This window comes from Nicotiana tomentosiformis, chromosome 10 (genome assembly GCF_000390325.3).
Source record: "Nicotiana tomentosiformis chromosome 10, ASM39032v3, whole genome shotgun sequence".
Lineage (NCBI taxonomy): Eukaryota > Viridiplantae > Streptophyta > Magnoliopsida > Solanales > Solanaceae > Nicotiana > Nicotiana tomentosiformis.
This window is the reverse complement of record NC_090821.1, coordinates 21,434,161-21,578,339: the sequence shown is the minus strand read 5'-3', so window position 1 is coordinate 21,578,339 and position 144,179 is coordinate 21,434,161. Positions and strand designations below refer to the sequence as shown.

The 144,179-nt window shown below is 37.9% G+C and overlaps 2 protein-coding genes across 3 annotated transcripts; both read right to left on the bottom strand.

The window, feature by feature from the left end:
* Positions 1-44,021: 44,021 nt before the first annotated feature.
* On the bottom strand, positions 44,022-44,564 carry LOC138899860 (uncharacterized). The gene has a single exon (XM_070186557.1). The coding sequence runs from the start codon at positions 44,562-44,564 to the stop codon at positions 44,022-44,024; it is 543 nt and encodes a 180-aa protein (XP_070042658.1).
* Positions 44,565-51,700: 7,136 nt separating this feature from the next.
* Positions 51,701-112,031, bottom strand: LOC104106326 (THO complex subunit 2). Of its 2 annotated transcripts, none has more exons than XM_009614849.4 (32): positions 111,704-112,031; positions 111,201-111,326; positions 108,585-108,626; positions 102,816-102,875; positions 102,649-102,711; positions 102,169-102,249; positions 100,568-100,639; positions 100,446-100,493; positions 100,251-100,319; positions 100,020-100,153; positions 98,999-99,074; positions 98,693-98,886; positions 92,671-92,751; positions 84,911-85,115; positions 84,572-84,814; positions 84,418-84,498; positions 84,214-84,333; positions 84,057-84,116; positions 66,897-67,024; positions 63,097-63,193; positions 62,879-63,007; positions 59,971-60,074; positions 59,433-59,613; positions 58,568-58,749; positions 57,779-58,385; positions 57,543-57,647; positions 56,873-57,028; positions 56,696-56,776; positions 55,872-56,270; positions 53,804-54,967; positions 52,072-52,370; positions 51,701-51,936 (listed from the first exon to the last, which is right to left on the bottom strand). In XM_009614849.4, exons 1-32 carry the CDS (start codon positions 111,836-111,838, stop codon positions 51,867-51,869), a joined length of 5,592 nt encoding a protein of 1,863 aa, XP_009613144.1. In that variant the 5' UTR covers positions 111,839-112,031; the 3' UTR covers positions 51,701-51,866. The 2 variants fall into 2 exon arrangements, with proteins under 2 accessions (XP_009613144.1, XP_009613145.1); XM_009614850.4 differs by having other exon boundaries at positions 58,655-58,749.
* Positions 112,032-144,179: the final 32,148 nt, after the last annotated feature.

The following is a 144,179-nucleotide window of genomic DNA, read 5'->3' as shown; positions in this document are numbered from 1 at the left end:
CCCGATCAAACTTATGAACATTGCAAACCTTCAAATTGCCAACTTTCGCCAAATAGTGCCAAAACCTTCCAGAAATACCCAGATGCAAATCCGGACATATGCTCAAGTCCAAAATCACCATCTGGACCTATGGGAACCATAAAACTCTGATCTGAGGTCAAATAAACAAAAGTCAAACTTGGTCAACTCTTCCAACTTAAAGCTTCTAAAATGAGAATCATTCTTCCAAATCAATCCCTAACCACTCGAAAACCAAAACAGACATGCAAGTCATAATACACCATATGAAGCTACTCATGACCTCAAACCACTGAATCGAATGCAAATTCTCAAAACGATCGATCGGGTCATTACATTCTTCCCCACTTAAACATACGTTCGTCCTTGAATATGCCAAGAGTCGTAACAAAGCCATTAAATCACTGTATAAACTCACCATGCACATACTCATGGGTGATACCACGTAACCACAATCCATCTAAGTCTGACAACACAACCTAACTAAAAATCCATAGTTTAACATTAGTCAACAATCCTTAGAATTAAATTTCCAACATTTGAAATCCGTTACAAAACCCGATTCTCACATCTGTACACGGTATAAGTTAGAACAAAATGTATCAAGCCATAACCACAAACTAAGATAAAATCATATGATACACCGCATAGCTCAAATGCTCATAGCAATAACCTTCGTCCATACTAGCTTCCCAATAATAAACCCTGTACCGGTAACAAACCTCATATCAGATAAAGTCTTGTTCTAAACTTTTGTACATTGCCAATGACGAAAAAAACACATAGATAATCATAACCACTCATCAGATCAACAAGTCATGCAACCCTCTCGCCCGAGAAGAGTCATAGACAAATTCTAAGCTAACAAATGACATTATTCCCCCCAACTTGCCTTAATCAAATTCGATACTACTAATTCTAGGTCCAATAACCTCACATCATCCAGTACAAGCTACTCGGATGACATGTCTCACTAGTACCACCTAGTGCCACACACCATGCTACCCGTGTACCAAAAAGCAACAACTCGAATGTACCCAAAAATGGAAAGAGAATCAAATGGAAGAACCGTTCCGTAAGCTCAAATGATACCACCACAAGCGCATTGTTAAGAACCCATCACACAAAGGAGAAGAAAAACATATGATATAAACACAAATATCATATCCCAACACAGCTCCACTGTGATGCGTGACCCAATCCAAACAAATACCTCAAGCCAAGATGATCATAATCAACAAACATATGCATATCAATAACAAATATGCGACGTGCATGAGCATAACCGTGGAGAAACGGTTAGCACAATATACCACAAACAAAAAAACCATAACCAAGGCGCAATCAACCATTTAACACCCCAAGAGCCATTTCGCTCGAATTCCTCCACTAGGCCCAAATCGAACTGCATCACGTGTACATAATCAACAATCTCACAACCCATCGTAGCATAGAAGAGTAACACATGGAACATATCAGAACACTAGTAAGATCAACTCTAACCGATGACACACCATTTAACAATAGCTGTGCTGAGTAAATAAATACGATCAGATGTAGAGTACACACTCTCATTAGGCCTACTAGTGGCGATCCTCCCAATATAGGTAGATAGCCTCAAAAAGTCCACAATAACCTATTTATAACACATATCATCGGTTGTCTAACTCTGGCCATATCTCTATAGCCCACAACCAAGGAATAGTCCACCTTTGAGGCTCCCAGTCTACAAATCACAAGAATACAAAAATCTCTATATCTGATCCCGACTAGACAACCCAAATAACTAACTCATCTCTCAAGCATAATCATCTCATGAGAAATACTTCCTTAATTCTTCCGTGGCATATAGCAAAATCTGAACATCAACTGTCGGTCACCCAGGCAACTGCCGTAATACTAGTCAAACATCTGCAAGTCAAAACACAATACGACTTTCTAAAATGCACACTCATCTCAGGTGATACCGAATAGTACTAGCACTCTTCTAAACATCTGAAACCATCTGTGTTGTCTAAAACTCATGAACTTCCATTTGAAACAAAATTGTATCCCTATACATGTACATCTCAATCCCACACGACACACCAACCCCGTTATATCATCATATGGAAGCACAAGAATCCCATTATCTACTCCGAGACGCAAGAAAATACATAATCAATTAGCCATAAACCTTCCACTTGATCCCATCCTGGAGGAAATCACAACGCGCAACAAACTCCCCATGCCTATAGAAATTATCCATCTCAAGTCGTGGTAGAAATCATCGAGAACTCTTTGAAACCCATTAGCACAAGACCAAGCCAACAGAACTGAATCCCTCTTACTCAACCAAGTCACGCAGGTCGCCAAACCCAAGAGTATTGCCATAAAATACTAGCATAGCCTTACCACATCATAAGAACCAAAAGAACTGATCATATCCATTACCGTGCCAATTCAACCCACTACCAAGCTATCCTATTTCTCCGAGTTCTTCAGAATTGACTTCAAGTTAACACTTCTCCTTGCCATAACACCAAGATCCTTAACCAAAGCTCACCACAAGAGATCCTAGAATGAAACCACATCATCTTAAAGTCCATAAGCCACTATATTCCCTTTTAAGCACTCAAAATACTACATCTGTGATACCCACTCTGAAGAGACCTTATGTGAATCTAAAGCTATTTCTTCAACCTCTCAAATGTTGAAATGTAGAATCAATAATGATAAAGAAATACCGAAAGTCTCGACACCATCCAATGTAAATCTCAGATCATAGCCATATACAAATCTGGAAAATCCTGACATACCACATATGAATCTTGAACTCATTAGAACATTATCGAAAATCATCCACTATGCAATAATCTCAAATGCACTGCCAATACGATCCGAACGACTTGTGCCCTATCAAAACACAATTACCTTAGGAAGCAACCCTATCTTAAGTAACTGAGTGAGTCCCTTCTCCGTGCATACGACACCCAATGCCAGCAACAAACCTGAATCACTCCAAGATTTCCATATACCCATATAGTGTAATATAACCTATATCTAGAAATTTCCTTACCCGAGTCATCCTTGATTTCAACCTCTGCAAGTTATAATCGATTCACAAGTATACCTCAGACCAAAACTTAACATAACATGACCGTGCAATCTGATCGTCGATAGCAGACTCCCCCACTTGGCTTAAAGCCAAAGAACATAACATTCGATAACCCAAAATACCTTTACCCATAAATGACATGATCTGGCATCGTGATTCAGCTAAATCCTTCTTAAACACGGATAGCACTAATCATACAATACCCTCGTAGACTACCCCATAGGTGATAACCCACCTCAAGCAATCCAAACTTAAATTACCACATATATAACCCACCAGTTGAGAGAAACTCTCCACAAAACATCATATGAATTACACATCCGTAGAGTACCCTGTAGGTGGTAACCCACCTACTCAGCCTCTAACCGGCATCTCTTTATGACTTCATCCTGGTCGCAACTACCATGCAATCGCTAAATATTCCTGAGTCGGAAGTCGTCATTCTAGACTGTACAATACATCAATCGAGTATCCATGGTCCTTTCACACCCCAAGAAAACTCTTCTCATTATCCAATCGCTAATAATCTCGTGAGTGTTCAACTTCTTTTTCAATCTCGTGGGTTTGTGGCATAGATTCCTTATGCTAGTTACTGTTAAGAGCATGATGCAACTTCATACATTTTGAAACCCATATCACATTCTGGGTGCCAGAATATTCTAATTTGAGTTAAACTAATTTTCCTTACACTCAGGAAGGAAATTGGTGTCACGTACTTGGTTATTTCTCCTTAAGGCTTACTATTGCCGAACAAGGCACATAGGGAATGAAACAATTGTTAATGTCCTTTTCATAACTCATAGTCTTCCAAGAATAGCTGATGCTAGTGTCTTTATCCTCCCAATCATGCCTCCCATATGTCACATGTCTAAAATGACTTATTTCTTTTAAACCTGGGGATCATGCACATGGTTCCCACATTATCAATGTGTACTAGTTGACTCTATGCATCATTTGTCGAATCAATGATGTCATCACAACGAATAACCTTGTCAGTGCTATCGATAGTAACCTTCATGTCTATTAGGATATAGCCTCCTAAAATGCCCTTCTCAGTACATTGATAGATTCTAGAATAATTCCAGCCCAATCTCGAACCTTATTATTCCTATTTATAGTAAACCTACGGGGGGTGATGGTTCAAACATGTCAAAGAAGAAGCATCATCCCGTGATCAAATATATTGGATAGGAAATTTTATGGTTATATTCATGCTAGCACATCTTAGAGTAATTGTTGGAGGTCGCCAAAGGTTTAGTTTGGGTGTTCGGCGTAGAGATTTAGAGTTGAAGAAAGTGAACGGGTTATTCTCAATATTTTCTCCATGATGATGTTATGTGAATTGCTAATAAAGGTAAAGTATGTGCAGTCACATTAGGACTTATGAAATCTTGAAGGAAATAGGCCAAACTATGAGTATTATATTTCCCCATCATTGTCCTCCATGTACCCGGTGTTTCATGTGTCTATGTCTAAGAAGGTAGTTGAAAATCCTTTGTCTATCGTTCCGGTGAAAGCTAGTGAAGGTGAAGTTATTGGATAATTGGCCTATGAGAGGTACTTAATTATCATCCTTGTTAGATAAGTCTGGAAGTTGAGATTTCCTCCGTCGTGTGTTATGGCAAAGTCTGTAAGTCGAAGAGGCCACCTCGAAGGCCGAAGGTGTTAAGGAAATAAAATGTCCTCACTTTATTGTATAGTCAAATGATTGTGGATCAAAAGGTACTTTCTATGTGTTATGATTTAAATATGTGCAGATCATGTCCAGATATCACTCTTGATAATATAATGCCAGTAACGTTGAGATTAGTGTTGTTGATATACATTGTGATGCTTTGTCAAGTTGTGGATATGTTGATAAGGTGGTTTTGGTGATTCTCTGGTAGGTGGTTAGGCCCAATTATATAGGAGACTCTATTGAAATTTCTGAAAAATTTGGGAGTTAGTCAAATTTGGGATTTTAAGATGTGTGGAAGAAGAAACGATTTATGTTAAGTGTTTGGGGACTGACTCTACTCCTCATTCGAGGACGAATAATCCTAAGCTGGGAAGAATGTAAGGCCCCGGGAAAAACATTTCTAAGGACTTTAAGGTTTTGTGGTGCCAAGGTAGGCTAATGTATTGTATTTTCGGACTTTTTGGGTTGAACAATGCGTTGGGGAGTTGAATCATTTCGCCCTCGCGTCGCCCATCCCCTAGCGCGCCAGACCGTGCTATATCCCTCGTGAATCCTGGTCTGTAGCACGGTAAACTGTGTTATATCCCTCGCTAAGCCTGGTCTATAGCGCGCTAGACCGTGTTATATCCCTCGCAAATCCTGGTCTGTTGCTCGCGAAGCCTGGTCTGTAGCTCGGTATAGAGCGTTCCTAGCCTGGTCTGTAGTCCGGACCGAATTTCAGAGGGTCCATTTTTCCAATTTTATAACCCGACCCCCATTTCATTTATCTAGCCTAAGGGTTTATTTTTGGGGGATTACCTGATATTTTAAGAGAGAAGTAAGAGTGTTCTAGAGAGAGGAAGAAGCTCAAGTCCTTTGTTCGTCAAGAACTTGTCCAAGCTTTGAAATCCAACAAGGAAATCTCACAAGATTTTTACTCAAGAGGTAAGGTTCTAATCCTAGTCTTCAATTTTGAGTTTGGAGTAAAGGATGGGTGATTGGGAGTACGATTCTTGGGTGTGAGAGTATTATATATACATGCATGTACCAATAAGGTTTGTGGGAATATTGTTGAGCCTAAATGGGTAAAGATTGGGTTGTGAAGTGAAAGAAATCTTGTGGAAGAATCTTGTAACCAATTTGCACATCTAGTGTTTGATAAAATGCTCAAATGAGCTGAGACCATGAATATCTTCTTAATTTGTGTTCAATTTTGTTATGTCTCAAAATAGATTGAAGTTGCTAGGATTTTCGAAACATTATAGTAATCTAAGGAAAGCTCAAAGTGAGGTATGTTGGCTAAACTACTCTCTTAGAATTGAGTTCCATGATGTTCCCATAAGTTTCAAGAATAGTTGGCTCAAGTTCCTTATTCCCATGTTCCGAGTTGTTCCCAATAAATTCGATTGTCCCGAGTAAGCTAAGTGTCGACAATGATGTATTCAAAATGTGTACCAATTACTCCTATCACATTATGTTATCCTTCGGGAATGTGTTCAAGAATGATATGTTTATTAAAATGTTATAGCATTGAGTCGTGTTTAAAATGAAAGTTATGATGCCAAATTGTGGGGAAAAAACTCGATGTGCTTAATACTATAAATTGCTCATATGTGTACCTAAAGTTTTGATTTGAAATGCCTTGTTGTGGATAATATATAAAGATGCTTGAAAGTGAAAAAAGTGGGTTGAAGATATAAAGTGTGGCCACCGTGCCAATAATGAAAGTTATACTTGTGGCTAGTGGTACCAATGAAATGAAAAGATGTGAGAAAGGTTATGAAATGAGCCTTGAATCAACTGTTCCAAATTGACTTCAAAAATAGAATTGCCTAAATGTTTATGTCCTCAAGTCATGCCCCAATGTGGCTGCTTTAACTATTGCTATGCTTAGTAAGTATTTCTAATGTGTTTTAAGCTTTACATATTTGTGAGTTAAAATTGTGCATTTCCATTTGGGAAAAGTATTTCAAAAGTAAATGGTGTATTACTCGTTTATGATTTTAACGTGTGTATCTATTGCTGGTCAGTTTTCCCCATTCTTTGGGAAGAAATCTATTGTGTTTAAAGTTTTCATTACTAATGAACTTGAAGTTATGATTTCTGGAATATTTGATTTGTTGATCTTTATGATGATGATACATGAAAGGAAAGAAATGAAAGTGTGGAATATGAAATATGGCCATTGTGCCATGAATTATGAATCATATGTATGGCCAAGAGTGCCAATAAAATAATTATGTTATAAGTAGTTAAAAGTACCAATGAGGCTATAAATGGTGTGATAGTTTATGAGGTAAATGCAATTATATTTTTGTTTCCCTTGCATGAAAATCAAAAATATTTTTGGGAGTATCGTTAATCACCAAGGAAGGGTAGGTAACAACCTAACCCCGAAACTACACGTGCCGGTGTAGGAGTGATTGAGGGGTAAATTCCCGTATTAATATGATAAAATTATTCCCCCTAATTGGGATAAGATTGATGTGATGATATTATTCCCCTTATTTGGGATGAGATGATTTCTAAAAATGGGTGATGTCGATCCACACGGCATTGTGGTGAGACGGCCTAGCCGATCGGGTCGTGATCGGACTCCGTGCTAAACGTACAGTGGTATTGGTATTGTAAATAGTGGTATATCGGTACTAAAGATCTCCCAACCAAAAATAATATTATCTTCATATTTTGGAAATTATTATGTTTTAACTTGGCATTTGGATATCATTGATTGTTGATTGTTGTTTCCATGGTTTTCCCTTTCTTACATTGGCATTCTTTTTTAAAAGTGGACAATTAGCTTTACATACTAGTACTATTCCATATGTACTAACGTCCCTTTTACCGGGGGCTCTACATCTTCAATGGATGTAGGTGGTTCATCAGCGGGCAACCTTGGTCCACGTTAGCAATTACTTCCTATTGAGCAGATTTTGGTGAGCCCTACTCTATTCCGGGCCTGATGTCATTTGATGCTGTACTTTGTATTTTGAGGTATAGCCGGGGCCTTGTTGCCGGCACTTCCATTCTTCACTTTTGTTGTACTTAGAGGCTCTATAGACAGGTTGTGGGTGGTGTTTGATATGGGGGATTGAACTAGAAATACTGGTATTTAGAAAACATGTTATTTTCATTACATGTATAAACTTGTAATAATTTGAAAATTATGAATGAAACTGCTAATGAAAATAAAATGGGAGTTATTTATGAAATCTTTTTAGTGTTTGATTAATGGAGTGTATCTCCTCTTTATTCATGGTTGAGTTTGTTTAGAAGGAAATCTAACAGGCTTGCTCGGCCGGCTTTACTTGGTTGAGCGCCGGTCGCGCTCCCCGAGGTCGGGGCGTGACAGTCTTACTTTTTGTCTAATTTATTTATTATTTTAGGATCAAATCGATTCACTTGTCCATAAACCACATATAAATTCAAATGTACCATTTTACGAGTAAATACCACCCAGTCATGATTCTTCATATGCATATCATATCTCAGTCTTTGTATATTATTCGTTGTTACGCCATATGTTGTTGTTGTTTTCCGTACGTGATACTGTTTTGGCTGACTGATATGAGATTCAGAGCCCTTGAGACTTGAAAAGTTGATGATTGAGGTTGGCCATAGAGCTGTGTTGAGAGTGATATTTAGATCAGGTTGCACGCCGCAATAAGCCATATTGGCTTTATTGTTATTTGGATCGAGTTGCACACCGCAACAGGCCATATTGGCTTTTGATTAGTGGTCGGGCAGGATCCAGCCCTCCAGAGTCTGACATGCCAATAATGGGCGCAGACACAGTGATATATATATATATATATATATATATATATATATATATATATATACACACATGTGCTTTAGTGAGAGGCATTGATCTAAGGAAGCCGTACAGTGCTGAGTGATTGTGTGTCTGTGTTGAAGTGGGCATTTGCGTCCGTCACCTTGAGTGTGCTGAGAAAGAGAGAGAGAGAGAGAGAGAGAGAGAGAGAGAGAGAGAGAGAGAGAGAGAGAGAGAGAGAGAGAGAGAGAGAGAGAGAGAGGGGGGAGGGAGAGAGAGAGAGAGAGAGATTACTTGAGGATGTCACTGTGAAATCATTATCTTGACATACATATTTGACATGTAGGCATAGAGATGTGTTTTCCTCATGCTAACCAATAAATGAAATGTTTTTATCCGTGTTGGGCTTTAACTTTTATACTTGGAAGCATGTCTAAATTCCTGTAATATGAATGAGTTTAACATGATAATTCCTTTGAGTTATTTACTATTACTGTCATCATTATATACTATGTTGTTATTGATATTAGCCTCTGACTATTTCTTTTGAGCTCGTCACTGCTTCTATCCCAAGGTTAGGTTTGTTACTTATTGAGTATATGGGATCGGTTGTACTCATACTACACTCTGCACTTCGTGTGTAGATTCAGGTACTTCCGAATGTGGTGATTTCTAGAGCCGTGTTGGTACCAGAACTTGGGAGACTACGAGGTAGCTGCTATGTCGTCTGCAAACCTTGAAGTTCTCTTTCATTTATTTCCTTTATTACTGCTCTATTGTCCAGATAGTTGTATTGAGGATTTGGATTTGCAATTTGATATTCAATAGTGCTCATATACTCGTTGACACAAGATCATTAGAATGGTTGTAGTAGTATTGTTGTTGCTTTTTCAGTTATTTTATGATATTTTCGCTGTTGAGTTTATTAAACCTTATTTTTATTAATTCATTATTATTGTGTGACTGTTGGCTTTCCTAGCAAGTAGTTTTAGGCGATGTCGTAGCTCCGGTGGGAGTTGGGTCATGACACTGGCCTAGGTTGACTTTTTTGTTGACTTTGCGCAACTGATTATAGATTCAATCTTTTCATTTGGGTTTGATTCCTATGGCTTTATTTGACGTTTTTGAGTTGTATTTGGACAGATACGGCACAATTGAAGGTTGATTTGAGAGAAAATGCTATTTTGGGAGATTAGAGGCTACCGGGTGGAGGTAAGTCTCATGGCTAACCTTGTTAAGAGAGAAACCCCTAGGATTTGACTCATTTGCTATGTGTTTAAGGTATTCGGGGTAGTGTATATACATAGTGGCGAGCATATATGCATATACCAAATTTATATCATGACCGGGGTAGAATTTGAGTATTATATACTTTGTTTAATTATGTGCTCAATTGATTCATGATTTATTTAACTTCTGTAACTATTTTTGCTCTCTTATTCATGCTATAAATCATGCCTAGGCTTATGATCAATTGTGAAGGCATGTGAGCTCATTCTTAATATGTTAAATTTCTTAATTACCATAGTCACATAGAGAATTCGTGAGCACATATCCGTATGATATTTATTAAGTCCTTGTGCACCTTTAATTATAATTCTTTAGCATATACATATACTTAAATGATGGATACAAGATTCAGACTGAGAATTTTAGCATGAAGGGAGAGCGTGTGACCGAGATACAGTTATGGCACATTGGACTTGATGATGGGATATGATTTATGAGGGATGCTATTATACCCCTCTTGCACTTGGACTTGGATCTGTCACTCCGGAATTAGGTGATAACCCATGTTACTTTAGGCCCTATGAGCATGATCGGTACATGGATTTTGTACCGAGACGATACATGGATTTCGTATCGGGTTATGTGATACATGGATTGTGTAGTCGGGTACATGGACCTTGTACCAGTTGAGAATGCATTCTTATTGTTGACTCGTTTTAGAGTATATATTTCACTGTAAACTGTTACTTGACACTCTTATATGCTAATTAGGAGTCCCGGCTCCGTTATTTGAGAGTGTTGTCTTTTATTAAAATATCTTAGCAGTGTTAGGGTTATTACTGTACTATAAAAGCATGCTTATCCGTTGATAACTATGACTCATGTTATTCATGAAGTTCCTTATTGTTCGGTTGCTAAATTCTGTTATAATACTTTTGTGGTAAGTATTCTCAAGCATCTAGCCTTGTCACTACTTATTCGAGGTTAGACTTGATACTTACTTGGTATCGATTGTGGTGCACTCATACGATACTTCTGTACATCTTTTTGTGCAGATCCTCAGGTTGGTCCTAGCAGATTTTCTAGATTGGGCTAGGAGTATCGTGGAGACTTGGAGTGAATTGCACTATATAGATCTACTTTGCAGTTCCTGAGTTCTTATTCCTTTTATGCATTTCTGTCTATTCTATTTCAGACAGTTGGATATATATACAAATTGATTGAGTTTGCTCATGACTTGTGCCACCTAGTCTTGGGGGATATTGTATTGGTCGTGTTTAGGCCATGCTTGTGGCTTTATCAGATATTATCACTCTTTTGAGACTATTTGTATCTTTTATTGCTATATATCTCTGTTAACTAATAAAAATGCACTTTTCTTGTTACCCTCGAGTTGGATTGCTTAGCAAGTTCAGCTATGCGCCATCACGGCCCTAAGGTGGGATTTTTTGTCGTGACACCTGCACCCATAGGTTATTACCTGACTCCGGAGGGACGGGTCCTAGCCTAAGCGCTGATCCGATCTAAGTGAACGATCAATATAACTTAGCCAAATATGGGGTCTGCCGCATGCGTCACCTCACAACCAATACCACTTAGCTCAATGTGGGGCTTGGCGTATGCGTCATCTCATAATCAACACCAAATCGGCTCTATGACCCAAGATCAGTCATCAACCGCTCAAGTCTCTAATGTTCACATCTCACATTACTCAGCTCAAACCGTGTCACACATATAAAGACGTCAACAACATGTGAAATAACATATAAAGAATGCATAGAGACAGAGGTATAATACGCGAATGAAACATCATAACTTAGAATATGACTACAATTTAGGCAAAACAACTCATCTCAAATATATAAGCACATAGCCTAAACATGATTTCTAACATGCATAATAGCTCACGTAGTCATACAAATGAAGAAAACACGGAAATAAAGGAGCCCGATATCAAAACAACGCACATAATAACCTAAGGTCTACCAGGATCATGAATAACCCAGTGTATACATATACGCCCATCACCAATTTATTCTTGTTTCTACCTCCTGTTGAGTTTTTCATAATTGAATCAAGCTAAAGACTTCACTTTTAGTTTCAAATTTCTTCTTTTTCTGAGGGGCGGAGGATTTGGGTATGAAGTATTAGAGGAAGATTATGCAGTATTAGGGCTTGATTAGAAGTAGGGGGCAAGAATGGGTTCGAAGCTTTGCATGCATATAGACTCTGTGAGGCAGCTTCTTCAATTGAGTGGAACGATCTTATTATTTGCCTGAGTAGCTGAACATTTTCTAATTGTAAACCGATATTTATATGCATGTCAATATTTTTCTTTGCTACATTTTTCCTCCTAAAAATGGATTATACATTTTAAAGTAAAATATAAGTGTGATACAGGGAAGACGGAAAAACAAATGCACAAATATCAAGTAAGATAATGAAAAAGCCAAATAAGTGAAGTTAACTGCTACTATTATAGATGACTGCAGATGCGCAGTAACTTATAATAGAATCAAATAAATTGGTTACTTTTTATGTGTAGAATTCATATTAGAGGTTCAATGCTATAATTATTGATATGTGTAGAATTCATATTAGAGGTTCAATGCTATAATTATTGATATAGTATTATCTATCTATATTATTATAAAAGTGGGAATCTCAAAAGCTAAAAGTTAAATTACCTAAATATATATATATATATATATAAAATTATAAAAGCACGAATAATTTATGTTAAATGTTGTACGACTAAAATATCCCTGAAATATTGATCGACTTTTATGCCCTTAACTATTTGTATAATTTAAGGATCTAATTATAAACTATCAAATGATGGAATTCTTTTTCAATTTAAACTACACATACAACGACCCTACAAAGTTGATCCTGCTTGGATTAGAAAAGCACGTCCATAATTTTCTTTTTAAAAAGTTATTGTTCCTAATTACAACAAATACGTAATTTTGTGGGAGAATATGAGATTCCTACTTGGAGAGCTTTCTTTCTTTCTTATTTAGATTAAGAATTTTAAGAACTCTTTTTACCTTTTTATTGTGTAAGGAACTTCATATAAATTTCATTCATTCCTGGAAAGTGATTTGTTTTTATTTACGTATTATGAATTTTTTTACAAATACTAATATTTTTCCTTCGAATAAAATATCATGATTCCTTCTTGAATAGGTATTTTTTCCTTTCACGATAGGATACTGAAAAAGTTCTTCGATACCTTTTATTTATTTTGTTAGGAATTTACGGAATGTAAAATTCACGTGCTTTTTAACTAGAGATTTGATTGATCAAGATTGGAGCTAAATTATTTTCTAGCGGTAACAATATAATTTTCTTTTGAATATTTGTATAGTTAAGAATTTATATTTTATTAAATATGACTTTTGTAATAATTGAAATAGGACAACGTGCAATAAAAAAAATGCCAACATAAGGTATGAATGACTAAATACTCTTTCTATTTTTGGTTTCTTTGTTACTAATATATCTTGAGTAAATATGATTTTCATGTATCTGAATCGTTAAGGCTTAATTAAATGAAAGAAAATATTGAATCAGAAAAATAATCTTAAATATTGTTGTATTCTTTAAGTGATTTTACAACTTTAATTGCATAATTATATAATTCCATAATATTTCTATTTTGTCCTCTCATTATGCCAAAACATTATTAATTTGTTCATTTGGATTGTATATTATATCTTTTTTGTTCTAAGGAAACAAATTATTAAACTTTGTACATATTAAATTTCGTATATATTCCGTTGCAATTAATTTATGAATATTATGCAATTGAAAGTTTATTATTTTTTGTATGCGTTTCATAATATTTTACATAAGATATCCGTGCATCGTACGAACGTAGAATTACTTATACTAAATTATTATTATACTATATCTATATTATTATAAAAGTACGAATAATTTATACTAATTATTGAACGACTAAAATATTCTCAAAATATTAGTTGACTTTTATAACCTTAAATATTTGTATAATTTAAGGATGTAATTGTAAATCACCTAAGACTCGAATTCTTTTTCGATTTAAATTACATATACACTGAACCTATGTCACGACCCAAAACCTAATCCGTCGTGATGGCGCCTATCGTGATACTAGGCAAGCCGACATTTCCAAAACACTTTCAACATTTAACAGAAATGAACTAAGACATTTAAAATAACTGGAGATTTTCATAAAAACGGGGTAAAACTCAAAGCATAAAGGCGGAAAAATAGCCCGACATCGGGGTGTCACTGAGTACATAAGCATCTATGCCAGGAGCAGTCTAATATAACATCTAAATAATAAGAACTGAAATGCGAATAAGATAATGAAGGAGAGCCAAGGCCTGCGGACGCCATGCAGCTACCTCGATAGTCTCCGAAATCAGCTGCTCGAATATCAACACCCGCTACAACCGAGAACACCTGGGTCTGAACACAAAGTACAGGGTATAGCGTGAGTACAACCAACTCAGTAAGTAACAAAAGTAAATAAGGAACTGAGAAGGTAGTGACGAGCTATACAATTACAGTTCATTTTCAATAATTTCAGCAAAGATTAGACATGCTTTCAACTCCGGTAGTTTAAGTAAAATCAGTTTTATACAGTCCAAGTTCAGGTAATTCGGATATAGAATCTTTCAGAAATTTCACAAAAATGACAGATAGCAACTAAGTGCATCAAAAAATGAAAAGCAAGTACAGCCTCTCAGGCCAACAGTCACTCAACTCATCACAACAGCTCAAACACTCGACTCTCAGCCCTTAGTACTCACACTCAATAGGTACATGCGCTCGCTGGGAGTGTGCAGACTCCGGAGGGGCTCCTTTTAGCCCAAGCACTATAATCTGCACGGACAACTCACGTGCTATAGTATCATATCAAGATCTGCATGGACAACTCACGTGCTGCACGGACAACTAACGTGCTATAGTATCATATCAGAATCCGCACGGACAACTCACGTGTTGCACGGACAATTCACGTGTGCTACCATATCATATACCTCACAAACAGGCCCCCGGCCTCACTCAGTCATGAACCTCTCTAGTCTTTCGGGCTCTTAGAAATCATAAAGATCAGCCCAAACAATAATAATATGATACATCAATAATAAACAATAGAGACTGAGGTAAAATAAACAAGTAAACTGTGACTGAGTACAAAACAACAATTAAGAAGATAGTTCAACAGGTACGCGACCTTTACGGGTCCCAACAGTACCATCACGTAGCCTAAGCATGATTTCTAATATGATTTGCAGTCAAATTTTTATAACACAGGGAGAGCATATAGCAAGCAACAAGTTATTCTACTTTACAGTTCCACGGAATGGACCAAGTCCCAATTCCTACGGTATACGCCCACACGCCCGTCACCTAGTATGTGCATCACCTCAAAAATACTCACATAATCCAATAATCTTGAGTTTCATACCCTCAGGACCAGATTTAAAACGGTTACTTACCTCAAACCGCACAAAATCCTACTCCGAAATGCCTTTGCCCCTCGAATCAATATCCAAACGCCCCGAATCTAGCCACAAGCAGTACGATATAATTAATATAGGCTAAAACAATCAATTCCACAAGAAAAATATAAAATTATAAGCCAAAATCCGAAATAGGCTCAAACGAGCCCCCGGGCCCACGTCTCAAAATCCGACAAAATCACAAAAATGTGAACACCCATCCATTCACGAGTCTAACCATACTAAATTAATCAAAATTCGACATCATTTGGTCCTCCAAATCCCCAAAATCCACTCTCCAATTCCCAAACCCTAATCTCCCAAATCTCACCTCAAAAACTCACCAATTAGGTGTAAAATCAGTGCGTAAACACCATTATTGAAGATAAATAGGCACAAGGAACTTACCTCAGCAAACACTTCAAAATCCTCCTCAAAATCCTCCAAAATCTGAGTTCCAAAATGTGAAAATGGTGAAAAATCTCGAAGTCTTCTATTTATAGGTTCTGCCCAGCAAAAATGCACCTGCGGACCTCCTGCCGCATCTGCGACGCCGCACCTGCGGAAATTCCATCGTAGGTGCGGATCCCACTTAAGCTCCCAGATTCTGCATCTGCGGTCACATATTTGCACCTGCAGTCCGTTCCCGCTTCTGTGATCCTTCCCACTCAAGCCTTTTTTCGCATTTGCACCTCCCCTTCCGCATCTGCAGTTTCGTAGATGCGCTCCTAACCTTGCACCTGCACTTTCAGTCCAAGCCAGCCTTGCCCGCATTTGTGTCCTCCTCTTCGCTTCTGCGGGCTCCCACCACAGGTGCGAAACACCAGAACACCAGAAGAAACCAGCAATGCCTAAGTCCAAATTTCCGTCTGATTGGCATCCGAAACATCCCCGAGACCCCGGGACCTCAACCAAACATGCCAACAAGTCATATAACCTCATGCGAACTCAGTCGAACCTTCGAATCACTCAAAACAACATCAAAACACCAATTACACCCGAATTCAAGCCTAAAAAACTTCTAAACTTCCAAATTCCACAAACGACGCCGAAACCTATCAAACCACATCCGATTGATCTCAAATTTTTCACACAAGTCCTAAATGACCCCACGAACCTACTGCAACTTCCTGAATCGGAATCTGACTCCGATATCAAAAAGTCAACCCCCCCCCTCCGCGGTCAAACTTCTCAAAATTTGATTTTCGCCATTTCAAGCCTAATTCCACTACGGACCTTCAAATAACTTTTCGTACACGCTCCTAAGTCCAAAATTACCATGCGTATCTATTGAAATCATCATAATTCAAATCCGATGTCGTTTACACATAAATCGACATCCGGTCGACTTTTCCAACTTAAGCTTTCCATTGTGAGACTAAGTATCTCAATTCATTGAGAAATCTCTCCGGGACCGAACCAACCAACCAAATACTAGTAGTAAACCCATATCGAACCAAACCTCATCCCAAAACCTTTGTACACTGTTGATAATAAAGGGAACACGCGAAATTTCATGACCACTTACCAGATCAACAAGTCACGGAGCTTTTCCTCGTTCAACAAGTACCATAGCCAATTATTTAAGCCGCATTCTAAATTATTATTCCAACCTGCTGTAATCAAATCTAATAGTATCCATTATAGGTCCAATGACCACATCTCATCCAACACAACCACTCTAGTGACATGCCACATCAATACAATCTAAAGCCACAACCCGTGTAATCCGTGCACCAATAAGCAACATTCCAAATATACTCAGTCGTGGCCATCCCGCAAGTTCAACAAGTACCACCACAACCGAAATGCTACGAACCCATCATACCTAGTAAAACCAAGACACATAAATCTAACACAAAGGATCATCTCCCGACATAACCCAGCTGCAATGCGTGACCCCATCCAAGTACAGGTCTATATGAAATACCTCAAGCCACAATGCTCAAAATCAACAACCACATGCAATTTGACATCAAGTACATGAAGTGCATGACCATAACCATGGAGAAGTAAATAACACAATATACCACAATCCGGAAAGACCATAACTAAGGCGCAATCAACCATTCCGCACCCCAATCACCATCTCACTCGAATTCCGTTATAAGGCCCAAATAGAACCGCACCATGTATGCATATAACCAATGAATCTCAACCTTTCGTAGCATGGAAGAGTAACACATAGAACGTATCCGATACGAATAAAAAATCAATTCTAACCGAATGGCACATCCCTCAATAATAGCAGTTCGGAGTCAACAAATCTGACCCAGAGTAGAATACACATCCTCATTGGGCCTATCAATGGGCCCCCAAATCAACTCTGGCCATCCCCGAATGGAAAAATAGCCCTCCAAAAGTCCACAACGACCTAACCATAACACATACTATCATCTGACTAGGTTGGCCATATCTTCACAGTCCACAAACACGAAACAACCTGCTTCTGAGAACTTCCAGTCTCCAAATCCATAGAACACTCGAATCACCATATTTGATCCCAACTCCACCGCCTGAATATATAACACATCTCTCATACACGATCATCCTGCAAGGAATAATTCTCCCATTCTTTCGTGCCACATAGCAAAAATCTGAATATCAACAGTCTATCAACCAGGTGAGTACCGCAATTCTAATGAACATCCGTAAATCAAAACACTATGTACTTTTTGTAATGCACACCCTTCTCGGGGGATTACCGAGCAGTTATAACATTTATCTAAATATTTGAGACTGACCATTCTGTCCAAAATTCATGATCTTCTTTTCAAGAATAAACTGCCACCTTGCACATGTAATCTAAACCTCTCACAACACCCACATCTATCATGCCATCCTATGAAAAATACGAGAGCCTCATAATCATTCTGAGTCACAAGTAGAATACCAATCCAATAAACCAAAAGCCTTTCATTTGATCCCATCCGGTAGAAAATCACAATACTCAACATGCTCCTCCGGCCAGTAGGAAGATACCCATCTCAAACCGTGGTAGAAATCCTCGAGAATTCCTTGGAAATCCATTTGCACGTAATCAAGCCATCAGATTTAAATCTCTCTAACTCAACCAAGCCATGCAGGTCGCCAAACTCAAGAGTATTGCCACAAAGCACTTGTAGAAAACCCCCACATCATAAGCACCTAAAGAACTGATCATATCCATTACCATACTGATCCAACCTGTTACCAAGTTGTCCTATTTCTCCGAGTCCCTTCCGAATTTGTCTTCCGATTGATACTTCTCCTTCCTAAAATGCCACAATCTTTAACCACAACTCACCTCACAAACCTTAGCATAAAACCACAATGCCCTACGGCCCATAAGCAAATGTATTCTTCTTAAGCACCTTCATAAATACCACAACTGTAACACTCACTCTGAAAATACCTTATGTGAATTTGAAATTATTCTTCTTACCTTCCTTATACTAAAATGTAGGATCCATAGTCATACATAATTTCCGCAAGTCCAGGCACTATTAAATGCAAATCTCAAATTTTATCCATACACAAGTCCGGAGAAATTCTCAATTGCTATATATAAACCTCAAACTCATTAGAACTTTCTCGAGAGTCACCCCCTTTGTTCAAATCCAAATTACACCGCCCAAATGGGCCAAAAGAAACGTGCCCCATTAGCACAACAACACTCAAAGAAGTAACTCTACTTTAATACCACCGATCAAATTCATACTCCGTGTGCACTACATATTTCGCAAATAACAACTCACTCATCCCATGATTTTTACATACTCATAAAGTACAATATACCCCGTATCCAAAAATTCGTTTACTCGAGTCATCCTCGATCTCAACCTCTGCAAGTCATATCTGATTCACAAATATGCCTCAGACCAACACCTATACAATACATAATCGTGCAATCAAATCGTAGATAGCAAACTCCCCCACTTGGCTCAAAGCCATAAATCAAAACATTCAATAACTTACAATACCCATACTCTATTATTGTCATAACCCCGCAGTCGATTCAACAAAAATGCTTAACGAGTTCAGGTAACACAAACCATAAAGTACCTCAATCAACCGCTAAGCTCGCATTTATTCTCTTGACAGACAAGTTAACTCTCTCACCTAGATTCAAGTTCAAATCTCAACACATACACTCCACGGGTAGAATAGAAACTCTCCCGCTCAACATTATAAGGAACACACCTACATAGATTACTCCACAAGAGATAATCCCCTGCTTAGCCTCAAATTGGCATCTTGTTATCCTCTTTCGCAGCCACAATTACTACATAAGTACTTAATCTTCCTGAGTCCAAACTCATTAACAAGATATGGGAATTTAATTCGTTCTACAATTAAACAATGTTAAAGATCCGTCAATACACTCATAACTCAAGACTATACGTCAAATCAAGACAGAAATCAAATACCCCATAGTAAAGTCTTGAGTCACAAGTAAACTTTATCTGTCATATTCAACCCACCTGAACACATCCCGTAGTTACTTCATACTCATCATATAGCCATTCAACCGCTCATCGAGCCACAACATAGAGAAACTACTGGTCGCATGAGTCCAAACTCACAAGTTCTCATAACCGAAATTACCGAGCTTAAGCTGCGGTCTAACTCTGGCCTCAAGTCCTCCCGACTGGCCCATCACCAAAACACAGAATACTCCTCTCTAACCTCGTTCATGGAATCACAATTCGGCGATGCACAACTGATACCGAGCGCTCAATTGCGCACACGAATGCGTGGAAGGAATTCAAAGAGTTATGTTTCAAGCTGAATCAATTCCGCACGATAGAATACAAGAAAGTGAAATTTGTCCTAAGGGTTCGGTAGCCCCTCGAAGATAAGTACATACGTCTCTGTACCGATCCGCAAGACTCTACTAAATCTGCTCATGACTCGTGAGACCTATGTAACCTAGGCTCCGATACCAACTTGTCACGACCCAAAACCTAACCCGTCGTGATGGCGCCTATCATAATACTAGGCAAGCCAACATTTCCAAAACACTTTCAACATTTAACAGAAATAAACTAAGACATTTAAAATAACCGAAGACTTTCATAAAAACGGGGTAAAACCCAAAGCATAAAGGCAGAAAATTAGCCCGACATCGGGGTGTCACTGAGTACATGAGCATCTATACCAGGAGCAGTCTAATATAACATCTAAAAAATAAGAACTGAAATGTGAATAAGATAATGAAAGAGATCCAAGGCCTACGGACGCCATGCAGCTACCTCGATAGTCTCCGGAATCAGTTGCTCAAATATCAACACCCGCTACGACCGGGAACACTTGGGTCTGCACACAAAGTGCAGGGTATAGCGTGAGTACAACCAACTCAGTAAGTAACAAAAGTAAATAAGGAACTGAGAAGGTAGTGACGAGCTATACAATTGCAGTTCATTTTCAATGATTCCAGTAAAGATTAGACATGCTTTCAAATCCAGCAGTTTAAGTCAAATCAGTTTTATACAGTCTAAGTTTAGGTAATATGGATATAGAATCTTTCAGAAATTTTACAAAAATGACAGATAGCAACTAAGTGCATCAACAAATAAAAAGCAAGTACAACCTCTCAGGGCAACAGTCACTCAACTCATCACAACAGCTCAAACACTCGGCTCTCAGCCCTCAGTACTCACATTCGATAGGTACCTGCGCTCGCTGGGGGTGTGCAGACTCCGGAGGGGATCCTTTCAGCCCAAGCATTATAATCCGCACGGATAACTCACGTGCTGCACGGACAACTCACGTGCTATAGTATCATATCAAGATCTGCATGGACAACTCGCTATAGTATCATATCAGAATCTGCACGGACAACTCACATGATACCGTATCATATACCTCACAAACAGACCCCCAGCCTCACTCAATCGTAAACCACTCTAGTCCCTCGGGCTCTAAGAAATCATAAAGATCAGCCTAAACAACAATAATATGATGCATCAATAATAAACAATAGAGACTGAGGTAAAATAAAAAAGTAAACAGTGACTGAGTACAAAACAACAATTAAGAAGATAGTTCAACAGGTACACAACCTCTGCGGGTCCCAATAGTACCATCACCTAGCCTAAGCATGATTTCTAATATGATTTACAGTCAAATTTCTATAACACAGGGAGAGCATATAGCTAGCAACAAGTTATTCAACTTTATAGTTCCACGGAATGGACCAAGTCCCAATTCCTACGGTGCACGCCCACAGGCCTGTCACCTAGTATGTGCGTCACCGCCAAAATACTCACATAATCCAATAATCCGAGGTTTCATACCCTCAGGACCATATTTAAAACTGTTACTTACCTCAAACCGCGCAAAATCCTACTCTGAAATGTCTTTGCCCCTCGAATCAATATCTAAACTCCCCGAATCTAGCCACAAGTAGTACGATATAATTAATATAGACTAAAAGAATCAATTTCACAAGAAAAATATGAAATTATAAGCTAAAATCTGAAATAGGCTCAAACCGGCTCCCGGGCCCACATCTCGAAATCTAACAAAATCACAAAAATATGAACACCCATCCACTCACGAGTCTAACCATACTAAATTCATCAAAATCCGACATCATTTGGTCCTCCAAATCCCCAAAATCCATTCTCCAATTCCCAAGCCCTAATCTCCCAAATCTCACCTCAAAAACTCACCAACTTGGTGTAAAATCAGTGGATAAATACCATTATTGAAGATAAATAGGCACAAGGAACTTACCTCAGCAAACACTTCAAAATCTTCCTCAAAATTCTCATAAATCTGAGTTTCGAAATGTGAAAATGGTAAAAAAATCTCGAAGTCTTCTATTTATAGGTTCGGCCAAGCAAAACAGCACTTGCGGACCTCCTGTCGCATCTGCGACGCTGCACCTGCGGAAATTCCATCGCAGGTGCGGATCCCACTTAAGCTCCCAGATTCCGCATATGCGGTCACATATTCGCACATGTGGGTGTGCACCTGTGGGCCCTGCCCGCTTCTGCGATCCTTCCCACTCAGGCCTTTTTCCGCATCTGCGCCTCCCCTTCCGTATCGGCGGTTTCGCAGATGCGCTCCTAACCTCGCACCTGTGCTTCCAGTCCAACCCAGCCTTGCCTGCATCTGCGTCCTCCTCTTCGCTTCTACGGGCTCCCACCGCAGGTGAGAAACACCAGAATACTAGAAGAAACTAGCAATGCCTAAGTCCAAATTTCCTTCCGATGGGCACCGAAACACCCCCGAGGCCCCCGGGACCTCAACCAAACATACCAACAAGTCATATAACCCCATGCGAACTTAGTCTAACCTTCTAATCACTCAAAACAATATCAAAACACCAATTACACCCGGATTCAAGCCTAAAGATTTTCTAAACTTCCAAATTCCACAAACGATGCTGAAACCTATCAAACCACATCCTATTGACCTCAAATTTATCACACAAGTCTTAAATGACCCCCACGAACCTACTGCAACTTTCGAAATCGGAATGCGACCCCGATATCAAAAATTCAACTCCTCGGTCAAACTTCCCAAAATTTGACTTTCGTCATTTCAAGCCTAATTCCACTATGGACCTTCAAATAACTTTTCGGACACGCTCCTAAGTCCAAAATCATCATGCGGAGCTATTGAAATCATCAGAATTCAAATCTGAGGTCGTTTACATATAAATCGGCATCCAACCGACTTTTCCAACTTAAGCTTTCCATTATGAGACTAAGTATCTCAATTCATTCCGAAATCTCTCTGGGCCCCCACCAACTAACCCGATAAGTCATAAAATAACTATTAATTATAAATTAAGCAGTAAATGGGGAGAACGGAGCTGTAATACGCAAAATGATCGGTCGGGTCGTTACAACCTACAAAGTTAATTTTGGGCCAAATCGTGAACCACTTCTTCTTGGATAATTTGGGAGTTTATCGTTAGCCTACTTCTTGGATAACATATGCTTCATATAGTAGTCTTCTTCTTTTTGGACAACAATATACTTCATTCAATTATTCTTCTCCGGTTTGTATGAGATTTAAATTTATTCCATGAATCATGTAAAAAAATAAATTCAGTCACGAATATTTCATACTAAATATTGAACGACGAAAATATCTCCGAAATATTAATAAATTTTTATGTCCTAAAGATAATTATTTCTTAAAAAAATAGAATATGAGATAAATTAGTAACATAGAATGTTGAACAAAAATGTAACATTAAGTGAAGTTTGAAACCAACTAATAGTAGAAATTTTTAAAGCCATAACATAATTGTGAAATGCCAATGCCACACATATTCACTTGGACAATAATAACGGTCACTTGATTGACTTTGACTGAATTTTCAATTTCAATTGTTTTCGGTTGTTCAAATAATATAACAATACTTGAAAGAGTAATTTCTTCCCTTAAAAAAGAATTATAATATTTAGACTTTCCCTAATTTTAGGACTCTGAGTTCAATTATAAATTTGCAATATTTTGCTAAAAGACTCTTAATTTAAATAGGAATGGATTAATTTAAACTTTAGAGTTTATTATTTAAGGGAGAAATAGGAACCGCTCCCTATAATATTTTATAGAGGCAGATTCTCACCTTGAGACGTGCAGCTGGATGCAAGAGGTCAAGATTAGGAGGACTCTGAACTATGCTTATGGTGGAGTTAGACGGTATTGTACGTGAAAGGTGTATTATTTGGTGTATTAGAGTAATATAAACCTTTAAGATATAATTGATATTTTCTTGCAAAGAATTGTTGGACGGAGGCAAAAGCCTGGTACTTATTTTTGGTGTACGTTTTACTAAAACTTAATGCAGTAGCTAAGAATATTAACTCTATAACCTCTTGGCTTTTAAGACTATTCACGATCTACTCTTTTTTTTTTTCTTTTCATGACAAAACAACAATGCTGGCAGAAATGACTAAATGACTTTTCATCTTTGTTTTCACCGTCATTACTGAATCTTAATCTTAAAAAAATAACTTTCATATACCTTAATCAATATGGTTTAACTAAAGTAAATTTTTGCATCACAAAGGAAAATATTAAGTGTTGTTGCATTTTTAACATGATTTTACAACTTTAATCGCAAATTCCAAAATATTTAGTTCCATATTGTCCTTTATGATTGTGTCAAAACTTTATTAATTATTTTGTTTCGACTATAAGTTGAATTCTTCTATTTTTAGTTTTAAAGAACTGATTATTGAATTTCGCATCATATTCATTAACATTTGATTTTAGAATATTTGTGTAATTGTTTATTACTTTCGGCACGTGTGTTGAAAAATTTGACAAAAAAATATACGTGCAACGCATGTAAATAGAGAGTAGTAAATAAAGATGAGCCATGGGTTTTTTTTTTCTTTTTTGCTACAAGATATTGGACGTTATAAATAATACTGCAACTTGTGCAATGTAAATTTAGAAAATGTTGATTATGAAAGGAGGTGATATTCATTGAAAAAGATTTTCTTACTCCATGTAAAAAAAAAAAAAAAAGAATTAATAATTTGCTCCTTTACAATGTTTTAGACATTGCTTAAGGGTTAAAGCTTGTGATGGACAACGATGTATTCATATTATACGTTCGATGCAGCAAAATATTTGTTATATTGCAATGTCAAAGTGTACATTCAATCAACCTCTGAGTCATAACATTATTATAAGAAAATTTAAGGGAAAATGACATGATATGAAAACACATAAAGAGAATTGATAACTTTTAGCCTTATATGCAATGACAGCCCCAAAAAATTGTCATTATATAGCCAAATACTAAAAAAATTAGAGTTCCTTATTTATTATCTCTCCCTGTATTTTTTCTTATATTTCTTCTTCAATTTTCTTCTTCAATCCTCTCTTCTTTTCTCTCCCCGTCTTTCAATCTCTTATTTAATTTCACAAATTTTCTTCTTCTTTCCCCAAGTTTCCCTCTTTCTCATAAGTCGTATTACTATTATCATCGAAATCTACAATATTGCTTAAAAAATCTAATCATCGTTTTGATTAAATTCGATTCAATCAGTTGGATCGGCTTTCAGAAAACGATTAAGATCCCAACATACATCTATTCTTGTGTGAATGACTGTCCAAACAATTTTCTTAAGTAGTTTTGTGACAAGTCAAACAGTCTCTTGCTTTGGGGCGAAGTAAACAAATCTAGTTGCAGAGGTGGGATCATGATGGAAAAAGAAGTTGGTGACACTGTAAAATAAATCAGTACGAGGGCCCTCTTGACTTGAAAACCTATAGTCAAGTCAATGTCTCGTTTTAATAGAATATTCATTAATTCGCTGAATCTTTTTCCTTTCCTTTTCTAATCCTTTTTTAAAATTTTGATATACAAAAGAAGAAAAGTAAACTTGTGATATCCATTTTGGTATACACATATTTGATGTATTAGACATTGCGATATACAAACAATACCATTATTTTTGTTGAGATATACATTGGTATAGAGACAACAATAAATTTTAAACAACTATATTTATAGTTTCATATTTTAGATATACAAAGAAGGAATATAATATTTTAATATACAATTTGATATACTAAAGAAGAAAAATTAAGTTGTCATATACACATTATTGTTGTGATATACACTTAGTGGCTATCTGGTGCCAATATGTAACGACCCAACCGGTCCTTTTGAGCATTTGCACTTCGCTCGGTAGTTTACGGGCGTGAGTAGCTCCATATGATGTATTTTGATTTGTGTGAACCGTCTTTTCAGGTTATTCGGGACTGATTTGGAAGAATGATTCTCAACTAGGGAGCTTTAAATTTGAAAGAGTTGACCAAGTTTGACTTTTTAGCATTTGACCTCGGATTGGAATTTTGATGGTTCCGTTGGGTGACTTTGGACTTAGGAGCACGTCTGGATTGTGATTTGGAGGTCCGTGGTTGAATTTGGCGTGAAATGGCGAAAGTTGAAATTTAGGAAAGTTTGACCGGGGATGGACATTTTTGATATCGTGGTCGGATTCCGATTTCGGAAGTTGGAGCAGGTCCGTAATGTCGAATGTGACTTGTGTGCAAAATTTAACGTCAATCGGACGTGATTTGATAGGTTTCGGCATCGGTTGTGAAAGTTTGAAGTTTATAGATTTCGATTTGAGGTGTGATTCGTCGTCTTGATGTTGTTATGTGTGTTTTGAGGCATCGAGTAGGTCCGTATTGTGTTATGGAACTGGCTGGCATGTTCGGACGGGGTCTCGAGGGGCTCGGGTGAGTTTTGGACGAGGTTCGGATCATTTCATTGCATTTTTGGATTTTTGCTAAGCTTTTGGTTCTGGTGTGATCGCACCTGCGGCTGGTTTGCGCAGGTGCGATGGCCGCAGAAGCGACAAAGGCGTCGCAGATGCGAGATGAGAGCTGGATGAGGAGGCCCGCAGAAGCGGAGAAAAGGGCGTAGGTGCGGATGCGCAGGTGCGTCGAGTGGAAGCGCAGGTGCGAGTGTCTTCGCAGATACGGAGTTTGATACCGCAGGTGCGGGGGTTGCGGGGCAACGCCATTTTTCGCAGATGCGATGTTTTTCCGCAAAAGCGGTGGTCGCAGGTGCAACGAATTGTCGGCAAATACGGAATCGCTCGGCAGAAGCTATATTATCGAGGGTTTTGGTTCTTTCTTCATTTTGGGAGCTATGGAGCTTGGATTGGGGCGATTCTTGAGGTAATTTTTACCATATGAATTGGGGTAAGTGTTCTCTACTTGGTTTTGGTTATATTTCATGAATCTACCTTCGTTTTTGGTAATTGGATTGTGAATTTTAAAGAGCAAATTGGGGGTTTTGGCCTAAAGTTTCATAATGTGAATTTTTGAGTTTTGAACATCGATTCGAAGTCGGAATGGAGTGAAACTAGTATGGTTGGGCTCGTAATTGAATGGATTATTGGATTTTGTGGGTTTTGTCAGGTTTCGAAGTACGGGCCCGGGTTGGACGTTTTGGCCGATTTTGAACTTTTGATTAAAGATTCGACCTTTTTCATTTGGAATTGTTTCCTTGGGCGTGATTTGATGTACTTGAGTTGCCTTTGGATAGTTTTGAGCCGTTCGGAGGTCGCTACGCGTATGATGGCATCTTTGGAGCATCGCTTGGCTTGCTCGGCATTGGTATTGGCTTATTTGAGGTAAGTAACTCTTCTAAACTTAGTGTTGAGGGTATGAAACCCCGGAATACGTGTTATGTGATTGGTATTGAGGTAACGCACATGCTAGGTGACGGGCGTGTGGGCGTGCACCAAGTGAATTGGGACTCTGTTGTTTTCATGGCGCTTTATAGTAGTCCTATTTTGTTAATATCTGTGTCTTCACCATGCGATAAAGTAAATGAGTTGTTAATCATGCTAGATATCATGTTTAGGCTTTATGCCAATACTGTTGGGACCCATAGTGGTAGTTTCTTGCTGTTATTTCACTGATTTCATTAATATTTTGTACTCAGTCATATTCATGCATTCATATCATATTTCAGTTTCAGTTGTTATTTATGGATACATCATATCAGTATTATCGGGCTAGTTTCATGACATTGTGAGCCCGTGAATGAGATTAGAGAGATTGATGACTGAGTGAGGTCGGGGGCCTGTTTGTAAGGATATTGATACTATAGCACATGAGTTGTCTGTGCAGCACGTGAGTTGTCCGTGCGGATCCAGATATTGATATTATAGCACGTGAGTTGTCTGTGCAAATTATAGCGCTTGGACTGTAGGAGCCCCTCCGGAGTCTATACACCCCCAGTGAGCGTGGTTGATTATATTGAGGGATGGATTTTCCCTAGACATGGATCTTGTCTGAAGGATTTATATACTTGGAGATGGATCTTCTCCATGGCGCCGGATTGGCCTTCCTCGGTACTGAGTTACTGATGGTCAGTGATGTATATATTCTGGGATGGATCTTCCCTGGGCCGTATGGGCCATATACAGTACTAAGTGGTTGAGCATGATGAGTGAAAAGTATGAGACAATGAGATTGAGTACTCTCAGAGTATGAGTACATGGTTCATCTCTGAGATACATGGCATTGGCATGCACACATGACATATAGGCATAGAGATGCATTTTTCCTCATGTTGTACGGTATCACGTCATTCATGACTTTTTTCACACATTGATATATGGGCATAGAGAGGTATTTCACACTTACTATCTGGAAAGAAAATAAAACATCTTATTTATTGTGGAAAGGATATTTGAAAAAATTACAGTATTCAAACTTACTCGTATTTTTGGCATTTTCGGTAAAAGATTTGGGTTTTCACTAAGATACTTGAAAAGCATGACTATTTTCTGAAACTGTGAACGAGCTGAGCATTTTACTTCTGAGATACATCTTTTATTACTTGTATTATGCTGTTATGAACTGTTATGGGATATTGGTATTGGACCTGACCTTGTGTTAGCTCGTCACTACTTTCAACCTAAGGTCAGGTTTATTACCTACGGAGTACATGGGGCCGATTGCACTCATACTACATTTCTGCACCTTGCGTGCAGATGTTGGTTGTTGATGTTGTTGTGTTCGATGGGAGCAGGATTGAAGATGTACCTGTGTCCCGGTTGTAGCTGCCCCTTGTTCGTGGTAGCTTTAGATCTATAAAACTCTGTTTATGTACTTTTCAAACAGATGATGTATTTATTTCATTTCAGCTTTGTAAACTCTATTCTTAGAAGCTCATGATTTGTACTACCAATCCTTGGGAAATGTATAAAATTCAGTAAATTACTATCGTTTATTTGTCTTGTTAATATCATTAGAATTGGAAAGTTACTAGTTGACTTACCTAGCAGGTTGGGTTAGGTACCATCACGACTAGTGGATTTGGGGTCGTGACAAGTTGGTATTAGAACTCTAGGTTCATAGGTTCTACAAGTCATGAGCAAGTGTCTAGTAGAGTCTTGCGGATCGGTATGATGATGTCCATACCTATCTTCGAGAGGATACAGGACATTTAGGATATACTTCCCATCTTTCTTTTCTTATCGTGCGGCATTGATTCAGCTTGAAGCGTAACTCTTTGAATTCCTTCCATGCATTCGTATGCACATGTGAGCGCTCGATATCAGTTGTGCGCCGGCGGCTTGTGATTCCATGGTTGAGGTGCGAGATGTGATTTTGGCATGCTGATGATGGGCCAGTCTGGAGGACTTGAGGCTGGATTTTGACGGTAGCTTGAGCACGGAGATTTTAATTGTGTGAGCACGTATTTTTGGGACTTATAGGTCTGTTGGTGTCCCTATTAGTGGAATTTGTGATTAGATGACTAGGTGGTGAGTATGATGAGACTGCAAGATGTGTTCAGATTGTTCGAATGTGACAAGAAGAGTTTACTTGAGATGTAGCAAGGACTATGGGGTGTCTGATTTCTGTCTTGATTTGGTGTATGGTTTTGAGTCATAGGTGTGTTGAGGGATCTTCCATGTTGTTTAGTTGTGGAGTGAAGTAGATTCTCATATTTTGTTGATGAGTTCAGAATCGAGAAGATTAAGTGATTGCGTAGTAGTCCTAACTGTGGAAGGGGGTAGAGAGATGTCATTTTGAGGCAAGGCAGGTGGGTTATCCCCTGCGAGGTGTTCTGAGTTTGTGTGATCCCTAAGATGTTTTGTAGAGAGTTCTCTTTTACCAATGAATGATATATGTTGCAATCTGAGCTTGGATCGCTTCTGGAAGTTGGCTTAACCATCACGATGATGAACATGAGATTTGCAGATGATTTGAGGTACTAGATGGTTTGTGTTGCATAAGCGGATGAAGGATTTAGTTGAATCTCACTGTGGTATTATGGTAGTAATGGGGTATGGTTATTGTAAGTAATCAGATGTTTTATTTTATGGCTTTGAGCCAAGTGGGAAAGTCTGCTATCGACGAGTTGATTGCACGGTTATGTGTTGATTTGGTTTCGATTCGGGGTATACTGGTGAATCAGTTATGACATGCAGAGGTCGAGATCGAGGATGACTCGAGTAAGGGAATTCTGGATACGAGTTGTATTACACTCTATGGGTATATGGGCATTATGGAATAATTGAGTGGTTATTCATGAAGGATGTAGTGTACATGGAGTAGGAAATTGCTCGGTTGCTTATGAGTGTGGGTTACTCCCTCGGGTGTTGGTTTAACTGAGATTTGAGTAGAGTGGATGACTCTCGAGAATGGTTCTGATGGATTCAAGATTTATATTGTAGCGATTAGGAATTTTCAAGATTTGTACATGGCTAGAAACTGAGAGTTACATTGGATGGTGTAGAGACTTGTGGCATTTTATACCGTTGTGGATTATGCATTTCAGCATCAAGAAGGTGAAGAAAACAGTTTTAGGTTCACATAAGGTCTCCTTAGAGTGGGTGTCGCGGTTATGGTGCTTTAGGGTGCTTAACTGGGAAGTCAGCGACTTATGGGACGTAGGGCGTTGTGGTTTATACTAGGGTCTCTTGTGTGGTGAGTTTTGGTTTAGGATCGTGGTATTATGGCGAGGAGAACTAACAATTTAAAGGTAATTCGAAAAGAACTCAGAGAGTTAGGACAACTTGGTAGTAGGTTGGATCAGCACAGTAATGGATATAATTGATTCTTTGGGTACTTATTGTGTGGCTAGTCTCTACAGGTGTTTCGTGACAATGCTATTGGGCTTTGGCAACCTGCGTGGCTAGGTTGAGTTAGAGAGTTTCGGTTCTGATAGCTTGGTTATATGCAAATGGGTTCAAGGAGTTCTCAATGGTTTTTACCAAGGTTCGAGGGGTATTTTTCCTGCTGGAGTGAGGAGCATGTGGTGTATAGTGAATTTCTCCCGGATGAAATCAAATGGAAGGTCCTTGGCTAATTGAGTATGTAGTTGCTTGTGACTCGAAGTGGACTATGAAGTTCTCGTACTTTTCTTATGATGGCATGGTATATGCTGTGTGTTGTGTGGAATTGAGACTTACGTGAGCGGGATCACATTTTTGTTTTGGAAGGGACGGTCATAAAATTCGTAGGCAGCATGGACGGTTTCAGATGAGTAGGTAAATGATATTACTATTTGGTATGGCTTGATGAGAGTATACATTTTAGAAGGGGCAATGTGTTTTGATGTATGGATACTTCACTGGTACTGCGGCACTCTTCTGGTTGTTCGACTGCAGAAATTCAAATTTTTCTATGTGGTACGGAAGAATTTTAGAAGTATTCCTTATGGGATGATCGTGTATGAGAGATGTGTTAGACATTATGGCGGTGGAGGTAGGATCAGATATGGTGTGTGTTCTATGGATTTGGAGACTGGGAGTTCTCAAGAGCAAAAATTATTTCATGGTTGTAGACTGTGAAGTCATGGCCGAAGCTAGCCAGATGATAGTATGTGTTATGATTCAGTCATGGTGGGCTTTCAGAGGGTTATTTATCTATTTGTGGGTGACCAGAGTCAATTTGGGGGTCCATTGGTAGGCCCAATTAGGATGTGTATTCTACACCGAGCCGGATTGGTTGGTTCCATACTGCTATTTTTGAGAGATGTGCCATTCGGTTGTTGTTGAGCTTATTCGTGTTCTGAAATGATCTGTGAGTTACTCTTCTATTCTACGAGGAGTTGTAATTCGTTGGCTATAAGCACACCTGGTGCGGTTCTATTTGGGCTTTATAGCAGAATTTGAGCGAGATAAGTAATTGGGTATTGCATGGTCGATGACGTATGAGTTATGTTCTTTCGGGTTATGTATGGCATTGTGTCATCTGCTTCTTCATGGTTATGGTAATGAACTTTGAGTACTTGATGTCGGATTGCATGTGGTTATTGACTTTTAGCATGGGGGCTGAGGTATTTCATAGGGACCATGTTTGGATGGAGTCACGCATTGCAGCGGAGTTATGTTGAGATATGATCCCTTGTATTAGATTCGTGTGTTTTGGTTCTACGGTGTGTGATAGGTTCTTAGCATTGCGTTGTGGTGGTACTTGTTGAGCTTGCAGGACAGTTCTCTCGTTTGAGTCATTTTTTTCCATGATTGAGTATATTTGGAATGTTGCTTATTGGTGCAAGGATTGCACGGGTAATGGCTTTAGATTGTATTGATGTGTCATGTTACTAGAGTGGTCATATTGGATGAGATGAGGTCATTGGACCTAGAATGGATACTATCATAATAGATTACAGCATGGTTGGAAGGATAATATCGAAAGTCGGCTTAGAAATTTGCTATAGTTCTTATCGAAGGAAAGGGAGTTCCATGACTGGTTGATCTGATGAATGGTTACGAGTTTCTGCGTGTTCCTTTCATCATCGGTAGTAGTGTATGAAGGTTTCAGAATGGAGTCTTGTTTGATATGAGGTTTATTACCGGCGTTGGGTTATTTCGAGCAGCTACTGTGATTAGAAATCATTGCTTCGAGTATCTGTGTTATGTGATATATCATTCGATTGTATCTTGGGTTATGGTTGCGGCTTGGTACAGCTTGTTCAGACTTATACAGGGTGTAGGTTGCGAGATTCAGATCTTATAAGAAATTTCGGATGTTAGAAGTTAGATTCTAAGGCTTGTGGGCTAGGTTGAATTGAGAAATATCAGTTATGTTGTGTTATCGGACCTGTATGGGATAGGGTGACATAGTATCACCCCCGGGTATGTGCATGGCAAGGTTATACAGCGGTTTGATGGCTTTGAAAACAACTCTGGACACGTTCGAGGACGAATGTATGTTTAAGTGGGGGAGAATGTAACGACCCAACCGGTCGTTTTGAGCATTTGTACTTCGCTCGATAGTTTACGGGCGTGAGTAGCTTCGTATGATATATTTTGATTTGTGTGAACCGTCTTTTCAGGTTATTCGGGACTGATTTGGAAGAATGATTCTCAACTAGGGAGCTTTAAATTTGAAAGAGTTGACCAAGTTTGACTTTTTAGCATTTGACCTCGGATTGGAATTTTGATGGTTTTGCTAGCTCCGTTGGGTGATTTTGGACTTAGGAGCGCGTTCGAATTGTGATTTGGAGGTTCGTAGTTGAATTTGGCTCGAAATTGCAAAAGTTGAAATTATGGAAATTTTGACCGGGAGTGGACTTTTTGATATCGTGGTCGGATTCCGATTCCGAAAGTTGGAGCAGGTCCGTAATGTCGAATGTGACTTGTGTGCAAAATTTGACGTCAATCGGACGTGATTTGATAGGTTTCGGCATCGGTTGTGGAAGTTTGAAGTTTATAGATTTCAATTTGAGGTGCGATTCATCGTTTTGATGTTGTTATGTGTATTTTGAGGCATCGAGTAGGTCCGTATTGTGTTATGGAACTGGTTGGTATGTTCGAACGGGGTCCCGAGGGGCTCGGGTGAGTTTCGGACGAGGTTTGGATATTTCATTGCATTTTTAGATTTTTGCTAAGCTGCTAGTTCTGGTGTGATCGTATCTGCAGCTGGTTTGCGCAGGTGCGGTGGCCGCAGAAGCGACAAAGGCTTCGCAGATGCGAGATGAGAGCTGGATGAGGAGGCCCGCAGAAGCGAAGAAAAGGGCGCAGAGTCGAGTAGAAGTGCAAGTGCGAGTGTCTTCGCAGGTGCGATGAATTGTCCGCAAATGCGGAATCGCTGGGCAGAAGCTATATTATCGAGGGTTTTGGTTCTATCTTCATTTTGGGAGCTATGGATCTCGGATTGAGGCAATTCTTGAGGCAACTTTCACCATATGAATTGGGGTAAGTGTTTTCTACTCGGTTTTGGTTATATTTCATGAATCTACCTTCGTTTTTGGTAATTGGATTGTGAATTTTAAAGAAGAAATATGGGGTTTTGGCTTAAAGCTTCATAATGTAAATTTTTGGGTTTTGAACATCGATTCGAAGTCGGAATGGCGTGAAACTAGAATGGTTGGGCTCATAATTGAATGAGTTATCGGATTTTGTGAGTTTTGTCGGGTTCCAAGGTGCGGGCCCGGGTTGGCCGTTTTTGGCCGATTTTTGGCTTTTGATTAAAGATTCGATCTTTTTCATTTGGAAATGTTTCCTTGGGAGTGATTTGATGTATTTCAGTTGCCTTTGGATAGTTTTGAGCCGTTCGGAGGTCGCTACGCGCGTGATGGCATTTTTGGAGCGTCGCTTGGCTTGCTCGGCATCGGTATTGGCTTATTCGAGGTAAGTAACTCTTCTTAACTTAGTGTTGAGGGTATGAAACCCCGGAATACGTGTTATGTGATTGGTATTGAGGTAACGCACATGCTAGGTGACGGGTGTGTGGGCGTGCACCAAGTGAATTGGGACTCTGTTGTTTTCATGGCGCTGTATAGTAGTCCTATTTTGTTAATATCTGTGTTTTCACCATGCAATAAAGTAAATGAGCTGTCAATCATGCTAGATATCATGTTTAGGCTTTATGCCGATGCTATTGGGACCCATTGTGGTCGTTTCTTGCTGTCTTTTCACTGATTTCAATGATATTTCGTACTCAGTCATATTCATGCATTCATATCATATTTCAATCTCAGTTGTTATTTATGGATACATCATATCAGTATTGTCGGGCTAGTTTCATGACATTGTGAGCCCGTGAGTGAGACTGGAGAGATTGATGACTGAGTGAGGTCGGGGACGTGTTTGTGAGGATATTGATACTATAGCACGTGAGTTGTCCGTGCGGATTCAGATATTGATATTATAGCACGTGAGTTGTCCGTGCGGATTATAGTGCTTGGGCTGTAGGAGCCCCTCTGGAGTCTATACACCCCCAATGAGCATGGTTGATTATATTGAGGGATGGATCTTCCCTGGATATGGATCTTGTCCGAAGCATTTATATACCTGGAGACGGATCTTCTCCATGGGGCCGGATTGGCCTTCCTCGGTACTGAGTGACTGATGGTCAGTGATGTATATATTCCGGGATGGATATTCCCTGGGCCGTATGGGCCATATACAGTACCGAGTGGTTGAGCATGATGAGTGAAAAGTGTGTGACAATGAGATTGAGTACTCTGAGAGTGTGAGTACATGATTCATCTCTGAGATACATGGCATTCGCATACACACATGACATATAGGCATAGAGATGTATTTTTTCTCATGTTGTACGGTATCACGTCATTCATGACTTTTTACTCACATTGATATGTGGGCATAGAGAGGTATTTCACACTTGCTATCTGGAAAGAAAATAAAACATCTTATTTATTGTGGAAAGGATATTTGAAAAAATTACAGTATTCAAACTTACCTGTATTTTTGGCATTTTCGGTAAAAGATTTAGATTTTCACTAAGATACTTGAAAAGCGTGACTATTTTCTGGAACTGTGAACGAGCTGAGCATTTTGCTTCTGAGATACATCTTTATTACTTGTATTATGCTGTTATGAATTATTGTGGGATATTGATATTGGACCCGACCTTGTGTTAGCTCGTCACTACTTTCAACCTAAGGTTAGGTTTGTTACTTACTGACTACATGGGGTCGGTTGTACTCATACTACACTTCTGCACCGTGCGTGCAGATGTTGGTTGCTGATGTTGCAGTATTCGATGGGAGCGAAATTGAAGATGTACCTGCGTCCCGGTTGTAGCTGCCCCTTGTTCGTGGTAGCTTTAGATCTATAAACTCTGTTTATGTACTTTTCAAACAGACGATGTATTTATTTCATTTTAGCTTTGTAAACTCTATTCTTATAAGCTCATGATTTGTACTACCAGTTCTTAAAAAATGTATAAAATTCAGTAAATTACTGTCGTTTATTTGTTTTGTTAAAATCATTGAAATTGGATAGTTACTAGTTGGCTTACCTAACGGGTTGAGTTAGGTGCCATCACGACTAGTGGATTTGGGATCGTGACACAATATTTATAACAACGGTTTTTTTCTGCTAATTATATGGGTGCGTTGTCACACCATGTCAAAATATAAAGCACGTTTGGATTAGCTGAATAAAAGTATCTTTTAAGCACTTGGGCTTAAAAGCACTTTTGAAGTGCTGGAGCTGAATTTATTAAAAGGAAAAACTATGCAAATTGCCTATTCAACCCAAATTAATTATCCGTGTTTACCCATTCTCAAAAGAATTTAAAAAATTTCTATTCCACCAAAATTAATTACTGGCTCACTCCCCATGCCTAAAAGACATCTCCACCAGAATGCTTCTTGTTTATTCGCTAGCCAATAGCTTCTAAGCTTCTCCTCCTTTCAATTCTCCATTTAAAATCCATATGGGCATTTTAATCAAGACTGTAATCATATCAATTGACCTGAAATTAACTAAGAAGGCAACAAACCTTTTAGCCGTGGGGTACATTGTTGGATTCCAAAACTAAGGAGTCATTTGTTTTAAGTTCTGGCAAGAAAGTTCCTTTCCTATGAGTTGTTGCAAAGGAACCTCATCTTGGTTTGTTTCTTCTATGGTTCTCTCTGGCAGTATTATATGATCATTGTTTGCTCGACATCTTTTTGTAAAGTATATAAAAGATTGGCGGAGCTACTGCGGTCCTCAATTAAGGGATAATGATAAATTTTTAGGTGTTGTTGTAGTATATGAAATGGGTGTTGTTAAAGCCTTTTCTCAAAATTCCAGATCTGAATTTTTATATATGTTTGAAGACCCACCATTATTGAGTTTGAAGCTCTTTAATATGAATTATCAACCTAGAAATTTTGTTATTTGATTCAAAGTGGGTGTTACAATATGTTGTTTATAGTACCTTTGGAAAGTTTATACTGAAATTTGGTTGTATTGGAGCTCATTTGAGGTGATTATTGGAATTAAATTTTTAAAGACCTTTCATTGTTGAGGTTGAAGCTTTTTAATCTGAAGAAGAAACATAATTACCCAATAATATACCATTATAGTATACATTATACTATAAAAGTATATTATTATATTATATAATTTAACAGTACATACAATAGTATTTCTACAATAATATACTATTATAGTATACAATACTATAATAGTATACAATATACTGTAATAGTATATTGTAATAGTATACAATATACCCTAATAGTATACTATAATAGTATATAATATGCTGCAACAGTATAACTGCATCATTTTCAAATTTTCAAAATTTTCAGGTCCTTGTTCAAATTTTAGACGAAGTTCTCATGGTTTTTCAAATGTTTTCTTAAATGAAGTGTTTGATTGAGTTTCATGGAGATATTATTTATTGTATAAAAAGTAGGTGTAGGAATAGACATAACATTGTGATATACCGATTTAGTATATTTATATATCGCTTTAGTATACTACTGTGTAAAAGTTTAATATTAAACACTAATATGTTATTTTATTATAGTGATATATCTTTTTTGTTACACTAATACTATAATTTTTTGATATACTATATATTGAAAATATTTACAGTGACAGAAATATTATAAAAAAAAAAAACCTAATGTATAAGTATTTTATGATAATTGATATAGAGAAAATAAAAAAAGTGTATAATATCACTTATCTTTTTTGTTGATATAGAGAAAAAAATTAAAATAAAAATAAAGATGCCAAAAGGTGAATGGAATTAATTATGGGAAAAAAAGAAAACAAATTGGGGAAACTATAATAAAATTTTGAAAAAGAGAAAAAAGGAAAAAAGAAATAAAAAGAAAAAGAAAAAGAAAAAATAGAACGAAAAAGGACAAGAAGAAAAGAAAGAAAGATAGAAGGGGGAGTAACTAAAAGAGAGAGAGAAAAAAAGAGGACGAAAAAGAGGAATAAGGGTTAATGGTTTACCTCGAAAAGGTTGGATCAGCGAGAAAAATGTACATATAAAGCTCGATGACATCAAATAAAATATGAAATTAACTTTAGAAACAATGATTGGTAAATGAAGAACTTGATAACAAGAAAAGTCCTACATGTTGCTGAAGAATTGCTTTCAAGAATGGTGGGGAGGCAGGAAAGCAACAGAGATCGTAAAAGGAGAAAAGGAAGTGTGTTAGCTCTTTTGATGAAAGATTGGTAATTTGGGAATTATCTATCTATATCTATTTATTTATACTATATTAAAAGTACAAAAACCCTTAGCGAAATGTCGCTCCCTTTTTTTGCCCTTTTAAAATAGAGTTCACAATGTATAAAATAATCATTTGATTAATTTTCTATTATTTAGAAGTAGTGATTTAATAAATTTCCTACTATTTAGGAATAGTCATTTAATTAATTTCCTACTTGTTTACCCGTAAAACGGTATAATTGAATCTATAGCGTGGTTTATAGACAAGAGAATCGATTTGATCCAAAAATAAGAAATGAATAAGAACAAAAGTAATATTCTGAAATGAAATTAAAGGTAATACGAGCCTAGCTATGAACTTAGCTTCTCCGGTGGCAAAAGTAAGAATGATATTTAAGAATAAAGACTAAGAATAGTGTTATAAGATGAGAGCAGAATGCAGCTTTTTTGTGTGCAGAATATTTCGTGTCTACAATGGATATTAATTCCCCTATTTATAGCTCTATTTATGAAGACAAAATCCCCAAATCAAGATCCTCTTGAATGAGAATAAATCTGTCATTAATGGCTGCATAACGGTTAGTTATAAATGCAGATATTCTCTATAACGGTCGCTTATTGAATGCTATTTGATATCAATACTTTGAATCTTTGTCATCGACTACTCTGTCTTCAGAACTCATCTAGCATTGGTCACATGCTTGCAACCGGTATTGACCATTTGCTGACTCACATCCTATCTGTCCTCAGTTCCACGCGTCATCCCTTCATTAGTCCAACTGTCGCTAACCAATCTTACCGTATACAGATAGTCCTCCTAATTTTTGCTAACAATACTTTTGTATCACCAGGAAGTAGAGAAAACCTCTTTCCTTAGCGGACAAGTTTTCGAACAGTTTCTGACATTTGAAAGGGCACACGTCTCCCCGCATTTAATGCCCGAACACGTGTTACCCCACGATTTGATAAATATTTTCACCAGTTCTCGAGGTAATCATGACTATGATTTTTGCCATCTATATCTTCTTCACTACTCCTCATTTTTACTCTTAACCTTTTACAACTTCTTCTTCTCTCTGATCTATCTTAGAACCCAACTTAAACTTTTTCAGTAAAATATTTCCTTACAAATATTTCACCATCATGTCTTCTAACACTGCTGGCTTCGGGAACTTTGCCCTTCTCTTCGGTGGAGGTCCAAAGAAGAACGAAACCAAAGAGGTTGATGTAGAATCTGACCCTCCAACCGTAAACACCATCATACCTCTTAAACTTAGCACGAAGTAGAACCTTCAAGAACAGAAAGAACCTGCAAATCCCAAAAATGACAGATTCTGGTGTGTTTATAGGTATCCTTCTTCTATCAATCCTCCTAACATTCGTGTCGTGAAGGAGGATTATAACTGGAACATCATTGAAATCCTTACCCCTAGCGAGGTAGAAAGGGTCGCCTTCTCCAAACCAGGGTTCATATATGTTTACACATACCCTTTCACTTTGGGCCCTTTCATTTTGAGAGTGGGCGAATGAATCGATCCTAAAATCTTAGAATTTTGCCACCGGTACCAAATATTTTTTGACACAAGTAGTCTCTTCCGTGTGGCGTACGATGGCTTGTCTTTGCCAATTGTGCTTTGAGACTGGGAAAATCCTAACTCTCTCTACTCCCCCAAGAGTTTTCGTGGGGGAGTGCTAAAGCTTAGTAAACGCGGTAACCATGCCCTCCTTACCAGCATTGACAACAACAATAACAATGACCGTGGATGGATGGAACGGTACTAGAGACATCATCTCGACCACAGCACCAGCTTTGCCCGAATTATAGAATCTTTTTTGTAAGTCTTCAAATGCTATTTTTTTATGTTCAGAAAGACCTTTCTTCGCTACTAACTTTACATTTTTATTACTCCAGCTACTCATTGGAAGGTACTTCGGGTTCAAGATCTGGCCCAGTGGGTAAAACTATTTAGGATATTACTACACCAGAGTCCCGAAAGTGGAAAACAATGGCTCTCAAATATGGGTGGAAAGCCAAAAACTATGGTAAATAAAGATTCTCCTTCCCCTCTTTCAGTCTTACAACATAACTTAGAAACAATTTGTTAACTACTGTTTTGTATCATACAGAACTTCCGAAGGGATCCATTTTGTGTCCCGATATCGAGGCTCTTGATGACCCGGAGGAAGCTCAACGGGTATTGCAAAGTGCCCTTTCCCGGAGGCAAGCTCGTGAAACTGCTCTCGCTTCCGGTGAAGGCACCTCCTCCAAGAGTCCCCAACCTAAAGATAGAAACTGAAGAGAAAACGCACCTCTTCGACTGGGACTCGGGAGAAAAAATCGAAAAGAAAACCAACTAGACCGGCCACAGTGGTCCTCGATGACGAAGAAACCGATGATGAAGTGGTTTCCCTTCAGAGAAGAAAAAGATCTTCATCAGCTCAATCAGGTGCTCAGCCGGGAGAGCTTCAAACTCCACCACCAGAAGAAGTTCAGGGACTTCTAGGGGAAATGGATTTGGTTGAAAATGCTGATTCCTATCGACGCCTCCGGGCGAAGGAGTTCAGTCCCTGACCTTCCTTTACCACCAACTTCTGAGCCGATAACAATTTCCACTCCTTCACCAACTGCTTCCTCTCCACTAGCGCCCTCCGAACAAATAGAAGATACTCCTACTCCACGGTCTCCCGACCATGGAAATTTGAAAAATACTTATTCGGCACCCACTCAAGACCCTCATGGAAAATGAAGTGCCATTCTTTCGGTTTTGAATGAGTGCCATATACTCTCCAAGCCGGTGGAGCATTCCAATTATCTGAAGTCGCTGGCCTCAGAAAAAGACTGGAGAAAATGGACTCTCTTTCTGCGGAGTATCTAATAAATAATAGCATCCATTACTCGGAGCAGGTAGCAATCTTACTTTCTTATATCCTTTTTCAATTTATACTTTGCATTAATAACTTTTGTTCTAACCTTTTTCAGGCCAACCTTCTTGCTTCTGAGGGTATGCAAAGGGTGATTCTCGACAAGCAAAAGCTTACTTCGGAACGAGACTAACTTTTAGCCGAACGAAATTAGGTTGCCGAGTGCCTCCCGATGTTGGAAGCAAGAGTTGCTCAAATAGACAATCTCGAGGCTCGGTTACAGCAATCTGAGCAAGATAGAACGGCTCATAGCCAAGAAGCTGAACAGCTACATGAAAACCTTAAGGAAGCAAAGGCTAAGTAGGCTGAATTGCACGACACTATGACTGTTGTTGCTGAGCATGAGTCTGCCTTATGGAGAAAGTTAATAACTTGGAAGTTAACTTACGCTCCAAAACTGAGGAAGCCAATGCTGCCGAGAATTAAAGAGCAAGGATGGAGGATAGGCTTAAAAGAGTAATGGAGAAGAATCAAATTTATGCTGCAACAAATATTGATCTTGATTCGAGAATCAGCATTGTTAAAGCTGAAAATGTAAAGCTTCAAGAGAAGATTGAAAAACTCCGAGCCAAACTCCAAGACCAAAAAGATTCCATTGTCTTCGAAAAAACATATACCATACACCATACGAAGAGAAAGACTTTGGAGTAGGCCAAAGAGGTTATTGCAAACATAGACGAATGAATTTCCAAGGCCCGGGACCTGGAGACAACCGGCCATAAGAACCTTCCTGCTCGGTCCATTGCTTTTGATTCTTTGAATACTAACTCCGAGTATTTGGGAACTGGAGGAGAAACCGAAGAAGATGAAGGCCTTGAACCGGAAGCGGAACAACCTTCTCCCACTAATAAAAATGAAGACTCTTCTCTCCCTTTGGGTTCTGGCAGTAAGAGTCGATGCATATGTTTTTCTTTACTTCTTGTATTTATGCCAAAATATTTTACTATGTTTGGAATTTTAACTAATAAAAGAAACTTTTTGCTTAAGTATTGTGCAAAAAATATTATTTTTCATTTAACTGACAAAGCTTCGGGAATCTTTTCATATCCGATAGCTTTTGATTCCAGGGATAAACACTTCCAGAATATACCCTTTACTATGACGGTTTCATAAGAGAGGGACCTTATGTTTATGGTACTCTTGATGAGGGCGTCTCCTGTTCATTTTGGCTCAAGCATTTGAAGTTTTTGTTAACTTTCAAACGATAAAATAAATTAACTTATCATTCGGACAAGAAATAAGATTAAAATAGAAGGACTTTGATTTATTCCCTCTATCTTTAAAAGTACATTTACATAAACATTCATTTTCTTAAGTAAATAAATCTGCCAATACATGTGACTAACTTGTACGACTTATTCATATGGGACTGATCATGCAGTCTCTGGTCCTGATAAGACATCAATCCCGGTTCTATCAGTCCCTAGTCTCTGTGACACTTTTAGTGTCATGTCATGTCTTAACCCCCCCCCCCCAGTGTTCGGATGCTAAGTATGAGAATTCGAACACTGGAAATCTTGCATTCACTGATGACCTTTCCTTCATAGTATACTTTATATCGCTGCCTCATTAATGGAAAACGCTTGTGGATGGTCAAATAATCTATTTCTAGAGGTTAAAGGAAATTACTATCGGGCCAAAGATTATTTAACCTTCCACAAGCTATTTTCCACATGAGTTGATCTTCACAAAACTATTTATAAGCATGCTAAAGTGAAGGCAATAGAGCACATGGTTGTTGATTCACCAGTGAAGGAACCTAGTGCCTTGACACTAGAAGACTTGTATTTGTCGATGATCCTCCCTTCATAGCATGTTTTACATTGTTGCCTCATTAAAAATATTGCTAGAAAAATCAAATTGGGACAAAAATATGTCGAAGGGAAAAAGAGTGCAGCACATACTTTCAGTATCAGCAAGGATCTTCAGCAATAATACCTTTTGAGGTGAGTCACGTTTCAATTGCTTAGCAATTTAACTCCATCTTGATTTTTTAATTCATATGAACCTTTACCGGTTATAGATGAAACCCGGTAAGGTCCATCCAAGATTCTCGACGTTAACTTCCCGAGTGCTTTGAGTAACCTTCCTCAGAACCAAATCTCCAACTTTGAAATATCGTAGATTTTCCCTACGATTGTAATACCTTTCCATCATTTGCTTTTGTGCCACCATCCTTACATATGCCAAGTCTCGGTTCTCTTCAAACAAATATAGCTTGACCAGCAACGCTTCATTTTTTGTTTCTTCGTTTGCTCGGGAAATCCTAAGGCGGGTTCTCCCACTTCCACCGGTATCAAAGCCTCCTTACCGTATACGAGTGAAAAGGGTGTTTCACCCGTACTCGACTTTTCCTCATGCAATATGCCCATAAAACATCTGGTAGCTCATCTGGTCACTTGCCCTTAGCATCTTCTAACTTCTTTTTAAGGTTTTGAATAATTACCTTGTTGGTTGACTCCGCTTGTCCATTAGCACTCGGGTGGTATGGTGAAGACGTAATTCGTTTGATCTTCAATCCTTCCAAAAACATTGTGATTTTAGAACCTATAAACTGTGGCTCGTTGTCACAAGCAATATCTTTTGGTATTCCAAATCGGCAGATGGTGTGGTCCCATATAAATCAATTACTTCTCATTCTCTGATCTATAAACAGTTAAAACCAAAAGAAATCTTACCTTATCGGGCCCTTGTGGTAAGGGACCGACTATGTCCATTCCCCATTTCATGAAAAGGTCACGGTGACACCACTGAATGCAAAAGTTCTGCCAGTTGATGCACTAACTCTGCATAGCGTTGATATTTATTGCACTTTTGTACAAACATCTTTGCGTCTTGTTCCATCCAGGGCCAATAGTATCCGGCTCTAGCTAACATGAGAACCGAGTACGCACCGGAATGGTTCCCACAGACTCCTTCATGAACTTCCCTCATCACGTAGTCAGCCTACGATGTCCCTAAACACCGAGCCAATGGTCCTTGGAACGACCTCCTGTATAACTGTCCGTCAACAAGGCAGTAATGAGCCGCCTTGGTTCGTAGTGTCTGGGATGCTTTTGGGTCTTTATGCAATTTTGCATGCCTTAGATATTCAACAAACTCGTTCTTCCAATCCCAGATTAAGTTGATTGAATTAAATTCACAGTAGCCGTCCACATCCAACACCGAGTGCAGTTGTTGAACTACCGCACCAAAATCAGATCCTTTCATTTCTGTGGACAAACCCAACTTGGATAATGCATCTGCCTCCATATTTTGCTCTCTCGGAATGTGGATGATTGACCACTCCCTGAACTGGGACAGTAACGCTTGAACCTTGCTCAAGTATTGTTGCAAGCGCTCCTCCTTGGTATCGAAATTTCCGTATACTTGGTTTACCACTAGCTGGGAGTCGCACTTTACTTCAATGACATCGGAGCCTAGTCCCCGATCTAGTTCAAGTCTTGCAACCAAAGCCTCATACTCGGCTTCATTGTTAGTTAATGGCATAATTCTATTGGCCTATCTCAGGGTTTCCCCCGAAGGAGTGATTAATACTACCCCGAGACCGGACCCTTTTATATTGGAAGCTCCATCCATAAACAAGGTCCAAACTCCCGATATCAACACTGCTTCTTTAGTAGCTAAAGGCATTAACTCCAGACTAAAATCGGCCACGAAGTTGGCCAAAACTTGTGACTTGATTGCTGTCCTAGGTCTTATATTCAATGTCAAATTCACTAACTTCAACTGCCCATTTAGCCAAGCGACCCGACAACTCAGTCTTATAAAGGACATTCCTTGAGGAAAAGGTTGTCACGACGGCTATTGGATGACATTAAAAATAATGCCTAAGCTTTCGAGAGGCAACTACGAGAGCTATGGCCAGCTTTTCAAGTTGTGGATAGCATGTCTCTGCTCCCGATAATACTTTACTAACATAATAAACGGGAAACTGTGTACCTTCTTCTTCCCGGACCAAAACAACACTTACCACAACTTCCGAGAATCGCCAGATAAATCAGCAATTGCTCACCTTCTCTCAATTTTGACAATAACGGAGGGCTAGATAGGTACCCTTTTAGGTCCTTTATTGCTCGTTGGCATTCTGGAGTCATAACGAAGTCGTTTTTCCTTTTCAAAAGTGAAAGAAATGATGACACTTTTCGGAAGACCTCGATATGAACCTTCTTAGAGCCGCTAAATCTACCGGCCAATCTTTGTACTTCTTTTACACTTGTTAACTGGTCCGGTATATCCTCGATGGCTTTGATTTTATTGGGGGTTTTACTTCGATTCCACTTTGAGAGACTAGAAACCCCAAGAACTTACCGGAACCAACTCCGAAGGCGCATTTCTCCGGGTTGAGCTTCATATTATATTTTCTCAAATCAAATGTCTCTTGGAGATGTTTCAGATAATCTCCTGCATTAAGAGACTTAACTAACATATCGTCAATATAAAATTCCATTTCTTTACCTATCTGGTTTTCAAACATTTTACTAACAAGCCTCTGGTAAGTGGCTCCGGCATTTTTAAGCCCAAAAGGTATCACATTATAGCAATATGTGCCAAAATTTGTGATGAAATAAATCTTCTCTTGATTTTCTAGGTCTATATTAATTTGATTATACCTGGAATAAGCATCAAGAAAACTCATCAACTCATGCCCGGCCGTAGCATCAATCATTTGATCAATGTTTGGCAACAGGAAAGAGTCTTTAAGGCATGCCTTATTTAAGTCTCTGTAATCAACGCACATCCTAAATTTGTTATTCTTTTTAGGCATTAATACGTTAGCTAGCCAATCCGGGTAACCTACCTCCCGAATTGAACTTATATTAAGTAATCGGGTTACTTCTTCCTTAACAAACCAGTTTCTGACCTCTGCTATCGGTCGTTTCTTCTGCCTTACTAGAGAGAAGTTTGGATCCACTCTCAGTTTGTGGACCGCCAACTCCAATGGAATACCTATCATATCTGAATGTGGCCATGAAAAATAATCAACATTAGATTTAAGAAAAACCATAATTTTAAACCAGAGTTCGAGCCTCAACCCCATTCCTAAATAGAATTTTCTTTCGAAAAATTCTTCGAACAAGGCCACTTGTTCGAGCTCTTCTGCAGTTGACTTGGTCGTATCTGTCTCCTCCAGTACTTGAAATGACCTTGGTACCTGATATAATTTTGATGACTCCTCGTCTTTATCATCTTCAATCGAGATGAAAGAAGACACTCGTTTCTGTAATTGCTATTTGGTCGTTCTTTTGCCCTTGCTACTGGAAATGGTACTGCATTCATCTCCCTTGCAGCCTGTTGATCTCCTATGATCTGCTTGATCCCTTCTGGTGTTGGGAACTTTAACAGTTGATGATAAGTTGAGGGCACAACCTTCATTTCATGTATCCATAGCCTTCCAAAGATTACATTATAGCCCATGTCGTCGTCTACCACTTCAAACAAGGTTGTCTTCATCACTCCTTCAGCATGTGTGGGCAGCAAATTTTCTCCTCAGGTTGTTACACTTATTAAGTTGAAGCCAACTAGAAGCTTTGTCGTCGGAATGATGATTCCGGTTAACTTCGCTTGTTCCAAAACTCTCAATTGTATGATGTTGGTTGAACTTCCTAGATAACCCAAAACACACTTAATTTTGAAGTTTAAAACATTAAGAGAAATTACCAAAGCATCATTGTGCGGTAGAAAAAGTCCATCAGCGTCTTCCTCTGTGAAAGTGATGTCATCTTCTGAAACTCCTCAGATCCTCTTGCCATGAGTCACCGATATCTTTGTCTTCTTTGCAGCAGAAAATGTCACCTCATTGACTTTTTCTCCTTTGAAGATCATGTTGATTGTCATCCGAGGTGACCATGCTGTCGGCTTTGACGGTTCTGCATTATCTCAGTTTCTCCCATAGTTGTTCTTGGCATTGTCGCTTAAAAACTCTCTGAGGTGGCCACTCTTCAACAACACAGCCACCTCTTCACAAAGATGCCGGAAGCCCCCAGTCCTATGGCCGTGAGTCCCATGGAATTCACATAATAAATTAGGATCCCATTGGCTAGGATCCGATCGTATTTGTTTTAGAAATCTAGCTTCTTTAATATTTCTCAATGCCAATACCAATTCTACTAGACTAATAATAATATTGCAGTCGGATAATCTGGAATATGTCAAATCTCTAGACCCCGAAGTCTCTTTCTCCTGCAATGATCTGTTACTTCGACCTCGGTCCGATCTTCTGTCAGGAGCGAACCTTTCTAATGATTAAAACCCCTTATTTCCACGCGCATCGTCCCTCTCATAAGGTTGAAAACGACTTCTGGAAGGCCTCCGATCTGCATCAAAATCATTTTAAACTTATCTTGATTCCGATCACGATTCCGTCCTTTGAAAACACCGAAGAACCAAGTTGATCATCTTTAATCATTATTTTTGACTCGTAGCGATTGTGAGCATCTGCCCATGTGGTCGCATGAAATTCGAGCAAACTCTCCTTCAATTTCCGGGAGGCATCGGAGCTTAATGATTTGAGACCCTTTGTAAATGCCTCCGCTGCCCACTCATCCGAAACCGCTGGTAACAACATCCTTTCTTTCTGGAACCGAATCACGAACTCTCGCAACAGTTCAAATTCTCCTTGGGATATTCTGAATATATCCACCTTTCTTGCCTGAACCTTTATTGCTCCAACATGAGCTTTGATAAACGAATCTGCAAGCATTTCAATAGAATCAGTAGAATGCTCAGGTAAGAGAGAATACCAAGTTAAGGCACCCTTCGTCAGGGTTTTGTCAAACTTCTTCAACAAAATCGATTCGATCTAATGCTAGACCAAGTCATTTCCCTTTACCGTCGTAGTGTAGGTCGTGATGTGCGCCTATGGATCCAAAGTCTCATCATATTTTGGAATATCAGGCATCTTAAATCTCTTTAAGATCAACTCTGGTGTCGCACTAGGTTTAAACGGCAAATGCGTGTACTTCTTTGAATCCGGTCCCTTTAACACCAATGGCGCTCCCCAGATCTGATCCATCCGAGCATGAAATTCCTTTGCATTCTGATCCATTCATTCATTCATTTCTCTCATGAATCTCATGAGCTCGTCTATCAGTACCTCCTACTTCATCGAAGCCAATCTCTTCCCTTGGAGTGTTGTTATCGATTCTTTAAACTGTTTGATTTGCGGGAACACTGGAAGGAATCGGGGCTCTTCCACTGGCATTATTGGAAGCACCTGACAACACTTGTTTTAACTCTGTCATCACCCGATCTTGCCTTGAGAGATGATCCATGATTTCCCTTTGCTGCTCTCTCAGGAGTTTGACCGTTTCAACAATGTGTTCATCATCTGCATCATCAGGAGTTGGGCTACTCACATGTCAAGGATACTGGCCCTCGCGAACTGGGGTTGCTTTATCCCCTTCGTTGCGGGTTTCGCTCTTGAATCATCACGCTGGGACACTTCTTCCCGTTCATTGTGTGATCCAACATTGTAGACATTATGGCCATCATTAGCTGCCATATCTGATTTTTCTTTTACTGAGGAAAGAATCAAAATTTGTTAGTAATAGATGAATGGATCAAAGCAATTACATAATTGTTTATGCCTCACGGTGGGCGCCAAACTGTATACCCGCAAAACAGTACGGTTAAATTTATAGCGTAATTTATAGACAAAAAATCGATTTGACCCAAAAATACGAAATAAATAAGAACAAAAGTAAGATTCTGAAATGAAATTAAAGGAAGTACAAGTCTCGCTATGAACTTAGCCTCTCTGGTGGCAAATATAAGGAGATATTTAAGAATAAAGACTAAGAATAGTGTTATAAAATGATAGCAGAATGTATTTTTTTTGTGTACAGAATATTTCGTGTTTACAATGGATATTAATTCCCCTATTTATAGATCTATTTAGGAAGACAAGATCCCCAAATCAAGCTCTTCTTGAATGAGAATAAAACCGTCATTGATGGCTGCATAACGGTTGGCTATCAATGTATATATTCTCTATAACAGTCGCTTATTAAATGCTATCCGATATCAATACTTTGAACCTTTCTTGTCGACTACTCTGTCTTCGGAACTCATCCAGCATTGGTCACGTGCTTGCAACCGGTATTGACTATTTGCTGACTCACATCCTACCTGTCTTCAGCTCCACGTGTCATCCCTTCATTCATCCAACTGTCGCTAACCAATCTTACCGTATACACTACTATTTAAGAATAGCTATTTAATTATTTCTCTACTATTTATAACATTAATTTTTCAATTCCTTTTGGTTTTAGAATTTTAAGCACATACATTAGTAGAGCTTTTCGTTTATTACACAGTAGGAAAGTTTTATGTTCGACTCCATTATTAATTCGGAGCATCATTAAATTTCTCCCTTTAAATTTAGGAGGGGGTTTTTCAGTTAATAAAATTTTGACTAATTATACACACTAGGGAAGTATCGGTACTTTCAAACACATTCAAATTTAGGAGTATTAAAATTCTACTCTTGAAAAGTTTTTTTAGTTAATGAAATTTTGAAACACACTAGGAAAGTTTTGGTATAACTTTTTGACAAGTAATTTTCTTATAAATATATTCGGTAAAAACGAGCTCTTTGAACTTCTTTTTGATTTAAGAGTCTTTATTTTCTAATAAATTTTTACACAGCTTTATATACACAAATGCTTCTATAAAAGAAGCTACAGTTCCGGCTTTTCATTATCAAATTTTTGTCTTGTTTGAGCAGCAGTTACAAATTAAAGGTTTCTGGTTCTCTTTCTTTGATGAGCAAAAATATTTTTGTATTAGTAGTTGAATTTTACATTCGTATTTGTATTAGTAGTTGAATTTTCTTGACATATTTGTATTAGTAGTTAAATTCTGCATTCACGTATTCAAACGATACATCTTTACTTTTGTCTTCTTGATTGTGAACCTTGGTTAAATAGTCACCTTTTTGCCTTAGGGTGCGTACTTTCAACCTTTTGTCAATCCATTTCTTCTACTATTTTGTTGTGCTCGCATTGGTGATTGGACCTCTTCTACTATTTTGTTGTGCTCGCATTGGTGATTGGACCTTATCTATGTGTTCGTTGTCCAGTTTTATATTAGATTTTAATAAATTTCACATTGAACAAAATTGATTATAAATTATTTACTTAATAATTTATAATCAACTAAAATTTGGTTATAAACTTTTTCTTATTTGAATTAAGTAGGGATTCCTAATATTTAGTACTTGAAATCAATCAAGATTTTGCTTTATGTAATTTTATTTTATTTGAACTATATAAAACACCTATAATTCATTTTTAAAAACTTCATCAGTCGAATTTAACATAATGGAATCTATACGTACTCTGGTTGTTAGTGGAATGTAAAACGAATCCTTTCCTTATTCGAATAACTGTGGCCAATAATTTGCTAATTTGGGTTCATGCACAATTCAAAACTATTGCCAAGAAATATCAAAGAAAGGATATAACGTAGTTCTTGGTTAGGATATTAAATCTGTTGGAGAATCAAAGTTCTTTAAAAAGAGTTTTACGTTAAAACTTTCAATATTCAAAAGTTATTATTTCCTGCTGAAACATAAAAAGAAATATGATAACTTGTGAAACTTAAGTAATTAAATTATAAAATTAATTTTAAGTTACATATTGATTGAGATGACAGTACGTTTATGAGATAGATTTTCTTCCTTTATTGAATAACTAAATAAGATTAACAATTAATCATTTTAAAAAATTAATTATACTTTTTAAATTTAGCTTATAACTAAAATAATATAGTATAAAAATTAGTATTGATTGAGATAAAGTACACGCGCAACGCCCGTATCCTGAAACTAGTATAATAAAGTATAGGGGATAACATAATAAAATACTTGGTCAAAGTGGAATAACTTCTAAGCTAAAAACTTAAGTTGGGGTTGCCCAAGTTATTGCTTTTAGCTTATTTAGGCTTAAAAGCACTTGCCTTAAAAACTATTTTTAGAGCTATTAAATACTCAAACAAGCTAGAAAGTGCTTTTAAACTGATTTTACCAGCTTAAAAGCCTATCCAACCTTCTTAGTATATCAATAATTTGAAAGTGTTTTAATCAAAAGAATAAGTTTCTTTTAACATGAATTAATTTCTAAGATATAGCTAGTTTCTAAATGCTATAGAAAGACGAATCTAAGTACTATTGCAAGGTGGTGTTGAGTATTTACTTTTCTTGTCAAGATTAATAAGAAAAATAAAAAATCACGAAGGAGATCAAGTGTTCAAGAGACACATGAACTTAAACATGTCGATACAATCGCAGATGAGGAAGACAAATCAGCAAAGATTCAAAGGGAGAGAGAAAAGATAATTACAAATAAATATATTGAAGTTAAAAAAGATTAATGGTCTTTCTTTGTAGTGAAATAAACTATGAACTAATTTAATTTTTGAAGTTGTATTAGTTGAAAAAATGTTATAGTTCTAGATCATTCATAGAAACATGTATTTATTCTTTCATATATAATTATTTACTAAAATCTTGATTTCCTTAATATCAATATTATTCTACACAAACATGTGCTACATCACTCAGCATACACGTGACGAGTATGATAAAAAGGGAGGGGTGAATGTCAGCGTGATATCTAAGTTAATTTAGAAAATGAAGAATCTCTCTTAAACTGTAAGCAAATGATTCCGACCAAGGGTCAAACAAAAACAAAAACAAAATTGATCTAGGACACAAGGCAAAGCCCCACCAGTTTCAATTAGCTATCTATCTATGCAAAAGTGAAAATCTCCCTTCGTTTTAAAAATTACTTACTTGCGATGCCGCCTCTTGGGCTCAGCTCTTTGCCTCTTGTCCTCATCCCACTCTCTGTCATACATACTGCGTACCACAGTTAAGGAATCAAATACTTCAAAGGGCACACTCCCATCTTGAGTTCTCAAAACAGAAAATAAATTTATGCACTTCTAAAAGAAAACTCGAGGATATTGTATGCACAAGTATCAATAAGGATACGGGTCAAGATCACGACGAGGTGCTTTGCTGGCACTTTCTTTTCCGTGAAGCCTAAGACCTGGCTCGTCCAAGTAACCTGGACGCTGCTGAACAATGACACCCTTCCGCTCTCCCCTATCTCTTCCATCATAGGGCTGTGACATATTAATAGAAAGGGCAGGAGGATGAGTAGCGGGTGAATACTCGCCAGGTTCTGAAGCCATATGCTCTCTCTTAAGTTTGCGCCTCTTTGAGGCATTTGGATCCAAATCCTCTTTCACGAGGCTTGCTTTCTCCCTCTCTCTTTCCCTCTCCTCTACCTACAATACACACAACTGAAATGTAAGTAGTACTACTAACAAACAACAAGAAGGCTCTGTTCCAAAATCAAGGTTTTACTAGAAAGAATTCTGATCCTTGAAGCAAGATGGTGAACTGCAAAACTTAGTTAAAACAACTAATAAGCCTTAATCCCAATCAAGTTCGAGTTGCCTATATGCACCTCACTGACAATGTCGCTCCATTTAAGCTCATCTCGGATGGTCAGGCCAATATTGTACTAAATAAAAGTACAATAAATAATAAAAATAAAAGTACAAAGTAAAATAATATCCAAGAGATCATGTAACCTATCCATAACCACGTTCATCTGGCCAATATGAAGACAGAAAGTGACTTTAAGCCAGGAATAGCATAAGAAAAGGTTGAGTATTAATGTTAAGCCAACACACAAAGTAACCAAGAAATTTTAGTTTCTACCATTCTAATCGCCTCAATCAGAAAGAGGATGCAAGGGTGTGTGGAATGAATATTCAAGCTGCTACATCTCAATAATGTAACATGTCATTGGTGGATACGGAATCTAGCAAAGCTCTTAAGGGGAAAGAGTGGAGAATTCAGAAGTGTTGCAAGGTTAAATGACTAGAAAAAAGATACCAGTGAATGTTTTCAACACGTAAAATGGATGGCCATTACTCAAACCCGAGTTACAGGGGACAAAAAATACAACCCAAAACAGGGGAACTACTCCCTCCATACTTTAATTAACCTAGTTGCCTGTTCTTAAGGTCAAAATATGAATGTCTGGGCATGCTATCACAATAGAAATAAAAATAAAAAAGGTTCAAAGTTTATTAAGTGCCTTCAAACGATTTCAAACCTAGGGAAAATATTAGTTACATTGGCAACTAAGGTCAAATAAAATTTGAAAGAGATTATGCAATTAATCTGGAAAAGTTTGGGCTCATGGAGATCGAAAGCTTCTCCAATTTAAGAACACATGTCAAATAGATAGCGGTGGATACCAAATATAAATGACCCCTACATTGGGAGAAAGTAGCCTAACAATGAAGCATGAAACATAAATATTATATAGACAGATAGCCAAGATAAATCTTTGAATTGAGTTGAAAAGTAAAAGGTATGAGCAAATAGGAATATCTTCCAAACGGCATTTGCCAAATTTAGAACGTCAAAATTCAGAATAACATGCAATGAATCAGAAGAATGTTTATTTACACACACAGAAAATGCACAGGAAAAGCAATTAGTATCAAGGAGTATCAAATTCTAAAACTTTCCTTAAAGTATATTCAGTTTCAACGACCTGTCCAAAGCTGATCAATACTAATCGTAAGCATACTAATAGCAGCTAAATCTGATTTTTGTAATTAAGAAGATAACGAATGCCAGTAACATCAATACTGTCCGCTGTATCTTGAATGATTGTGCATGAAATGTAAATCAAACTTACCTTCATTGGAAGTTCTCTTTCTTCCCGCTTTCTATCTCGAAAATCTTCTTCTCTCCTTCGCTTCAAATCTTCCTGCAATAATGCATTATTCTCTTCTGATCGCCGTCTCTCTCTCTCATCATGCCTTGGAGAAAGTCTTTGACTATGCCTGGCTGTTCCAAAACGTCTATCAGAATCGTCATCTCTTCTGCCTACATTAATGGATTGGGGGACCAGGTGAGGCGGAAGTGGTGGAGGTGGAGGCAAATTTTGATTGTGAAACCGATCATCTGTAGGAGATTTCTCTACAGATGCTTCACTATGTCGCGGCTTGCTCCTATCATCTTTGATTCTTTCATCCTTACTTAACCTATCGAAGTTCCTATCAGCACCTCTCTCCAGTACTCTTTCAACAGAACGTTCTCTTCCATGCCGCTCTGTCGACCTATCTCTTGATTTTTCAGACAACGTATCATCCCCACGAGACTTGTCAGGACGGTCCACTCTTTCTTTGTGGTCTTTCTCATGTCTTTCACCACCCTTATCTTTGGATCTATCAAGAGGCTTTTCAGAGGCCCGGTTCAATATTTGATCATCCGATCCATGTTTATCATAATCTGCTGCATGAAGTTTATCAGCAGCTCTTGCATCTATTACCCGCTCTCTCTCAGATGAACGAACATCACCACCATCAATATCTCTACTGTCAAGTTCACCTTTCCGGCGTTTATTCAGTCTATCAAGATCTTCCGTGGGGCTAGATCTCTTCTGTACTTTTTCATTAGCTCTAGAAGCATCCTGCCGAGGCGAATGGACCAAACGCGATGAGGACTGCTTATGCACATCAGAGCTTTCATTGCCATCATCTTTTCCAGCAGAAAACCTCAGCTCAGCTGATTTGGTAGCTGCAAGTTCTGCTTTCGATTCACTTGAAAGATCTGGTGATCTCATTAATGAAGCTGCACTTTTAGCTACAGCAGACAACAAGCTACCATTCCCTGAAACTGTAGCAAAAACATTGACATTCCCACTTGCTCTTTTCTCAGAAGGATGACCAACATCAACATAAGTAGCTCCAGTTGCTCTTCCAACAGCTTTCCCAGACTTGTCGTCTTTTTCAATATCATGCTTTTGTTGCTTTGAAAGAGATCCAGCAGGAGCAGCTCGCTTGCGTGTAGCTCTTCCCTACAAAAAAGGGTGTGCATTAAGTTCAGACAAGTTGACAAAAGAGAAGTGCTCAGTTGAATAATAAAGGATACATTTTTCTCCATCTGCAGACGAATTCATCGAAAAGGAAGGCAAAGTGGTTACTTCATCGTCCATATCTTACACTAACAATATTTAGTGAAGATAATGTTCTAACCTTGAGAAGATAAAATATCAAGTAGGCCTAAACCTTGACATGACATTGAAAACAGCTTATGCTATGGAACCAGTCGCCAAAATTTTATTCCATGATATTAGCCTTCCCAAGTCAAAAGTTTTGGGTAATATCTAGTAAAAGGAGTGCTAGCAAGTTGTTAATTACTGCAGGCTAAATGCTAAGTAGTTATACAAAAACAACGCATTAAAATTTTAGTTTAGCTACAAGATTGAAAAATCGTGCAGAAATAACTGCCAAGGTAAGAGACAGAATTAGTGAAGAAGTGAAAGAACACATCCAACAACAAAGAAACATACAAGCTCCAATAGAATACAAGCTTTTTAAAGAACAAAGAGTCAGAAAGGAACAAAGCTTAGGGTACTAAGCTAGGAAAGGTTTACAATGCTTTCAGTCTCAAGGTTCAATAGCTAATCAGCAGAAGTGGTTCTGTAAGGTGCTCTCTAATTAAGATATTGTGACATAATAAGTGTTGGCTTCTGTTCGATAATACAGAAATATGCAGCAAAGTGAAACACAACTGCATTCAGATGTAATCTACTGCAGGCTCTTTCTATTATCTAGGACGGTGATCGATTACACATAATTTGACAACAATTCAAATTATATTCAAATAACATCGCCAAACACGTCCACACCAGATGTGATGTTTACTAAATCAACATTAATGAGATTGTGTTAGACAGGTCAATACAGTAGGGAACATACCTCCTGCTCGCCATACATCTTAGAAGCAGCTTTTATGGTATTCTCTTCCAATGGTCTACTCGTATACTCATCTACATGTCTTTGACTTGGAGTACCAGAGTGCAGGGCAGCAGATGGCATAGATAGCAAATCCAGTCCATTAACTGATTGACTACATTTCAGTTTTACCTGACCTAAGTCAGGTTTTGGCATAGAACTCTCTAGCCTATCCAACTTGCCATCAACTACTCTTCCTGCTGCCACACTTCTTCCAACAGAAGGCTCAACTTGAGAAACACTAGGGCCACTCCCATTCGGTATGGATACTGAATTAACAGTCGAAGATTTAGAAGCGGGGGTTGCCGCAGGTTTTAGTTCTAGGTAACCCATACCAAACTCTTCATCTGTCACCCATGATGGCTGGGAAAAAAGAAGGCAAACAAATTGCAGAAAATAATCAATTAAGTCCATGAATTAACATTTTAAAATGCAGGCTAACTTCAACCTCAAACATAAATAATCCCACCGTCCCAATTTGTATGGTGATGTTTTACTGAACGCAGACTTTAAGCAAGAAAAAAAAGAATATTACATACCCTTATCATTATGAAGTCACACCAACCCCTAACAAGAGCATGTCACTAAGAGCAAATAGGACTGCAAGAAACGGATAGTTTCTAAATATAAAAAGGTGCTAATCTTTTGGTACAAACTGGCACGAAGTGAGTAATATTATAGGTCAGGCTTAATAAACCATATCATATGGTTTTTGATTGTTGTAGTCAGACAAGGCACTATTTCAGAATCACTTCAAAACTACGATTAGGCTTCATTCCTAGTTTTACCTTTCTAGAAGCCAGAGCTGCAGCAACCCCTGTAGCCAATACTTTGAGATCCTCTCTTTCATCAGATTTAATTTTGGCAACCTAGAACAAGACCAAAGAAGTAAAAAAAAAAAAAAAAGGTATAAGCTTGATGGTTTAGAGTTCTAAAGATACAATCCTGCATTCAATCAGGTATACCCTCTTCTCAAGGTTTATTCCACTCTTCCGAGTAACTGGAAAGACATTCGAGATCTTTGTCAATAAAATAAGAGCATTTCTGATCTCCATGTACTCAGTTGATTCCAGACACTGTATGAGCAACCTCGTGATCCTTTGGCTCCACTTCCAGTGCACCTAGAATTGCAACTATAAGGTAAACACAGAGTATCTACCACTAAAAAACAAATGAATGACTTGTGGGATTAAAGAAACCAAATCATAACTTTTCGTATCACACAGTAAGGGCAAAGGTGAAAGTAACAAAAAATCTAATAGATAAAATAAACAAAATAAAAATTTTTAAACAAATGAATAAGCAAAGTAGAGACAAGAAAGAAAAGGACCACCTCATGCAAAAGAGAACACCTTGACTAGATTTGTTCAGAGAAAATTAGTGATGTGAGGTAAAATTCAACCACAATGTACACTAAGATGATAATCCAAATTGTTTGGTCAAGTCCTATAACAAGTGAACCCCTAGTTTCTGTTGCTGAGACATGCTCCTAAGGAGAAAATCTTTGCAAGTGAAGTAATTCTCCAAATTATTACAATAAGGGGAAGCAAGGAATTGAAGTTAGTTTATTTCCCAAAAGATCAAACTGCACTCCTGCCTCCCCCATTGTACGTTTATGAGATGTCACAGACTAACCTTAATAAATTGGCCATATGTAACACGCTGGCTGTTTGGATATCTGTAATAGACGGCAAATCCAGGCATATTTCCACATTCACGTTCATAAATTGATTCATCACCCTTCAATTTAAAAATGAAAAAAGAAGTTAAAAATGGTAGCTAGTAAAACCGCAAATTATTGGAAACTGCCAGTGAAACTACTACTTCAATCCACTGAAGGTATCTTGCACAAGAGATGTACTGAAGTGTACCTTCCAATAATAAGCAGTCTTCAATGTCTCATACAAAAATCTTCCTAGTCGACCTACTTCATACTCGGTGCAACAACAGATCATGGGTTGTATTGTCTTACATATCAAAACGTCTATGTGGTTCACAGTGTTAAAGAAGGGTGTTCCAAGGGAATGAAGAGTATTAACAAACATGGCGCAATACACAGCGTCTGGCATACTGAACGTACAGCGTGGAAATATACACCGCTGAAGGAACTCCATGTTGATCTTTAAAGTATCAGGACACGAACTCAGCCATGTATCCTTTTCACGAGTCAGTCGTCTGCGAACAGATGTAACATGTTCTTCATGCCTCTGAAGCTCCATACTTAACCGATCTAGTGACTCTTGAATTCTTTCTTTATCTTTTTTCCTTTTTGTGATTGCAGAACTTGAATTATCAGAAAGTTCTTCCAGAGCTTTAAGAGCAGCATGCTGCTTAGCAATTTCAGACTCGTAACGGGATCTAGGAACATGAAGATCATAGAGTGTAAGACCCCAGAAGGTGGCATACAAGTCTGGGGACAAGCTATTCCAGGCTTTTGAAGGCAACATTGTTTTGATGGTATCAAGAAGATCTGTCCATCTACATGCAAGATAAGAAAGGCTGATTAGAATAAGCAGCCAAACAGAATAAAATAATACTGCAAAGACAGTAGTAGTAGAAGAAGAAGAAGAAAGTTAAGTGCTACGAACACAAGTAGATTCGTCATATTTATATAATAACATTCTCTAACTACTCGAGCAGAAGATGTCAGAAAGTATTACAAAATAGGTTTCCGAGAAGAACCAAGATCAAGGAGTAAGTAGGCAGATAAATCTGAGCTTTCAGACTCCTTTTCAGCAGTTGCTGACCTCACTGCTTCATCACTATCTGAAGGCCAAAAGACATCTGAATTTCTCTGACACTTGAAGAGCCTCATAACAGGCCGATAAATCAAAAATGCTACCTGAGGTAAAACATCACAAATGTTACAGGAAGTACTGAAGCATATTACTTACGATGCTGTGAAAAGACTAGAATAGAGAAGACCTAAGGAAAACCTATAAGGGCCATTTGGATGAAAAAGATTTGGTGCCAAATTTTTTAAGGCTCCCCGTTACCACAAACTATGATGTAGACTCTGCCACGTAGGCAGACTTTGGGCAGGCGCCTCTTGAAAGTGCAATGGAGGTCATCAACCTCTTTGCGCCTGTTTGGATATACATAAAAGGAGACCTTGAATTGTAATACAAACTAGATAACAATATTTCAAGACTTATTTTGGCTTTTTGCTATAACCAAGAAATTCCCGAGAGCTAGCCAGAGCACAGTTCGAACTCGGTGGATAATGAGCCCTCCCCTCCACCATTCTCCACTTACATACCCAGCTTTAGTCCGCGGCAGGGTGAATACCTGACATGCTTAACCCCACACATCATGTGCTGCACTCTTACCACTGAACCAAAGCCCAAGGGCTTTTATTTGGCTTTTCAAGTGATAGTTATGTCCTTTGACATTTATATAAATTTGAAATTCCCTCTTAAATCTAAATGTTTCATGTGGCGGGCCCCATACTTCAACAGATTTATTCAATGAAGGATCACATGAAACACAAGAAAAGTTGAAGACATCCATAGAATTTGGGATAACCTCAGGATCAAGATGATACACATGTACAAGCTCATCAAGAGCTGGAACGAGAAGAGCATAGGCAGCTGTTGGAGTCACCGCACTAGACAAAAATTCAACATACTGAAGAAGGGCTCCATGACACCTATCAAACTGTTCACTGACCATTTTAATGTATGGAGCTTCCGCATTAATAACTACCCTGCAAAACAAAATGCAAAATGATTAAGAGAAATCAATTGATACACTTTCTTCGACAAGTAATAAAGGAATCTGAGTTCAAGTGCAAGAAGTAGCTCCAGGCTCTTGAATGGATTTTGATCAATAGAATATCTAATAAAATTGAATGGGCCCAAAAACAAATAACATCAACACCCTTGATTTGAAGGCGACAACACCATCCTTCCAGATGCAGAATATCCAGCATCCTTCCACTAGGAATCAGGGAGAGAAGTTGGACTTGATTTTCATTGGAAAATATCTATATTCTTCATGCATTCAAGTTTCACATTATTGGTGTGGAATTTTTCTAAGACATTCAACAATGTTAAAGGCTTACACAGAACGATGTTGAGCAATGAGTAGCAACAGTGGAATTGCCAACATTGGTTCATCTTTTGGGAGCAAAGAATCCCTCAGCCTGTTAGTCGATTTAATCAATGCCTGCAAGGAGAGCCACATGTTAGGTCCTAAAAGTCAATTAGGATGCTAAACGCCAGATTAGAGATCTACAGCTGGCACAATTCCAGTGTGAGAGAGGAATCCCAAATGGATTGCAATACTTTATGTCAAAGATTCTGCATAAAACAGAGCATAACATTCAAAAAAAAAATACAATGTCAGAAACACACTTTAAGCTAAAATAATTCTTCCCCGGGTAGTTCAGGCTTGAAATATTCTAACTTGAAAAAGTTAATTGCCAAATTACTCAGAGTTCAGTTTGATAGATATGCATGTATCCAAGGCTGTTTAATGACATTGTACCCATTAAGTGGTAAAAGTGATGCTTGTGTAAATGTTTGAAGTAGGGAAAAACAACAAAATGATGTAAATACAGTACTTACGTTTATCTTTTTCTCGTGATCACAACATTATTTATGTTGATCTAATAGCAACAAAAAAAAAACTAATTTTATACTCCCTCCATCCCATTTTATGTGAGGGTGTTTGATTGGGTACTAAGTTCAAGAAATAAAGGAATGCTAAATATATGCAATAACAACAACAACAACAAAATACCCAGTGAAATTCCACAAGTGGGGTCTGTGGAGAGTAGTGCGTACACAGACCTTATCCCTACTTTATGAGGGTGAAATTACACAAGTGGGGTCTGGGTAGAGTAGTGCGTACACAAACCTTACCCCTACCTTATGAAGGTAGAGAGCCTGTTTCCGGTAGACCCTCGACGCAAGAACAGAAAAGGGAGCAACAAACAAACAATAGCAACAACAATGTAATATGACAACGAAAGCAAATGGCCATGTAATAACAAAGATCTAGGAATAGGAAATTACAAGAATAGTGTCAATACTACCGGTAAGAATGACCCACCGTGTACCAACAAGGAACTAGGAATAGTAAACTAAGACTAGTACTAATACTATTGGTGAGACTAGGAAAAACCCTCGACTACCTGTCAACCCACAATCCTAATACTCGACCTCCACACCTTCCAATCAAGGGTCATGTCCTCGATAAGCTAAAGTAGTACCATGTCCTGCCTAATCGCCTCTCCCTAGTACTTCTTAGGCCTCCGTCTACCCCTTCTCTGACCCTCCATGGTCAACCTCTGACACCTCCTAACCGGGGCACAGGTGTCTCTCCTATTCACATGCCCGAACCATCTCAACCTCGATTCCCCCAACTTGTCTTCCACAGGAATCGCGTCTACCTTGTCTCTAATAACTTCATTCTTAATCTTATCTCTCCTGGTATACCCACACATCCATCTTAACATCCTCATTTCCGCTATCTTTTGGACATGAGACTTCTTGACTTAACTGCCAAAGTACCAAAATTGCCTTAACTACCAAATATTAAATCAATGTTGGTGAGAGTTTGCATGCCAGTAATACTAGTTCCATTGTTATATTTTCTTATTCGTGGTTCGTTATTAGTACATGTTGTGTTATTCACTTCTGTTACCATGTTACCTTGTTGTTGCAATTGTCTGTTGCTTTAATTTCATTGTTCCTTAAATCGAGGGTCTACCGGAAACAGCCTCTCTACCCTTACAAGGTAGGGGTAAGGTCTGCGTACACACTACTCTCACCAGACCCCACTTGTGAGATAACACTGAGTTTGTCGTTGTTGTTGTTGTGTTGGTGAGAGTTTCACAAGTCTTTTCATTTTCTCTCCTTAAAAGAATGAGTTTCTATAGTAAGTGGGTCCAAACAAGTCATGTCATTAAGGGTAAAATTGGGATTCTAATAATATGTTTCAGATGGATCTTTCTTGGTATTAAAGTCTTCAATTTGTGAGGAAGTAGCCCGTTTTTCATCTACGCAAAGATGAATTACCCGATTTATTAGGAGGTTCTTTCTTACTTCTAATGAAGGGCTCTTCTTCGATTTTTCAATAAAGATGAGTTATACACCGGAGCCTTTACTTTATATTTTAATTTAATATTTAATCAACTAATTGATGGAACTTTTATAGTTCACACTCTTTCGCTTTTAAATGGTTTTCAAATAGAGAAAGGTGTTTTATTTTCGGGGATAGACTAAAACGGGAAGTGTCACATAATAAAAGGACAGAGAGAGTATTAGATATAAACTTTATCTAGTCTTATGCTTTAGTAGCGATAATATTTTATATACTATTTTGAAGTAGTCTGTTCATTCAAGTTACGCATATAGTTTGTTTTGTTTTAGGAGTTCAGATTGCACGGAAGTTCCTCTTCGATAAATAGGACTTTACTGTATTTTGTTTGGAGCAGACTTAAATGATATAAAATGATTTGATATCGAAATCTCTCTTTCTATTGAATAATACGAATTGATTTCATATTGAAAGTCCCTCTTTCTTACTATCTCTTTGTTTCCTTTATTCTGCTATTCCGCTTTCTTTCTCTTTTTATTTTATCTCTCTTCTCTCCCTATTCTTCTCTCTCATTCTCCAATATCTCCCTTCTCCCTTCTAGTCCTGTATCACAAAGAGAGAAAGGGAGGGAAACAAATAGCAAGATGGAGCTTCCATGTTACAAAATATGTAGACTGCAGAATGAATGATCAAAATCAATAATATTATCGGATGTTCCCTCCAACATAGAAAGATTTCCATCGCTACTAGTACTTGCATATGCAAAAGGAAATCAACATGGAAATGAAAACCTTTCCGGAGCAATCATGTCGAAAACATTTATCTGAAAGTGTCATGCTCCAGCGCCATTGCAGGTCCAAATATACATTTTCCAAAGAATAAAATTCTGGAAACTTCTGCAACTAAAATGGCAGTTTCTTAAGCACCTTATTGTTCCGGGTTATTCCGAATGAGGTGGCCTGATAGCGTAGAGTATCACTTCCAGCCATGGCATCCAATTGTTCCTCTGTCATGTTCTCTGTATAGTGTACATTAGCCATTTGCTGAATGAGCTCCTGCAGATAATCAAAGGAACTCCAGAAAAGGTGAGTTTTCAGCCGAAAGAGTATTCATGTGCCACAAATGAAAATAATAAAATAAGTACCTGCATGAACACAAGCTCAATACCGTTTCCTCTCTTCAACTGATTAACAAGATACTGAAAAAGGCCCCTCAATTCCATTGACGGGTACTTTTTACACCTGGAGAATTTACCAACGATTATGACTAAGACTCAAACTATGCGAGAATGTAACATGGTAGGTTGACATCACTCAATCTTAAAAACATTAGATGGTCATACTATATAAGTGCTACACAGAGAAATGCCTAACCTCCGCAAAAATGGTATAACTTCATTTCAACTGCCAAGCATGGACATGTGATCAAAGAATCTATCTCAACTTGAAACACAAGCGAGGTTGAGCTAGATAGACACTAAAGAAGGCAAGTGCTGGCATATTATAAGCAAATTCGGTCCAATAGTCAAAATAAGATCTCACAAAGTTAATGAGATTCTGTTAACATTTGGACACAAAGGAGTTCAAGAACTCTGAAAGTGAGATAAAACAGAATGCTGATTATCTACTTTCTTAGATCAAGCAGAATCCCAGCGCTGTCACACAAAGACGCAGAACCAGATTACAAAGTATTGGCAGTAAGCTAGTGAGATGTAACAATCCAGGATCAGAAAACAAATAGCACAACAAATAGCAGTCGTCTAAAGCTGACGCTAGCTGCTCTCATTTTATTAAGAGCGAGAGTTCACAATGTATCACAATACTATAGCCAGTTTCTCACCTTCTGCGTGCTTTTTTCCCTCCCACTCGTCGCTAACAAAAATTAAATTCAGCATTAGCAGTACACTTATTTCTTCTGAACTTTTTAATTAGTATTTTTATATGGCATCACTCTCCTAAGGATCCAATGGTGACAAAAGATTCTTTTATGCTGGAATTTAAAAGATCCATTAGACGAGATTGAAACAGAAGCTCGAAACAGAATACCAAGACTCTGCACAGTAAGCACCTCACAATTCAGAAGGAAACCTCAAAACATTAACACAACCTCCCGTCCCCATCCCCATCCCCAAGGAAAAAAAAAGGGGAATACTCAAAAGTATCCTGATCCTAAAAATCTCAATTGTACAGCCTGTTATCTTCTTGTAATACAATTGCAATAGTTTAGTTATGTTATTGATGCAGTAGGATTCTCTTAGCCATGATAATTTTTACTACCAAGTATGTTGCCTGAAAGTTTTATGCGCGCACACACACACACATATATAAATGTATGTATAATGTGTGTGTGTATATATGTATGTGCATGTGTGTGTTCACATTATGTACATTCATCGCCTGATAGTCTGATAGTTTTATACAGATATAGATATAGATACGTATGTATTAAATTTCCCTTCTAATGAACTTGGGACCAATTGCCAATTTACCTTTGTTCTGATAAATACACTCCAAAATCCTCAGCATGCATTGCTAATGCGTCAATACATATTTATCAGATCAAATTGGATGACGCCATCAAGATGAAGCAAAATAGTCGAGCAATTAAATCTCCCTTTATATTCTTCTCAATTAGAAACAAAAAAAAAAAAAAAAGAAATCTTTCTTTTCAAATAAAAGGGGTTAGTTCGTGGTTGCATCCAGAACAGTCAAAGCGCCATAGCAGCAAATACACTATTAGCAAGAAATAAACAGGTTCTGCACCAGAAATAAATGCAAATTACCAAAACAAAAAAAATAGAGAAATTCTCTGAACTAATGAAGACAGCTTTTAATGAGTTTTGTAAATTGATATCAGTGGGAAGAGAAGAAAAGCAGTTCAGAGATATGAACCCACCCACCCACCCCCCAAAAAAAACAAAAAACCACCCAAATACACAATTAGCAAGAAATAAACAGGTTCTGCAACAGAAATAAATGCAAATTACCAAAACAAAAAAAATAGAGAAATTCTCTGAACTAATGAAGACAGCTTTTAATGAGTTTTGTAAATTGATATCAGTGGGAAGAGAAGAAAAGCAGTTCAGAGATATGAACCCACCCACCCACCCCACCCACCCCCCAAAAAAACAAAAAACCACCCAAAAGTGGACAAAGAGAGGATTTTTGGAAGTAAAAAAAATGAAAAAATGAAGTAAACCGGAAAAAAATTACTTGTGCTTCTTTCCTGAAACACCTCTTTCTTTCTGGAAAGTTATTGTGGGCAGAATGGAGTCTTTCTTAAATTATTTTGGTGCCTCAGATAGTCTTAAATAATTTAGGTGCTTCAGATACCCATACATTCAATAGAAGCAATTTTATAAATTTCCTCTTTACACAGAACTATTGCACATGACCAAAAATAAAATAAAAAACATAAAAGGCTTGATCATGTATCCAATGAGAAACTTCTTGCTCATGTTTTGTGCAGAATTGGTAAATCATGAGCTCTGGGAATCCAATAAAGAAAATATTCTACCCAGAGATAACTCCCCGAGAAAGAGTGAATAATTACTCTATACAGCTCCTGCTGAGGAGTAGATGAAGCAGCAGTTTCCAAGACATGCCATTCCCACAAAATGCAGCAGTGGAAGACCAAGCACAGGATTGCATCTAATGAGCGATACTAAGGAAAAACATTGCCAGACGAACCAAGTAAACAATCACCGCCAAATAAGCTGGCATTCTCCCTCTCACAAGCAAATTGAATTATTTCCATCCAACCACAAAACCCCTCACTTGCTGTATTCAAGAGATCAAGTCAACAGATAAATTTTGCATTCCTTTTAATGTCTCATTATCCTTCCATGAGGAGAAGAGCAGGTGTAACTCCTGAAGTATCTTCAGAAAAGGAGGAATGCTGAAAACAACATACTAGCCAACACAGCTCTTCCTTATAAAGTAAAGATTCATCATCAATAAATCTAAAGATTGTCCAAAGGATGCTGGCCATCATTATGATTATCATATAAATCGGACGGGATCCAACTCTTGCTCTTACACCTCCAACAGGCCATGTTCTCAGATCTACCACATGATTTTGTTGTACAACCAACCTTAGTCTGGAATGTATGACTAAGAACCACAGCACTTCGACATAGCAAATTAGGCAGGCAGGAAAACTAACCAATTGCTCATCTAACATTTCAGAATACTTCTGTACTGTTCAAACATTTCCATTAGCTAATCTTTAAGTATTAGACAAATTGTATCTCCACTTAAAGAAGATCTCAGGCTTCTCTTTTTAGATAGCTGCAAACTTCAAAAGAAGAAAGTGTTTTTGACTGCCCAATTGATTCTATTCAAATCCTCTCAAAACAAGAGACCCTGAGCTACACACGAAATGGGAAGAATGTGATACGAAAATTCTGTACCATCTCTCCTTTTTTATATTCTTATTTCCCATTCTTTTCACAGCTGAATGTTAGGCTGAAGGTGACGAACTTGTCAACTAAGCCATCAAAGAAGATCTCCCCACCTTTTTCAGAAGTTAATCTGCAACTAGAAGCTGGGCAACGTGCCACAGGAAGAACTATATTTTCTGTAAAACCAGAATGTGCAATAGAATTACAGTAAATGGAATATCTATAAAAACATATAGAACTATGCTTGCCTAGCATTGATCAGTAACAAAGATCATTCCCCTCAACCATTTCTGGAGGCAAAAACGACAAAATCTTAATTTACAAAAAGGTCTACATACAACAATATTTACTACATTATATATGTATATATTATGCAAAACCACAACCACATCATCAAGGGTGAAGCACTTGCCAAAAATCCCCAGAAGTCACATATTCTTGGTTCCTTAAGGAAGTACAACAGTAAGCAGTAACATCATATGCAACAGAATATGTTCAAACTAGGGAGATAATTCTAACCAGCAAGAAGAAACTATACATACAGGTGACCCCAAAATGATGCCAAAGACTGAAGCCAATCGCACAAATTAAGACCATCATCTTTCAGCTTCTCTCTCCCACTTTGTGCCAACCGTTCGATAACAACATATTCCAAAATATCATACTCCAGCTGCTTAAAAAACAAAATCAATAAGATAAAGTACAAATAAATCAGATAAATATCTAGTATATCAATTCATGATGCACTCTGACAAACTAAGTATATCTTTCACGGACAATTTTAACAGAAAACAAGAATAGAGAGAGCAAAACAAAAAACAAGTGATAGTAAGAGTGTAAAACTTGGCATGAAGTTTCACCAGCAAAGAGCTAGTCAAGGCAAAATATGGGATGCATGGTGAATGGTGTACACAAATTTTGTAACTTCTGCACAACTTTCGGCAATATGTAAACGTAAGGTATCTCTGGGATGAGCACCAAAACTTAGTGTAATTGGAGGAGGAAAATGTTAAAACAGATAAGATTCTTTCTTGAAGGTTGGCTAGATGAATCCCCATTGGAAGATACATTTCCACATTTATATAGCAATGTAATTAACCAGGAGGCAGCAATAACCAAAACAAGAAGTAAAATGCAAGGGTCACAAGGTTCAGAAGGAATTTCCATGAGTAGGAGTTAGGGAGTATAATCCAATTCTTTAGAAAAACAAAAAAACTCAAAGGAGTGAAGAACTAATAAAACCTGACACTATTATATGGAAAGTTCGCAAACTGGCAGGTCTTCACTCGAATCAAGCTACAATATCCTCCTCCACGCAAGCGCAAGGGGCTGCAATAGTTTTGGAAATAATTTGGAGAAGTAAAGCTCCTTGAAAAATGGCTTGCTTTTTTTGGATAGCAGCTTATGAGGCATGTCTTGATCCAAACAATTTGCAAAGAAGAAGATATAGTCAGTGCAACTGCTGTTATTTGTGTAATATTTGGTGTGGGCATAGCATTTGTTTTTGCTCCAAAGTTCAGATGCCATATCTCGAACTTGTTTTTGAACCTGTCAGAAATGCAGTTGGCTATGCCAATTCAGTGAGGTGGGTGCAAAAACTGGCTAAGGAGAAGACTGAAGAAGTCTTTGAAACGCTTTGGAAGACAATCTCCGCATGGAACACATTCACAGACTCTTTGAAGGAATACATGGATCTGTATGGTAAATTTAGAGCTCTCAAATTTTGGGCTCTTAGTGTAAAATGAACTACGTAAATAATGTTAATTCTATCATGGCCTTCATCGACTCCTTGATGTGTTAAAATGTAGTGGTTCACTGATAAATGATGCATTCGTATTTCTCTCTTAAAAGGTCTCTCTTTGGAAAAGTGAAAACCCCTTTTCTCTCTTTACCCCTTTTCGATGGCCATCTCCTGATGATTTTTATATTTAACTATGGCCAGAAAACTTCTCTAAGAGAAATCTTTTGAGCTCAAACATTAGCGAGAAGGTCAATCCATGGTATTTTCTTTTTTTTGATAAGGTAAATTGTATTAATAATCAAAAGGGAGAGAACTCCCGTATACACGAAGTATACCAAAAAGTAGAGAATTTACATCAGAACATGATTCTTTACAAAAGACGTCCAATCTTCTATACAAGTAGGGGCTAAATGAGTGCACCAAAAAGCGATCAAAGATAAAAGACTATTCTTAAGATGTGGAAAAGGAGATTCAATCTCCTCAAAAGCTCTCATATTTCTCTCCCCCCATACTATCCACATGAGAGCTAACGGGGCGAACTTCCACGCCTTTTGCTTTCTTCTTCTACGGAAACCGGCCCAGCTATATAACATTTCCTTTACAGTGCTTGGCATCACCCATTGAACACCAAAAAGATTCAGGATTGCCCTTCACAAAGCCTAGGACACAGGGCAATGCAACAAAAGGTGATCAACTTCTTCCCCTGAGCTTTTACACATGTAGCACCAACTAACAAGTGTAATTCCTCTCTTTCGAAGATTTTCAACAGTCAAGATCACTATCCTCACCACTAGCCATGCAAAAAAACACACCTTCGTGGACGCCCTAGGAATCCAGATCGAGGAGTATGGAAAAGTAGTCTCCTCTCTCACCAACAAACTCTAGTAAAAGGACTTTACGGTGAACAAACCATCGCCACGCAAGCCCCATCTCCAAGAGTCACAAGATGGATGGGGCCTGTCTTGCCCATATAGCAGTGCCAACAAATCTTGGAGCTCCGCAATCTCCCAATCTTGCATGTTCCTTCTGAATGAGAGGTCTCATACTACCCCCTTCATGCTACTTACGAATCTGTTGGACCATCAATTCCTTCTGGTTTGAAACTCTGAAGACGTGGGGGAAGGAGACCCTCAGAGTATCCTCTCCACACCACCTATGATTCCAAAAACTGATTCTCCTTCCATCTCCCACCATGCAAGTGAAGTTGCCACTAAATGCTTCCCAATTCTTCATGATGCTCCTACACATGCCACACCCGAAAGGTGTTGTGATTGCCTTGGTCCTCCAACCCCCTCCCGTGGAATCGTACTTTTCTACTATGACCTCCCTCCATAGAGCATACTCTTCTACCCTGAATCTCCACAGCCACTTCCCCATTAAAGCTCTGTTAAATACCCTAAGATCTTTCATTCCAAGTTCACCCCACTTCTTTGGGGAAGTGACTGTCTGCCAATTCACTAGATGAAACTTTCTAGTATCCGCCGCATCCCAAAGAAAATTCCTTTGAAGTCGCTCCAGTTTTTCTGTGATGCTCACCGGTGCTTACAACATGGATAAGTAATAGGTGGGCATACTCGATAAAGTGCTTTTAATAAGCACTTCCTTACCGCCTTTTGACAAATACCGTTTCTGCCAGCCTGCTAATCTTTTTTCAACCCGCTCGATCACTGGATTCCAAACCGTAGTATCCTTACATGAAGCGCCCAATGGGAGGCCCAGGTAAGTAGTGAGAAGGGAGCCCACCTTGCATCTGAGAACATAAGACAGGGCATCAATATTAGCAACCTCACCTACCGGAAAAATCCCACACTGGTTTAATCATGGAACGTCCAAAAAGCCTGGTCAAATGCCGATGTTGATTTTGAGTCCTGATACTAACTGAAACCACTGCAGGACCTTCTTCAGGTAGGTCAACTGATCCATATCGGCATTACAGAAAACCAGTGTGCCGTCCGCAAAAAACAAATGAGAGACTCTTCGGGCACTGAGCACCCCAATCGGAGCTGAGAATCCTCTCAAGAAGCCTCCGCACAATCCATTATTTTGCTCAGAGCATCCATCACTAGAATGAATAGCATAGGGGATAGGGGGTCACCTTGCCTGAGACCCCTGGAGCTGCCAAAAAAACCACACGGGCTACCATTAACAAGGACAGAGAATCTGACTGAGGAAATGCAGAACTTGATCCATCCCATCCATCTTGCCCCAAACCCCATCCGCATCATAATGAAGTCCAGGAACTCCCAATTGGCATGGTCGAAAGCCTTCTCAAGGTCCAACTTACATAGTAAGCCGGGTTCTCTGTTTTTCCTTCTGGAGTCTACAAGTTCATTTGCCACCAAAGCAGCATCCAGGATCTGCCTACCTTCCACAAACGCATTCTGGGAGGACGAAACAGTCATGTCAAGAACCTTCTTAAGTCTGTTGGAAAGCACTTTAGAAATAATCTTGTAAATGCTCCCCACGAGACTAATAGGCTATCAGATGCACCTTCTTTCTTAGGCACAATAGTAATAAAAGAAGCATTGATACTTCTCTCGAAAATACCATTCACATGGAAGTATTCAATGGCTTCCATCAACTCCCCCTTGATGGTGTCCCAAAAGAGCTGAAAGAAAGCCAAAGAGAAACCATCAGGCCCGGGGGCCTTATCACCAGCACAACTCGACACAACCTCGTGCACCTCCTCCTCGAAAACCCTTTCTAGCCGCTCGTTGTCTCCCTCACAATCACATCCGACAAAACTTCCATTTTTGTCTTCTTAAAACAAACTAGGTTAGCACCCCCCTCTCTAACTCCCACTTTGACCATGGTATCTTCTTATAGAAAAAATCTGATGCTTTACGAGCAGACTGAAGATTGATGAAGCGAATCTCATAAGGGTCTGTGAACAACTCCAACAAGCCTTACTGGGGATTGGTGGCTATGGGGTGTATCAGAATTATAATTGCTATGGGCGGTTCGTGAGGATTAAAGCATGAGGTACTGACAGAAAGTCTTTGATTATTACCCGAAAACAGGGTACAACTCCGGTTAGAGAGAAATTGCATGAAAAATTCTACAATTCCTGGATAAGCCCCATGTCAATCAACATTTCACCACTTCGATGAATCGTCTATTGATGCAGCCAATATCCTTAGATGGACGGAGTCAGGGGAGCCAGCAGTAGAAGTGATTGGGAATATGATCAAAGTTAATAAACAGGACAGGAGTAACAACTCAGATTTTCTTTCGAAATGTCTGATTGGAACCCTCAATGACCCTTTTAACCCTAGCCCGAAATCTGAGGTGATTCAAACTTAATTTACCAATAGATGGAAAGTCACGGCCGAAATCAGAGTTTCTTAGACTGCTCATAATCAGTTCTTGTTTATCCTTCCATCTCAACAAGAAGCAATGAGAGTCAAAGTCGAGAAGTGGTTTTGGAATGGAAGAAGACTATTGTTGGAATGGTGCTCGCCAATGACCGGCACAAAAATGACAAGTCACAAGCAGGAACATACATGGGTGAGAGCTTTTGGTGTCCCTCTACACACATGGTCATAAAATACTTTTTGATCCCTTGGAACCTCTGTGGTGACTTTGTGAAATTGACGTAGATACAAAGCAAATCATTCTATGGGAAAGAATCTGTGTTAAAACTTCTGACACAACAGTGTTTCTTAAGCCACTCACCTCCTACAGCTATCCTTTAGTTGATAGGCACGTACCCACATGGGGAGCAGAGCAAATTCAAAATAAAAAAGTGCCCAAGAGAATCCTAACCCAGCAAAATAAAAAGGAAGCAGAGAGGGAATTAGCCGGCCTATCAGGCACAAAGTCTATCGTCATATCTATTTTTTTAGAGATCCAAAACCAAAAGATACTAAAAAGAGGAAAAGGAAGGGGGGCAGAGTAGCAATTCTGGCAGGCTAAAGGCCCAATAACCATCACTCCTAATACTATTTCCTCCATCTGGCACCAAACCCCATCCTCAACACAAAGAAATCAAGGAACTCCCAATTGACATGATCATAAGCTTCCCCAAGATCTAATTTACACAAAATCCGGGTTCCTTTTGTTTCCTTCTTGACTCAAAAGACTTTGTTTGCTACCAAAGCTGAAGCAAGTATTTGTCTACCTTCCACAAAAGCATTTTATGAAGTAGACAGTCTCATCTAGATCTTTTTTTGGTCTATTAGACAGCACCTTAAATATAACCTTGTAAATGCTTCCCATTAGACTAATGGATCTAAAGTCCTTGATGCTAGAAACACCATCTCTTTTCGGAATAATGGCAATGAAGGAAGCATTGAGGCTTTTTTCAAATTCTCACGTAGCCTGAAAACCCTTGTTCCCCGTCATCTTTTGACCTGAATCCGACACCGAGAGATGTTTGTTGGGGGCTCTATTGACGTCAAATCCCCATAGACAGGTTCGAAACAGAAGGATGAGCCGGTCTGTTTCTTTGTTGACCATAAAGGTTATTAAATCGGGTCAAATTTCTTTTCCGGGACCGGTTCATTAACCCGGGGGCATATACGTCCTTTTAGACTAATGGATCTAAAGTCCTTGATGCTAGAAACACCATCTCTTTTCAGAATAATGGTAATGAAGGAAGCATCGAGGCTTTTTTCAAATTCTCACGTAGCCTGAAAACCCTTGTTCCCCGTCATCTTTTGACCTGAATCCGACACCGAGAGATGTTTGTTGGGGGCTCTATTGACGTCAAATCCCCATAGACAGGTTCGAAACAGAAGGATGAGTCGGTCTGTTTCTTTGTTGACCATAAAGGTTATTAAATCGGGTCAAATTTCTTTTCCGGCCTCCCCCCCCCCCAAATCTTCTACTCTTTTTGAGGAAAATAACATTTGGAGAAGTCTTGAGTAGGTGGATCAAATTCAGTATCACCATAGTTAAATACTTTATTCTGATCAATGGTGGGCCTATTGTTCTCTTTCCTTTCTTTTTTATTACGGTTATGGAGGAGCTCAGCAAAATGGTTGACAAAGCAAATCAATTGCACTGGATGGAGGGATTTAAGGTGGAAAATGATGCACAAACTCAGTCTCAGTCTCGCATCTTCTTTATGCAAATGACACCCTCATATTATGTGGGGCTAAGATATCACAACTGATGTACCTGAATCTTACACTTATGATCTATAAAGCCATATCAACATTATATATGAGCCTGTCAAAAAAGATCTACCTAGTCAATGATGTTCCTGATTTAACGAGCTATCTGATATAATGTGTTGTAGTGTTGGAACTTTCCCGCAACACACCTAGGCCTCCCACTAGGAGCTACGTATAAATCACAAGAAATTGGAATGGGGTTATTGAGAAGTTCAAAAAAAGAGATTGGTTTCTTGGAAAATACAATACCTCCATAAGGGGTAGATTAACACTCATTAACAATGTGCCAGATAATATTCCTACATACTTCATGTCCTTATTCCCAATACCAGTTAAAGTGCAGAAGAGACTAGAACAAATTAGACGATCCTTCTTATGGGAAGGCAGATCATCCCATGCTATAGGTCTCTAGAAGCATATATCTAGGTTGTGGGAAGAGTTCCAACTTAACTCAAGGCTCAAGTTAGGGAGTGGAATACACATCAAGTTTTGGAAAGATAAGTGGCTGAGAACAATGGCACTAAAAGATGAATATCCAAACTAGTATCAACTGGCAAGCAATCAAGAGTCTTCTGTAGAAGAGTGTTGGCAGAATGGCTCTTGAGATCCACAATTCACAAGAAACATTCAGGATTGGTAGAGGAATGACCGAATGGAGTTGTTAGCTAACCTAGCAGGGAAAACTGTCAACCCTCAGTTGAAGGATAAATCCAGATTAATTTTCATGGCCAGTGGTCTATCAATCATACTTGGAGCAGAGATGTGCATATGCTTTCGTCGCAATAAATGCCCCGTCGTTAAGACTACTAAAGTGATTTGCTTTAGCTGATGCCTAACTCAAGACAACCTCAACAGGAGTATACAAACAATGAATCGTTAAGACTTCTTTTTGCTTTGTATAGTAGCATATGATATTTGGAACATGTTCTTCTCTATTTTTGGACTAGCCTGGGTCAAGCCTAATAGCATCAAGGAAGCATATGAAAGCCGGTGTTCATGGAGAGTTGGTAATCCATCAAACGAATTTGGGCAATGCCACCTGCTGCTATTTTTGGTGCATCTGGAATGAACGGAATCATAGATGTTTTTATGGGATCTCAACTCCTACTCATGCACTCAAAGCAAAATTCTTGCACTGAACTTGTTTAGTTGGCTTAATCAGGCCCATGTAACTAGCTGTGTTCAATGTTTGGATTGTGTCAGCTCCTTACTGATGGACTAGTTTTTTGTATATGAGCAGGCACACTTTCTTGTAATCTTTTGCTTTCATCTTCTGCATGCTTTCTAATGAATTCCCTTACTTCGTCCAAAAAAGTAGTGGTCCACTGATGTTGTACATCTTACCACTTTCTTGGAACTCCAAATGAATAAATTTACTTTTTAAAAAAAGGAACAAATTTGGAGCTAAAGATGTCCCCGGTGCATAAATCAAGAAAAGCACTAGCTTATAACAGAATTATCTTTTTTCACCACTATAGCTACCGATGTTTCTTGATAATTCACATTAGAGTTGAGAGTCTAAAGCAACTACCGGCAAAAATGTTACAGCATATTAGTAGCCACTTGGTTATAAGGGATTAACAGAGAAGATAGAAGAGAGTCGCCAAGATGTTGTAGAAAATGGAGATCGGTCTCCAAGAAAGAAAGGTTCAATTTTTACTTATGACTTTGTAAACAGATATATGGTAAAAGGTGGCAGAATGGACAGTATTGGGAGCACAACTAAGTAGAGGAATCATTGTTATATGGGACAAATGAAGAAAAGAACTGCAAAAGAAATTAATGGAATTGTGCTTCGGTACTTATCAAATGAAAAGGGATGCCATTAGTTGAGAATCTTTTAGTGGAAATAAACCCTGATTTCAACTGGATGTTAACAGAAATTTATTGTCCCTCTAGTAGAGGAAGGAAATGAAAGAATTACGGGATAAATTAGCTGCCATGAGAGGCCTTTGGAATACACCATTTGGTGGAGATTTAACATGGTAAGATTTATTGGAGAAGTGGTAATAGCATCCACATCAATGGAGGGATTTTTCAAAAGTCGCTCAGGTGCTACTAATGATAGATTACACACTACATGGAAGAAGATGCAGTCTGAAAGCACCAGCATTTTCCCTGCAAACAAGAATAACAGATTTATGGTCTCAATCTAATGCAATGACTGTTGGTCTGTTAAAGCTAGTATTACCAAGAAATCTTCAAACCATTGCCAATCGTGTTAGAATGTGGTGACTTTTTCTTGACTGACGTCAAATCTTACTTCAAATTTGTAAATACATGGCTAGAACGTTGTGGAGTCATTGAAGATTTGGTGGACATCCTATTAGGTCCAATGCAAACCAGTTGTAGTGCTAGCAAAGTAATTGAAGATGCTGGAAAATGATATCAAAAATGGAAATGCAAACTTTACGCAAGAAGAATGGAAAGCAATGATAACGATACATATTGAAGAAATAGACCATCATGACTCTGAAGGAAGTACTCTGCAAGACTGCAAATGAGTTATTAATCAGAGATACATAGCACAAAGAGCTGAACGAAATCACAAAGGAACAAAAATTTTGCTGGAGGTAGAGCCGTCAAAATGGGCCTGGCCAGGCCAGCTCTGCCCATGTGACTATACATTTTATCAGCCCAACCCATCAACCCATCATTTGAAGTGGCTTTAAAATGCTAGCCCAACCCAGCCTTACGCAGGCCATGGGCTAACCAATAGGCTGCTCTCCTAAAGACACAATTGTTACCAATCAAAAGTTAATGTCTGCTCTCCTAAACAATGGAATTCTCCTGAAGGCTGATTAAAAGGACATATCTATAGTTAAATACAGTCGTGTATTTCGATATGTATGAAGAGAAACCCAAAGTATTTGCTCATTATTCTGAATTATTTCAAGCAAGGTTCCCTCATCCATATCATGGTGCCTCTATTTTTCTCCTATTTGGTAAAGTAATGTCTTAAAATTTATATGTTGTCAATCTTGTAGCTTAATATAAACACTAAGGAAACAGAACAAACAAGCAGATGAGTTTGCTAAATGGTTTCACTTTTCATTATCTTTGTGCTCCATAATCGGTGACAAAGAAAAGGGTTCACTTGGTTTTGTCCTACAGTTGCATTGACCTTGAGTTTTCCTTCCCTTTAAATGACTTGATTCTTGAGAAAAAATTATAAAAGACTGGAGAGAGAGAGGGGGGGGATTCCAGGAGAGTGTCGAAGTGGCTATAATTTTTGTGGATTACTAAACAGAATTTCACTTCTCTTATCCTCCAAAATTTCCGCCTGCAATCTCTTAAAAAGAGATCTATGACTACCAAAGCTACTTAAATTGAGAAGAACAGAAGATTTTTGTGGTTATATTGAACTATCTTTGAAAGTTACTCCCTCCGTCCACATTTTATGTGAAGGAATTTGACTAAACACAAAATGTAAGAAATTGAACTAGACTTTTGACATATAATCCAAATACATGCAAAGTACTAAAATTATCCTTTTCAATGAATGGTGATGAGAGTGTCTTTTCATTTTCTCTCTCCTTATAAAACAATAAACATTTATATAAAGTAGATCCCGTCAAGTCATATCATTAAGCGTAAAATGGGGATGCAAATATTAAATAATTTCATAAAAGGGGAGGTGTCATTCCTTTTGGTACAAACAAAAAAGGAAAAATTGTCATAAAATAGGGCAGAGGGGGGAGGTAATTGTAATTTGAAGCAAAGGACTGGAAAAGTTCTAGTTGAGAAATGCTTTTTTGGTTAGGGTTCTTTACTTTGTTAGTCTGTTGTCCTTTTTTTTTAAAATTATAAAAATTGAAGGCTTTTCTAGCTTTTCTATTTTTATTTTTAATGTTCAGGCACACGGGCCAACCCAAACAGCCCCATGAGGCTGACAAGCAAACAAGAGCTGGGATGAAATGCCACAGTTTCAAATGGGCTAGAAAAATGCCAGCCAACCCAACCCATATAGAGTGTTGGATTCAGCCAAGCCCATTTTGACATCTCTACATCAAGGCAAAAGACAAGATGTTTGTGAATACAACAAAATGTTTTTGCTTTTGCATAAAGAGAAAAATATCGTAGAGGCAAAAGTCAAGATGTTTTTGAATACAACAAGGTGAAACGAAAACCAAGGTGTTTCAGGTTATGTCCAATGCACATAGCAGCTCTAAGAATATTAAGCTGATAGCTGGAGGGAATCTGATTCAAGACACTGAAGATATCAAGAGACACATCTTTAAGCTTTACGAATATCTGTTCAAAGAGGGAGAAAAATGGAGACCAAGCTGCTCTGCCAGTAAATTTTTACAACTTTATCAGAGGAAGGGTTGCAAATGCCATTAAAAGCGGAGGGATTGGATCTAGTGACTAAAGTCGTTTACCAGGAGCTTAGTCGCCTGGACCAGATGAGTCAGTATAGCATTATTTCAATAGGGTTTGCATATTTTGTAAGAGATATAATTAAGAGCATTTTTACACTAAGGGTACCTTCAAAAACTTTTAATGCAACACTCATTTTCAACATCAAGTTTCAATGCAGTATTAAACCCCCTACCTCAGAAGAAGATAGATATTGGAAATTAAAGTTTTGACCAATCAGTCATTCGAAAAGTATACATAAGATCATAGATGAAGTCCTATCTGAAAGGGCGAAGATCTTGAGAAGATAATCTCCAGTTTGATCTTGAGGAAGGTTGATTAGGAGAAAGAGGAGAAAGCCTATGATCATGTGTATGTGCCTTCTTGCTGAAGATCATTGAAAGAACTAGGATTAAGGGAAAGGTTGATTCAATGGAACAAGACATGTACCCCAATACCAAATCACATTAGGGTCTTCTCTCCATAAAGAAGTGAGATAAGTGAGCTGCTATAAAATTATACGTAATAATCAATGGATCAACATAGGGATTCTTCTCCCAATAAAGGAGATTGAGGCAAGAGACCCAATTTCACTTTTCTTATCCCTGTTGGCGATGGTGACCTTTAGTTTGATGATAGCGGAAGTAACATAATTTATATGGTTAAAAGACTGCATAATTGAGGACAGAAGAGATATATTTAAGTGGTGCACGTAAATGATTGGGAGATAGGCCGATCTGCTGATTTTCTTCTAGCTTTAGAATCTTTGTTCCAAAGTCAGGACAGGTTGATTTGGAAATCTTACATTAGTGGACATTCACAGTGAAATCTTGCTATGCTTCTTTGAATTTTGCTGGTTTCAAGGTAGTTTTTGACCTTGGAGACAAATTTAGAAAACAAATTCTCCCCACAAGGTGATGTGTTTCACAAGGTTGGTCAATCCTTGTGAAGCTGACAAGATTAGACGTTACATTTAAAAGAGATAATACTTGCATTTCAGACAGTTTATGGCTTACACACAATTTTAAATAAAAGTAACTTGTTCTCGGTTAATGAGGACCATATTATACAGGATTTGGCTGAGATTTTATGGTGCAATCACGAGAAGTTCCCTAAAGTATATCTGGCTTTGCCCTTGGGTGCCAAACAGGACAGTGGAATATGACAATATCATTGAGAAGTGTGAAAGGTAACAGGGACCAACAAAGAAGCCATATTTGTCATATAGGGGTAGATTAAACTCTGGGAACAGTGTACTGGATGGTACTCCTACCTATTTCTATTTGATGTCCTTAATCTCCATTCCACCAAATATGGAGAAATAGCTCAATAAATTAATAAATGTTTTTCTCAGTGCACGCAACACCAAGAAGAAGAAAATACACTTGCTAATACGGAGCACAGTTATGAAAGATAAAAAGGAATGAGGAATGGGTGAAGAACTTAAAGCTTTACAATGAAAGCTTGCTTCTTATTGAAGGGGCATTGGAGATATTATGAAAGAGAAACTCAGTGTAGAAATGGCACAACTATATAGTATGGGAAGAAAAATCACGAGTGCACTAACCAATGACCACCCCACACGGAGTAGCAGTATGGACTTCAACTAGAAACCTTTGGGATGAGGTCTTAGGCAAACTAAGGTTGAAGTTGGCAATGGGAGAAAGATAAGACTCAGGTGGACAAACGATTGAATGGTACTTCTTGAGTCCCACATCGGCAGGTGGATCATCAAAAAAAGGGAGGCACTCAAGCTTGACTACACAATTGGTAGGAAAGATTTTAGACTTGAACATACGGCTTCTTCCTCTATGGATAGAGCAACGTGATACGCGGTGGATCAGTTAGAAAGGAGAAAAGGTTTGATCACATGTCCCCTTCTCAATAACCTTTCCCCTCCTGACCTTGCAAGCAACCGTCGAAAACTATTGTGTTGTGGAAACAAGAATCGCTGACATGTCGACACAAAAAACAAAAAATGCGCAAATAGAGCTAGGACAGTTACTGTATGAGGTCTACCTAATGCTAGATGCATTAGCGCATAATAGATCGATATGAACATCATGAGTTGCCCCGTAATAAATCCACTTGTTGTTGATACCTTCTTCTCGGTTCCTTCTTCCATAATCAGAGCTCCTATTTTCTGTCATTAAGGTGGAGAACTCGAACCAGGAAATCTCTTTCTTCATACTCAATCGAATCAATGTTCGTGACCCAGGATTCTATTTTATCATCAACCCATCTCTCAAGGAAAGGTGACATGCATAAATAGAGATTGAAGTAAGGGTTGATCGAAAACCAAGTGGACTATGCGCCTCTTTATATGATTGGGCAATCGTTACCTCATGGGTTAGCTTTTAGGATTGAGTTTGGCCCAAGGTCCATTTCTTAACAGTGCTAATTCGAAAGAATTGTTTCTAAGCAGTTTAGATTTATTGAGAAAGAATTCAAGATTTCAGATGGCAGATCTGACAACGGCACTTACAGTTCAACAGGAACTTTAATGATTGGAAAGTAGGAAATGTTAATTCTTTGCTTCAGGAAAAGGAGTCAATGAGTGCTTTGAAATCTTAGAGTTAAATAATTTGAACTGACAACAGAGATGGCAAATTCACAGTTAAACCTATTATCGGGGTTCTTCGGAAGCAGGAAAAAGGTGAAGACAGCCAATTGAAATTGATTTGGAAGACCAAAGCACCACCAGAGTAGGTTACTTTGTATGGATTATGCATGGAACATGCCTGACTCAAGACAACTTATAAAGATGTTACATACTTGGTAGTACAAGCTTTTTTTAGGTGATGATTCCATAGAACCAATTAATAATTTGATGTTGAACTCAACGTTCATGGCAGACATTGGTATTTTTTTAAAATATAGTTGGTCTCCAGGGGTTGATGCTAGGAAGACATTTAATAATTTGATGTTGAACTTCAAGTAGGCTCTCGAGACATTTATGCTTTCATGTAAGAGGAACATTATGAATGAAATAGAGAATGTAACGGGCTTGTTAGACAGTTAAGACTTCTTAAGCTTATAAAAGGAGTCAAGTCCATTATTTTCTGAAAGCTTTTACTACCTCTTTAATAGGATTCATTTAATAAAATTACTCATCCAAAAGACAGAGAAAAAAGCAAGAGAAGAAAAACAAAGGCCACTGGGATATACATTACTATCCTAAAATTATGATCTTGTTGAAGTATGTTGAGTTCAGCAAGTATCCAGAAGTCTCACTTCATGACTAGGACTGTCAATTCACAAGTGCCTTTACAGGTTTTCATTCTGGAGGTTTTCTGCTGTGTTGCTCGTCTGTTACTCCAAGAGTTTAGGAAAGGAGAGACTTTTGAAACTTGTGGTCGAAAACAAACCGTAGACATTTGTGTAGCTATAATTCATCTCGTTAAGGGCAAAATGGGAAGTTTGAAGTGAAATTATTTCTAAATATAGAAATGTGCCGTTCCTTTTAGGACAGATTAAAATAAAATCCATCATATAAATTGGAATGGCAGGAGTAATAGATTCCAGCCGAGTTTTTTTATCTTTATTTCAGCCTCCAGCAACACCAACACCAAATAGGACATTCTTAGTGGGCGTTTGGACATACGAATTGTAAAATTCCAAAATAGAGGGAAAAAAATTTTCAAGTGAAAATAGTATTTGAAATTTAGAGTTGTGTTTGGACATGAATATAATTTTGGGTTGTTTTTGAAGTTTGTGAGTGATTTGAGCGAAAATTTTGAAAACAGCTTTTTTGGAGTTTTTCAAATTTTCGAAAAATTTCCAAAATGCATCTTCAAGTGAAAATTGAAAATTTTATGAACAAAAGCTGATTTCGGAAAAAAGTGAATTTTTTTTGGAAAAAAGGAAAAAATTTCTTATGTCCAAAGGGGCTCTTAATCTGTGCTATTTTAAAGAATGTGAATGCTAAGATGGATGTGCGGTCACACTAGATTAGATAAGATTAAAAATGACCAATTCGCCGGATGGTGCAAGTAGCACATATTGAGGATAAAATGAGAGAAGGTCGCTTGAGATGGTTTGGTCATGTACTACGTAGACCTACAGGTGCACAAGTCGGTAGGTGTAAAAGACGAGGTAGACCTAAAATCGATGAAAGTTGTCTCGAAAGACTTACAAATCCTTGTAATCAATGAAGACTTGGCTAAAGATAGGACCCAATGAAAGAGAAAAACGCATATAGATGATACCTACTAGTTGGGAATAGGTCTTAGACTTGGTAGAGAACTTCTATTATTTTTATTATTGTTACTATTATTTTTATTTATTTATTTTTTACTTGCACTTTTATTTTAGTAAATATCATGATCTGAGTTGAGCTAAATGAAAGGAAAGAGGATTCATATCGTCAACCCCAACTTATTGGGACTGAGGCGTAGTTGTTGTTATTGTTGTTTGCTATTTTGAGGCTATGATATCCTTGTTGTGGTGGATATCTAAATCAGAAAATAGGGCTTAGAGGGTGTTTGGCTAAGCTTATAAGCTGGTCAAACTAGCTTATAAGCACTTTTCGGCTTATCTACGCGTTTGGTAAAGTTAAAAGTGCTTATAAGCCAAGTGCTTATAAGTCAAAAATAAGCCAAAAGCCATAAGCTGGTCAGCCCCAGCTTATGAATTTTTAGCTTATATGCACTTTAAGTTTGACCAATATTTTTACTATTTTATCCTTAAAATATTATTTTTAGAACAAAATTATTACATCGATACTCACTGCCTCAAGTATTTTTATAACCTAACCCCTCCTTCCCCGCTCTTCAAGTCTGTAATTTTCATTGACTATTTAAGATAAGCAAATTCTCTATTCCTTTTGCATATTTGTATCTATGTGATTGTGTATTAATCTTTGAATTGTATGTAATAAATGAGGACATATAAATTTTTTGGTATATTGCTTTCTAAGTGTTGTGGTGATGAAGACAGTGTTTGTTTTTCTTCAAATATTTTGTCCTATTTAGGTTTATTTTTACTGAGAAACTTTTGTCAATTTATTAATTATTATAACTTATGATTATATGCTTATCATAAAATAAATTATATTTATCATAAAAATTATCGTATCTAAGTACAGTTGTATTTAAAATAAAATGACAAATAGAGTATTTTGTATTTGAATCGATCTGAAATCTAAAATTTTGAAGAAATTACGCCCTTATAAGGGTAAACAGTTCTAAAGTTATTTAAGTCATTTTAACAGAAAAAGAGCTTATTAGCACTTTTTTTTATCAAATACTACAGCATCTTATTATCAATTTCAGCACTTGTACCCAAACATGTAACTGCTTATTTATTAAATCAGTTTCAGCACTTAAAAGTGCTTTTCAGCACATAATGCTTATTAGCTACTTCAAATCAGCTAATCCAAACGGGCTCTTAGTTTCAAGAAAGTGGCTGATATTTGGGGGAAAAGCTGGGCCAAGAACAAGAAAAAGAATTGAGGAATTATCTTGGCTGATCTTCAATTGTTCCAACAACAGCAACTTGTGATTTCACCACGTCCTTGCTTATCTTATGAGTCACAGCAATTCATCATTTAGGAGACAGAGAATGGATGACATTGAAAATGCAGACAAGACTCCAAAGAACCAATCCTCACCCAACATACCACGGATTGTTGCATCACAAAACCTACGACCAACGAAGGGAAAACAAGATCTTTGCAAATCTTCACACTAGTCACGATCAAAGAAGGGAAAAAGATCTTTACAAATCTACTCTGCATTATCTTAAAGGAAAATATCAACATTTCCATGCAATAAGAAGCTCTCCTTTCCAGTGAATTATACAACTTCTGGATATGAAGAAGAAATTATTGATAATGCCAATGTTTTAAACATTACACCGTATCAATAAGGGAAGGCTATTTTCAGGATCCCAATTCTTAGCAGGCTACAAATCAAGCAAACATCGGAGTCCTTTTCTCCCTAATATGACCAATGTCCCACTAATGACTTTGCAACTTATTTCCAGTATCCAGAATGTACGCTGACAAGTCCTAACCCAACTGATGGAGGACAAAATTTTCGTGGTTTTGATAAACTGGTTTACCCATTCTAAACACAACAGTCTATTCCAGATTATACAATAGATTCAGATACATACAAAAACACATACTAGTAAGAAAACATGGGTGTAACTAATATTTTAAAGTTCAGGGTCTTCAAGCAACTAACAAGGCCCACTAGATACCATCAGTTTAAAATCATTGTCAATACCAGTACTCCTCATCAAACTAGGAATTCACAAAAATCAATGCCTTTAAACCATATGAAAGATTAACAAGAATCTCAAAACTGCTGACACAAACCAACCCATTTACATACTGCTTAGCATTACATTAAGATTTTCTAACAGGTCGAAGACATGCCACCAAGCACACATGAGAGAAATTCATAAAGAAAAGTAGAAGCAGAAATGTGAGAAGAAACAATGCCTGGACCTGAGTCAGATACTTAAAAGTGTCTACTAACCTGAGTCAGATACTTAAAAGCGTCTACAACAGGTGTAATCATATCCCTGTAAGCCTCAATCTGTACAGATGAATTGCAAGTTACATCTTGCACGTCACAACCCAAAATCTTGCAGGACTTGAAAAACGTAGGCTGATAGGCGCCAATTAAATGATACCTGGTGAACGATTGTTCGCAATACTGTCATTGGATTAGCATGAGCAAGTTTGGCAACCATTCGACCGAGCTGCTTTAGATTTTCTTTTGCAAGGCGCTTCAGGATCCTCCTAGTGTCCAACTGTCACACAAAGTGATATTACAATTAACACATCGACATGACAACAAAAACAAAAAGCTTTATTTCTAGACAGCAGAATAACACCTTTGCTGTTTGCCTTGCCGCCAAAAGCATTGGAAATTGCTCATCATCTTTCTCCCATTCACCATATAAACGATAACGTGCCTGAGCAAGTACTTTTCTATCAGATCAAATAGCAGCGAAGGCTGTAACATGAAGGTTAAAACCTTAAACCAACCTCATACGGAAGGAGATTCATTAGTTCCCAGATCTCTAGTCCAACTGCAGGATTTGCTGGTATCAACTGTAAGGAAGGAAGCAAGCATCCTCCTAATGCTTCCTCAATTCTTGACCTAGCATCCTTCAGGTGTATACGAGGAATTTGATCTCCAATTGTAACAGTTTGGGAGATAAAACCTGCCACACCACTAGCGACAAGCTGATGTGCACAAATGTAATAACCTCTTAACACTCTGCATACCTGCTTATCACGAATAAGAAAAGCCAATGTTAGGAAATGTATCAAATACTTGTATTAGAGTCCTGGTAAATACACAAAACTTCAGGGGCGCCAAACCTTCTGTAGCAACAATGTATCTCGATAAAGATGAGGTCCAACAGAAGAAAGCATCTCAAAAAGCTCTTTTGGAAGATTGATAAAAGATCTACTGCTTGACGAATTTGCCACTTCCATAGAGTCAGTGACGACTCCAGGAAGTAAATCCAAAAGTTGCATCTTGCGAACAAGGTCATACGGTTCAGATATTGATCTTTCAATGAGCCTGATCACATGAATGAAAAATAGAAATATCAGCCAGCCAGATGAGTAGGATGGACAAGGCAAAGATAAAGAAACAATAGGAATATACAAATCCATAAATTAATGATTCTTACACAATTTTGATTTGTGCACTTTTTGCGAAAGAAAGATATGCTAGCAATTAGGTAAGTGAACTAGTGAAGAGTGTAAGAGAATGGAACAAGGAGGAGAAAGCTCGGGTTGACTATTCTCTCAGCCAACTGGATTTAGAGAGTGGAGTGTACAAGTCTCGAAAAGGAAGGATATCATAGGTTACGTAATCACATCCATTTGTTCCTAATTTATACACAATGTTACAATATTCCTAGCACTCACCTTTCAAGCTAGTGCATAGAAGTCGTAAGTACAAAACTTGCTACATATATAAATTTGTTATGGGACCAGCGAGGTACTCGGTGAATATATCTACAAGTTGATATTTCACTTCATGAACTTTGTGGAGTATCTTTTCTGACATCAATTTCTATATGTTTGGTCCTCTCATGAAACACTGGGTTTAGTTCAATAATGAAGCCAGCCTACTTATCACATACAAGTTCCATTTCACTAATCTCTCCAAATTAAAACTCTTTCACGACCTGCTTGATCCAAAATCCAAATGATCAGATTGACACTATCACGTCCTGATATTTTGTTTTTCCATTCGATCTTGCAACCACTTCTTTGGTACAGCAATGGTGTCCAAGCCAGCTTGCGCGTATCTTGACTATGCCACTGGGAACATGCTACCTCCCACCAACACAAGTATCATGTAACTCTTACCACTAAAGCTTAATCTTTCGGGATGACAGAGAGGCTCCCCTGCCTAATGTGCACTTGTCATGCCATCGGTCCTCATAATGTTTTCATTTCCTTGGAGATTTCTACATCGAATAGGAATCACCGCATCCAATAACTATCGCAAGGAGAATCCCGAAATTGACTAATGACACTTACTGAGAAAGCAATATCAGGTCGGATCACAGTAAAATAATTTAACTAGCCCAACTAATCTCTTATATCTTCCAGGATAACTGAGAGGCTTCCCATGAACTGAAAAAGGTTAACACTCGAACCCATCTGTGTATCAGTAGGCCTGCAATATGCCATTCATGTCTTCTTAGGAATATCGAGGACATACTTCCTTTTTGAAATGACAATAGAATCTAGATTGAGCAACCTCCATACCTAAAAAGTACCTCAATAGACCAAACTTCTTGCTTTGCAAGTGCTGAAAAAGATTATGCTTCAAGCTTATGATTCTCTCCTTATCATTACTATATCTTTAACATAAACCATTATATACATGAACATAGGATGATGATAGCACATAGAATAATTAGTTTCCCTCAAAGTCAATAAATGTGTTGAATTTACAAAATCATGCTCGTGGGGACTATCTCAGGCCATAAATTGATCATAGTAACCAGCAACACCATATATTTTAACCCCTCCTAGCAACAAATCGAGCATTTACTGTGTACATACTTCAACTTCTAAATCCCTTCAAAAAATATATTTTATTATCCAACTAGTGAAGAGGTAAATGACGAACATTAGTCATAGAGAGAAAAAACCGACTAAAGTAATCTTAGTCGCTAGAGAAAATACATCAGTATCAAGTCCAAAAATCTATATATAATCCTTGGCAATAAAGCATGCCTTTAGTCGATCAATTTTGCCATCAGAGCCAAAATGTATACCCGCCAAACAATCATTAGTATATTGTTTCCAAGGTAGAGGAACACGCCTCAAAGTATAAATAGTGTGTAATGCAAACATCTCCTCGATCATAGTATGTTGAAAGATCTTCATCTATAACCTTTGGAAAAACAAGATGATACAGATAATACAAAGGCATAATGAGATGGTGACACGCAATAATAACTCAGACAAGTATGATTAGGAATAGGGTTACAAGTAGAGCAAATACATTCCTGAATAGCAATACGAGAACTCTTTTAGGGAAACAATTCCACAACAGGCAAAGAACCTTGGCTCCAAGTGATGATCCTCTGGATCAAAAGATAAGCGCGGACAATAATGTTACGTTAAGAGTGGTGGAACTATAGAAGGTGAAACTATGGAAGAAGTCAAGGGAAAGATAACAGTAGAATCCCCAAAAGATGAAAATGTTAAAATGGCATAAACGTTTAGACATTCGGAAAAAGGGGTGCGAGGTTGAGTCTCAAAGAAAGCTATATCGAGAGACATAAGGTACTGTTAAAGGTTAGGTGAGTAGCACAAATATCCCTTCTACACCTTCCAATACACTTCACAGCTCGAGGAGCTAATTTGTCAGTTGTCGTAGCTTTATCCCTGCACATCACTCTACCGCCTCCTTCACTTCCTCTCCCCCCATGCTTCTATCCATGTTGTAGCTACTCCACCAACTAGCCACTTTTCACCAAAGTCTGTCGCTCACAACCACATGTTATCTAATTTGAAAGGAGATCTAATGCTTCTTCCTCTTCTTCCATCCAACACAATAGGTGAATTATCCGATGTCAGCCTCGGGAGGGGAATCTGTAACACATTCAAAGCCAACTACTCCCATGAGGCACACTAAAAATCAATAAAGTCTCGATCTTGAAGTTTAGTCCTCGGATCTGGTCCAAGTGAAATTAGCACATGTCAATGGGAGATTAATAAGAAAATAATTACTAATAAACTCAGAGAACTCATCCATTGTCTGAGACATAACCTTACCGCCTACCATCTCCTCTGAAAATCTAATGGTATTAAAATCCCCACCACCCAAACACCCATGGGATATTCCATTCCCCCAAAACCGCCATCATCTCTTCCAAAAAGGCACCCTCGACCCCTTCCCTATAGAACCACAAACACCCCCAAAACTCCACTTTATCCCATTCTCGAGTTTACTAAATCATGTAGCTAACATAAGCTTGACATAAACTCCACCTTCTTTACCTCCATACTCTCCAACTTCCTTTCATCCCAAAGTAGTAGGATACCTCTCTCCCTAAGCCAGTATATACTCATATTACACCCATCTTCCCACACATTTCTCACAATACTACTTGCCACTGACTAAATATTAGTTTCCTATAAATAAATTAGGTCAACCCTCCACTCTCTACAAATTAGGTCGACCCTCCATTCTCTTATCTCCGTCTGGATGATGGCCCTTTTTGTTTGGGTCATTCATCCCCTCCCCAGAATCTACAACAACAACGGCCCAGTAAAATCCCACAAGTGGGGCCTGAGGAGGGTAGTGTGTACGCAGACCTTACCCCTACCCCGAGAGAGTAGAGAGGCTGTTTACGATAGACCCTTGGCTCAAGAAGACGAAAAGAGAAAAGAGACAATATATCAGTACCATCAACAAAAAAAACATAGGAATAATAACATCACAAGAACCAGTGAATAGATGGAAAGCAGAAATAATAACCAGTAAATAAGGCCCGACACAATGAAAACGGAAGAGTAGTGTAGACACAACATTGACCACTAGCAGTCTAAGACTAAATCTTATCAGCCTAGCCTCACACTGGTAGACTAAATATGCTCAACTACCTCCTAACCTACAACCTTAATGCTCCACCTCCACAGCTTCCTATCGAGTGCCATGTCCTCGGAGATCTGAAGCCTCGCCATATCCCGCCTGATCACCTCTCCCTAATACTTCTTAGGCCGCTCTCTACCTGTCTTCGTACCCATCAACGCCAACCGCTCACACCTCCTAACCGGGGCATCCAAGCTTCTCCTCTGTACGTGCCTGAACCATCTGAGTCTCGCTTCCCGCATCTTGTCATCAATGGGAGCCACGCCCACCTTCTCCCGAATATCTTCATTCCTAATCTTATCCATCCTAGTGTGCCCGCACATCCACCGCAACATCCTCATTTCTTCTACTTTCATATTCTGGATATGTGAGTTCTTAACTGGCCAACACTCCGCCCCATACATGGCCGGTCTAACCACCGCTCTATAAAACTTACCTTTGAGTAGCGGTGGCACTTTCTTGTCACACAGGACTCCAGATGCTAACCTCCATTTCATCCACCCCACCCCTATACGGTGTGTGACATCCTCGTCGATCTCCCCATCCCCTGGATAACCGACCCAAGGTACTTGAAACTGCCTCTCTTGAAAGTGGCTTGTGATCCAAGCCTTATGTCCACCTCCCCAGAATATAACGGTGTTAAAATTCTCCCCAACACCCATGGGATATTCCACTCTCCCAAAACCGCCACCATCTCTGGCACCTTAGACACCCAATAGAGGACCATAAACACCCTCAAAATTAGGTCAATCTCATTCCCGGTGTTTCAAATCATGCATCTACCGTGAACTCCCTTTCTTTTACCTCCATATTCTCTGCCTTCTTTTCATCCCAAAGTAATTGGGATTCCTCTAGTGTTTTCCCAAGCCAATATATTGTCATATTTCACCTACTTTCCCACAATACTATCAACAACAATACTATCCGCAACTGAATCCATTTTAGTTTCCTATAAACAAATTAAGTCGACCCTTCACTCTCCCATCCCTGTCTTGATGGTGGCCCTTTTGTTTGGGTCATTCGTCGCCCTCACATTCCAACTAATGATCTTAATATCCATCAATAACTTCTTTGCCCCCCCCCCCCAAAAAAAAAAAAACTAATTCCCCTCTCCTACATTATTTCACATTCCCATCTCCGTAACTTTTCTTTCATACACCACTATTTTGCCCTCCCCGTCTTGTTACAACTACCCCTAAATTCCCCGCTCCCCTCCCACTTCATCGAAATGACCAAGAACTGAAACAATCATCCTAGGATGATTGATTGATTGTCTATTTCTAGCGCCAACGAGACTGCCTAAGAAGTACTAGAGACATCAGCATCTATAATGCTTGAAGATCTGACCTTACTCAAGCCATTATAAACCTTGCACGTTATATCCTAACATTTTTTAGCCCCTCCCTCATTCTTTTATGGCTTAGGTCACCAGAGTCTATGTCAAATCCCACAGCCATGACGGACAAAGAAACATTTGGTTCAACAGGCATTTCTCGTAAATCGACTCCCCCTATATCTCCTTGTTGGGATCTCCACTTGATTCTTGATTTTCTAAACCATTAACCGAGTGCCAAATCTGAGAAGCATTACTTACGATGCCGGCAGGCTCGCCGGAGATGTTTTGGTGGCTTGAGCAGGTCTAAAGCCCTCATATTTATCTTGTTTGTACATGATCCCAGGCCTAACGGACCATTCCAACAGGTACCCATTTTTGTCCATTCATTCCGCAGTCACTAGCACCATATTTCCGACCTACAGAGTTGCCGAAATTGTTGTAACAAGTTATCATCCCCTTTTGCCCCTTCTCCTTTCTTATTTCATTAGAAATCTAATCCCATTTCTCTTAGAAATGGATTACGAGCCACCAAGGGGTGTTTTCATCGTCTCTAGAATAATTTCTTAAGCACGAAATTGATTTTTCTAGTCTCTCGCTATCTGAAGTCCGAGAGGGTCTCATATGATTTGATTTGGTCTAGCAAGCAAGTTCACCCGTTTTGAACCGGTTCAAGTTTCTTCTCTACCCAATTTCATTTATCCAATGGTATTTTGGTCCTTTCATATTAATAAAATTATTTCATTGACTATTCCTTTCAAATTTGAATTCCCCTTCTTCACTGCAACTATTCATTACTGGCTATGGAGTCAAATTTTCTGGCCAAACCATCTCTTTTCTTGCCTCCCTTGCTTCGGTCTTACATTCCCCCTCCCAACCCCTTCTGCCCCTCCTTTCATCCCTTCCCAATCCTCCCTCGACACCTCCAACACCTCCGGGCAAGATTAAGGATAAGGCCAAACTCTAAAACTTACGTCTCCGTCCTCTAAAACCATGGACTCTGGAATATTTTTCCCTTTCCTCACATATACTGTAATTGTTGAAGTGATACTTATACTACACCGCAAATCCACAAATCCTCCAAAAATGTCTCCAACCTTTCTAAGAAAATCAACACACTAGAAATATATCGAAATGCCTGCGATATTAATCACAACAATCCCATCCCTGACCCTTCCCTCTACACTACCCGACCTATCTGACATCTTTCCAAACACAAGAAATCACTGTGCATCCACCTTTGCCCTTCTATAAACACTTGTAGCTTCCATCTCAAATGCGACGTGAAAAGGAAAAGTGGCATCCCAAAGTTAATCCAGCTTCAACCTTTGTCCACACTCTAAGCCTCAGCAACCCAAGCAAAAATCATCTCTGATGAGCCCACCCATCTTGCAAACTTACCCACCAGGCATGTCGTCATAAAATCTCTCATTCTCTATGTGTATTCATGCCACATTCTAAACATGGAATCCTTTCCATCTTCGAACTTCCAGAAGCTTCCATCCGTGTCAAGCTTTGGCCAATCCAAAGTATCTTTGTATGACTAAAGTTCGAATTTATCTGCTTCTAGAGAAAGAGAGTTTCTCTCTCTAGTACCACTTTTGCATACTAAGTCTGAGAAACTTGCTCGAGTATTCAAGGGAAATAATTATTTTCACTCAAAAACTTCAATATTTCCAAATGAAATTCATGTGAAACACAAATTCAACTTTCAAGTACTCCTTTTTTACTTCAACTTCATAATATATTTTTCAACTTCACTCAAGTATCGTCCAAGCATGTCCTAAATATCCTCAAAAGCAATGAAAGAAAAACGTTACTAATTGTATAAGTTTTGTATTGAACCCAAGTGCCGGAAATAAAGTGAAATATCCAGAAATTTGAAAATCTCACCGAGAAATAGATTTGGCGTCCTGAACTAGGGTTTTGATGGCTAGAATGCACCAGAAAATGTATGGGTCTAGTTGGACTAAAGAGATAAACCCACACAAAAAAAGACTGGAAAATGGAGGAACGTCTCACGATCCCAAACACGTGAACTGACGTGACGTTGAAGCTAGAGATTCTATCAGCACGTGCGCTTTTCCGGTGAGTTTAGCGAGTCTAACAGGGTTTTTTCCACCGAAGGGTTGCAAGCCTTGTGATGATACTATTGGTTTTTACAAGAAACTTAAGGTCACTCAACGAACTACTTTCAATGAAAAACACGTGTTAACGATCATTCTTTCCTCCATTATGCTCTGGTGATTGCGCAGCAAGAATTTTAACCCAAGGGCTCTCATACAATGAAAAAGAATGGAACAATGATGAGAAAACTCAATTTAGTCCCTCAATCTACATGGTATAAATAATAAAGAGTGAATACTCTCCCGCGTTGCAACAACGATCACCTTTCCGCATATAGCATCAAAGACGGAACAAAATCTTGGTTACATATCTAATATTTTTTGGAAGGATTGATCTAATTGCAATAAAGTCTAAAATAGAGAAGAAAATAAATATATTACATAACTACGGGAAAGAATCAAATCTAATTAATCTTATTTTATAAACAATATAAATTATATAATATTCCTAACAAAAAGATGATAGACTACGAAGACCATCTTATGCATTTATCCCCTTTAGCTCCCAAAATTTCAACGGCTAAAATTTTTCCAAGAAACAATAATTTACCTGAATAATACATTGCATGTTTGTATATGCTCTGCTGGATTAAGATGTGAGAGACGGTCAAACAACACATGAGCATGATACCTGACAATTTTAAATGTTATATGTAAAGGTATCGAGATCTGTTAAACTATAAACAGAAAATAGATAAGGCCAAATATCATGAGACTACAAATGGACTCAACAATCAAGTACATTCACAAGATGACCGTATATAAGAAAACAACCGAGAAAGAAAGCAACACTGACAACAATCAAAGGATATAACCCTACTCTAAAATGACTTCTAGCAACAGTGAATATTCAAAACAAAACAAAAAGTGAGCCCCTGAAGAAAATCACGAGAGTAAAATTCGCAAATTTACCAAGATAAACTAGAAAAGCATTTAAGCCTCGCAAGTTTGTGAGATCCTCTGAAGAGCTTTAGGATGTTAGCTAGACCACGCTGCAAATAATCTACTAAGATAAGAGTAAAAAGATGCAAAATATAGTGCCTCCAAAAAAGGGGGAAAACGCCAAAAAACTTATCTAGCATAAAGGTAGGTCATTATAGTACTTTCATACTTTGGTACAAATCGAGTTGATACCTGTAGCGGAAATGGTACTCAGTGCTTCCAGAGTTGTGCCTTACTATTGGGAATTAGTTCTAAAAAAAGCTTATTAGCTAAACAGTTTAGTCCCTAAATAGTTTTCAGTTGATGTTTCTTTATATCAGATTAGCCCCTTTGATTTTCCTAAATGTCACCATCTAGTCCTAGTCAAAAGTTGTGAGGACAGTGTACGAACCTTATCCTTTATTTTGTTTGTAGTAGCTTAGTTAAGGTATAAGTTGTAATCTTTTGCATTTCAATAGCATATCAATGAAATCAAACCCTAGTTTTATCTTAGCATAGTAAGCTTTAGATTCTTAGCCGTCTGCCGTCGTCTTCTCCATTTTTCTACACTGTTCATTGGTTTTGTATCATTTGGTATCAAAGCACTTTCTTGAGCTTTGTGGGTAGAATCTATGGAAAATATGGACGAGATTAAATCTATGTCCGAAAGGATGACAGTTGAAATCGCAAATTTCGCAGTCAAATAAGCTCAACTTGAAAAGTAGCATAAGACGGCCTTTGCTGAACTGAAGGAATCCATAGATGCTGTGAAGAAATATAACCGAAGAAAAAATGTGGAGAAGCTGATGGTACAGGGGAGATCTACACTCCTTCAGGCAACCCAGTAGCTTAGGTACCTAACAGCTAAGGAGGTTTTTAAGCTCCACAGCAAACTCCAACTGGTTACCACTTCGGGTTAGACCCTATGCCTCAATCTCATGCTCCTAGTCCTACCGGTGTTGCTTCTCATCAAGTGCAAATGCCTGGGGCAAACTTTAGCTAGTAACCAAGGAGGAGGAGGTGCTAAAGGAGGGGGGCATATTGCTACACCTCCTAGAGACACTAACATGACCTGGATGACCAAGATATGTTCAATGGCACTAGCCTGAGGGCTTGGCTGCGTAAGGTAGAATAGTTTTTCTCTCTTGACGAAGTAGAATACATTCAGAGGATTAAAGTAGCTTCCATACATTTTGATGAAATAGCTATAGAATGACATCTTACTTATTTAAGAAGAGACCACATTTACCTTACCCTACCTAGGAAAAGTATGTGCAAGCCTTGATGGATAGGTTTGAGTATGAGTATGCAAACCCCACGGCTGAGCTTAAGTTGATTAAGTAGACTGGATTAGTGGAAGACTACCGAAGGAAGTTTGATAGAAGGAAGTTTGATATAATCATAATCAGGCTGGTTATCCTCCCTTAATATGCCATTACTACTATTATTGGGCTTAAACCTGAGATTGGTTTCACTCAAAAACCACAGACCATACTATCTCAAGCATACCATTACCAACGGGCTAGAAACATTGCGGCTCAGGTGAATGCACAACTGAAGCTAAGCAGGGCTTCCTTGTATAGTGGGTACTCTTAGTCAAGGGGTGCTTCCTAATTTCAATGGTTAGAGATGTAGGGGGAAAAAAGAGGGCGTTTAGTTCAGGAAGGAGCCAATTGCCAAGGTAAACAGGAAGGAACATTACCAGGAGGCTTACTCCAGCTGAGATGAGTGAGAAACGACATAAGAGGTTGTGCTTCTTCTGTGATGAGAAATTTGTTCCAGGTCACAAATGCAATTCCTCTAAGCAATTGTATCTATTAGAAGTTCAGGAAAAAATTGAACCAGTGGTAGAAGTAGTTCTAGATGATCAAGAGGTGGAAGAAGTGGAACAAGAGCATGAGTAAGCTTGTGAGATCTTAGTTCATGCCCTGAATGGAATCACTGGGTTCCATACTATAAGGGTGACAGGATATTATGAAAAGAGACCCTTGAGTAATGTCATCGACCCTGGCAGTACTCACAATTTTATTGATAAAGAAGTAAAAACGAAATAGGGGGTAATATAATGGCAATTACTCCTCGGAATGTTAATGTAGCTGATGGTAGCTCACATGGTGGTTGGAAGGCAGCAGGAGGTTCATAAAAAGGTATGGGATTTTTAGTAAATCACTCACAGATCTACTGAAAAAGGAAGGATTCAAATGGATCTAGAGCGCTACTGAGGCTTTTGAGAAGCAGAAGGAGGCTTTAGTGTCAGCTCCAGTGTTGGCTCTCCAAATAGTTCATCGTCATTTGTGGGGGAGATTGATGCATGTGACACAAGACTTGGTGCAGTATTGATACAAAAAGGCCATCCAATCGCTTACATTAGTAAAAGGTTATTTGGGAAGCATCAGTCTCTCTATGTGTGACAACGAGCTACTGATCTTAGCCATGGCAGTAACTAAGTGGTCTCAGTATCTCATGGGCAGACCTTTTCGTAGTTAAGACTGATCAAAAAGCCCTCCAATTCCTCCTAGATCAGAAGTTACACACCAATTCCCGGATGAAATGTATAGCCAAGCTCATGCAATATGACTTTGTTATTGAATACAAGAAGGGGAGAGAAAACAAAGCAACTGACTTATTATCCAGATTACCATCAGTTGAGCTAGCTGAGATGGTCATGGCACATACTGCCCTACCTTGCTTTAGAAGATTAAGGACAGTTGGTGTGAGGATGTGGAAGTGGCTGAGCTTATTACTAAGAAGATCAAAGATCAATGGGAGGATCACAAGGGGTATACTCTTGTCAATTAGCAGCTTAGGAGATACGAAAGGCTAGTAGTTGGTAATGATCCAGTTTTAAGGGAAAAAATCACTCAGTTGTGATGACGTCCCACTGGTGGCCCTTTAGGCATGGACAACACTCAAAGAAGATTGGCAACTCTTTTCTATTGCAAAGAGTTGAAGGATGATGTGGTGACATGTGTATGTGCAGTATACCAAAGCAATAAGCATGATAATTCACCATCTTCTGGTCTGCTTCAACCCCTGGTGATTCCCAAATTTGCTTGGTCAAGCATAAGCATGGATTTCACTGATGGATTGCCAAACTCCAAGGGAAAAACTACTATCCTGGAGGTAGTTGATAGGTTAACTAAGTATGGCCATTCTCTTGGTCCAACTCATCCTTATACTGCAGCATTAGTAGCTCAGCTATTTCTTGATCAAATTCTCAAACTACATAGGATGCTAGAAAATATTGTTAGTGACAGAGACCCCATTTTCATCAGCAGGATCTGGCAGGAACTCTTCTCACTACACGGTGTCACTCTGAGCAGATCATTACCTTACCATTCTCAATCTTATGGTCAGACTGAAGTGCTGGACAGAACATTGGAGACATACGTGAGGTGTTATTGCTCTGACCGTTAGAAGGATTGGACAGTGCACTTACCCTTGGCTGAATGATGGTATAATACCACCTTTCACTCAGTAATTAAGTCGACTCCTTATGAAGCTCTATATGGGCAATCCCCTCCTATTCATTTTCCCTATTAGCCGGGAGAAGCCATAGAAGATTCAACCATACAGCTTTCATTATCTAATCAAACCTTCTCAAAATTGTCAGCCAAGTATTATGGCCCTTATCAGATCCTGCAGAAGGTAGGTGCCATTGCTTACAAACTATCTCTTCCACCTCAAGTTGCTCTTCATCCTTATTTCCATGTGTCCCAACCCAAACCTTGCTACACTGTGCCAACTACCTTTAGCCATCCTCCAACAGCTGAGATTTCAAGCCCAAATTGTGTAGAGCCTAAGGAGATATTAGCCAAAAGAATGATCAAAAGGGGCAACAAGGCACTACCACGGATATTGGTGCAATGGAAGACTCTGCCAAAGGATCAGGCCACCTGGGAAGACTATGCTGCAATGAAGATCAGGTTTCTGGAGTTCCTTCCTCGAGGACAAGGAAGGAATGTAATGATACAAATCGAGTTGATATCCGCTCTGGAAATGGTACTCTGTACATCAGAAGTTGTGCCTTACCATTGGAAGTTAGTTTTAAAAGAAGTTTATTAGCTAAACAATTTAGTCCATAAATAGTTTTGAGTTTATGTTTCTTTAATTCACATCAGCCCCTTTAATTTCCCAAAATGTCACCATCTAGTCCTAGTCAAAAGCTACGAGGACAATGTAAACCTTATCCTTTATTTTGTTTGTATTAGCTCAGCTAAGATATAAGTTGTAATTCTTTTTGCATTTCAGCAGCTTATCAATGAAATCAAACCCTAGTTTTATCTTAGCATAGTTAGCTTTAGTTTCTTAGCGTCGTCTTCTCCCTTTTTCTGCACTATTCCATTGGTTTTGTATCATACTTGATAATAACATTACACATTCAACGAGCTCTTATAAGTTAGATGAAATTGGCCATCATTAATAGATTAGTCATTCTGTTAGGAGAAAAATGAAAAAGATGGTCCATTATGTTTGGAGGTAAGTTCAAAATAGTCCCTTAAATATATTACTGAGCATCTTTGGTCCTTTAAGTTTGCCAAAGTAAGCATCTTCGGTCTCCCTCAAATATTGAAACTATATCAGTGAGATTCAGCACGAACTGTGAAGAGAAAAAAAGATTTAATGGGACTTATATTTGGAGGTGAAATTTTTGCATTTCTATATTATTGATTTCTGGTATTTTTTTTGTGCAGTTTTTGGTGTTGCAATATTTGACAGGACTTTCAGGTGTTTCTAGTTAAATATTTCTTTATCACAATTCCCCCTAAATCTAACCGCCAGAGTTTGATAAGTATGACGAAGACCAAAAGTGCACTTATTTTGCAAACTTAAAGCACCAATACTACTCTGGAATATATTTAAAAGATTACTTTGAACTTACCCCAAAACATAAGGGACCTTTTTTATCATTTTTTCTTCTGGTTAACATGTTAATTCACTAATGAAAATCCAGTATATGATCATTCTTGATGTTCAAGATATAGACGAAGTTTTATGATTACTGAAGATAAATTCAAAAAGCAAAAGAATTATACAAAGCACTCGCCGATAAACTGTCACAAGCCAAGTGAAACGCACCGTCCTATCTAACTGCTCCTGGAAATAAATGAACAACAAAGTGCCTCCCCGTATTCATTTGAAGAAGGCTTCCAGAATGGAGACTCTCACCAGATAAGAAGACAGTGAAAAAATAAACACCGAAGGTAAGTTCAACCCACACATCTACAATAAAGGCACACTGACCATACAATCACATTTGAAAGCATTGAAACTGATTAAAACACAGAAGTAAGAGGTAATAAATCAAGAAGAAATAGCATATGTCCCATCCGAAGATCAATATCTACACTTACTAATAAGGATTAACAGACAAGATAAAAGAATGCACATTATATGCCAAATGCTGACACCATGACAAAAGTAAGCTGCTGTCTCACTGGACAAAAGAACTGATATTTACGTTCTAAAAGATGACGAGAGACTCAAAGAATTATAGTAAAAATATAAAAGCAACTAAAAGAACAGATAGTTGAACAATTACATACATAATACCTGTCACAGCTAAGTAAAGGTGAACAGATAGCCAAAACACGCACATCAGTAAATGCAAAGGTTAGATGATAATCATGGTACTTCGAAATCAAACTTACCAGTCATCCACTTCAAGAAATCCCATAAGCAAGCCCACGGGTTGACTATTTTCTAGCTCTGCGGAACGCTCGGCAACTGCCTCTGTCTCCATGTCCAATGCAGCATACAGATCCACTGTCACATCTCCTTGTTTCTCTTCATCCATGAGATCCTTCCCAGTAGCAGCAAGATTTATTCTACCTATTCTGTTAGCCTACATGAGCAAGAGGAAAGCTAAAATAACTTCCTAACCAAATAAGGCGTAGAACTTCAAGCTAAAATACCAGCATTGAACGTAAGTATCGACACTACAAAAAAGTTGGAACCTCATCAAGTCTCTTAGCTGAAAATGCATTGTAATGGTCGAAAGCATCCTCCTCCTTGGGAAGCAAATGTGCATAACTGAAACAAAAACGAGGTCGCCATTAACCATAAGTTGAATTAAATCCAACAGTCCAGTTACCTACGAAGAAATTCCAATTTTGCTTTGGGCTTTTGGCAACTCGAATTAAGCAGTAGATGCTTTTGCTTAGAATAAGCATCTTCTTATATCAATAAGAAGAGAGGATACAAAGATCGATTATTATTTTCCCACAAGGGAGGACGCATAAGTTGCATACTTCCCTGTATTCATTTTCCCAAGAAGAAATTCTGTGAGAAGCTTACAAGTCTGCGTTTTAACATTACCTATCTAGTACACTTTGATACCAACCTTTCATAACAAATCTCGGGGCAACAACCTCTTTTTTAATTATTAAACATTTATTAGATGAGCACATCCATGTTACCCCCTACATGAGATGCTACTGAACTCCTTAAAGAAAACTTTTACTATTTGGTCCAACGAATAACAGTTATTTGATTACCTTTTCTCTATCACTATCATATTTCACATTGCTCACCAGCATCGAAAGGTATTTTTATCTCATGATTATACTTACGTCAATGTTCGAGAGATAATAAGCAAAATCAGTAAGCCAAACTCTTACTTCGTATTAGAGAGGAAAAAACAATTATTTTTATACATAAAGAGTATTTCTGATAAAATACACAGTTTAGTTATCATCTATTGTTAGTGAAATAGATTAAATAGCCAAAAACCACTTCCCTGAGAGCAAAATAAACAAAAAAGTCCATTATTGCCAACTCCCAAATTTTGGTCCACGATGCTGTAGGAGACAGCACTCAAGTAGGAAGAAAGACAATACTTTCTAGCGAGAAAGATGGATATCCGTGCGGTGTTTCAAGCACAACAGCTATTCAGAGGTAACCTGGGGCGGTATTTCTCGCTTCACGCTCTTCACAACACTGGGGAAAGGGGGGAAAAGTGGGGTGAGATACACTCACATGCTGTCAACATCAATGAAGTCTCTTTTCACCAGCAAGGCTGTTAGCTGATAAAGACCACTAGGAACGGGATCATTGACTTCCAGTCGTTGGTAGTATTGAAACTTAAACCCCAGAATCTGGGAGGCATGGGACTGCAAATAATTGAGAGAAAATGAAAAAAGAGGTGTATAATAAAGACTGGGAAGAGCTCAACAATGAAACAAGACAATATGACAACCACAATTGTACCTTGGGAAATATGGGAATCAAGTCCAAAAATGTGGTATTACCAGGCTGATGTTCAAAACACTCCAAAACCTGTCAAATCACCAGCCAGACACAGAACTGCACTAAGCTTTCAAAAGTATAAAAGGAATAGAATTCATCAAAAAAGTTATAAGAAGGATTGGATATGTACGATATCATAATGGACAAAGAACATACAATATCAAAGACTCGGTTTGGATCCAGATCGAAGTGCCCAATCAATGACTGCATATGGTCCACGATTTAGAAATAACGAAAAATGATAATTCAACTACTAGAGAGCTGAGTTGAAGTTAAACCTTGATTATGCCAACCGTAGCAGTTGAAGCATTTTGCATAGAACCCTCTGGCATTTGAGAAAGGAGCGTGACCTACAATTACAGAAAAAGGAGGGTCAACGTGAAGGAGAAAACAAAAGCTGAGCTACAAAGAAGTGGAGGATAAGAGGGACAACATTGCCAAGAGCGAGCATGAACTACTTAAAGTTGCCTTATTCAGAGAACAAGCACACTGAAAACTTTGGTCTGTACAAAGTAAAAATTAGTGGGGATAAACCTTTTAAACAGAATGGGAAGTATGAGTTCAGTCTTTCTTCCCTTGCTTTGATCCATTTACTAGGAGTGTTTAATAATTTCATCACCCTCAAAGAAAAACCTAACAAAGGGAAAATGAGACGGAGCTGTAGGGGAAAAGGAGGAAAGTTTGCACCAGACACTCCCCTGCATCTGCAACCATCAGTGTTTAAAGGCAACCAGCTTTCAGTGGATAGGTGAAAGTCCTCCAGTCACCTTCCAACTTGGGAGCCTCTCCTTTTTAGGAGCGCTCCAATTTCTGTATTATGTAGTTCAAACTGGAAATTCCTCATCTCGGAACATTCACCTTTCAGATTTTTAAATGATAGAAAGGAAGATAGTGCTATTCTTTTTTAAAAATAAGTAGCAAGAAAGATAACCTTGCTCATGTGTTAACCTTTAATCATAACTTGAAGCTATCCAAAATTCTGACACTAGAATATGGCCTTTAGGGAGGTCAGAATGCAAGTCATTCCTTTTAATTATTTTGGGTTTCGGGTGGGGGAGGGGGGAGAAAGACTGTTAATCGTTCTTGACTAATCGAGAAAGTCAAAAAGGCATATCTACTAGTGACATGCAAGCAGCGACCAAGAGTCCTAAGAATTTTATCAACAATACTACAATACAATAGTCACTTCTCACTTCCAACCACACACCACTCAAACCAGCTCCCCAAAAGGAACAACCTGCTCAACTATATAATTATTAGCTAAGTATCAACTGGGACTATAACAATTGTTCAGTAATCAGTGACTAACAAACAAATATGGCTCCTTAAATTGAGGCACTTTCATTAGAACAAAATAAGCCAACAATAAAATGTGAATCAGGATAGAAAGTCAGGGATCAAGACATTTTAAGATGAATCAAAAATCAGAATAGTGAGTCTAAAAAACAAGTCATTTACGACATCTTTTATTAGTAAAACCCCAAAAATTGCACATGGATGTTAAAGAACAATTCAATATCTCCTAAAGAATGAAGTGAAAAAAGATGGTCCACCGGAGACCTTCAGTTTAAGCATACGGCAGCCATGAATGGCCATTTATCCATGCTCAGATATGCGCTAGCTCTTGCTTACCCTCGCATAGAGATATGGATGTTATGAATTTGAAGTTGATAAAGTTGAAGCTACCGTAACCAGCTCAAAGCTAAGCTCCTTTTTTTCTTATTGCCTCCTCTATATGCAAAATTAGATTTAATGGCAATAAAAAAATCCAAAGGAAGCACACAAAGAGCATCCACACAGTGATTGGGTAGTAGGGGAGATGGACAGAAATTAGAAAGACAGACAGACAGAGAGAGAGAGAGAGGGAGGAAACAGTTACCAGCTTGGCGTAGCCTTCACTCTCTTCCCGGAGAAGGTTAAACTTTGTTTGCTGATAAAGAAGACGAGTGTTTACCCTAACCTGAAAATCATTACAAAATGAAATCACATTTAAAGGAAAGTATCTTCAGCCACAATAGCAATTTGCTGGTGTCTATTGAATATTCACCAACACAAACGAAGAGAGAAAAGGACAGATGGGTTCATTGTCGGTCTCATACATATTAGCTCATATTAGCCTGGGAAATTTTGCCAACCCTCTGAGTCATTTTTATGCAATTCAACCATAAAAAAGATCACCAACTGACATGACACTGCAGTACGAGATGTATTAAAAACTAGCCAGCAAGGATGACCCAGAGCAAGCAACTTTGCTATGGCTAGAGATGCTGAGATAAACAATCCACCTGCTAGACCTAAAAATTGTTTTAAGCATAATGCACCTCTTACTTATTTTGAAAAAAGAAAAAGCAAACTATACCTCTTTCGACTTCAAATCTGCAGCCTTTATCTTGATCATCTCAGATTCCCACAAAAACTCTTCCTTCACACATTAAAGAGCATTTATAAGCTTTCATTTTTCAAGCTAAAAGTTTAACAGGAGCAAAATGGCTCACATATCTAAGCAGGCAACAAGAAAAAAGGTACCTCACATCGCTCCAGAAGAAATCTCAAAGGAACCAAAGCAGATTCCACGAGCCATTTTGCCTATAAAGAAGACGAACCAATTTTATGTAAAGACCAAAAAAAACATGATAATTCATGATGACTTTCGACTTCGAAGTAAGGTCTGCAGAACAAGAATTAACAGAAAAGAAGATAAACAGGAAGAAAGATACAGCAACAGCTACTACGACTATTACGCCTTGATAGGTTGATAAAATCAACTTATCAATGCCTGAATCTATGGGATTTAATGTTAAGAGCAACGTTATGAAGTAGAAATTGATGACTAAATGTTTTATGCAGGTTTTTTGTGGTGACTGATTGTTGGAAGGAGTGATTAAAGTAAAAACAAGCTGAAATCAGATGTTATGGAGTCAAATTTCACAAATTAGCGAATGCCAGAGCAATATCGCAATCAGCGGAGGGCTAATAGTTGAAAAAAGTAAGCTTCAATTCTAAAATTCGAGATCGACGAATGGACATATGCGATAGTACCTGAAGGATGGAAAAACAAATGAAGTTCTCAAATTTGCGACTGCCAGAGGGACATATGTGATCGTGTGTCTTAAAGACTGGCCAAACCAATGAGCTGAAGTTACTAAAATCGTGATTGCCAGAGCATGATGCGATCGTACCTTGTGTTCAAATGAATTTCAGAAGGACAGATTAGGAAACTCGACCAAGGCTTTTTGGAGGGGTATAAATAGCAGATATATGAATTGGTAGGTGATTCTTCAGCTCGAAAGCTAAAAGGAGCACCTATTCTTCATCCTTAATAAAGCTTCATAGCAAACTGATCTTCATTTACTAGTTTGATTCATTTCCAATTTACCCATTATGTTTTCATTACTAGTTTGTGTTTTCTTTTCATTTTCAATATGAGTAGCTAATCTTTTAGCTAGAGTTGAAATCCCAACACCAAGTGTCACCAAGTGTTAATGTGTTGATAATGTATTGATTGTTTATGCTTGATTCTATCTTCAATCAATTGATTCTATGCTTAATTGTTGAATGAGTGAGGGCCACAATTATTTACACCCCGTTTATCTTAATAATTACTTGGGAAGGTAATATTGGACCTGGATATTGATCAATTGACAGGGAATGGGGAGAATCTAGGAATAGGTAAATCCAATCTGTTGAAACTGACTAGGAATAGTGTTAATCTCTCCTTGTGGTCATGTTAATTGGTTTTTAAAGCACCTCATTTGAGCTTGGGAAAGCTAATTTGGGGATAAACTCACTACTATTTGGAAAGTTAACAGTGGGTAACGAGGAATTATGACCATTGATAACGTATCAAGTGATTTAAGCAATCAATTATATTGGTTTAGACATTAGAACTCGCGGGTGGGGCACAACTCTGGTATTTTCCCAACTTGAATTAACTTTGTGATAGTTCGCTTCTTATATCAATTTAGTGATTTAATAGCTAGAGAAGAAATTCAAATATAATTGAATCAGCATTGCAATTGAAGTTCAAACTCAATAGTTGATCTTCACCCTCATATTGATCTCTAGGAATTTCGAGCCACCCTACCTATGGATTTGAAGTCACCCTACCTAGGGAATTGGAGCCATCCATATATTTGGGATAAATACCTTCTTGGGCTGCCATCCAAAATAATAGCCAAAAATGTATATGTATTGTTTATTAAATATATAAAATATGCATATAATATACATCTTGTATACAAATATAATATACGTGTTGCATACATCAATATACATATATAATCTACATAAATATACATATAATACATATATTATATACATAATTAGTCTATATATTTTGTATATGTTGGCTAGGCGCCTGTATTTAGTTTTGGCCAACGGGACAAAAATGAAAAAAGCCCTTTTTATTTCCTAGTTCTATATTATCCTTCTAGGTATTTTTTGGGTTGTCTTTTTATTAGGGTTGGCAACCACCTCTTTTTCTCCTATAAATAGGAGTGCTTTCTTTCAGTGTAAAAACTTAACTCCGGTGAATGATATTACATTGAGAGTTCTTTTGAACTTTTAGTGATTTTTACTTTCGGATTTATCTTTCAACCTAAATTAGTTCATAGTTCAAGGTAGTAAGATAAATTATTCTTTGATATCTCTGATTCCTTCTTCTTGGTATTCTTAGAAGGCGGTTAGCACCATTACTAATTGTTGTCTAACGTTACTCATGAAACTGTCAAGGTCACTGGTCAGAATCTAAGTTTTGATTCATATCTCAAATAAAGGCGTTTGATTCTTTTGATAATCAATACGTTGTACTTGGATTTTCTCAAACCCCAAATTAACTATTTCTTGGAATTTTTGGATCTTTTTGCTTGAATTTCCACATATCCTCTTGTTTTAATTAATTATTATTCATTACTTCCGGAGTTTTAGGCTAAAAACATCCTTGAACTATGCCCTAAACCTAAGGTACATCCTTGTACTATCATATAAACAAAAAACATCCCTAAACTATACAAGAACTTAGCAACTTTCATCCACCGTTAGAAAATGTTAAAAACGGCACACAACAAAAACCTAACTCGTAAACCCATCTTCTTTCATTTCCTTCCGGGAGATCATCACTCTGGCAAAATCTCTTTCTTTTCTTCCTTCCTTTCTCCTCCTCTGATTTTTCTTTCTTTCTTCTTTCTTTGGTTTGAGACAGAGATAACATGAAAGCGAAAAAAGAAAAAAAGAGAAATCCAGCATCAAAAACTATATTAATGATTCCTTCTTCTACTCCATCTCACATGAAGATGGCAATAGAACACATTGATCACTATCAAGAACTATCTTAATCGATCTTTCCTTTTAGATAAAGTGACATTAGAACATCGCGTTAGATTTATTCCCTGCTGACAGAAATAACAGTTGAAGGGACGACGCCCAAAGAACTGGTTTGGTTTTTGTCGTGGAGTTTGTTAGCTGATTGTATATGGGCATGTAATTGAAATATCTGAACATCAAGGTTCGACCATTACAGAGTTCACCAGTGGCAGCGCGGTGAAACTAATGAACTTCTCCCATAAAAAAAAGCCATTCAAATCTTGTTATTAAAGAAAACAGAATAAAAGATGCGAGTATTTTTCTCTGTTGAAAATGATTCAATGTATTTTACGCCTATATGAGAAGCCTTCTGGACTTCGAACATATTAGATGCTCCAATGTCATGTTTAGTTACCATTAGTATAAAGTGCATTTTGAAAAGGGGAAGATGGATATTCGAAGGCAGCACTGATTAAAACTAACTAATCTAGATGGAAATAAATTTGGTGCCACTGCTCTTCATTGTGAAGAAGAAGAGATATGGGGAGATTATTTAGAGGATGAGGAGGCTACACCAGTACTGCCTTCAGAGGGAACAAAGCCTTTATTATTGCCTTTGCTACGCCCTTTTTTGGGAAGATGAAGAGTTTCTTATTGTTGCTTTGACAGTTTTCAACGCGGCCCTTTTACCAATGCAGCTCGTATAGATGTGCGATGAATTCTAAAAGTCTAATACTCATTATGCTTTCTCGGCAATTACCTGGATAGGTTTTTTTCTAGCCTTCACTTCCAGAAGACAAACCATGGATATTTTTCCTAAAAGCAACACGAGAGAAGGTGGGGTTTTAGGAGCTTTTGGCTGTGCACCGTTAGTTTTTTAACATTTCTTAACCATTGGATGAAAGCTGTTGATTTTTTGATAGTTTAAGGATTTTTTTGCTCAATATGATAATACAAGCATGTACTTTAAGTTTGGGGCATAGATCAAGGATGATTTTAGGCAAAAACTCATTGCTTCCGCATTTCCTTTTAATTATTTCCTCAAGTTCGTGGATCTTCCCATCCTTTGTGTTGTCAACGTTCCTCAACAAAATAGGTTATTACACAAGCAAAGTCACTTTCAAGGATAGAGATTATGTCCTACATAAAGTAGCTAGACAGAAATTTGATTCAAGGGCCATGAGGATTCATTTTCAAGGGCCATGAGGGAGTTCTCTGAAATAATAGATGTTAACTGTGTTATTAAAAAGTACCAGCTAAGAGTACCAACAGCAACCACTATGTGGCTGAAACTTACAAAGATAAACAATCACATCCACCATTAAAGTCTAAATCCTATCTAGCACCATACTTCTCCCAAGTCAACAATGGCAAACCTCAACTTTTCCAGAATTGAAGAATGGGTTTCACAACAAAATAGCACACAATAACCGATGTACTACTCTTTATTTCCTCCATCCTAAGACTTGACCCACTTTGATAGCTTGAGACTTTTTTGACAAGTTAAATGGAAAAAAGGCTGGCATCATGGCAGAGAAAGTATCTATCTTTAGGTGGCAGGTTGACTCTCATACACAATATCTTGGATAGCATCCTCACCTATTTTATGTCACTCTTTCCTATTCCAGCTAAGGTGCAGAAGCAGCTAGACAGAATCAGGAGATCCTTTTTATGGGAAGGTAATAACCAGGATCACAAGTTTCATCTGGTGAAATGTCCCAAGGTTATTCTTCCTAAATCACTGGGAGGGCTTGGGGTGAAGGACTTGGTCGTTCACAGTAGAAGCATGCTAATGAAATGGCACTAGAGATACAATCAAGAAGAGGCTGGCCTTTGGAAAGATGTAATCACAGCTAAGTATGGATGCTCCGACCACTGGTGTACCAAACCTGTCAGGACACTTCAAGGTACTGGGCTATGGAAGAGTATCAGTGCCCTTCTGGATCAGTTCTCATCCAACACCTCTTCCCAGGCGGGGAATGGGGTCAACATAAAATTCTGGAAGGACAAATAGATAGGAAACACACCACTAAAAGAAACCTTCCCTAGTCTGTTTCTTATTGTAAATAAGCCTGACTCCTCCGTAACACAAAACAGGGAGGGCAACACTCGGAGCCCATCATTGAGAAGGCATCTGCAGGATTGGGAAATTGATGACTTAATGGCTCTTCTTGGAAGTTTGGAGTCTCATCCAGTGAACAACCGAGCAGTAGATAGATTGAAGTGAGGTAATACTAGAGGAGTATACTCAATTAAAGCAGCCTATGCAGAGATGAGCTACAACAAAGTTCTAACACACCTATGGCCTTGGAAATTAATCTAGAGGACTAAGGTTATGTGCTTTTGCTGGGAAGTATTAAATGGAGCATGCTTAACCAGGATAACCTAACCAAAAGAGGTTTCCAACTAGCCAATGATGCAACATGTGCCACACAAGTTCAGAGTCCATCCCACTTGTTCATTCACTGCCACCTAGCAGCAGACATATGGAACATGTTCTTAACCATTTTTGGACTGAATTGGTCTATGTCTAATTCAATCAAAGAGCTTTATGAAGCATGGGGTCTCATGCGAGTTGACAAAGCCATCAAGCACATCTAACTCATGGTGCCTGCCTATATCTTTTGGTGCATTTGGATTGAAATAAACCGCAAATGTCTCGATGGTATTTCAACTCCTACAAGCTATCTGAAAGCTTGATGTTCGGTTAACCTTTTTGGTTGGGTGAATCTCTCCTGTAAATAACTCCGATATGTTTCTGGATTTGTCAGCTCCTTAGCCTTATGATAGTCTCTTTTGTATTACAGCTGACATTTTCCCTTTTTTAAAATTTATGCATCTTCTTGATGCAATTTTGAAGACATTTCACTTACCTTATCCCAAAAAAAAAAAAAAATCATAATAATAATAATAATAGCCTCAAATGCTAAACTGTCTCAAAAAAAGACACGATTAAGGCACACAAAAGAATAAAGGGAGAAATCTCTGGCTAACCAGCTTGATAAGACGCTGACGATTTTCTCCCGGCATCGAAAGCTGCAAACAAAATATTTCCAACATATCAGTATGATAAGTATCGTAAAAGAATTTTAAAAATGTCATTACATATTAGTAAGTGGATTGGCGAGGAACAAGAGCCAACTGTTTTGCAATTTTTTGCTAAAAACTATGAAGTAATGATGATCTCCCATTAAAAAAAAGGTTTATTGAAATTGTTCTCTTGTTTGATATGTGAAACCAAAAGAATTATATAAACCATATTAACATATGTGTAGAGTGATTTTATGAAAATTATGTAGAAACTAGGGTCTAAATTTGAATTGTAGAACCTATGCTCTGGAATCTGGATTGATTTTGAAGAATCGGTTTTCTTGGAAAACAATTAAGCATTTGGAATAGGTTTTAGCTTAAGAAAAAATCAGGATAGTACTGCAATTTTGCAATTGTCAAAAAAGACAGGCAGCATTGCAATTGAAAAGGGGCCTACTTTTGATAATGGACTCCTTCGGTTTTAGCCAAGTTGCAAGTTGGTTTCGTAACCAAATGTTGTTTAGAAACCAAAATTTGGTTTCTGAACCAAATGGTTCCTTTAATAATTAAAAGGATCCTTATATGAAGAGGCCATCTGAATCCGAAAGCCAAATTTTCCATAAAAGAGTAAGACATATTGATAGTTGGTTTAATACGAAAATCATCATGGTCTACATCTATATCATTAAATGAATTTTGATTCTTGTAACTTGTGAGAGTTGTATAGAATATTGCCCGTACATACGTGTCACATATCTTGAGAACATTCCAAAGAAAAGTGTCACTTGAATTACTGCTAATCATGTTTCCTTCATTCTTTTATCCTGAGCATAGTTTCCACCACTCTCTATTTAAAAGATTTGTAAGGCTTTAGAATACAAATAGACGATAGGAAAAAAACACAAGATCACATAGCGGACTTTTTGAATGCTTTTCTATGTTATATGTCGTAGATATTATGCTTACCAAGACGCTGCACTATATTTATGGGGACTAGTTACTTAAATCTCCTCTAGCAGATATCTCTGTGGAATTCAAAGTACACGGCCATCTTCTACCTTCTAAATGTGTAACAAAACTATCTCATATCATGCTAGTCTTACTTTTACAAGTAATAAGTGTTAAGTTTTTTTTTCCTTTTTCTGATTTACCAAATATTGGCTAAAGTTTATCATTTTGTCATTTAAATTTATAATTTGTTTTGTACTTTCACTACTAAGCCTTCTCTAACAAAAAGTAAAACTAACTGATTTCACATTCAGTCCATAATTTCAGTATCCTTTTAACATGTGGATGAAAGATGTATGCAGGAAAGTTTATTATGTAGAAACAAAGCTAGAAATAGTAAAATAAATTTATTGGAATTGAAGGGTTTTAAGGGGGAAAAAAAGTTACCAGAAATGATATGGGAGAGCATTAGCTCTTCCGAGAAGTCATTGACATAATTGCCTTGAATAATTTTCAATTGAAATTTATGTATTGTAGCAACATTACTGAAAAGAGATTTTTCAGAAAATCTTCTACCTTTTAAAGTATAGTGAGTATATAATAAGGTTTTTCAAGAAAAATTATATGTTTAAACTCCTTTATTAGAAACTATGACAAGTGGAATTTGAATAATTTTCCTTCAAAAAAATGTCTCTGCATTTCAAATGTCAGAAAAATCAGTCCATTCAAATCATCGAAACTAGTCAAGTTACACAACCTAAAATGAGGCAATTTATATAATATGAAAAATCAAGGAAAGTTCTCATAATTAAGATGAAGAATACAGGAAGTCTGTGTTATTTTAATGAGGAAATCGTTCAACCAGCACACCTTTGCTAGCCCTAGATATTGCTCCTTGTGTTGGACAAAGTAGCGACCAATTTCTGTGGTAAAAGTAGCGCATATGGAGGGGGTGGAAGAAGAATCAGCTACCTGTGTAGGGAATAGACATCGAGACTAGCATTCCCGAATTTCAGTATCTCGAACAAGAAGGAGATAACAGTCCAAGAGATAGACATTGACACTCGCATTCTTTATCTTATTCTCATAATTAGGCTAAGGAATACAGGAAATTTGTGTTATAATAATAAGGAAATCATTTAACCAAAACAGAGTTGCTAGCCCAAGATATTGCTCCTCATGTTGGACAAAGTAGCAACCAATTTCTATGGTAAAAGTAGGGCAAATTGGGAAGCAAAATCAAGCTACCTTTGCAGGGAATAGATATTGAGACTCGCAGTCCCTTCTGCAGTTTCTCGGTGGACAATGGGACCAGGGCTCTACACCTTCTCCACTTAAATACCATACTTTTATCTGCGGCAGGGTTGGTGCTCATTAAGGTTTTTAAGTGTACTAAGATATCTTTTTTTTTTGTACTAACATATCATTTTATATGGATTGGAGAACTTGGAACAAATAGGACTTCTCATTTAGTTTCGAGATCGCAACATCTCATTTCCTAACCTGACATATCAATGTCAAACTTAAGTCCAAAATATGGTCAAATTGACTTGAAAAGGTAAACATTAAGGACAGTAATTTCAGGATTAAGACAGCAGAACAAAAAGAAGAAAGTGGAATATGAAAACTCACATCCTGAGCCATTTGGCTAACAATATCAGCCAAACTCGACCCTAGCTCCTCCTGGGAAGCATAATCCACAAACTCCACAGACTCCAATGCCACTTTACATTTCTGAATGGGCAATTCACCACAAACCTAAAACGGCCCAAAACAATCAATCCACAAACCTCCTCAAAGTAATAAACCAATGTCCATCAACGTTAACAAAAATATCCTTTAAGCGCCTGTTTGGTTTGAATTCTTTTATGTGATCTAATCAGTATGTTTCTAAAATCAGTAAACTTACAAACAGAAAATACGTACCTTGTAAGAAAGAACCAACTATTAATTCAAGAAATTGATTAAATTTTTCATCAATTATCTAATAATCAGTTGTTTCTTTCGTAAAAGATCAGTTTGTTAGCAAAAAGGCAACTAATATTTCAAAAACATTGCATGAAATTTTTACTCAATTGCATAGTAATGAGGATGGTTTTGGGGGGATAGAAAAGCAAAGATGAATAAAAGAATACCATAACGGAGCAGAGCTCATAGAGAAAGCGCAGAGTGGGAAGCGGTTCAGAGAACTTGAAGCTGCTGTTGCCATTTTTCAACTCTTTGATGCACTCCTCTGTAACGAACAAAAACTCCAAACCTAAAACTGACATTTTTTCGCACTTGCTTTGCTGGTTAAGAAGATAAAGCCGTTGAGAATTGAAAAGAAAACCCAAACCCTAATTTGAGGGTTTTTCCATGATACGGAGTGGTTCTCTAGGGTTTCAGAGAAAATGGAATGTCAAGAAATTTCCCGATTCCTCTTTTTAACTGTTTTTTACGGTTCACCTATTTTGGTGTTGAAAAGGCGAGAAAAGACCCAAAACCATACAGGATCTTTTGCTTTACACTCGGTAACCGTTTTGGCCATAGTTTTGCCAAAATAAATTTAGGTTTTATTTGACAAACACATATTTGGCCATAGATTTTACCTATATTTTAGCAAACTCCCAAATTCTAAATCTCAAAACCAGCTCAATAGCTAGTTTTGGGCCAAAATATCACTATTATATTTTTAAAAAATTGTCCCAAACTTTTGTATTTTATAAAAGAGCTCATCATTTATTATTTTATAACAATGTTGGTTCGTCTTCTCGGTCACCTGATAGTGTATCATGTAATTCATTATAAAAATAATAATTTTGTATCAAATTTATTTATGTTCAGGACTATAATTTACGATAATATAATGAATGTTATTGATAATAGTATTGTTGGGTATTTGTGATAGTTTTTAGAACTTGTGGGTATAAGTCATATTTCATATTTTTCCAAAATAAATTTGGAAAATATGTTTTGAAAACTTATGTCCAAATACATTTTATCTTCAAACCAAACTTCACCCAAATCAGATTTTTCAGAACAAATTTGAGAATCTATTGCCAAACGATAGCTCAAAGTCATACATATTCTTTCGCGTGGAGCACTAATAGAACATTTACTTTAATAAAGTGGTACACTTTTAGTCATAACACTGAGAAAAAATTCAAAAACATACATTATCTTTGGCTTTAGACTCAAAGTCATACATATTCTTCCACGTGGAGCACTAATAGTCCATTTACTTTAATAAAGTGGTGCACTTTTAGTCAATAACACTAAACATATTTTAATTTTTAACATAAATCTAAGATCTGACAAAATATATGTTCCCTTTATTTTCTTGTTTACCGAAAGAAATAAAGATGACATATTTATCTAGATAGGAAATAGTAAATATACATAGAATTTATTTACTATTTATCTATTTACAATACGTAAAATATACATTTTACTAAGAAATGTTAAACACCGTTAATTTTTATTTGCAATGATTTTTATCTAGATAACCTCAAATGTTATCTAGATTTTTTATTATATACATAATATTTACGATATGTTGACATAAAATAAATATACGTAAAATCATTGCTGAAAGTAAATAAATATTTAATATACGTTGACATAAAATAAATATATATTTATTAGATTTTTTTATTTTATGGGAGTCAACGTATAGTAAATATACATAAAATAAAAATAAATATACATTTTACTAAGAAATGTTAAACACTGTTAATTTTTATTTGCAATGATTTTTATCTATATAACCTCAAATGTTATCTAGATTTTTTATTATATACATAATATTTATTTTTATTTTATGTATATTTACTATACGTTGACTCCCATAAAATAAAAAAATCTAATAAATATATATTTATTTTATGTTAACGTATAGTAAATATTTATTTACTCTCAGCAATGATTTTACGTATATTTATTTTATGTCAACGTATAGTAAATATTATGTATTTAATAAAAAATCTAGATAACATTTGAGGTTATCTAGATAAAAAATTATTGCAAATAAAAATTAACGGTGTTTAACATTTCTTAGTAAAATATATATTTTACGTATAGTAAATAGATAAATAGTAAATAAATTCTATGTATATTTACTATTTGCTATCTAGATAAATCTTTCATCTTTATTTATTTCGGTAAACAAGAAAATAAAGGGAACAAATATTTTGTCATATCTTTGATTTCTGTTAAAAATTAAAATGTGTTTAGTGTTATGACTGCACCACTTTGTTAAAGTAAATGGACTATTAGTACTCCATGTGGAAGAATATGTATGACTTTGAATCTAAAGCCAAAGATAATATATGTTTTTGGGCTTTTTCTCAGTGTTATGACTAAAAGTGCACCACTTTGTTAAAGTAAATGTACTATTAGTGCTCTATGTGAAAGAATATGTATGACTTTGAGTCTAAAACCAAAGATCATGTATGGTTTTGAGCTTTTCCTCTTGAAAAGGCCGTGGGCATCTTCTCAATCCCCCCCCCCCCATTAACACTTAATCCATTAGATTAGATTAGATTTAGATGATTAGATGATTATTGTTATATTTCTTAGGAGTGGAGTACTTTTTGTCCCTAACTAGTTTTGACCCTACTTCATATCACGAAATACTTTTATTACAATTTTTTGTCAAAATTTTGATTTTAAAGCAAATATATCTTACATAAAGAATACCCGCCTTACATAGAAAATGAGAAACGAATCACGCATTGGTTATGAGTTTTTAGATAGTTTACCGGTTTAACGGTACAATTATATTTGTAAAGTGGTTTATAGACACGTGGATTAAATTGATCCGTGAAAATAAAATAATGAAGAGCAACGCGAGTAAAATAAGAATAATTGAAGAGCTTGTGCTACAGAATGTTCACATCGGGATCAAGAATAATTGAAAAATCTCGATAACACTTGTATAAAGCTTGAGAGAAAGAATATTAGTCTTTCGCTATCAGTATCTCTTGATATTTTGCAATAAAATAAAAGCCTTCATTTATACTAGAGTTATGGGGTGCATGATTACAATTCATTCCCCGTAATTACCCCTAACAATGCTATAATAAAAAGAAATCAAAGGTAATAAAGAATAATAAAGGGTAATAAAACCTAATAAAGGCCAGTGGAATCTTGGGGTTTTTTGTAACGTTTATATAATGGTCATATCTTGAATTGCTTCTTATTCGGCCACAGGTTTGTATCCAGTTTCACCATGGTTGATTGGTCATTATTGACATGTGTTGCTTCCTCATTCACCCAACTCTTGAGACCAGTTTTTACTGTATACAGATAGTCCCCCCAGTTTTCGGTTACTCGTTGTGATGTGACCGGAAAGTAGAAGATTTTCTCCTTTCTACCCTTATCACTGCCTCATTAAAAACCCTTGCCAGAAAAATCCAATCGGAACAAAAATCAGGTGAAGGAAAAAAGAGTGCAGAACTTAAGGACTCAGATGACAAATCCGTTACTTATTTATGTTTCGTCAATGATTGATTCATGTTGAAAAAGTATTACCACCATAGAAAGCTTGATCTCAGGTTTTTAGTATTCACCCGAAACTTTTAATCTTTAAGTTTTGACACTTTTTTTAGCAAATATACCACTAGGTTGGATGCCTAGTGGCTAATATATATATAATAATCCAAAAAATCAGGAATTCAATGTTTACAATTTGTCCAAAACCAAATCTAAAGTATGTAAAGCTACAGCTAGCTACAATATGTAATCCAATCATTACAATAGATAGAATAGCCAAATCCCACCATAAGGTATTGAGTGCATCCACAAGCCAAGTGCAAAACCCTAATGTAGTACCTCCAAAGCTCTCACCGGGCGCCAAGTTTTGCATTCCAAAGGACAAGGCAAATGTGATTCTTCATGCAACACCAACAACTTCTGGGAATGACCGAGTAACTAAACAGTATGCAATTACAATGCGTATGAGTATCACCATCCAACCTCTGATTAATAATATAGAACATGATATGCCTCTCTTCCATATATCAATGACAGGCTACAGATTTGACCCATAAACACACATGAAGATTGCTCATATCTTCTGGATCAAGGGATGATCCATGAGCTTCCTGTAGGAGCCTGTATATAGGCAGCATTCCTGCAATTAGAACAACCAATATGCATTATAACAACACCTCTAGACTGGGCATGTTAACACACCAATACCACTGGAAAATATCATTACAATGCACCTATAGACAATAGCAAACCACAACATATGAAGAACCTTTGGATTCCATCTTAAATACACACGCTTCCAGTATAACATACTTAGGACATATAATGACCTAAAGCTAGACCTTATAGCTTGATGAGCTCTTCTTTGATGAAAACTACACTGCCTCCTTGCATTAATGTTTCCATATACCTTAAGAGCACCACCAGAATGAGCATGATAGCATGCTAATACCACTTGAAAATACCTTATCAGTATACAGAAAAACAAACAGATGCAACCACAAGCAAGAATAGGTAGTAACAAAGAAAACATACTCATCAATCTGAAGCTTTCCTTTTAGCAATCCTAACCCTAAGATTAGGAATCTGAGACTTGTCAAGATTGATTAGTATCCTCCCTGCACTTGGCAGTTCAGAGAAGGTGTGAAACTGGATTGTACCTGCAAAAGAAAACTCAAGTTTTGACACTTGAGTTTTTAGTTGTACCTGAAACTTTACTTTAAGTTTTGACTATTGGGTTTTTTGTTGTACCCGAAACTTTTATAACCTCACGGCCTTAGAGACCGGGGATGTTAATGACTAGAAATTTTGTACTTCTGGTTTTAATAAAATCCGAAAATTTAATGCTTACAGTTAACTTTATGATCGGGAAATAAGGCATCCGACCTTTAGCCATTTGATTAGATGGCCTTATAAGAGATGGCCCTTATGTTTACGGTGCTTATGAAGAGGAAGTCTCCTGTTCATCCGGGAATAATTGTTCGGATTTGTAATCCTTATTTGCTATTAAGTGTGAGCAAATTTTAAGAATTATTTTGTTCATTCAGACATATACGAGAATATTCTGGAAGGTGCAAGTTTTACTTCGTTTCATTCCTTGAACGTACACAAGTGTTTACAACTTTGCATATATGATAATTTACAGGAAATGAACAAAAAATGCCTTGCAATAGAATTGTGGTCGGTCTGACATTTATTAGGTCTAGCCGGTTCTTCATTCTGATTCCTTCTATTATTGTTTTCCCCGAAACTGATCTGGAAGTCCCCAGTCCTTTTATGTATTCCGGAGCTAGTTCGGGTTGTCTCCAGTATCCTGTACCGACTGTTCCGGAGCCATCTTCATATGCTTCCACTACTTATTGTTGTGATTTCTGTTGCTTTGATGCAACAGTCCCCAACGTTTGTATACATTACTAATTATTTTTCGGTGACTCGCTACGGCAACATTCCTGCCTCCTGTCAGTTTGTGATCCTAATGAGTATGGTTCAAACCGATGTCTGGAATGCCTCCAATCAAAGTTTAGTTGACCTTGATTCCGGACTATAGAATGTGTCGATATAATTACCTAATCATCTTCTACGCGAATCTTTGACTATTCCAACAAGCTCTCCTTCAACTTCCTTGAGGCATCAAAGCTTGAGGGATTAAGACCCTTGGTAAACGCTCAGCTTCCCATTCATCTGGTACTGTCGGAAACAACATTCTCTCATTTTGAAATTGGATCACGAAATCTCGTAGCAACTCTGAGTCTCCTTGAGCGATTTTGAAAATATCTGTTTTCTAGTTTGAACTTTCCTTGCTCCAGTGTGAGCTTTGATGAAAGAATCTGCAAGCATTTCAAAAGAATCAATTGATTGTTCAAGTAAAAGTGAGTACCATGTTAAAGCCCTTTTTGTTAGGGTTTCGCCAAATTTCTTTAACAAGACTGAGCCGATCTCATGTAGAGCTAAGTCGTTTCCCTTCATAGCTGTAGTGTAAGTTGTAATGTGTTCATATGGATCCGATGTTCCATCGTATTTTGGAATATCCGACATCTTGAATCTTTTTGGAATCAATTTTGGAGTTGCACTCGATTTGAACTGCAACTGAAAATACTTTTTCGAGTCCGGACCCTTTAGGACCGCAGGTGCCCCCGGGATCTGATCCATCCGAGCATGGAATTTTTCAACATTTTGATCCAAACAATTTATTTCTCTCATACACCTCATGAGAAAATATCACCTGCGTTGTTCTCATTTCCAAGTCCATTACTTGTTGCACTCGCTTGTGTCACGATCCACAATCCTTCTAGCCGTGATGACACATAACCCAAGCCGATAGGTAAGCCAAATAACATCCAACACAACTCAAATGAGAATAATAAGAGTCAATGAGTAAAATAACTGAACTTCTATACAAAATCCCAGGGATTGGTTCACGAGCCACTAAGACTTAGATTTACAAAGTTGATATGACAATAAATACAACATCTGTTTGGAATGTTCATAAATGGATTACGAATCTAAAGTTACCAAGGACAAGTGGCAGCTATATCCGGAAGCAAGTACATATTCAATGCTAGCTCCATCCATACACAACAGCATCAGCTCCAAGATCTACATGCAAGATGCAGAAGTGTAGTATGAGTACAACCGACTCTATGTACTCAATAAGTAACAAACCTAACCTCGGATTGAAAACAGTGACGAGCTTAAAAAATGGTCAGAGTCCAACACTAACAGCCAATAACAATTCATAACAATATAATGAAGACAATAAAAGTAAATAACTTACGAGATATTATACTCAGCTCGTTCACAGTTACGGAAAAGTAGACATGCTTTTTAAGTATAATAGTCAAAGTCCAAAATCTTACCACTAAAAATCAATTTTACATGAGTTTATCAAAAGAACAATGTTTTTCCAATTTCCAACATCAGATAAGACTTTTCATTTACCGATTAGCATGAGGAAAGTACATCTTTATGCCTACATGTCAACATACATGTCAAGTTATCAAATATCATATACCATCTACTATGAGAAAAATACATCTCTATGCCTACATGTCAAATATACATGTCACCTCAATATCATCACAGTAAAATCCATCAAGTATAACCACACTCAGCACGCTCACGGTGCCTAGAACAAGGCCCTCACCATCACACACAACAACACTTAGCATTGTACGGGTGCCTGGCATAAAAGCCCAATCCAAAGCACATATATAAATCACTGTACATGTGCCAACATATATAAATTCCAAATATCCTTTCCATAATAAATAAGATGTTTCATTTTTTTTCCAGATAACAAGTGTGAAATACCTCTCTATGCCCACATATCAAAATGTGTAAAAAGTCATGAATGACATGATACCGTACATCATGAGAAAAAATGCATCTTTATGCCTGTATGTCATGTGTGCATGCCAAAGCCATGTATCTCAGAGATGAATCATGTACTCACACTCTCAGAATACTCAATCTCACTGTCTCGCATCCTCTCTCACTATGCTCAATGCTCAGCATACTCAATCACTCAGCGCTATACAATACCCGCTGCAGCGTGCAGCCCGATCCACATATATATAGTCGACTGCGCTCACTAGGGATGTGCAGACTCCGGAGGGGCTCATTCAGCCCAAGCGCTATATCGCTGCGGCTTGCAGCCCAATCCCATAATATATAAATAGTCATAAGGCTCGTTGCGGCGTGAAACTCGATCCATATATATATATATATATATATATATATATATATATATATATACAGCCCTAAGGCTCGTTGCGGCATGCAACCCGATCCATATACATACAGCCCTCAGGCTCGTTGCGGCATGCAACCCGATCCATATAAAATATAATCAATATAATATGCTGCGGCGTGCAGCCCAATCCCAAAATCTCACTCTCACTCAAGCCCTCGGCCTCACTCAGTCATCAATCTCCCCAGTCTCACTCACGGGCTTACAATGTCATGAAACTAGCCCGACAACAATGATATGATGTATCAATAAATAATATCTGAGACTGAGATATGGTATGAATGCATGGATATGACTGAGTATGAAATATCAATGAAATCAGTGAGATGACAGTAAGAAATGACCACTATGGGTCCAAACAGTATCGACATAATGCCTAAACATGATATCTAGCATGATTGACAGCTTAACTACTTTATCACATGGTGAAAACACGGGTATCAACAAAGTAGGACCACTATACAGTGCCATGGGAACAACAGAGTCTCAATTCATATGGTGCATGCCCACATACCCGTCATCTAGCATGTGTATCACCTCAACACTAATCTTATAACACGTATTTCAGGGTTTCATACCTTCAGCTCTAAGATTAGAAGAGTTACTTACCTCGAATAAGCCAATACCACTGCCGAGCAAGCGAAACGATGCTCCAAGGATTCTATCCCGCACTTTCCGACCTCTGAACGTCCCCAAATCTAACCAAAAATAGCTTAAGTACATCAAATAATGCTAAAGGAATCAATTTCGATCAAAAAGGATCAAATCTTGAATCAAAAGCCCAAAAACCGGCCAAAAGCCCAACCCGGGCCCGTACCTCAGAACCCGAAAAAATTTACAAAATTCAACAACCCATTCAATTACGAGTCCAACCATACTAGTTTCACTCGTAATTGATTCGATGTCCAAAACTCAATTCGATGTCCAAAACTCAAAAATTCATATTATAAAACTTTAGGCCAAACCCCCAAATTTCCTCTTTAAGATTCACAATCCAATTACCAAAAACGAAGGTAGATTCATGAAATATAACCAAAACCGAGTAGAGAATACTTACCCCAATTCATATGGTGAAAATTACCTAAATTCGAGCTCCATAACTCCCAAAATGAAGAAAGAACCAAAACCCTTGATAATATAGCTTCTGCCCCAGCGATTCCGCATTTGCGGACAATTCGTCGCATATGCGATCACCGCTTCTACGGTAAAAACTTCGCTTCTGCGAAAATAGCCTTGCCTAGCAATTCCCGTACATGCGGATATCAAATTCCGCTTCTGCGAAGATTTTCGTACCTGCGCTTCCAATCTCGCATCTGCGCACATGCAGGTGCGCTACAAAAATCTGCTTTTGCGATCTTCCTCACCCAGCCTCTTCTCACTTCTGCGACTCCACTAACGCTTCTGCGACCATCGCACCTGTGCAATACCAGTCACAGGTGCGGAACACCAGAACCAGCAGCTTAGCAAAAATCCAAAATGCAATGAAATGATCCGAACCTCATCTGAAACTCACCCGAGCCACTCGGGACCCCGTCCGAATATATCAACAAGTCCAATAACATAACACAGACCTACTCGAGGACTCAAATCACACATAACAACATCAAAATGATGAATCATACCTCAACTCGAAATCAATGAACTTTGAAACTTCAAACTTCCACAACCGATGCCGAAACCTATCAAATCATGTCCGATTGACCTCAAATTTTGCACACAAGTCACATTCGACGAAACGAAGCTATTCCAATTCCCGGAATCACAATCCGAATCTGATATCAAAAAGTCCACTCCTGGTCAAGCTTTCTAAAAATCCAACTTTCGCCATTTCAAGCCAAATTCCACTATGGACCTCCAAATCACAATCCGGTCGCGCTCCTAAGTCCGAAATCACTTAACGGACCTACCCAATCTAAGGTCAAATGCTAAAAAGTCAAACTTAGTCAACTTTTTCAAATTTAAATCTCCCTAATTGAGAATCATTCTTCCAAATCAGTCCCGAATATCCTGAAAACCAAAACCGATGATTCACACAAGACAAAATACATCATACGGAGCTACTCACGCCCGTAAACTACCGAGCGAAGTGCAAAAGCTCAAAATGACTGGTCGGGTCGTTACACACATGTACTCAATAAGTAACAATCCTAAACTTAGGTTGAAAGTAGTGACGAACTAGAACACGGTCAAAGTCCAACAACAACTCATAACAATATAACAAAAGTGGTAAAGGAAATAACTCAAAAATAAAATGTTCAACTCATTCACAGTTCCAGAAAATAGACATGCTTTTCTAGTATAAAAGTGAAAACCCAATTCTTTTACGGAAAACACCAAAATATGAGTAAGTTTGTAAAATCGTGATTTTCCTTCCGAAACTTTTCAACATGTAAATGTTTCATTATCAAATGACATGAGGAAAAGTAAATCGCTATGCCTACATGTCAATGTATATGAGAAGTCATGAATGACGTGATACCGTACATCATGAGAAAAAATGTGTCTCTATGCTTGTATGTCAAGTGTGCACGCCAATGCAGTAAAACATAGTGAATAACCATATGCATACTCTCAGAGTATCAATCCATTCAGTACTCCCAATCACTCGGCACTCGCACTCGCACTCAATAGGTACCTGCGCTCACTGGGGGTATGTGCAGACTCCGGAGGGGCTCCTTCATCCCAAGTGCTATAAACCGCACGGACAACTCACGTGCTGCATAGACAACTCACGTGTTATAGTATCAATATCTGGATCCGCAAGGACAACTCACGTGCTGCACAAATAACTCACGTGTTATAGTATCAATATCTGGATCCGCACGGATAACTCACATGCTGCACGGACAACTCACATGCTATAGTATCAAAATCTGGATCTGCACGGACAACTCACTTGATGCACGGACAACTCACGTGCTATAGTATCAATATTTCAAAATCAGGCTCTCGACCTCACTTAGTCATTAATCTCTCCAATCTCTCGGGCTCACAATGTCATGAAACTAGCCCAAAATGATGATATGATATATTAATAAATAACAACAGAGATTAAGATATGATATGCAATGAATGAACATGACTGAGTATGAAATTTGTAATGTAAGCAAATAACTCAACAACAGTAATGACCTCAGTGGGTCCCAACAGGATAAGCATATAATCTAGACATGGTTTCTAACATGAATCACAGCTCGATAACTCTAGTACGTAGAGATTTCATGATTACAGATAAGTTCAGGTAACTACACAGTACCACAGAAATAGCAGAGTCACAGTTCACACGGTGTACACCCATACGACCGTCACCTAGCATCTGTGTCACCTCAACACCAAACGCATAACACGTATAATCAAGGTTCATACCCTCAGCTCCAAGTTTAGAAGAGTTACTTACCTCGAAAGAACCGAGTCCAATATCGAGCAAGCTAAATAATGCTCCAGAAAATCTATTCTGCGTGTATCAACTTCCGAACGGCTCAAATCTAGTCACAATTAATTCGATTCAGCCAACACAAAATACATGAATTAATTCTATATGAAAATACTAATTTTCCCACAAAATCTAAAATTACATTCAAAAATTGCCAGTGGGGCCCACATCTCGAAATCCGACAAAACTCACAAAATCCGATAACCCATTCAATCACGAGTCCAACAATACCAAAATTACTCAAATTCAACCACAAATAGGCCTTCAAATCCTCAATTAAAGTCTATGAAATTTTCTTCTATTTTACAAGCAAAACACTGATCTAATGATGAAAACAACAATATATTCGTGTAATTTAACCAAAACTGAGTTAGAATCACTTACCCCAAACCATATGGTGAAAATCGCCTCAAAAATCGCTTCAATCCGAGCTCCATAGCTCCAAATATGTTAAAATTGCCGAAATCTCAATATATAGCTTCTGCCCAGGATTTACTCTTCGCGATCACGGAAAATGTTTCGCGACAAAATTTCCCAGCCCCAAAATTTCCCTTCCCGATCGCGGAAAACCAATCGCGATCTCGAAGAACATACTCCTCAACATTTCTAGACAACCTCTAGTTTAATGGACATAACATTTTTTACAAAACTTCAAATGACAAAATGTTTAATTTTTTGAAAACTAGACACCAAGATCTACAACTTTCATTTTTGGATCATCTCCAAATTCCTTATAGATTGCGAGATATAAGCTTTTTAAGTCGGGTCAGTGCAACAGACATTTTGTTCTACACGATCGCAAAAGAGCTTCCGCGACCGCGATTCAAAGGCCCTAAACTTTCTGTTTGCTCTTCGCAAACGCGACCAAATGTTCGCGATCGCGATGCACACCTCTGTAGACAAAAATCAGCAATCAAAAATGGCCTAGAAATGGTCCGAAACCACCCCGAAACTCATCCAAGCCCCTCGGGACCTCAACCATATATACCAATAAGTCCTAAAACATCATACAAACTTAGTCGAAGCCTCAAATCACATCAAACAATGCTAAAACCACGAATCATGTCCCAATTCAAGCTTAATGAAACTAAAAAATTCTAACTTCTACATTCGATGCCGAAACCTATCGAATTAAGTCCGATTGACCTCAAATTTTGCACACAAGTCATAAATGACATAACAGACATATTCCAATTTCCAGAATCAGATTCCGACCCCGATATCAACAAGGCAACTCCTCGGTCAAATTTCCAAACTTAAATTTCTATTTTATCCATTTCAAGCCTAATTTAACTACGGACTTTCAAATAATTTCAGGACACGCTCCTAAGTCCCAAATCATCATACATAGCTATTGGAATCATCAAAACTCTATTCTGGAGTCGTTTGCACAAAAGTCAAAACTCCGGTCAACCCTTTTTATTTAAGTTTTCAACATGAAATTTATTCTTCCAAACTAATTACGAAACACCTGAAACATCAAAACCGACGATTCACACACGTCATAATAGACATTACGAAGCTATTCAAGACTTAAAATAGTTGAAAGGAGCATAAATGTTCAGAACGACAAGTCGGGTCGTTACATTCTCCCCCACTTAAATATACGTTCGTCCTCGAACGTACCAAGAGTTGTTCTTAAGCCTTTAAATCACTATTCCATCCTACCACGCTTATTCCCGGGGGTAATCCTACGTCACCCTATTCTGTATAGGCCTGACAACACAACATAGCTGAAAGTCATTAATTTAACCTTATCCCATAAACCTTGTAATTCAATTTCCAATATTCAGAATTTATTTTCAAGACTCGAATCTCACATCTACATACTTTATAAGTCTGAACAAGCTGTATTAAGCCTTAACCATAACCCGAGATATAATCACATAACATACTACACAACTCGCATACTCGCAACACCATTTCCGATCACAGTAACTACTCAAAACCAACTAAGTACTAGTATTAAACCCCATATCAAACAAAACCTCATTCCCAAAACCTTCATACATTGCCGATAATGAAAGAAACACGTAGAATCTCATAACCACTTATCATATCAACGAGTCATGGAGCTCTCTTGACCCGACCAGAACCATAATCACTTTCTAAGCCGACTTTCGATATTATCCTCCCAAATATACCGTAATAAAATCTGATAGTACTCATTCTAGGTCCAATGACCTCATCTCATCAAATACAACCACTTTATTGACTTGTAACCCCAACATAACCTAATACTATAACCAACTCCTCAAATTTCGTGAAGAGGATAACCGTACGCGCATGTGCACAATTCCTCAAACACGCTGCTCAAATATTTTTTTTATCGTAGAGGAAGGAAAACAATGAAATAAGACGAATTATCAAAGAAATGAAATTCCCACACACTGCACGGACAACTCACGTGCGACACGGACAACTCACGTGTTAATGATATAAATCGCCTGGCAAGGTCACATGCCTCCTATCCAAGCATATCATACAGGAGCAATTAAACAAATACACATGTATGTGATATTGAAATAAGATTCTCATGCTCCTGGACTGGCATAAATAACATGCCATAGTGTAGGCATGTGCAAAGTGTGCTATCACAGCTCAAATCGGCAAGTTATCGCAGAAATATTAACTGCCAAGTTTATTCAGGGAACTAGCCTCTTTGTAATCTCAAGTATAGCTCAGATAATTCTCAACAAAGGTATAAATATGAGAACGTTATAAATTTAAGCTTAACAGTCAACTCTAGGCATATCATAGCCTAAGCATTCTTCAGAGTATGAATACTTGTCCTGATGCCCGCACATGGGCTCAAACCTCACATATATGCGCACTCATAGCGCGTAGCTATCATAAATAATTAACGTAACTAGTGCCTCCACTGAGTTTAAATAAAATACTCACCTCAAACAGGTCGCAACCCTAAAATAATATGCTTTTGAGAACTCCCAGTCTCCAGATTCATAGAATGCATAAATCACCATAACCGATCCCTACTCCAGTGCTCGAATGACTAACACATCTTTCATGCATGATCATCCCACGAGGGATACTTCTATAATTCTCCCGTGCCACATAGCAAAAATTTGAATATCGACAGTGGATCAACCATGTGAGTATCGCAATACCGATGAACATTCATAAGTCAAAACACAATGCGCCTTCTAAAATGCGCATCCTTCTCAAGAATTACCGAGCAATTATAACATTCATCTAAATATCTGAAACTGACCATTCTATCCAAACTTCGTGACCTTCCCTTCAAGACTGAACTACCATCTTGTACATGTAAATCTTAACCCCGCACAACACATCACATCTATCATGCCATCATGTGAAAAGCATGAGAATCTCATTATCAACTCTGAGTCACCAACAAATTACATACCCGGTTAGTTAGAAACCTTCCTCTTTCTTCCTTACAAGAGGAAATCACAATACACAACATATTTCCCACACCGGTAGAAAATATCTGATTCAAACCATCAAGAACGCTTTGAAATCCATTTGCACATAACCAAGCTATCAGAACTGAATTCCTCTAACTCGCCCAAGCCACGCAGGTCACCAAAGAACCGATCATACCATTACCATACTGGTCCAGCCTACTACCCAACCGTTCTATTTTCTCCGAGTTTCTTCCGAATTATCATCAAGTTGACACTTCTCCTTGTCAGAACTCCACAATCCTTGCCCAAAGCTCACTACAAGACATCCTAACATAAAACCACACCGCCTTAAGGCCTATAAGCCGTTGTATTCTTCTTAAGCACCCCCATAAATACCACAACCGAGACACCCACTCTGAAAGACTTGATGTGAATTTAAAATTGTTCCTCTTTCCTTTCTTATACTAAAATGTAGAATCCATAGTCTTACAGAATTACCGCAAGTCCTGGCACCATCAAATGCAAATCTCAGATTCTATCCACACACAATTCCAAAAAAATTCTCAACTGCTATGTATGAATCTCGAACCCATTAGAACCTTCTCGAGAGTCACCCATTTTGCTCAAATCTAAATTGCACCGCCCAGACGGGCTGAAAGATACGTGCCCCATTAGCAGAACAACAATTAAAGAAGTAAACCTGCCTTAACACCACTGATCAAGTTCATACTCCGTGCGCACTATATACTTCGCAAATAACAACTCAATCATTCTATGATTTCCATATATTTATAAAGTGTAACATAACTCGTATCCAAAAATTCCTTTACTCGAGTCAACGTCGATCTCAATCTCTGCAAGTCATAACCGATTCACAAGTATGCATCAAACCGAAACTAGTACAACACACAACCACGCAATCAAATCGTCGATAGCAGACTCCCGCACTTGGCTCAAAGCCATAGAACAAAACATTCGATAACTTACAATACTCAAACTCTATTATTGCCATAATCCCGCCCCGAAATTCAACTAAATCCTTCATAAGCTCATGTGGCACACGCCATATAATATCTCAAATTATCTGTTAAGCACACATTCATTCTCGTGACGGTCATGTCGACTTCCTTAACCATTTCAAATTCAAATCTCAACACATACACCCCACTGGTAGAAAAGAAAGCCTCCATACAACATCATAATGATCGCACATCCGTAGTTTACCCCGCATGTGATAACCCACCTACTTAGCTTCAAACTGACATCTCTTCATAACCTTTCACAGCCACAACTACTACGCCATCACTTAATCTTTCTGAGTCCAAACTCATTAACAAGACATGCGAATTTAATTTATTCCACACATGAAAGATCCTTCAACACACAAATTGAGACAGACACCAAGCACCCAATGACTCCTTTTTACATCTCGAGAAACTCTTCTCGCCACGTTCAAACCATCTGAAAATATTTCATAGTCGCATCATAATTATCATTTAGTCATTCCACCGCCCAGCGAGCCACAAATTCCACTCATAGGGACACTACCGGACGCATAAGTCTAAATGTACAAGTTCACACAACTGAAGCTACAGAGCCTAAGCTGCGGTTGAAACCTAGCCTCAAGTCCTCCAGACTGGGCCATTACCAAAACACAAAATACACATCATGAACCTTATTCATGGAATCACAACCCGACGATGCACAACTGATACCGAGCGCTCACATGCGCACACGAATGTGTGGAAGAAATTCAAGGAGTTATGCTTCAAGCTAAATCAATTCCGCACGATAAGTAAAGAAAGATGGGAAATTATCCTAACTGCCATGTAGCCTCTCGAAGATAAGTATGGACGTCATCATACTGATCCGCAAGACTCTACTAGATAATTGCTGATGACTTATAGAACCTATGAGCCTAGAGCTCTGATACCACCTTGTCACAACCCAAAATCTAACTAGCCGTGATGGCACCTAACCTTACCCGCTAGGTAAACCAAATAACAACAATCCAATTTAATTAATATTTAGCTAACTCTAATACACTCCCATGGACTGGTAGTATAAATAATGAGCTTCTAAGATTATAATTTACAAAACTGGTATGAAATAAAAATACGTCATCTGTCTGAAATATACATGAATAGATTAAAATTTCTAAAGCTACCATGAACAAGAGGCAGCATTGGCTGGAATGCAGGTACATCTTCAGATCCAGCTCCCATCATACACAGCAACATCAGCGTTAAAAATCCACAAGCAAGGTGCAGAAATGTAGTATGAGTACAACCGATCTCATGTACTCAATAAGTAACAAACCTGATCTTAGGTTGAAAGTAGTGACGAGCTGAAATACGGTCAAAGTCCAACAACAACTCATAACAATATAACAAAAGTGGTACAGGAAATAACTCAGAAATAAAATGTTCAGCTCGTTCACAGTTCCAGAAAATAGACATGCTTTTCAAGTATAAAAGTGAAAACCCAAATCTTTTACAAAATACCAAAATATGAGTAAGTTTGTAAAATCATGATTTTCCTTCAGAAACTTTTCAACAGGTAAATGTTTCATTATCAAATGGCATGAGGAAAAATACATCTCTATACCTACATGTCAATTTGTAGGAGAAGTCATGAATGATGTGATACCGTACAACATGAGGAAAAATGTGTTTCTATGCTTGTATGTCAAGTGTGCATGCCAATGCAGTACACCATAGTGAACAACCATATGTATACTCTCAGAGTATCAATCCACTCAGTCCTCCCAATCACTCGGCACTCGCACTCACTAGGTACCCGCGTTCACTGGGTGTGTGTGCAGACTCCGGAAGGGCTCCTTCATCCCAAGCGCTATAATCCGCATGGACAAGTCACGTGTTGCACGAACAACTCACGTGATATAGTATCAATATCTGGATCCGCACAGACAACTCACGTGTTGCACGGACAACTCACGTGTTATAATATCAATATCTGGATCCGCACGGATAACTCACGTGCTACATGGATAACTCACGTGCTATAGTATCAATATCTCAAAATCAGGCCCTCAGCCTCACTCAGTCATCAATCTCTCTAGTCTCTCGAGCTCACAATATCATGAAACTAGCCCAAAATGATGATATGATGTATCAATAAATAACAACAGAGACTGAGATATGATATGCAATGAATGAACATGACTGAGTATGAAATTTGCAATGTAAGCAAATAACTCAACAACAGAACTCTAGTACATAGAGATTTCGTGATTACAGATAAGTTCAGATAACTACACAGTACCATAGAAATAACGGAGTCACAATTCACACGGTGCATGCCCACACACCCATCACCTAGCATGTGCATCACCTCAACACTAAACACATAACACGTATAATCAGGGTTTATACCCTCAACTCCAAATTTAGAAGAGTTACTTACATCGAACGCCTAATCTTTGACATATAATATTCGTCTTGAGTTCCTATCATATTTTCGATGCATTAATGGTGACCATATAGTTGTTGGATAGCCCGTTCGCATACAACCACAAAATGCATCAAGTATAAAATATGTAATTGATACTATTACCGACTTGCATAATTATAGATCGTTAATATAAGGATCGTAAAACCAGATTTGGCAAAACATCTTTTACTAAAGGCAACAAAATGATATTATAACTAATGATGAATAATTTAGAATCAAAATTTGGAACTTATAAGTATATGCAAATTACAGAAGAATAAATAAGAATGAAAAGGAAAAGTAGAATGACAAAATGAATTAGGAGCTATAAGTTATTACGCCTTTCGCATTTTTGTAGGATTTCATAGTACAATATTGGAGTTCTCTCATGGACGCCTAGTGTCACCAGATCTACTTTGAGATCAGCCTCATTTTTAGGCCCTCCTCCTCATCCCGCCGAGGCCACTTTCCTAATTTGATGCAATAAGCAAATGAAACTCAACATTAACTATAAGTTGAAACTAATAATCAACAAGGAAGAAGACTTGGCGTAATGCTTTGTGGTTCCAACGAAGCTAGCACACTATTGTCTCTTGTCTTTGCCTCTTCTGCTTCTTTCTTTCAGTACGAGTACGCTTCCTCACTCCGCTATTTGATGTTTCTCATATGCTTTTTTTTATAATTTATAACTTGCGGGGGTGGTGGTTTGATTTTAGGAAGGTTTGAGAGTGTATTGGAACACATAATTGTATTTTTGGAAGCTTAAATTATAAGTGTTGGCCAAGGTTTGAATTTTGAGTAAACGACCTCGAATTGTTGTTTTGATGGTTCCAATAGGTTCGTATGGTTATTTTGTACTTAAGCTTAAGTTCAGATTTGGTTTTGGAGGTTCCCATAAGGTTTTGGCTCTCTTTGCTGAAAGTTGGCAATTTGAAGAATTTGAGAGTTTATAGGTTTGAGCGGTAGTTGACATTGATGTTACCAGACTTCCATTATGGTTCTGAGACCTTGTATAGGTTCTAATTTTTAGAATGACTTTGTGTGTAAAGTTTGGTTAGTGATTTGGAATGTCTAAGTATGATTCAGACGCGTTTGGCAAAGTTGGAAAGTTTGGAAGTTAAGGAATTGATTTTTATCTTCGATTCTTGGTTTTGATGTTATTTTGGGTGTTTCGAGTCCTCTTTTAAGTTTAGGTTAGGTATATGGACTTTCTGGTATGGTTGGATGGGGGCTCGGGTATGTTTCGGGATGGTTTCAGACCTTTTTGGGGTGGCTTGGTGTTGTTGGATCTGGTGCAATCGCACCTGTTGATATCCAATTTTGCCCTCATATTTTTATAAATATAATATATGCCTTTAAAATATTATTCCTGCATCATCACCAATTTACAAGAGTCATACAAGTATTTTCTATAATTTTTCATAATTTTTAAAATTTTAAAATTGATTTTCTTGCATTTACATTATTTGAATATGTATTAATTACCCCTTTAAATTGTTTTGTGATGACTTAATCATCCAAATATATTATTTGCATTCACATATATGTTTCATAATATTTTACCTTATTTTCATATAAATATATTTGTATTTTTAAGCTATTTACATAATTTTGCATTAATAGCCTATATGTTGTGCATAATTATATTTTATTACATTATTTGTGCCCAAATAGAATTTTTATATTTTTATAATGTCAAATTATTATTTTCAAGCATTTTAATACACAAATAATATTTTTATTATTTGTTAATTACTTCTTATAAATTAGTTTTTATAATTTTTGTGTATTTAAAAAACTCTGGCCTAATGTTTGAGTTAATTTCGGACCCAAAACCTAGCCCAATAACCCCAAGCCCAAACCAGACAACCCTTTTAATGAACCCAGTCGTGACCCGCCCCGTTTTCCTTTGATCCTGGCTGTTGATCTCAAATGATCAACGACCTATAATAAATCCCCACCTTTCCTTATATCCCCTCACCCAAACTGTAATCCCATTTTCCCACTCCAGCCGCCTTTGAATCATCTCTGTTCTATTCATCTCTGAGAAACCCTAGTCTCCATACCCTTCAATCCTCTCCGATTCCGACCTTAATATGGAATCCCTCCATGATTTTCCTTCTTTATATGTTCTATCTCCGTGTTACTTACATGATTATGGTATCAATTAGTACTTGCCTATTTTTGGCAAGTACCAGGCCTTGAATCATGTGAAATCGTCTTCAATCTCTAAGATCTGGACGGTATTTCGTCTGTATACATTCATAACAAGGTGATATGGGGCCAATTTACCAAGATCTGTGGTCGATTTTTGATTTCTATCGAACTAGGGTTTGTCTAGTTTCTCTTTTAATCTAATTCGAAATTTATTTTTGCATGATAGTCTTTCCTTTAATATGTTGATTGACTGTTTTCCTTGTTCGTTCATTTGAATTTTACTCCTATATAAACCCCTACCCTAATTCCCTAGAAGGGGGATTAATCACTGAAATTACTACTATTCTCTTATTCTCACTTGTCTTGTACTACTCTAAGCCTTAATCTCTTGGCCGACTGAAAGCCAAGGCCACCAGAAGTCGATTATCGGACCTTTCTCAGTGTGAGCATTGCCCGGGGTTCATTCGAAACCCTTGGGAACTTTGACACACTGAGATTCTAGGGTTCTACTGTTCGTTTTGCTATTGACATTTGGGTATTGCTGAAATTATTCCTCTTGTTTACTTGTTCATTAATCTGTAACTGGTAAGTACCTATGACTCTTGCAATTTCATCCTCCTTTCGTTTGAGTTCATGCTCTACATATCTATGTCTCTGAGATTTTTTTTATGACCCAACATGTTATTATAGGCTCTGAAGCTATTCTTAAGGCTATATACCTTCTCGTAATCGAACTTGCCTATTTGTTGCCTTGATTATGTTTTCTTAAGCTTGTTTGCCTTAATGTATGTGTTTGAATGCTTATCATTGTTGCTTATTCTGAGTTTAGCCTTTGCCTTATTCTGTATTCTTGTGATAAGTCGAGTCATGCCCAAAACATGTTCTAATGCTTGTTGAGTCATTTATGTGCAACTTAATACTTTTCAAGAGTTAACTCCTGATCATGTTATTAGCCCAAACATGCTTTCCCTACTATTTGTAAGCTAATATGTGTTCCCTGCCTTGTTTAATCTGGTGTTCTTTAATACTGTCTAAGAATTCCAGGATGAAATTCCATATATGGCCTCTTCTTCTATATGTGACTAAGCCTAGTGTAGGCAAGTCCTGTTAACCTATATTTGACATATTCTTGTCCATTATGAGTCCTGGTGCTATTTAAACCTTCATGTATGATTGATAATGTTAAAATTCCTCATGCCCAGTTGAGTGGATTGTTACAGACCATGTTCGTTAGCCTGTTTGTTATGATCATACTTGCACTAGACCTTCATGCTAGAAATTTCCATATGAAAACTGCTATTTTACTTGCTTCTGTCTGTAATTCTGCAAGATTCTTCTATCGAGATTGTACTTAAGTTGATCTTAGATCATATTATATCCCGAAACTCTACTTGGATTGTTTGTTAGTTTGTGATGTTTTATCATGTCTTTTGAACTTCTAGCATCTTATGTATATAACTCCGTGTGACCTTGACTATCCACTCTGTTTTAAACTATTGTTAGTTACAGTCCTAAGAACTAAGTGTGGGGACTTCAAGTGGTCTGATCAATTTATGTAAAACTTGTTACTCTTATGGTTAAGTTTGGCATTGCTGGGTAAGTTAGCTCCCCCTTTAGACTTGGTGTGGGTTTTTGTTCAAGTCATGCACCCGATACACTCTAATGTTCTGGGGTGTACCTAGACCTAGGTTTGCTATTTTGTTTGAATAATGAGATTACCGAAGACCTCGAAGTTGCTGGGTTATTCCTCTTGGGGCCTGCTCTGCTTATTGGGCCTGTACTCATTTTAGTTTTTAATATTTGAGCATGTATTCTCTATTTGGGCCTGTAATAATGTGTAATAACGAATAATGGGGAATTAATGAGAAAGGGGGTTAGGTATTCTAATATTTGCATGAAAGGATAGAAAACATGCCTATAGGGTCTGTGTGTTATATTTGCTATTTCGTTCAGCATGCCTTGTTTGTTATTTCATTTGGTATGTTGTACACTAATAGAGATCATGCGTATAGGAATAATGCACACCTCACTTGTACACTGTTCAAGCACGTTTCTATGTTACTACTGTGCATATAGACAACATATATATAAGATGTATAATATATGCTTTGTTAACCTAGATACCATGCTTATAGGACTTCAAATAATCAATTGGTCAATTGCTTCTATTACTTCTAGTGTACTGCTCATCCAGATATCATAACTATTAGGATTCTAATCTTTTAATCAACTACTTCCATTATTCTCATTACACTGCCCCGCCTAGATGACATGCCTATAGGAATAAAATGTTATAAAAATCAAGTCTAATTGTCAATTGTTAGAAATCCTGCCTATAAGATGTTGACACTCGCATAAGAGCTGTTTATAAGATCAACGTCGATAATGTTGGACTCTCAAAGCTGTTTCACTGCCTAATTATGCAACTATTAGAAATCATGCCTATAGAACAGTGTCACCTGCCTAAGACGCCTATTTATAAAATCAGCGCTAATAATCCTGAGTTTGCAAACAACTTACTGTCTCTTTGTCTAAACCATTTAGAGAGAACAACAACGTTGCATATACGATGCTGGAATTCAGAATCACCTAGAAACCATGCCTATAGGACTTTAAGTCTTAATTCTAAAACTATGTACTGCCTAAACTACCCGCGTGCATTTGTTGTTTATGTGTGGAGGGTAACTTGGACCTTTAACTGTCTTTATGTGAAGTCTTATATGTTTTGAATATCGCCTAGTTTTATCATTTTGAGCAACCTAAGCTGAGTTTAGAACCACCTAATAGTAGGTCCAAAGCCTCTTGGGCCATAGGCATGGGACGAGTAGTGCACGCGTAGGATACAGTTTAGAATTGAAATAGAGCGCCTTTAAGTAACAACTTCAACATAGTAATTGGATTGCAGGAGATGATAGTCTATACCCACTGAATAATATGAGCAACCCCTACCTTAAAGGAGTTACGAAGTATTATTTATGTTGCACGGGGTGATCCTTTAGGCTAAAAAACTTAGGACCCCCCTTTTCTTTATATACTTGATATTCACACTTAGTCATTTAACATAGACCAGTGCAGTTGTACCCTTGTAATCTTTACTATTTGTACCAATCATTTATTCCTATGTGTTATAATAGATCCTTCAACTTCTATACCTTTCTTTGCTTATCCCTTAACTTAATCATCTAATCCACATAGTGTAAATTTCGGTCAGAACCCACAGTTGTGGACCTCGAAGAGTGCCTAACACCTTCTCTTTGAGGTAATTTGAGCCTTTACCCGATCTTTTATAACCGGACTAGTTAGAACGGAGTTATATGCAAATAGGTGCCCTAATGCACCTTAAACCGTTAGGTGACGACTCTTCTCTTTTAATACCCACTTTAAAAGATTTATCACACGTCGAAGCCCGCTTTCGCAAGAAAACGGGGTGCGACAGCATGACGACTTTGCTGGGGATACTTAGGCTCTTACCATAACTAACTTGACTTATGTGGATTATTTCCCTTGTTTTTCTATATTTGTTTAAATTGATATGACATGCACATCCCTTCCCTTATTTTCCTATATTTGTTTAAATTGCCATGACATGCGCATCCCTTTCTTTATTTTCCTATATTTGTTTAAATTGCTATGACATGCACATCCCTTCCCTTATTCTCCTATATTTGCTATGGCATGTATGACCCCTCTCCATTTCTTTCATCTCGTCTGAAACTGCTATATCATGACTCTCTCATCCCTATTTTCCTACTTGCTTTATTACATTCTCGCACGTTTTTATGAGTTAAATGGACTTCTCTTTTTGTCTTTTTCTTTCTCTTTTGTTTCTATTCATGTTCATCTTTATCATAATTGTTGTTTTTACGTACTTTTATCATGCAAATGCTTGGCAATGTATTATTATTTCTGCATAAAGCATGTTCCACATCATACTCTGCCTGTGCCTATTGTCAACATAGCTGCGCTTGATGAGTGTCCGCGCTTTCCTGAAATTACCCTTTTTAATCGGAAAGGCTTATTTGCGGTATACTAGTCGATCAGCGGTGTAATCGACAGTTTCGTGCCTTTCCCTCTCAAGTTGTCCACTTGAGAGTACCAGTCTAGACCCTTCTAGAAACCCCACTCCAATTTAAAATGTACATCCATCATGCTATATCTACTACAGATTGAGGCGTTATTGACGTAACAACTCGCTTAGATAAACCTTATCCAAAGTCCGATGGGATTTTCATAATCCCAAAGGACACTATCATGTTATGTGAATTACTTGGAGAAAATATGTCAACATGCTGATCGTTAGTGCGTAAATAGTCGAATCTGGAAGAGGAAAAGGGCTAACTTTTATTTGTTTGCAGAAAATGAAGCACGAAATTCCCAGGTTCGGTATGGTCCAGAATATCCCGCCTTTTCTACTTGAATGGTGGAAATACCTTGCACCTTGTGATAGAAATCATGTGAGGAGAGTACTTGGTGACCTGCCATCATTGCTGAACATTCAACCAAATAAGGAATTAATCGAGGCCGCTACCATGTTCTGGGACGAGAAAATAGCTATTTTTCGATTTGGCAACATAGAAATGACTCCTCTCCTGGAAGAAATAAGGGGTTTCGCTAAGTTACCATGAGATAGTCCGGGACTGCTAGTGCTAGAAAATTGCATTCCGCACGATTTTCTGAAAATGTTGGGTTTTAAGAAGAATGATGAACTGCTTTGTCTAAAGAAATCATACATCCCTTTTGAGTTTCTTTATGAGCGTTATGGGCATAGCAAATCATATCATCTTCATCATGATGAACTAGCCATTACTTCTTTAGGATAGGTGCATCGCCGAGTTTATGTTTTCTTTGTTTGCTTCTTGGGGTTGTTGATCTTTCCGATGCAAGGAGGAAGGATTCATACTCGCTTAGCCATTGTTGCCAGGACCTTAATAGATGGCATCGAATGACAAACTTATATTATCATCCCAATGATCTTAGCTTAGATGTACCGTGCTCTAGATCAGTGCAAGCATGGGTTCAGACACTTTGAGGGTTGTAATCTATTGCTACAAGTTTGGCTGCTGGAACACTTTCAGAGGGGTGGGTATCGTCAACAGCTTCTGCGAAGGCCACTGAATGACTACACAACCAATCATCACCCAAAAGAAATGAGATTTATCCCAGACAGGTTTGCAAATCCTAGAAATGTTGTAGGTTGGGTGCGTTTCTTCAGCAATCTGACAGACGAGCAAGTGCATTGGATGTTTGAATAGTTTCCTAGTAGTGAGTTCATCATTAGATCAAAAGGGACTACTCACTTGGTACTGATCGGGCTGCGATGCATCTACTCTTACGCTCCTATAAGGGTAATGAGGCAAGCTGGAAGAAAACAAGTCTTACCTCGGGTTTCCAACATGGTTCAGTACAAGGCAGACTTCAAGAGAGATGTCATCCCATTCAGGTTCGAAGCGCAACACATGTGGAACCAAAAGATCATTGTGGAAGGAGAAACTATTTATCCAGACAGGTATCACGCCGATCATATGTACTACTATCTATCATGGCTAGAAGACGACGTAGCTGGGGACGTCAAACCAGGAGTCAATCTGAAGGATAGGATCATAGATGATGTGGCTGAGGCACATCTGAAGTGTCATGCCCCTTTCTTTCTCACAAAATCGGGCTTCGACACGTGACAACTCTTTTAAGGAAGGGTGTTAAAAGAGAGAGTCGCCACCTAACGGATTAAGGTGCGTTAGGGCACCTATTTGCAGATAACTCTGGATTAACTAGTTGCATCACCAAAGATCGGGTAAGGGCTCAAATTACCTCGAGGAGAAGGTGTTAGGCACTCCTCGAGGTCCACAACGATGGGTCCCGACAGAACTCGAATTATATGAATTAGTCTAAACAAGGAGAAGAGATAAAAATTGGGCAAATAAAAATGATTGACTTTTAAACAAAGGTTTGGGGGGGATGGGGGGTCCTAAGTGTTTTAGCCTAAAGGATCACCCCGTGCAACATAAATAATACTTCGTAACTCCCTCGAGGTGGGGTGTTACTCGTATTATTCAGTAGGCACAGACTATCATCTCGTGCTACCTGATTACTATCTTTAATTTGTTTACCTAAAGCGTACTAGTTGATTCTAAATCGTGCCCTATGCGTGCACTACCCGTCCCATGCCTATGGTCTAGGAGACATTTGGACCTCTATCTCGGAGTGGTTCTAGACTTTAACTTAGGTTGCTCAAAAGGTGAAAAGACTAGACGACATGCAAAATAATTTGGACTTTCACGTATAAGCAAATAAGGGCTCAAGTTAGCCTCCGCACTTAAACAACAAATACACGCAAACTAATTCATATTGACAGTTACAGATTTTAATAAGTTTGCAGAATCCTATAGGCAGGATCTCTATGTGATTCTGGATTTCGTAAGCAAACAGTTTTACAAGCCCTTTCCTTTTAATACAATTATTTACAGCCTATATAGTTGCTTACTGATTACAAGCATAAGAGATTAAATCTATAGTCATGATGCCTAAGTGATTCTCGCAGCAACTGACAATGACAATCACAATAATATGTTCAGAACTGCTTAATCGAGTCCTATAGGCATGGTATCTAATAATGATGATTAGCGCAGTGTTGAAGAAACGAGCAAGGCGGTAATTAAGACTGGTTCAGACCCGACAGACATGATTTCTATAATTAAAACTAATTTTTAGATCCTATAGGCAGGACATCTAAATCTGTAGATTAAGCCGCATGTAAACAGAGTCCTATGCGCACATTGAGACATTCATCATTCAATATCCTATAGGCATGGTTTCTAGCAAGCAGAAGTAGAACACATTTGAACCAAATGAAGAACCTATAGGCAAGATTGCTAACACATAATAATAGAACATGTTTGAGCATAATAGGATACCTATATGCAAGATTTCTATAATAACTGAAAAGTGACACGTTTTGAGCAAAATAGAATACCTATAGGCATGATTTCTAACATATGACAACTGAATATGTTTGAGCATAATAACACATTTTAGCTAAGTAACGAACCTATAGGCAGGATTTCTACCCGTTTTAATGCAAATGTAAGATAAAACCCCTTTCCCACTTTTACTAATACCCCAAAATATCATTACAAGAATTATTACAGATCCAGAATGAATAGAATAAATTACAAAGTAGAATAGCTATTGTAAGCCTACAGCAGGCCCAAATATACACCTGGCCAGGCCGGGCCTTCATTCTCATAGTTCATAACAACCCAAAATTACATCTTCATGTACACAAGGCAGCCAGGAATTGTGTGATTCACACAGTGGGCACAAAATAGAGTTAAGCATATAGAACCAAGGCCCTAGTGTGTCAGAGTTCCCAAGGGCTTCAAGAACCCAGGGCAGTGCTCACACTAGGGAGGTTAACAGAGACAGTTCAGAGGAAAGATTAGGGACCAAATCCTAGTGTGTCAGAGTTCACAAAGGTCTCAAATGAACCCTGAGCAGTGTTCAAACTAGGGAGGTCAGTGGCAAAAGCCTTGATAACCTTGTATTTCAGCCAGCTAGGAATAAAGAGTTCAGAATAACATAAATGATGATGAGGGAGAGTGGACAATAGCCGAGGGACAGAACTGAAGGGTACAAAAATAGTCAAGTTGGGCACATAAAGCAAATAATCAAACAGGCTTTAGGATTTAAGAACACCTTTAGCAAGATTTAGAAGAACAAGTTCAACACCTAGTGCATAAGTAGTTATACATTAACAAATAGGTTTGCAGGATTGGAGTACTCAGACTCATAACAGGGAAAAAGTCCAAATTATGTTAAGTACAGATGCTAGTGTCACAAGATAGCCATGTTAACTTCACATCAGGTAGCAAAACAACATTTAGACATAGTACGGAAGTACAAATTATGAAAACATACTGGTGGATCAAGTGAGCCAAAACATGCTAAGGGGTATATTAACTGAGAACTAGTCATGATTGATAGAACAAGATCTTGATACAGAATTAAAACATACTACCTATGCAAGATTGCCATTATAGAGATTCAGAACAGAACGGGAAGATAAACTCATGTTATACAGTAAGTGTAAGCATTCAAATCTGATCTAATAGACCAGTTAAGCTAAAGGAAGTTCAAATTATGCATATGGAGCATATTCGAATAACAGAATAGACAACCTTAAGCATGATTAAACACTAAAGAGATGTCAAGCAGTAACACATTGGCTAAACGAAATTAAGAGAATCTTGATTACTCGAATTAGGCTTAGGCATGTTTCAGATTACCAACATAATGAAGTGAAGATTAGAGAGACCAAAAATTAAAGTAAAGCAATCAGGATTGCATACAGGAAAAGCCCAGAAAACACATTAAACTACAATCTTCAGAAGCGAAAACATATGCAAATGACAAGTAAATAGGAATGAAGTGACAAAAGTTCAGCAACTCACCAGTTATGCAAAAATCAAGAAAGAACAAAGTCCACAGTAGCAAGAACCCAGAATTTCTGGCCCTGGCTTTCAGCCGGCCAGGAACCAGAATATAGAACAAGAGTATTTAGAGAACAAAGAGCGATAAATTCAGTTATTTTAGTAAACATTAACGATTCCAGCCCCTCTCAAAGGGGAAGGGGGAGGGGTTTATATAGTAGTAGAAATTAACATCCAAACAAGAAAAATCATCAATCAAACACGAGAAAGGAAAGAAATTGAAATCTGTAAGGAAAAGAGAAAATTTCAAAAACCCTAATTTTAGGTAAAGTACACAAATTGACAGAAATCTAAAATAAATAAAAGATAAAAATCACATGCTGCATAGAATAAGATGAACATAGACAGAAATATCTTTTAAAATCAAAGAATCGAACCAGACTTGGTTCGATTTAAAAGAATCTGAAACCTTAATTTTAGGGTGAGTGGGAATCACAGAAATACATAGAGATTCATACCATAAAAGAACAAGAATGAATATAGACGGAAAAGGTCAAGGAACTGAACCAACTTTGGTTCGAAGTTGATGAGATTCGCTTGCCATGTTTAGGCAAGCGGTATATAGAAGGTTCCAGTACCAGGGGGAAGTAGAATATGGCAAGAAACAGCTATGTAATCCCATGTCCGGTGGGATTAGGAATTGGGGGAAAGCCGGCTAGGGTTTGAGAGATGAGAGATGAGAGGATTCAAGGGCGGCGGGCGGTGAGGAATGATTTAGGGTTAGGGGGATTGGGTATAATTAAAAAGGGAGGGTGTAATGTGGGCCGTTGATCTCAGAGATCAACGACCACGATTTAAAAGGGTTTTGGGTCGGGTGGTTAAACGGGTCGCGACCGGGTATGGGGTTGGTTTAATTGGTCTTGGTCCAGGGGTAATTGGGCTATGTTTGGATAGTTAGGTCCGAAATTAGAAGGAATTTAGGACTAGATTTTAAATACCCAATTTTAACAAATAAATAATTTATAAAAATATAATAAATAAATAACAAAAATATCATTTATGCATGAAAATGATTAAAAACAATTATTAAACATTATAAAAATATAAAAAGTTATTTTATGCATAAATAATGTAATTATACATGCATTTGGGCTATTATTGCAAAATGTGCAATTTGGCCCTGAAAAATGCAAATGTAATTATAAGAAATGCCCTGAAAATATTTAAAACCTCATATTGGTATAAATGATAAGTTTAGATGATTAAATCATCATAAAACTAATTTGGAGGGTAATTATTAGATATTTATATAATAAAAAATACAGAAATAAATTGATTTAAAGCCTTTAAAAATGATGAAAGAAATTGTTTTTTTATGAAAAATGCTTGTATATGCTTATAAACTAAATGATGATGCATACGTACTATTTTGAAAGTATATATATATATATATATATATATATATATATATATATATACACACACACACACACACACACACACACATATAGGGAATGTATATACATATACGAAGCTAAGCATCTGGAGAAGCACAAAGTAAACATGGAGGCGATAAGGGAATGGAAAGAGATTGTCACTAACTCAACGGAGAGATTAGAATACCTGGAGCACGGGCTGATGAAACTAGAAGGGAAGATGAGACAGAGACTTTGGGATTGTCAAGGCATGAACGATGATGAAGGAGGAAAGCTGGCAAAGGCTTACTTATTGTTGGACATGTGCGATATGGGAAACATGATTGATGGGGTCAAGAGAACCAAGCGTGGAGAAGGTCGTTCAGGGACCAAATAGATTAGGAGATGATGTTCTTTATTGCTTTTTAGTTTAGATTAGATTTCGATGTAATAAGGCTCAATGCCATTAGCGATTTTATTATTATTAGCGTCGATCTAGAAAAAGATTGGTTTGGCCTATTTTTGCACTAATGATATGAAGCAAACGTTGGCATCAATTTTCTCCAAGTCTATGCGTTTCTTAGGCCTACCTCAGGTACAATGAGGTCCCCCAAAATTAGGACGCGAATTATTGCATGACTTTTGTGAAACATGTTTAAATATTGCAAACGCTCTCTTATTTCACCTTACTGACTTGTTTACCTTTTTATTTTTATTTCTTTATTTATTCCCACTCCCAAAGATTGGTTCGTGCATACTGGCATCAACATACTTCACTAGATCCAGAGGTCCTTCACCTCCTCCTCCACCTAGCGACCCGGAAAGCAAAGGCAAGGGCAAAGGGAAGATGGATGATTTAAGTGGTATCAGAAAAGATAAATCTACTGTGGCAGAAAATGTTTAAACTTCAGATGGTAGAAGCACCCCAGGGCAGAATGAGTTGGTCTTACGTTTGGAAAAGAAAATCCTGGAGCTACACGGCGAGCTTGAGCATGTCAAAAATGTGGAAAACTTTAACCTACTCTCAATGTTCCCGACATCAACCAGCGAAATCCAACTACTCAAAATCAAACACCGCCACAAAACACACAAAACCATAATCCACCACCCATAGCTCCAAATCCTCCCACACCACACCAGTATCATAATCCCGCACCTCCCCAAAAATTTAACCCACATCCAGTGCAAACCTCTCAACAACATCACCATCATCCAACTCAATACTCATAAACCACTACTTATCACACTCCCAAAAATGCACCGCAACCCACTCCTGATCCCCAAAACTCAACCAATGACCACCCATATACCCAAGTTTAAGGAACTCATCAAAGCAATCCAATATATGCGGAAACCTTACCCCATACCCTGCAGCAAACCCTGTACATACCGGAGCCAACTAAAAAGGACCTGCTCATTAGAAACATGGCAGAGGAACTCAAGAAACTTGCTGGAAGAGTCCAGAGTGTTGAAGGTGGGAAAGGCATTGAAGGTCTAAACTATGAAGATTTGTGTATTCAGCCAGATGTGGAACTGCCAGAGGGTTACAAACCTCCCAAGTTCGAAATGTTTGATAGCACTGGTGATCTGAAGGTGCATCTGAGAACCTACTGCGGCAAGCTTGTAGGAGTAGGTAAGAATGAACAAATCCGCATGAAAATGTTCACGGGAGTCTTGCAGGAGACACATTGTCTTGGTATATCAGTCAAAACCCGAAGAAGTGGGCAAATTAGGTAAGTATGGCATCAGATTTCATGGATAGATTAAGGTTTAACACAGGGAATGTGCCAGCCATTTTCTATATTTAAAACCTCAAGAAGAAGCCGACAGAAACCTTCCACGAGTATGCTACTCGTTGGAGGTCAGAAGCCACAAAGGTAAGACCAGCACTTGAAGAAGAACAATTGAATAAGTTCTTTGTTAGAGCTCAAGATCCGCAGTATTATGAAAGGTTGATGGTCATCGAGAATCACAAGTTGGGAGAGATGATAGAAGAAGGAATCAAGAGTGGGATGGTGACTAATTTTGAGGCGCTGCAAGCCAGAAATAAAGCCTTGCAATCAGGAGGTATCTCGAAAAAGAAAGAAGTGGGCGCTGTGATGGTAGCCCAAGGCCCTAAGTCTCCCCTCACATACCAAACACCTCCACCTACATATCAACCCTTACCGCCAAAATAGCAATACCCTGCCACTACCTACCATACCTACAACACTCAACCTTAATATTACCATTCACCTCCACCCGCCCGCCAAAACTACCCAAAGCCACGTCCAAATTTCGACCGCAAAACTCCTAGACAGTACACCCCAATTGCTGAACCCATAGCCCAACTGTATGAGAGACTGAAGGCCGCTAGTTACGTCAACCCTATTCCTGTTGTTGCTGTTGAGAATCCTTCCCAGTGGATCTATCCCAACAAAACATGTGCCTATCATTCAGGCATGAAGGGTCATACTATTGAAGAGTGCCGCATGTTGAAAGACAAGATTCAGACACTGATAGACAGTAAGGTTATATAAGCAAAGGAAGCTGCACCGAATGTCCGCAATAACCCTCTCCCGGATCTCAGGGGCGAAGGGGTGAGCGTGATAGAAACTGATGAGGAATGTGATCAGGA

What these genes read in the sequence shown, in the direction of transcription:
- LOC138899860 (XM_070186557.1), bottom strand. Translation starts at nt 44,564, where the DNA reads ATGCCATTAACTAACAATGAAGCCGAGTATGAGGCTTTGGTTGCAAGA.
- LOC104106326 (XM_009614849.4), bottom strand. Translation starts at nt 111,838, where the DNA reads ATGTCAGTTTTAGGTTTGGAGTTTTTGTTCGTTACAGAGGAGTGCATC. An exon ending in CAGCTAAGAGACTTGATGAG is followed by an intron (nt 98,887 to 98,998) that starts GTTCCAACTTTT and finishes TTGCTCATGTAG; the next exon opens with GCTAACAGAATAGGTAGAAT. An exon ending in CTTTTAAGTATCTGACTCAG is followed by an intron (nt 67,025 to 84,056) that starts GTTAGTAGACAC and finishes TTTTTTAAGCAG; the next exon opens with CTGGAGTATGATATTTTGGA.